At 39.3% G+C, this 144,179-nt stretch overlaps 8 protein-coding genes and 1 long non-coding RNA gene across 14 annotated transcripts in view; 6 read left to right on the top strand and 3 right to left on the bottom strand.

Moving 5' to 3' along the window:
* Nucleotides 1-28,429, top strand: part of DAB1 (DAB adaptor protein 1) — a 310,139-nt gene extending 281,710 nt beyond the window's left edge. For 2 of the 3 annotated variants that reach the window (XM_053469376.1, XM_053469377.1), the window contains 9 exons: nt 405-443; nt 1,430-1,495; nt 4,163-4,222; nt 17,389-17,451; nt 18,653-18,755; nt 21,939-22,481; nt 24,498-24,625; nt 25,395-25,490; nt 27,094-28,429. In XM_053469376.1, coding sequence (XP_053325351.1) covers nt 405-443; nt 1,430-1,495; nt 4,163-4,222; nt 17,389-17,451; nt 18,653-18,755; nt 21,939-22,481; nt 24,498-24,625; nt 25,395-25,475 — 1,083 coding nt within the window. In that variant the 3' untranslated portion in view covers nt 25,476-25,490; nt 27,094-28,429. Of the gene's footprint in view, nt 1-404; nt 444-1,429; nt 1,496-4,162; nt 4,223-12,609; nt 12,658-17,388; nt 17,452-18,652; nt 18,756-21,938; nt 22,482-24,497; nt 24,626-25,394; nt 25,491-27,093 lie in introns of all 3 variants that reach the window. The other variant, XM_053469378.1, reaches the window with a different exon arrangement.
* A 4,748-nt stretch (nt 28,430-33,177) lies between these two features.
* Nucleotides 33,178-41,386, top strand: C8B (complement C8 beta chain). The gene is made up of 12 exons (XM_053469375.1): nt 33,178-33,313; nt 34,007-34,154; nt 34,372-34,513; nt 35,170-35,311; nt 36,523-36,655; nt 37,116-37,313; nt 37,928-38,168; nt 39,144-39,272; nt 39,445-39,608; nt 40,324-40,477; nt 40,562-40,630; nt 40,996-41,386. Exons 1-12 carry the CDS (start codon nt 33,264-33,266, stop codon nt 41,142-41,144), a joined length of 1,719 nt encoding a protein of 572 aa, XP_053325350.1. The 5' UTR covers nt 33,178-33,263; the 3' UTR covers nt 41,145-41,386.
* Nucleotides 41,387-42,454: 1,068 nt separating this feature from the next.
* C8A (complement C8 alpha chain) lies at nt 42,455-52,066 on the bottom strand. The gene is made up of 11 exons (XM_053469374.1): nt 51,928-52,066; nt 50,497-50,593; nt 49,149-49,293; nt 48,862-49,006; nt 48,379-48,568; nt 47,858-48,058; nt 46,126-46,366; nt 45,326-45,460; nt 44,244-44,401; nt 43,661-43,883; nt 42,455-43,406 (listed from the first exon to the last, which is right to left on the bottom strand). The coding sequence occupies exons 1-11, from the start codon at nt 52,035-52,037 to the stop codon at nt 43,255-43,257; spliced, it is 1,797 nt and encodes a 598-aa protein (XP_053325349.1). The 5' UTR covers nt 52,038-52,066; the 3' UTR covers nt 42,455-43,254.
* Nucleotides 52,067-56,443: 4,377 nt separating this feature from the next.
* Nucleotides 56,444-63,649, top strand: LOC128500969 (uncharacterized). The gene is made up of 4 exons (XM_053470340.1): nt 56,444-56,624; nt 61,451-62,354; nt 62,839-63,018; nt 63,624-63,649. Exons 1-4 carry the CDS (start codon nt 56,610-56,612, stop codon nt 63,647-63,649), a joined length of 1,125 nt encoding a protein of 374 aa, XP_053326315.1. The 5' UTR covers nt 56,444-56,609.
* Nucleotides 63,650-65,328: 1,679 nt separating this feature from the next.
* Nucleotides 65,329-68,751, top strand: LOC128500606 (FYN-binding protein 1-like). Its single transcript, XM_053469801.1, has 7 exons — nt 65,329-65,348; nt 65,575-65,695; nt 66,152-66,311; nt 67,033-67,144; nt 67,236-67,279; nt 67,831-67,894; nt 68,349-68,751. Exons 2-7 carry the CDS (start codon nt 65,636-65,638, stop codon nt 68,419-68,421), a joined length of 513 nt encoding a protein of 170 aa, XP_053325776.1. The 5' UTR covers nt 65,329-65,348; nt 65,575-65,635; the 3' UTR covers nt 68,422-68,751.
* An 882-nt stretch (nt 68,752-69,633) lies between these two features.
* Nucleotides 69,634-73,163, top strand: FYB2 (FYN binding protein 2). Of its 2 annotated transcripts, none has more exons than XM_053469245.1 (6): nt 69,634-69,760; nt 69,944-70,024; nt 70,309-70,363; nt 71,202-71,364; nt 71,794-71,827; nt 72,817-73,163. In XM_053469245.1, the coding sequence occupies exons 3-6, from the start codon at nt 70,313-70,315 to the stop codon at nt 72,833-72,835; spliced, it is 267 nt and encodes an 88-aa protein (XP_053325220.1). In that variant the 5' UTR covers nt 69,634-69,760; nt 69,944-70,024; nt 70,309-70,312; the 3' UTR covers nt 72,836-73,163. The 2 variants fall into 2 exon arrangements, with proteins under 2 accessions (XP_053325220.1, XP_053325219.1); XM_053469244.1 differs by having other exon boundaries at nt 70,306-70,363.
* On the bottom strand, nt 71,904-72,491 carry LOC128500183 (uncharacterized). Its single transcript, XR_008354897.1, has 2 exons — nt 72,389-72,491; nt 71,904-72,312 (listed from the first exon to the last, which is right to left on the bottom strand). It is a non-coding gene; the product is annotated as an uncharacterized LOC128500183 (long non-coding RNA).
* A 2,524-nt stretch (nt 73,164-75,687) lies between the features above and the next one.
* Nucleotides 75,688-86,832, bottom strand: PRKAA2 (protein kinase AMP-activated catalytic subunit alpha 2). Its single transcript, XM_053469809.1, has 9 exons — nt 86,693-86,832; nt 83,703-83,844; nt 81,961-82,054; nt 81,130-81,274; nt 80,432-80,519; nt 79,552-79,776; nt 77,655-78,159; nt 77,028-77,154; nt 75,688-76,346 (listed from the first exon to the last, which is right to left on the bottom strand). The coding sequence occupies exons 1-9, from the start codon at nt 86,784-86,786 to the stop codon at nt 76,111-76,113; spliced, it is 1,656 nt and encodes a 551-aa protein (XP_053325784.1). The 5' UTR covers nt 86,787-86,832; the 3' UTR covers nt 75,688-76,110.
* Nucleotides 86,833-103,351: 16,519 nt separating this feature from the next.
* Nucleotides 103,352-138,151, top strand: PLPP3 (phospholipid phosphatase 3). 3 transcript variants are annotated; one of them, XM_053469939.1, is made up of 6 exons: nt 103,352-103,758; nt 121,800-121,957; nt 126,247-126,527; nt 127,374-127,431; nt 132,473-132,649; nt 136,253-138,151. In XM_053469939.1, the coding sequence occupies exons 1-6, from the start codon at nt 103,614-103,616 to the stop codon at nt 136,364-136,366; spliced, it is 933 nt and encodes a 310-aa protein (XP_053325914.1). In that variant the 5' UTR covers nt 103,352-103,613; the 3' UTR covers nt 136,367-138,151. The 3 variants fall into 3 exon arrangements, with proteins under 3 accessions (XP_053325914.1, XP_053325915.1, XP_053325916.1); XM_053469940.1 differs by lacking the exon at nt 121,800-121,957 and adding an exon at nt 121,291-121,442; XM_053469941.1 differs by lacking the exon at nt 103,352-103,758 and adding an exon at nt 121,403-121,442.
* Nucleotides 138,152-144,179: the final 6,028 nt, after the last annotated feature.

Below are 144,179 nucleotides of genomic sequence, written 5' to 3'. Positions count from 1 at the left end.
CAATGGAAGGAGTGTCAATCACAGGTTTCGGGCAAGATTGATGTCCAAAAACTCTAACGTAATAATGACATCTGGCTAGATTAAAAAAAAACATATCTAGAAAGCTTGTAGAACACGTGGAGAACAAGAAAGAACATAAAAAGGTTTGGTACTGGTCCAATGAGTAGAGGGTAGAGTCCTTTCTGACTTATGCAGGGGGGTTATAATTATGTGGTCACATCTGTATTCATATGATGTCATTGCCTATCTGGATGGATGTCAAACAATGTCCATGCTTTCATTTGATCTCAGGTTCTTCTAATGAACCTCCAGCTACATCTTTGCTGTCCTTCATGTCTAATTGCCTGCATCCTTGTTTGCTTTTTATGTCTGTTCCTTTCTTACCTCTGCTTGCCTTGCTTCAGACAATTTTGGAAGAAGATGTAGAAGACCCCGTGTACCAGGTAATAGCTCTACCTGTAACTGACTTTGTAAAACATGGCCACGTATAAGCAGAACAACGGGTCTTCTTACCAATACCTAATCAGAAAGCCATGGAGAAGACACTTGTAGACATTTTTCAGAACTCAGAGATAACTCATGTAGGTATTTGATGAACATTTAGCACTACGAGAAAATAATATTCAGGGTAACAATACAATTTAAAGGTATCAGCATGATATGGTATGATACAACCATATGTCTTTTCCATCTCAGACCCATGCCTCTTAAAATGTTACTTGATTGCACACAGAGTTGGCCAACAGACCAGACCAATTTGGCCCGTCTAGTCTGCCCAATTGTCCTGCGGTAAAGACTCGAACCTTAATCAGTCTTTGGTCTCGTCTTGAGGAGCCATAAGCCCATGGGACAACATAGGGCAGCTGCCCTTGGGTTCATAGGTACAGAGAGGAGCACAGTTGATAGCTGGATTGTTTCCACCAACATGGCTAGGTTCTAGAGTAGAGGAGTCACAAAGTATCAGGAAGACAGCAACATTGTTTCAGTAATACTCTAGAATTAATAAACCCACTGAGCCAAATCAGATTATCTGCATCAGGGAGGAGAGGCCCAGGCAGTAAATTAATCTGTCATTAAATGATGCCATCAATGTGAAATTCCACTTGTTTCTGTACCACGTTCCTCTAATGATGTAATAGATCTTTGGAAAAATGTTTGATTGTAGATCCTAAAAGAGCATTCTGGTACTTTTTCAGCCCTAAAATAGGGACACAATTTAGAAGCATTCTAAAAAATGATGTTATTATAGTTTTCCAAGTGGAAATAGATTTTATTTACATTTAAAAAATATAAATTATGGAAAAAGTGAGAATGCGTCTTTTACAAATACTCGATCGCTGCTTCTTCGACTTTTTGATCTAAAATTCCCAACCTTTCTTTGCCTCTATCTCTTTTTTTTCCTGCCTTCCTATGCTGGATGATGCTATAGTACATAGTGTTTGAGGCTGGCCATGAGTCCGTCCGTGATCCAGACAGCGATGAAAGCATTTACCAGGTATCTACGGAGGAAGAGGAGTGGGGGCTGCGAGCGGGAACGCTCTATAAACTGCTTTTACTGGTTATAAAGCCTTTACTGGTTATCTATTGTTCTGCTTCATTTATCTATTTTGGGGAAGTTACACTTAGACCTTTGAGATTGCGTAATAACGAGACCCACCAGATAGTAGGACATAGACTCCATCGATGGTGCGTTAAGAGGACACTGGGAGGAACTTGGCCTCAATGCGTTGGGCATCATTTATATATGCAGGAGTGGGTGGGGTCATCATCATGGCCCCACCCACTCAGCATACCTCCAAGTAGTTGAGATGTGGGTAGCACTTTACCAATACTTTGTATGCGATCTGCACAATTTAACATATAAACGCATTCACAGCTGTCTCTATACACATTATCGGGGCTTTTAGGGCTGTAGAACCCTGCGATATCCTCATACCCAGCAAACATTCCGACCTCCTAGAAACGAGGGGCATCAGGGGAGGAAAAAGGGACAGAGGGATTTGGGAAGGGGTATGCTTTACGGCTTAATTACTTAATCTTCCTAATTAGAGCTGTAGTTGGGATCAGGACAGGTATATTCAGGATCCTTTTAGAAAATATTACCAACCCCTTGAAATCACATTAACTAGGAAAGTATTACATAAAATACTCCCTTTCTTGCATAAATTATACCGATTTCAGTGTTTGTAGTATAATAATTATAATAATAACAACAACAACAACAACAACAACAACAACAACAATAATAATAATAATAATAAATTAATTAATTAAAAAAAACTGTTGGTGACTTTCCCCCCCCCCCCATTAGACTGATGGCGAATTCAGTGGAGTGAATAATACATTATTTTGCTATTAAATTTTAAAGAGAAATGCATGTGATTTATTTGGGCTTTATTTGCCAGATATAATGGTTTATTTATTTATACTCATTATGATAAAGCAAGTCAATTCTGCAACAAGCGTCAAACACAATTGCAGATTTTTAACTACCGGGGGAAAGACGCCAACATTTATGATTATTTCATATTTGATTGGTTACAACAAAGGCATTGTTTATGCAAATTAGTAGCAAAATGTCACAAAGGGGCATTTTGTGAGAATATAATTACTGTAATTGTCAAAAGTACATTTTTTTTTTTTACAAAATAAAATTAAGGGTGAGGATTTAAAATGATATACAACACATATCGTCGGCTCCAATGTAATTAACGTTTGTCAATATAATGCATTTAAAGAAAGGAGCCTTACCTTAAAATCTATAATTTGTAATTACCGGGGGTGATTTACAATATTTATACTAAGCCATAATTATTTTTTTGTGTAGTCGTAAAAGAATTGGTCAAACTAATTACAGAAATATGTTTTTTTTTTATCCAGTGGGAATCAATAAGGCATTTTATTATATTTAATAGAAACATAAAACATAGAATTTCATAACCTAATCCACCCATATAGTTGTCCGGTATTCCTTAATCCTGGTACATAATCAGTCGTTGGTCTCGTCTTGGATTCAGGAGCCGTATGTCTATCCCATGCATGTTTAATCCCCTCACTGTATCACCCTCTACCACTTCTGCTGGGATGCTGTTCCATTTACCTACTACTCTAAAATTAAATTTCAATCTAAAAAAATAAATGTTAGGGAAATGAGTATAGCGTGATAATGCTGGCTTTGATACATTCCTTTCTGGTTTTCACAGTATAATACAAATTCATGTAAATTCATGTAATTATCAAGACATTTAAAGGTAGTTTACGTCTACAATGTAAGGAACATATTTTATTTATTTATACTGATATTTTTTATAGTTTTCACGTAGACAAAACATTTATTACACTCCGTAATGTCTTAAGTAAATCAACTTTGAAAGATCTGTTTGATCAAATGAAAATAACTAGAAGCTTTTTCAGTTTCTATGGCAACAACCCTTCACTACCCTCTTTAGTATTCCCCCCCCAAAAAAAAAAAAAAATCGGAATGAGGCAAAATTTTACATGATCAAATAATTATTTATGGGATAAAGAAGGTTTGGATTTTCGGCAGTACTATTGGCGATGTTTCTAACGTTCCATTTAGTTACAAAAGTGTAGGTGGAACAGCACCTTTAATACCGGAATGCTTTATAACACGAAAATAGATCACGGGAAATAGAGAGAATCACTCCAATACTAATTTGTTCCAAACTTGTGCCATGGGTTTACCTTCATACCATATCTCCCAACTGCACTGCTTTGTGCGGAACAGTCCCGCTATTGCCACTCTATACCACCGTCCTGCTTTTCGGGCACAGAGGTAGAAGTTGGCGGGACAGCGGATATATGCCCGCAATCCCGCGGTCCTGGTATCATTTCCCTGTGTCTGGGAGAATGCATACTGCACATGTGCGGAATTGTGCACATGCACAGTAGCGCTGCCACTTTGAGTGACACTCTACCTCCCAAGCTCCGCCCCCAAGGATCCCAATTCACTGTGGGTAGAAGTGTGGGGGGGGGTGTATGTCATGCATTGTACAAAGAACAGACAATAAACTGACTTTTCAAAATGCATCCCAATTATCAGACTCTACTATCTGTTCAACATCCTGGTGGCAGCCATGTAAATGTTTGGATTACGTACGTCCTGTGATATATATTTTATATTTTACTTATTACATTTCAGGTTCCTACCAGCCATAAGAAAGAAGGTGTATATGATGTGCCAAAAAGTCAACCCATAAGTGTACGTATAATTGTTTTACTTTTCTAATTCTTTTTTTTATTATTATTATAATTTACAAAACAATTGGAATGTATATTTGTGTATCATTAATGCGGACTCTTCGGTTTAGTAAATCCTTCACGTTAGTTCTTACAATAAGCCCACATGACGACGTTTACAGACTGTCGCTATCTATGAATTGGGACCTCATCTTTATTTAAATCTAGAAGATTCTGGCAATGATTCTTCCCTGTTGAATTATTCCTCCCCTTTGATAGATGCCGAGTGGTTTGGGCATCTACAGGAGGAGATCGGATGAGAAAGGTATGAGTTTGGGAGAGTAAATTAGTAATCCGTTATATTTGGTGTTGCCACCTGCTTTTAACCCACAAGAGAACTTTTAATCCCCAAACCACAATTATACTGGACAAAACAGCTTCTAGGTAATGAAATAAATGTAATTCCTGACATGGGTCGATTTTAAGGCTCGTATTACGAACTTCCTACATTTCTATTTTTGAGGTTATGCCTTAAAATCTTAATTCTATATCCTTGTATTAAATGTGTCTCATTTGGACGGTTGTGTGATGTAAACGGGTTCCATCAAACTGTAGCTTTTTAGGTGAGTATCTGGTGTTTTTACTAACTAGCCCCCTATGTGTTAAACTAATTAGAGTCCCGATGGAGCTGATTTAGCATGAAGGAGGCATTACTGAGCCTGGGGGTGGCAAAAATTAAAATAAAGGGGGTTTGTTCGTTGGGCTTTGCTTTAGAATGGAAAGGGCCTCCTCGACAGGGGCTTCTTCCTTTTGAGGCATTATTGACTTAGCGAATGATACCACCCACCCTTCCGGCTCTTTCGTTTGAGAGATGGATTCTTGGGGACAGATTGGCCCATTTGTGGTTGATTGGATCTATGGAGGGGGATCCGTAGTTGCGGAATTTTGGTGGGTAGTCCTCAACCCACCGGTTGGCTTTGGGTTACAGCCGGTGGTATTTGGCGCAATACTACTAAAGAAGAGGATCAAGACAGGGGCTCGTTCTTCATGTGGATTGTTAACATTGTTGTTATTAATAGGATTAAAATTAAGTATTTTTTATGGATTGTTGAGCCCCTTCACATCCAACCCCTGCCTCTGTTTTATTTCATCATCATTTTGCCAGTAATCAGTGCGGAGGTCATATATGGATATTTAAATATTTCGTTTCCTTACACAATACATGTGAGTGTAGACATTGTTCATCCTTGACCTGATCCTTGGCCATGGGGGCATTGATTACCAAGCTGGTGACCCTTTAAAATGTGGCCCCTTTAACTGTAAATCTTTGATGCATCACATAGTTTTGGGAACTCTACTTGGTGTCTTCTTCCCAACTAAAAATGGAGCTAGTGATTTTTTTTGAGGAGCTCGTGATCTTCTTGTCCAAGAAAAGTCATCGACAGCCCAGTTAGGGCCAGAAGATGCTTCAAGATTAAGACAATGAAAGTTTGCCCCGAGGAACTGTCAAATGTATGTACGATGGTTCACTGACAACACAGATGGGGTCAATATCATAATTACCGTGTTATTGTGAAGTCTGATGTGTCAGTGCTTATCATCGCCCGTAAATGAAATCATCAATCATACGTGTCTTTTTATCCAATGCATTCTCGGCGTGTTCGTGTTATGAATTGACTGCAGACCTCAGACTCGGCCCGATGCGCCCCGGGAAGACATATTGTAACTAATTCCTCATTTATAATGTCGGCTTTTTGGAATGGCTTCGGAATGTTCTGTAATTCTGTGGTGTCACCAGGTCGCCGGTTATTATGGAGAGTTCCATGTTTTTCAAAAAGTCACCGAGAGAGAACTGCAATGGGAGCCTTTATGGTATAAAAGCAGATCAAGTTCTTCTTTAGATAGTTTTCTTTTGTCGAAATTGATTTTCATCCTGAAGTATAATGATAGTGTGTCTGTGTAGATGCGTATGTGTTCACGTGGAATGAGAATTTGTTTTCCTTTTTCTATTAAACACACAATTTTGTTATATCTAGAAACCCAAACCACTCATGTCCTGTTCAGGCTGATATATATCTGAAAATGTATTTTGGCAGCGGTTCCTATGATAATATACCATCAATGGACAGCATAAATGTATAAAGCTGTCCTCCACCTCTTCTGCCTTTCGCCAATCCATCCTGAACATCTCTGCCAGACTAATTTTCTTATCCCATAGCTCCTCATCTCATGCTTCAGTTTGCCAGTCCCTCCGCGGGCTCCCCATATCCCTAGCATTAAATCTAAACCCTTGATATGTAGAGCCCTCAACAACACTGAGCCCCCTATATATCGTTATCTCTAACTACTCTCCTAATCTCTTCGCTCTTCTGAGTTGCTTGTCTCCTTAACCATTATGACGTTTTTCCTTTTACTCATTCTGTTCCTATTCTCTAGAATTTCTTACCCCACTACTTATTTGAACTTAAAATGCTTACTAAAAACCTACCTATTCCGAGAGGCTTCCAATCTCTTCTCCTATAAATAATAAAACATCTGTGATTCCCACCTTGGAGATCTCTCAGCCACATCACCCCCACTATAACTGAACCATCCTCTCCCAAGCGGCCCTTCTCCTTTTGTCTTATTCCCCCTCGCACTCCAATTAGATTATAAACTCCCAAGAGCAGGGCATTCTTCTCCCTCTGTACTATTACCTATTAACATGTGTTCATGTAATAAAATGTAATTATATGTAAGTATAATGCGACAAATTCAGACAAATTGCCTTTGGATTCTCATTCTCATTGACTCTATCGCACTCTCTGAAGGTCTCCCTACCTTCTCACCCCACCACATCCGTGTCTCACAGCTCCACTTCTTCTCTAGAATCCCCCCTCTGTCTTCTTGCTCTTCTTCTCCTTCTGTTTTCTGCCTTCCATCGTCTTCCTTTGACCCATATCTCCATGGACACGAAGTTCACCTAGAGGTCATGTCTGCAGAGATGCGGTCGTTGAAGGAAGAAAGAAGGCAGAAGACAAAAGAGAGAAGATGGCTTGATTGTGGGGATAAATATATTTGTATGTATATATAAATATATAAAATATTATTGGGGAATCAGGGAGAGGACTGTATTGGACGCCATTTTGGCGAAGTTCCTGCCAGGTTATGTCCATGGAGATGCGGATGAAGATAGCAGATTGAGGATAGAAGAGAGAAGATAAAACATAGAAGGTGAAGAAGAAGATGTGGAAGAAGAAGAGGAAGTGGTCAGCAGAGAAACATTTAGAGAGCTTGAGAGAAGGCGTGAACGAGAATGAGAGTGTGAGAGAGTGAGTGAGTGAGTGAATGTGGGCACCGGGCCAAGAATTTCATTCCCAAATCAAAAATGCAACCATATTTGCATTTTGAATGACCTCCAAATCCTCTCTTTCCCTCTTCTTAACTCACCCTCATATGTAGTTATTATTCAAATTAGGAGCAACAGAGGGAAACGGAATTATTAACCAATATACATTCAGTGCAACAGGTAACAAAAAGTCATTTTTCCTCCGAGCGATATTAAGTTCCATTTTTAGAAGATGACATTTATTTAGGTAGGAGGACCCCCGAAGACGGCGTGGGATCGCTAGATTCTATCCAGACATTTGTCAGCGTTATGTCCTAATTAAGTTCTGTTGTACAGAGACATTGTAATCAGCTTTGACAGAGTTATCTCATATGTCACATCTGACATTTCGGCGTAATATTGGCTGTTATGTTAACTCCTCGCTGCTAGCAAGTCTGGGATGAGAAGGATCATTTCGAGAGATTTGCTCATAATAACTGTTCAATATTACATTCTCTATTCTGATCTGATCTGTGTTATTATTAAAATTATTCCCATCATAATTTATTGACACACCACCAGCAGCCCAACGATGGGGGTTAAAATACAAAGCAAAAGGCTCAGAATTTTTGTCCAAAGTACCTGGGTCCACATTCACTCACACTCTCACTCTTTCACAAATTTTGGCCAAACTGATTGGGCAGGGAATGAAATTTGGTGCCCGAAAACAAATGACCAAAAATGAACTGAAAAACTTGAGGTTTAATGAATTAGTCCCACTGGGGTCTGGCCTAATAGGGGACCCTGATGAGTTCCTAATCCAAGAATGGCTAAATATCCATTAAATTGGTCCTCATTTATTTTTTATTTGGCTCTTATAATTTGTATGAAATTGCAAACTGAGCAGCCGGCCACCCCATGCCATTTTTAAGCCTCCGACGCGGCCTTAAATGGTGCTTAGGATCAAATCCGGCCAAGTAATCATTTCCACCACGACTGGATCCTTACTAAGAAAACTCTAAGAACATTCTGTAAACACAATTTATTAACAAAGATTAAAGGCTATTCAACCCAACACTGACTAATCCATCTTTTCTGTCTTTATGTATCAATAGAAATGAATTATTCAGACTAAATAAACTGTAATAGGAATTAATGGCCGCTGTGACCTCAATCTTCCGAAAAGTCATCTTTTTCCCTTTAAAATGTTAAATATTAGTTCTGTAACGCTAATAAACCACGGCATTAAAAACACATTTTTATGAGTTAGCCTGAACATTGCAAAATATAATTACAAAGAAGTAATGACTTCATATTTAGAGATGTTAATAACACAGTCTGATCTTTTTATAGCGGTGCTTTATAGAACGGAGAACTTTCTGGATCTCTTTAATCATCAACAAAGCATTTTAACCACGTTAGAAATTAATACAAATTGCACCAAAATATTTTTTTCTCCTACACAATTTTCAGTTATATCACAAGGTCCTATTAACCATAATTATTATTTATATGTATCTCCTTCATTTTTAGATTTTCCTTATACAGCACGATTTTTTTTCATTCATTTTATTATATTTTGGAACTTTTTTCCAACTTTTTTAATGTCATAAAATTATCTTTAAAAAAATATGCTGTAATATTAAAAAGAATGCAAATTAATTTTGCTAAAAGGTATTTATTTTATATTATAATTTATTTCTCGACTCACACCCACCCTTGAAATAAAAAAAACTTTAATATTTAATATTCTAAAATATAATAAAATATTTAATATTTTTTTAAATATGTATTTAGAAGAATATAAGGAAATTTTATTGTTAAATGCATCCAGTTTCCATATAAATGCAAACTAAATAGCCAAAAAATACTCCCATGTAATCATTTTAAATAATAGTCATGTAGAATATTTTACAGCAAAAAAAGCATAATTTTAAAAATTTTCTTCTTTTATTTATTTATTTATTTATTTTTTTGGCATTCGGCTTAAAATCATTTCTCAAAGAAACCGCTAAAATGTTCCGGGGCGTAGTTTAACTGGAGGTCTCGGCAGTGGGTTTGGAAACCTCATTACGGAAAACCATAACCTAACGGACAATCTAAATTAGACGGCCTTGGCCTCTCCAACCCGTTCCGTGCGACGCCGAATCCTAACCTTTTCAAAGATACGGGAGGTACGAGGGGTCACACGAGCGCGATGGATCATTTTCAGATCTCAAACACTCGGGTGACAGTCCTTGAACCTACTTGGTAGGATTTTTGTTTCATCTGTTATTTTAACTCAAAGTTATATATTTAATCTTTGACGCGTACTTTCTAAATGTTTATTTCTTAAATTCACCGAATTCTTCTCATTTTATGCTTAGCATCATTTGTGTTGTGAAGAGAAAAAAAATCCATGCGATTTTCCCAGTTTCTGTTAAACTGTCCCCATTCGGCTATACGTTGCTTCTATTTGTAGTCACCCTCTTCCAAATAAAAAGCCCCCTCTAATGTGACTTAGTAAGGTATCCTGGCCTTGGCCGGCTAGGTAGGTCCAGGGGTCGTCTATATCCCGCTGCATAATGGGCCGGTTACAAGCGCGATCTTCCATCTTCTCAACTGGCCCATTTACGCTATGGAGGTGCTGCGCCCCTTTGTTATTGTACTATGGACCCCGACCACGTGGCGGGAGCCAGTTTGGGCCTATGGCAGCCCCAAAGATAGATCCATTGCTGCATGCACACTGGTGTATTCTGTTCTAGGCCAACCAGATTAATGGGGGGGCGGCAGCCCCACTGATAAATGACAGGGAGACAAGCGCCATATTGGGAGATACCTGTTGTGCCACCGCTCAATGGTCCTGTAGAAAGGGAGATTACTGATCTCCTCAACTGGCTCATTAACACTTTGGGTTGAGAGGTAGAGTGTCACTCAAACATGAAGCGCTACTGCGCAGGCACACAATCCTGAGCATGCTCAGCATGCATTCTTGCAGTCCCCAATACCGCTGTCCCGCCAAGCTCGACCTCTGTCTCAATGAGCGGGACAGAGGTAGAGCTTGGCGGGATAGAGTGGCAAAATCGGGGACTATCCCAAGTCAACATGACAGTTGAGAGGCATGCAATATGGAGGGTGGGTTTTCTTTCCACCCTGCACCATGCGTTCTTAAAAGGTGAAGTGCCACATCCTAAGATGTCCCAGCATGCAACAGTAAGGACTGTGGAGCACAGGGGCATAGGCTTATGTTAGGCCTAGGACAGTGATGAAGATAAATCAGCCACTGGCCACGTGTCCAAGAAGACGTAATGGAATCCTGATATTTCTTTCTCTGTAAAAGGTATTTTTCCAGCGATGGATATGACTGTCACATCTTCGTACAAACTGAGCCGGCGCCTGTCAAACACGACTGTGACATTTGTAATAATTCTTTTAATATGGCTGTAGTGACATGTGTTCTGTATCTAAATCTTCAGAAAAAAACGGAGTGGCAATGTTCATTATCTTTAAAAATGTCACTCTAAGTAACGTTGAAAGGGAAGTAATTGCTCTCGGAGCGCTGGCTTGTATGCTAACAATGTCCCCGATACCGGGAAATAATCGACATCATTAGAAAATGTCTTCATTGAGGCTTCAACCAGGAATCTGCTAAACGTCAAACGATGCCAAAAAATGGAACATCAGCGTATAGTTTTACAGATGAAAAGCCAAGTAATACACCGGATATCTAATAAACACTGGGTTTTATGATAGATATGTGATGAAATTCTGTAGCGTTTATTTCCACCATGGTTTGATTCCCCCTATGCTCCTTCTATAGCGCTTGTGTGCGTTACCATATCTAGGAACATCTGGGGTTAGGATAGGCGGAGCTCTCCCTCTGGGGGAGGGGCCTCGTGAGAGGACATGGCTAGCTGGTTGTGGAGGCGGAGCTAGCCATGCATACGAAAGCGATAACCATGCACAAGATGTGGCTAGCCACAAATGGGGTGGGACTAGCTGTGCACAGAGGCGGAGCTAACCCCTGATAGACTTAAGTGGGCTGGGAGTGGACACTGCCAAACACCACAACCCTGTCTGGAGAAGGGGGAAGGTGACCCGGAGACCCAGGGAGGCAGAGCTTCATCAGGAGACTCCGGGTCAAACATGGAGAGCTATTAGTTATGTGAATTGCTGAATGGTGCTGGGAAAAGCCTTCCAGCAGAAGTGGTAGATGTTAATATAGGAAAGGAATTTATTCATGCATGAGAAAAATGGGCAGACTAGATGGGCTGAATCGTTCTTACTGAGAACCAAATTTTATGCTTCTATGTTCCAATGTGTCCAATTAACCCCTTTATAGACAAGCCTTCTCCTTTTGGGCTGTACGCCCGGCTGGCATCTGTATAGTATAGTAATGAAAACCTATTAAACACTAAAAAGAATTGCGACTCGATTGCATTTTATGCAGCACTTTTTATAACATCAAAAGGTATGTTTTTTGATGACACAATCGCTTTGAGCAGGACAGATTATGCAGCTGGTGGCTTTGCTGACTTATTGCTTATCTTGTGTCCTTTCTTCTGTGACCCTGCGTGCGTCATTATGCCTGCTCATGATTAAGATACGACTTTAAAACCAAACACAAAGAGTATATCAATACCCATTAAAATAACCACCAAATGAATATCTATAATAATATATTATATTTCCCCAATGCATTGCCCCTACTTCCAACATTTATATATCCAAGCTGGATTTTAACGCGTCGCTTATGACAAAATCCTCCATTTTTTATGGTGTTATAAACAATGTATATTTATTATAAATCCACCTTATGTCTACACCATGATTGGTGCTGCTGATGGTTGTTGTTTGGTTGTTGAAGGGTAGAGGATGAGAACGATTTGTCTGATTGACAGGTAAAAAGTTATAGTAAGTTATAATAATTACTAAAGTACTAAAAGTTGTGACTGTTCACCTAAATACATCTCATTATATTTTATAACCATTTACATTATTTTGGTGGTATCGTCTTTGTCCCATAATGTACGTTTTTCATTCTCACCCCTGCTCATTTTCATTATTCCAGGTTATTTTATTCATTACTTTTCATTTTCATCCACCATTCCTTACTGTTACAGACCACAGACTTGATAAGTTTTGACGACAACCCTTGTGATGTCAACGAGGTAAGGGAGGCCTCGGTCAAGAAAACAGCGACTAGATTTCGCATAATCAGTATTTGAACAAAATTACATTTAAATTCTCAATAAATCAGCGACCGCAAATCATGGGGTTCAATTTTTTAATATACAGTAATCTCTAATCAATCTGTGAATTCTTTTGATCCAACTCTTTTTGATTTATTTAATTCCATGTTTTTCTGTAAACAGCACAAAATTTGACATACCAGGCTAATGCCTCGTGGGCAACCGGTCAACATTACCTAATATGCTACCCGATAACCCATAATCCATTCTCCTATTGCTTTAAATTTCAAGTTCCCAGATTTTTTTTTAAAATTAATTCTTAATTTGCGTAAAACAGGATCCTCGGGGGCGGATTTATGTTTTGGAGGAACCTAAGTGAAAAAAGATTTGTTGAGTGCCTTATCTTCAGCACAAAATTTTTTTAAGATTAATTATGTTTTAGCTAAGGAGAACAAAAAATTGCTTACAGGAGATTCGTTTGGATCACAGCAGTGCGAATGCTCAGTATCCTCAAGGTCATGTTGCCTTATAAAAGTTTTCCAAGCCAATTGGAGCAATGTTAAAACAAGAGATCATAGTCTAAAACTAGAGGGTCAGAGGCTTAGACGTAATAAAGGGTACGTTTTACTTTACTGAGAAGGTGGTAGATGAGTGGAACAGCCTCCCAGCAGAAGTGGTAGAGGCTAATACAGTGAGGTAATTTAAACAGGAATACGACAGGCATATGGTGAGACCAACAACTGATTAAGGTTTGAGTCTTTACACCAGGAGAGTCGGGCAGACTAGACGGGGGCCGAACAGGGCTGAGCTGCCGTCAAATTCTGTGTTTCCATGAAATTCATTATTATGGCTTCTGGGAGCCAATCAGAACTCACCTTTGATTTCATACGTGTTACTCAGTCACCTTTATTACCTGCTAAGCCTAAAATGCATGGATTTTTGCAGCAATTAATGTCTTATGACTTTTACATCCCTATTTGGACTTCTTGTTTTTATGTAAAATCCATACATATTGGGGCATTCCTGACTTCCTTTTGTGAAATGATTGCAAATAACTGTAGATAAAATGTTCACAATCGATACGTGATATACTTTCTAATATCACTTCCTACAATATAGTTTAATCCCAGCTGATTTGGAGGATAGCGCTGAATTTATGGCATAATTTGGCAAATCCAGTTGTTTCTATTTGTGTTTAAAATTGATATATTTTTCTTTACTGAATGTAATGGAATAAGTAATGGAGTCTTCCAGTCCAATAACCTTTTGAGGAAATGCATCATTCCTTATTAATATTACCCACAAAAAAAAAAAAAAATCTTTGTTTATTCACTTTGGCAAAATCAATGTCATTTTATCACATTCCATAAACAACACATCTGAAAAATGTAGCTTTCTTGGCAATGGCTAAAGTTAATTATTAAGCACGAAATAAAAAAATTGCCTTAATAGCCATCATCCGACCAGAGTTTGTTTAGCTGATCGTTAACATACATATAAAAAATATATAATTTCCTGCCGTAAATGCCAGGTTTGAGCTCTAAACAATACATTTTAAAAGGGAAAATAAAACATGAAATGCGATTGAATAATTTTGCGCTCTGTATGAAATTTGCTTTTTCGACATCAAACTCAAGATTGGGAGGCATGGGGAAGGACCCCCTAGCTGCGCATGGGACAGACCCCCTAGCTGTGCATGGGATGGACCCCCTAGCTGAGCATGGGACGGACCCCCTAGCTGAGCATGGGAGGGACCCCCTAGCTGCGCATGGGACGGGGATAGTTCCCAATGTACCGTCAGCAGAGCAAAATGTGTACCCAGCCCACTCCCCGCCCACTTGCCCTCTAAAAATGTTACACTTATATCGCTGGACCGCCTACTGACATCAGGGGACCGCCCACCAATAGCAGGACCACCCACCAACATCAGCGGGACCTCCTACCCGCAACCCACAAGGAGCCCGAGTGTTCACAGGTATGATAGCGACCGAGATTAAAATGACTTAAAGGATTGGCTGCTCAATTAGGCTTCCTCACTTCATCATGCGCTACTCTGGGAGCCTATTGTGCACCTTGTGAGCCCCCCACTTGACAAAGGGCTATAAGCGACGGTCCAGGTTCCCTTGTGGATGATCATCTGCTAGGCATATATGGAAAAATAAAGATTGATTACTCTAGCAGTAAACAACCCACATCAGAATTATTTTTGTAATATTTTTCATTAAAAACATTAAAAACAGAAACATTCTTGGTTTTGTGGCCCACAACATTTAAGTGTCTCCCGACAAAAATGATGAAAATAAGGCTGCATCAAGTTATTAAAGTGTAAGCTCACAAGCCAGGCTAGATCATGGGCAGGGTCCTGATCTCCTTTTTGTTAAACACTCCACAGTTATATTGAACCGCGGACTATGTTAGCGCTCAATAAATAAAGAATAATTATTATTAATAATAATTAATTAGAATATAATACCAACAAAGCCCACCTTACTGATTTGTTTTATCATTGTAATAAATCTGTTAATTTATACTTATTTAGTAAAATAAAATATGGTGTGAAAACAGCGACCTCATTTGCATTCACTGACCGATATATTATGCATAGTTAATTATGATGGGTGCGAGCTATAATTTATTGTGAATTTAACTCCGTATAATTTGTGTGGGGAAAAAAAACTCATCCAAGATAGACATCTATCTGCTATATCCGCGGACAGGCAGGGACTCAACCGATGCTATGGATAGCGGCTAAAATCTCCCGATAAGCATCTGTTCTGCCTGAACTTATCAAACACTGGATTCCATTTGTCACATACTTCTTTAATTAAGGAAAAAAATGTAAAAAATTTATAAAAAGGTAGAAATGAAAGGTCTCGCTTTTTCTTTTTTTTTTTCTTGCTATTTTGGATTCATTCCCAGTATTTAAATCCCTTGTTTAGTTTTAGCAGAATGAATGTTCAGGTTTTTAAATGATTTTAAGTAGGGCGTTCCAAAGAAAAGCTGCCGTCTTTTAAATGAGGTCAAGTGCACGGTAAATTATTAATTCGCGGAGCATTTTTTTTTTTTTTCTATGTAACAATAAATGACATCAATCATTGGGCGGCTGCTGTATTTTTCAGTGTGGTTTTGTATATGTGGACTGTAAACAGATACACTATGCTTCAAAAGTTTGGGGGTCACAGGCATTTTCTTGTTTTTGAAAGAAATGCAAATTTTGTCCATTAAAATAACAAGAAATCCAGCGCAGACGGGGTTAATGTTGTAATTGTAATTGAGTATTGTAGCTGGAAACGGCTGATTTTTAATGGAATCTCTTCATAGGCCTACAGAGGCCCTTTATCACTCCCATCACTCCTGTGTTCCAATGGCCCTTTATCACTCCCATCACTCCTGTGTTCCAACGGCCCTTTATCACTCCCATCACTCCTGTGTTCCAACGGCCCTTTATCACTCCCATCACTCCTGTGTTCCAATGGCCCTTTATCACTCCCATCACGCCCGTGCTCCAACGGCCCTTTATCACTCCCATCACTCCTGTGTTCCAATGGCCCTTTATCACTCCCATCACTCCTGTGTTCCAACGGCCCTTTATCACTCCCATCACTCCTGTGTTCCAATGGCCCTTTATCACTCCCATCACTCCTGTGTTCCAATGGCCCTTTATCACTCCCTTCACTCCTGTGTTCCAATGGCCCTTTATCACTCCCATCACTCCTGTGTTCCAATGGCCCTTTATCACTCCCATCACTCCTGTGTCCCACTAGCCCTTTATCACTCCCATCACTCCTGTGTTCCAATGGCCCTTTATCACTCCCTTCACTCCTGTGTTCCAATGGCCCTTTATCACTCCCATCACTCCTGTGTTCCAATGGCCCTTTATCACTCCCATCACTCCTGTGTTCCAATGGCCCTTTATCACTCCCATCACTCCTGTGTCCCACTGGCCCTTTCTCACTCCCATCACTCCTGTGTCCCAATGACTCTTTATCACTCCCATTACTCCTGTGTTCCAATGGCACGCTGTGTTTGCTGATCCAAGTTTGGGTTTAAAAGTCTAATTGAACATTAGAAAACTCTTTTGCAATTATGTTACATGGCTTCAAATTTTCTTCTGAACAGCTCAGTGACCCCAAACAATATATATATATATATTTATTTATTTTTTAAATTTCCATGGCAATGAATATTGTTTTATAATATTCATAGAAACTTTCCAATTATGGGTGTGCTTGATCATAAAAAAAAACAGTAGTAGGATGATTTTCCAAAAGCATTTCCAAGTTAAAACTGGCTAAATCAGTCCGCTCTACAAAAAGATTCTTCAATTTTATATTTTGAATAATTTTTATAAATAATTTTTAGAACTTCAATCAAATGAAAGGTTTTGCCCATTTTAATTTGTAAATACATGCATGGTTTCATTTGTATCACTGTGTACATACAGTACTTGTAAGCTGAAGAGTTTTCATGGTACGTTAAACATATGATGTTAATCTATTGTTTTAACCTTTTGAATGCCAGCAGGTAGCATGCCAGGTCTTTTTGCAAAAAAAACCTCAAAACAATTGTATGTGAATATTTGGGTCTATCTCATTATGCATTAAATCAGTATATATTAGGTCTATAATAAATAAAATATATATATATATATGTATTATAAGAAATCAGTAATGTTTTTTTTTTTTCTTATCACTTTTTGTTTTCTCTTAGGCTGTTACCCAATTAGCGCTTTTTGGAGATATGTCTACTCCTCCTGACATAACGTCTCCCTCTGTAAGTATACACCGGATGTGTAGTATTCATTTTAGATAAAGGCTAAAATTGGTTAAAAAAAACCCAACAAAATGAAATAAAATAAAATTACAAAAAAAAATATAGAATGTTAAAAAACTTGGAATTGCAGGGGGGAAAAAATAAATGATCATACTGTATAATATTTTAATGCTTTAAATGTAATTATGAAATAATTATGAGCATACATAGGGACCTCTTATGCATACTGACTGGCCTTAGGGTCTGTCCCTCTCTCTCCAGCAGCCAGGCAGGAAACTGCTTCAGGGAGGTGGGGCTAGTCCTCAGTGGGCAGGGCTGTGTAAGCAGTGGGAGGAGCCAACCCCTATTTTTTTCCTTTAGCTAAAGGGCTTTCCTAGGAGGTATGGTAGTTAAAAAAGACTCCTTGATGGTCAGTGTTCCACGTCGCCATCTTTATTGCTGAACGCCAGGATATGATGTCATATCCCAGCTCCCAACTTTTAAGAAAGGGCAGAAATTAACTATGGAGGCTGTGATCGTGGAGATCAATAATCTTCTACATAACTAGACCACTGAGCAGTGGTGCTACAGGGATCCTGAGGCCAGCAAAATCCACTGCTGACAATGTTCCCGATATGATTATTTATTTCGTATTTTGGCCAAAGCTCGTCTCTCATGAGCCATCCAAGCTGAGAATAAATAGACATTAGTTAATAATTAAAAAGTATAATACCCGACACCAGTCAGTATCTGAGTTCACCCGGAAACCACAGCTGATTACGAGCCTCTGTACAGCCCTATAGATCTAGATGGGAGCAATAAGCTCCACCCACTCCCCTGGCTCCACCCACTCCCCACCCACCTACTGTAAATAAAATTACTAAGTGTAAAAGAAACAGGGATTATTCCAGCTCTCATTGCTCGGACCGTCAGCTGCGCTGCCATCAATCCATCCAGGAAAAATCCATGGCCCCGAAAGAGGTCATTGGATGGAAAAATTGACAACTGAGCATGAAGCGCAATTTAGGTATAATGATGTAATACTAGAGTAGCCAATAGAAATGCTTCATTGGTTGCTATGTTAACCATACCACTTTTAGCACTGTACACATTATTATACATTAATTGTTATACAGTAACCTGTGTTGTGTAGTAATTTAGCGATTCTTGACGAAATATGTTTTATTTTTCTAATTTTTTTATTTTTTTTATTTTTTTTCAGACTCCTGCGACTCCAGGTGATGCTTTTATGACATGTTCCCAGCTCTTCCCTGCAACCGCTCCCATGTTTGGAACCCTTCCTTACAACCCTCATTTACCATCAGGTGAAAGAAAGCCCACCCCAGCCCTGGAAAATAACACCCCAGCTAATGCCATTCATAGCAGCCACCTTTCCTCTTCCAGACTTTCCATTCCCGACACCTTGTAGAAATGTCGTAAAAACAATGAATAAGGTCCTTATAATAATTAGAAGTATTTTAATTGTGGGTAGACAAGAGCCTAGCTCTCCAGTACTTGCGGAATTACAACTCCTATTATTCCAGCGGCATGGCCGTCATCGTTACACGTTGTTTTTTGGAGGAGAAATAAGATCAAAACAGGAATTATTTAGTATATACTGGTTTTGCCACCTTTTGCCACAGATCATTGATTCCGTGGGGGTAATTTGCACCTTTACATGACATCAGCAGTCAGAAGTGACAATCACAGCAGTCAGAAATGGACAATTTTATCCAAATTCACTTTTATGACAATGAATAATGCATTCATTTCCATAGAAATGTTATAAATACATTCATTCTGAGCGTCCTCGGTGTGACATTGGAAAGGTTTCCGCGCATGAAAACGCTGTTAGAACGTTTCACTGCATGTAGATTCCGCGGAGATTTCATCCAGCGTACCCCCTCTGTATAACGGAGGGGATTTCGGCTATAATTAGGCTTATAGTTCTACCCGTTCCTGGAGAAGGAGACATAAGTTATAGCGCACGGCCGCAAATCAGGCTTCTGGGGATTAGGGGGCAGACAAATTACAAGAAGATGGGAAAAAAAATCTATCAATGACCTTTGGCTAGAAGATTTAGTATCGATCCTTCGCCAGCGGCCAATGAAGGCAACAAAATAATCTCATTTGTTTAAATGGACAGATTAAGTTACAAAGTGTAACTCGAACTGATCTCAAAGGGTTAATATGTTTGCTTTTTTTAACCACATCTAGCCACAGGGGTGTGAAGCATACTTAAGGAGTTGCGTATTACCATAGAAACACAAGAGTTATCTGATTTTTGAAGGAAAATTCTAAATATTTTAATTACATATTTGAGAAAACATTGAGTGATTAACAAATAACGATATTAGTAAATAAGTATATATATATATATTATATTGTCATATACTTGTGTTGTTGATATTAAACTTAAATATCTAAATATATAAAGTTATTTATATAACAGAATCTTAGATTTGGATTCTGTGATTGTTAAACTTCACATTTTTATTGTGTTGTAAATATAGGACACCATACCGCCCCAAATCCCTCTGTCCTTCTTTCCTCCCCTGATCCCCCTCTTTCCTCCCCTGATGTCCCTCTTTCCTCCCTTGATCCCCCTCTTTCCTCTCCTGATCCGCCTCTTTCCTCTCTTGATCCCCTTCTTTCCTCCCCTGATCCCCCTCTTTCCTCTCCTGATCCACCCTTTCCTCCCCTGATCCCCCCCCTCTTTCCTCCCCTGATGTCCCTCTTTCCTCCCCTGATCCCCCCTTTTCTAGGCGCTCGGAATGTTTGCGGGGTATGAGGGTATCGCAGAGTTCTACAGCCCTAAAAGCCCCGATAATGTATATAGAAACAGCCGGATATTGTGATTGCGGCTGGAATGAACACAGTCATGCAAAATAAAATTATTGCTGTATCAAAGCTACATCTTATTTATGTGAAAAATGATGCCATTTATTCAGGTCTAAATATTAATGACTACAGTTTTGTTTAAATTTTTTAGCAGATAGTTTCATCGATTAATAAAGAACGTGAGAATGTTTATTCCGAATCCGAAGCCACAAGTTTAGCCAACGCTGACATCTTGTGGCCAAATGATTAGCAGATAGAACGCCGCAAATATCACCAAATCATTTCACCGATAGATACTCTTTAAACAAATATTCCCCATTTTCGACCCTTCGCTGTAGACAGAAGCAGAGAAGCTGCACAATTTCTCGATTTCTGTCTTAAAACTCCTAACGCCGTGGCTCTGCCAACACGCTGCCGACAGTAAGAATGTTACGTCCCCAAATTGGGCCTTCCGCGAGTTGGGGTTTATTCACTAACTAGTTTACCGGAGAGTAAAACATTTCTAGCAGCAACGTTTCCCAATTAGCGCTCGCAGAAACTCTTGACTTGCAACAACTCTCACATGCAGAAGAGTCATTAACCTGCAATTAGCCCCCAAAAATTATAAACTAATTCAAAAAATGAAAAAATAAAAGCCGGACGCAAAAGGATAAAAGACATAAAACCAAAAACAAATCCAATAAATCCATCTTTGCCCAATGGCGGCAGCTTTAGATATGGCCTCTGATTGCATAGGTGCATATGTAAATACTCTTGGGCACCTGTGGCCCTCAGTGTTTGCCACTTAGACTTCAATGGCATCCATAGACTTGATAGGACCCTTTTTAAGTTATTGGAAGGTATAATGTAGCCTCCAAACACTGAGATATATACAAGGATATATATATACTGTATATGAATATATATATATATATATATTGTGACAGTCTATGGGAGGGTAGTAGAAGGAAGGTATTTAGGATCCAGAATCCTCCATAGCCTGTAAGATATATATATACAGTTTTTACCTTTTGTGTAGGGTCTTTTTCAAATAATTTTATGTTTTGGGCCATAAATAAGGGTTAAAGGCGTCATTGACATGTTCGGTTTGGCTGAGTGTCAAAATAAAATAAATGTTCATTTTTTACTGATGAGTCTAGACAAAACACTCACGGGTGAACAAAACATTATATATGCATAGGATTCCTGTCTGGTGTATTAAAAACATGATATATGGTGCCACTGATATGTCAGTTTTAAATTAACCCTTCACTTATGTCAGTGTCTATATGCAGTATTCATATAAATGGCTCTTCTTTGTTTAGTTGGGTAGAGTATGTGTCCCTCTAGAAAAAAAAAAAGGCTTAAAGTCAAGAGTTACAAGACATGATTAATTGAAATAGTGCTGATAAAGGGGAGACTATTTTTAATTCTAAGAAGGCTGTTAAGAACGCTTTGCCTGAAAATCATTCTTTGGAAAATTGAAATTTGACAGCTAATGTGTTTGAAGTACACCCTAGTGATTCAATTCTGGCTACTGTGATGTCCTTCATGACAAGTGATGTCCGTAAAATCGTGTTCTCTTTCAAATGAATGTAAACGTTAAAAAAAAAGAACAAAAAAGCAAAATGAAAGCATGAGTATGTACAGTACAGTGATATACCAATATATTCTTTTGTTTTTTAAAGGTTACGTTGCAATGGGAGCTGTCCAACCTTCCTTTTGGGGGCAACAACCATTAGTTCAACCACAGATGGTCCTGGGTGGCCAACCCAACGTTGCTCAGGTTATGCAGGGAGGCCAAACGATAGCTTGGGCTCCGCCAGGCCTTTACCCGACTCAACAACCGCCATGGCCGACTCTGCCTGGCCAGTTTCCACCCACTGCCTTCATGCCAACACAAACTGTTTTGCCTTTTCAAGCAGCCATGTTTCAAGGTACTAGCGCTCCTGTAGCCGCTGTTCAACCAACTAGTGACTCCATGCGATCGAGTCCACTGCGACCCGGACAGAAATTAGAGAAAGATATGTTTAAAGATTTTCAGATGGTAAATCCTCCCCCGGTGCCATCAAGACAGCCGGACCAGCCTTCCCTTTCATGTACCTCAGAGGCCTTCTCAAGTTATTTCGACAAAGTTGGGTTGGCTCAGGACACAGACGACTGCGACGACTTTGATATCTCACAGTTAAATTTGACGCCGATGACTTCCACATCACCGTCTACAAATTCACGTGAGTGCTACTGGTGCTGACCCCGCTATCAACCCAAGTTCCTTAGACCTCCATATCCTTGGAGATTGCACACTAAAAACCTAACTTTCTGAAGAAGAACTAATATGTGCTGAATCAGCCTGTCATGGGGTAGCCATTTGGGAACAACTTGTTGAAAGGCAGATTGGCCAAGTGCTTGTAGCTGAGTTGCGTAGATGGTTTAAATAGTTGAGAGGGTGGACCGCCATTTAGATATTTGAATTTAGGATTTGGTATGTGAAAAACAAAAGTCCTTAACACATGGTCTATACAATATAGAATATACATTCTAGGTTAGAGTTAACATATTTTAATTATTATGCTTCAGAAGAGGAAAGGCTCCATTTTGCATTTTTCTGCATGATAACACACTGGTCTATGCTTTTTAAAGTACCTGCTCCATATAATCCAAGAGAAAAGACTCTGTGGGTATCATCTTGGCAAATGTTAAATATTTAATGGGCAAACAGCACTAAACACAATATAAGATATCTAACAAATGTGACCACGCAAGGCGACCTGCAGCCTTTCCCACCCCATGTCTTGTGACACAAACTGCGTCTTGGACCATTCTAATCGGAATGACCTTGTGTTCCTCAATTGGATATTAGCTGACCCCTTCGTAGGAGCCGACTGCCTATTTATGACTTTCTACTCGCACAAAGTCAAATAACCCCTCGGCTCAATGACATGACATGACATATCTTAGCTGGGGAGCTGCCCTAGGCTTCACGCCACACTTGGCCACAATATGCCACCTTCTAAAACAGACTTAACCCCTAAAGGACAATGGGCGGTCCCTAAACCCATTGAAAACAATGCATTTTGAGTACATGTACGGGCTTTGTCATTAAGGGGTTAAAAATTGAATGTAATAGATACCATATTCAATAGACAGCATGAACATGGTTTAAGTTGACTCAGCATTTAAGACGATCTGCTTGGGAAGTCTTCTCCTCAGTGGCCACACATTCCCTCCAACACACTTCAATAACCTTCTCTTAGTTCCCCTTCCATCACGAAGAGATCAGAAGATGAAAACAAAGTGAAAAATAACATTGCAGACAATTTTCCACGTGCCTGTAATGTTAATGATGAATTAACATTGGCAAAGGCAACCCTTTGGCTCCTAGAAGGCATCTTTTATCCCCTGAAATGCCCCCATGTCACACACATAAAAAGAACATTAGAATTTTTTACCCTTTTGTGGATAAAAGTCGCAATCCGCAAATAAATCAATAAATTCACCGCAATTTTAAGCACGGCTCTGTATATTTCCAGCCTTACGCATTGTTTTACCCAAAACGATTTTTATGGCACACTGTAACGTTTTTGATCGATTTGCATAAACTGCCCTCATTCTGCAGGCAATAAATTAACAATTCCTACATCTGTTGATATAAAACGCATCACCTGAACCAGAAAAAAAAAGAGATTCAATCTTTCTCTTGCATATTTATTCCAAATATAATAAAAAAAGGACGGCTCGAATGTTCCTCCCCGCGCGAAGTTCCGACGGATGATAAATGTATTTGTTTCTATATGAAAAATACTTCCCAGCCGCTTTAGACGGAGAACAGGCTGCGAACGTAAAATTATTAGTAACAAGCCACTGATTTCCAAAAAAAAAAAAAGAATTTGATGGAGTCTGTTTAAATTCTGGCAGGCAAATCTGTAATATAAAATGAAATATGGATTTCATAGGCATCGCCGTCCTTTTTATCTAATGTCTAACAAATGGTTCTTTTATCTCTACCTAAGCGTGTCCTCCAAAACAGTTACTTCTCAATGTCATTTTAACCCCTTAATGACAAAGCCCGTACATGGACGGGCTCAAAATGCATTGTTTTCAATGGGTTTAGGGACCGCCCATTGTCCTTAAGGGGTTAATGCGTGCGGTAAACAAGTTTTTAAACGTCCTTCCGCCGCCGCTCGATGTTTGCTTTTGAGTACGTGGAAGCGGCTCTTAATTATTGCCAATGTCATCTCTAAACACAGCGCCGACGCCGGCCCCGAGGCAGAGCTCCCCATCGAAATCGTCAGCGTCTCACACAAGTGATCCCAACGCAGACGACATCTTTGAAGAAGGCTTCGGAAGCCCGAGTAAAAATGTAGAACAAGATGCAGTAAGTTACTCTTAGATATTAAAATTAGTCATATTCCCAAGACAATTACAGAGGTTGACACACATTCAGCTAAAAAAAAGCTATTTTAAAGGAAATGTAGAAATGCTTTCTTTCTGCGTTTTTTAACCAGAAAATATATTTTTTCTGGTTTTAATTAAACCTGTAGAGTTATCTTGTTTTGTTCCAATAAACTCCCTTTATCTGCAGGCGGCCATTGCTGTCAGTCACGTGATATTTTGTGTGACTTTCCCGGCTCAAACACCGCACTGAGCTGATGCTTTATGGCGATGCTAATGAAGTCCGTTCCTCTATATAGAGTTCATAAGTCATTGTCAGTCAATTTTTACCCTTTTTGTGGATAAAAGCCCCAATCCACAAATAATTCCACTGAATGCGCCGTGTAAGGAACATCTGGACCTTTCAACTCACATATTTTTTCTACATTTTAAATTGTATCATTTTTCAAGCAAGATGGGAGCAGCCATTTTTTATTTGTACTCTTACTTCCTGCTTTTAATGAATGCAACTTCCTGTTTGTGAAATGATAGAGAAATAGTCAAGTCTCGCTTTCTCGTTTCAAAAATGCTTATTTATAAACATATACTGTATTTATATACCACTTATAGACACTCAAACATGAAAAATATATCACAATGGCTGATTTAGTGTAGGGGAAATCTGTATTTGGGTGATAGCTTCCTCTGCTTCTTTTTTCTACTAAACTCTGACATCTTTTTCTTGCAACTTCTGTTATCTTCTTGTATTTTAGCCTGATGCACCTCAGGCCTCTTCCTGCACTGACCTAGGTGAGCCAAGCGGTGATACTATATGCCCCCAGGTCGGTAGCTAGATAGCAAAGCTTGGGGTAGGTATCTGTCCTTTTTCCTCTTATTCTTATTGCATGCGTCATTTTTTTTTTTGGCCTATCTGTCGAGCTACACCCGCCGCTGCTTACTTTTCTCCTTCCATCTCTTTTTCTTCCCTACATTTCTTCCCCGCTCACGCCCCATTGTTGCATGACTCAATCACGTGTTCTGCGCCCTGATCCGATTTACTCGATGTGCTTTGACATACTTGAAAAACCTTGACATTTCATCCAGAAAATTATATTTTTACTTCTCATGTTAACATATGGAGGCAATCATAGATAATTGAAAAATGTAGAAAAATCAATATTATCTCATTGTCTTTAAGAACTGGCCGGGCGATTCTGTATCTTGGATTCAGCATACATTTATAAAGTTTCCACTGGGCAATTTAGTAATATAAATCATTAGTAATAGTAAATAAAAAATAGTAATGTACATATTTATCAAAATATTTCTAATTGTTTACGATTTCTAGATATCCATACCAGAACTATATATATATATATATATATATATATATATATATATATTGGATATATTTAGATATTACATATATATATTGGATATATTTAGATATTACATATATATATTGGATATATTTAGATATTATATATATATATTGGATATATTTAGATATTATATATATATATATATATATATATATATATATATATAATATCTAAATATATCCAATCCTTTAATACACATATGAAGAGGTCATTTATGACTTCTTTAGCATAATTTTATTTTACGTGCCTTACTTTATGTTGTATTTCACAGAAACAAAATAGAAAGAAAATGGGAACATAAAGTATACAAATAATATAAATAATAAATAAAATTGGAAAATTGGAGTTAAATATAAAGCTATATATATTTTTTTTTTTTTGCATATTTATTTTTACAATGATTTTATAAAAGATTGTATTAAACCATGTCGCACCATGGCGAAATATGTCTAGATTCTAAATGTTATTACAAATTATTATATTATATGAATTATTGTTATTATTATTAGTAGTAGTAGTAGTATTTATTATTATTTTAATATTATTTTTTACGGTTTATAAATTTATGTTTATGGAGGTATAGCTAAAGGAAGGAAGCAAGGTCGGGGCATTATCATTAGACATTATAGTGCAGAGTTTTTGAAGCTATAATTCAGGGTCTGGAGTTTGGATTGAATTCTGGAACATATAAGGAGCCAATGGAGCGATTGGCATAGTGGGGCCAAATGAACGAACAATAATAGTCTCAAAATCAATTATTACATGGCTGGGGAGTGGGCATTGCCCTATGAAGAGATAGACTTTTCTTGGGATGGTATTGAGTAATCACTGCTTAGTAGGGTTGTATTGATACAATAGGACATTAAATGGCTTTATTAATGGCTGTGATTTATTTATTTATTTCTGCTCACATTTTTAAGCATATTTTAATACAAATATACAAATACTATGGTAAAAAAAAGTGATTTGCCGCAGTTCCGAGTAAACAGATACCAATCGAAAATATTCGGATTTTATCTGAACAAGATCATGCAACGGGCTAACCTTCAACGTGACATTTAATAATACCTTTATTCATTGTCGTCCTCAGACCAGATCAGAAGAAGCTGTCTATGCCCAGATCAAAAGACCTAAGAAATAGCGCTATATACAGCATATGGCGCTTTCAAGACTCGACTGAACCTCTCGGCCGGCAAACAGAAACTGCAACATTCTTTCAATGGACCGTCGCGATGGGTTTTACCAATGTACCGATCGGAAGAGTTTGATGGCAAAGTCGGTGCGACACAGGATCTCTAACACAGATGGACCGTAAATCTCTGTTGAGGGAGTTGATTTTCAATTTTTTTTTTCATAATTAATATTTTTTTAACCAGACATCCTTTTTGAGGAGTTTAGTACCATACTACACTTTTTCCTTACTTTTTTTTTTATGAATAGGTAATACTAAAACTCTTAAAGTGGAATATGAGGATGACATTTGCACTGTTTACCTTCTACAGTCAACACCCCCCCCAACCCATCTCGTCACTCAAAAATGGTTTGTTTTTATTTTGTATTTTTTGCAATTCACATTTTTGGGAGAAGAAAAAAAAATCAAAACTTTGACAAGGCTGGGTATACTAGAAGATGATATAATATAATTTTTTTATAACGTTGCCTCTCTGGCCTTGAGAGACCTGACTGAGGAACCTATGAACCTTCATGATCCTTGTAGGCCAGGCGATCTACTGAACACGAGACAAAGCTGACGCGAAAAGGAATTTTTCAGATAAAAATAAAAAATCGGAGGTATTTTTTTCCTCCTGTCATACCATGCTGCTGTAAAGCTATGCAGACAAGCATTTCCTTCTTCTTGTGCCATTTTCCAAGACAGGCTTTTTGCCTCGTGGATCGATTCTAAAACTTGGATTTTGAAAACAAAAAAAAATCAAAAAAAATCAAAAAAAAAATCTGACTTTCTCCTGGAACAGTAGAGGCATGAATTTTGTTATAACAAAAAAAAAGACCCATAATTACATTACTTATCTCTGTCTCTTTTGTACATTGGAAAAAAAGAACAAAAAAAAAGAAAAAAAAAAAAAAAAGAAAAGAAATTTGGATTTTTATTTTATAATCGTAACATTAAACTCTTCAAATGAAAAAAAAAAGGCTTTAAGTAATTATCATAAAAAAAAAAAAATCGACAGATTTTGTAAATATAAATATTATGAAAAATGTTTTCATATTTCCATTACACTGTAGAACAAAAATAGAAAAAACATTTTCGGTGGTTGAATGGTGTCATCATATTAAAGTTTCATACATCACGGTTTTCAAGTGCAGAATAATTAGCTTGTCAGAAACGAATAAAATGAATGGGGACCGTTGTATTATGCTTTTGTTTGTTCATGGGAAATAACACAATGTATGTAACCCACACAAAATTGTGATTACTTTGGGATTCTGAGCTCTTCAACCATAGCCGGCACTCTAAATTTAAATTTGTTGTGTTTTTTTTTTTTTTTTTTTTACACTTTTATCCGCATTTCTTCATAATATTCCGATAATAAGAATAGTAGATATGAGGTTTGGAACATGAGATACTCCATTTCCCGAATGACAATGCCCACCATTGTCTTAGTGCCTAGATAAGGTAGCAATGGTGTAGCGTCCCATATTCCAAGCCTATGGACTATATTAGTCCTATCTCAGGAGAGGACATTGCATTAAATAAATAGTTTTAACCCCTTAATGACAAAGCCCGTACATGTATGGGCTCAAAATGCATTGTTTTCAATGGGTTTAGGGACCGCCCCTTGTCCTTAAGGGGTTAATTCATTTTTTATCTAAATAGGTATAATGTAATTGACACCTTTAAAGGACTGTTGCCGTCTGTCATGATAATATCCCAAACAAAATCAATTATGACTATATTAAATCAGGGTCCTATACGAGGCACCGGCATTTAGGGTGATCTACTCTAAACTCCGGTGTAATTATCGCATTATAACTTTTTTTCACATTCAAGTTTACAGAAATGGTTATCTGTGAACATAGAATAAGACACTCAAATCCGTCGTTGGTCTCGTTGGCAGTATTTGGTTTTGACTTGGCATCGGCTAAAATGAAGTTATCATTCATTCATTAAAAAGGTTTTAGGGTCGTCAAATTAAATAGATATATTTTAAAGTCCAAGCCAGAATCTACATTGACAACACAGAGGAGAGAGCTTGTGAACAGAACCCGAATCTTATCCCGACACACTTGTCATAGCATTCTCATTGGGACGTATAATCAGTGCCATGTTATTCTTAGGCTTGGGCATAGGGCAGCAGCATCACCCCTCATCGCTGCCATGCTTCTTCCGAGTGCGAAAGCATACTGTGGGTGCTGTGCCGACCCGGCACGGCCTGCCATAGTGTAAATGGGTCCGGTTGAAGAGACCAGGGAGCTCGACCGCTTAATAGGGTCAAGAAAAGATACTATTAACCCCTTAAGGACAATGGGCGGTCCCTAAACCCATTGAAAACAATGCATTGTCATTAAGGGGTTAAAAGAATTCAGGCTTAGCACAGAACTTAGTGCTTTGTACCCCAGATCCACTCAAAGAATCCAAAGCAGGATCACCCAAGCTTTTCAGAATTCTAAAGATTCAAGTTTCAAGCCAAGAATTAATATATATATTTATTATTAATATTATTATTTATATTTACATATAAAACTTAATTAAATCTATTGTAATTTGCTTGTTCCATACACACAAAAATATGGTGGGTCACAAAGTAAAATAATTATCTTTGTGTCAGGAAACCTAAAGAATTTTTGCCAAAGGACACCAAATATAAAGATTCCGAAGAAATGTTTTTCCCCCCCGTGGATCTTATGGTGCTGTTGTTCATCTTTACTTTCGATAATATTTTTTATTTCACTTTTGCTCCCAACCGGACCTAATGTTGTACGTGTGAAAGCCGAGACCTGTATCTCACTATCACTATAGAGAATAGGACTCAGGGGCGTCCAACCTGCGGCCCTCCAGCTGCTGCAGGACTTCATCCCCCATCCTCCTCAGCCAGCCCCTTAGCTGAAAGAGCATCATGGGAGATGTAGTCCTGCAGCAGCTGGAGGGACGCAGGTTGGACGGCCCTGGAATAGGTAGTGTGCCCATGATGTATGTGTGAGTACAATCATTTCCTTCTTTCGGTTAGGAGTAGCAGGTAATTTGTTACGTTCACATGGAAAGCATTCAACGGTAGAGAAGAGAGCGTCACAGAAGGTTAATATGAAAGTCACATGGGATGTTGAGTGAAAGTGTTAATTTATTGTTTAATAAACATTTTAAAGAAAACGCTTATGGCTTCATTTTGTGCGTGAATTACAACAAGGAGACTCATCAAGTCCGGTTTAGTCAAAGGATTTGTCTTCAACTCTTCAGGTAACCCCCTTGGTAAATTACACTGTGATGCCAGATAAATAAATTGTACAGATTGACAGCAGAGAGAGAGAAACGTTATTGAAACCTAAACTGAACCTTAAAGCGAAAGTCCCATGAAAAATGATAATTTCTGCATGAGCATAAACCCCAGCACTGTATACAATAATAACCCACAGCGCCATATACAGTAATATAACACCCCAGCGCTGTATACAGTAATATAACCCCCCAGCGCTGTATACAGTAATAACCCCCAGCACTGTATACAGTAATATAACCCCCAGCGCTGTATACAGTAATATAACCCCCAGCGCTGTATACAGTAATATAACCCCCCAGCGCTGTATACAGTAATATAACCCCCAGCGCTGTATACAGTAATATAACCTCCAGCGCTGTATACAGTAATATAACCCCCCAGCGCTGTATACAGTAATATAACCCCCAGCGCTGTATACAGTAACATAACCCCCAGCACTGTATACAGTAATAACCCCCAGCGCTGTATACAGTAATATACCCCCAGCGCTGTATACAGTAATATAACCCCCCAGCGCTGTATACAGTAATATAACCCCCAGCGCTGTATACAGTAATATAACCCCCAGCGCTGTATACAGTAATATAACCCCCAGCGCTGTATACAGTAATATAAGCCCCCAGCGCTGTATACAGTAATATAACCCCCAGCGCTGTATACAGTAATATAACCCCCAGTGCTGTATACAGTAATATAACCCCCAGTGCTGTATACAGTAATATAACCCCCAGCGCTGTATACAGTAATATAACCCCCAGCGCTGTATACAGTAATATAGCCCCCAGCGCTGTATACAGTAATATAACCCCCCAGCACTGTATACAGTAATATAACCCCCAGCGCTGTATACATTAATATAACCCCCAGCGCTGTATACAGTAATATAACCCCCAGCGCTGTATACAGTAATATAACCCCCAGCGCTGTATACAGTAATATAACCCCCAGTGCTGTATACAGTAATATAACCCCCCAGCGCTGTATACATTAATATATAACCCCCAGCGCTGTATACAGTAATATAACCCCCAGCGCTGTATACAGTAATATAACCCCTAGCGCTGTATACAGTAATATAACCCCCAGTGCTGTATACAGTAATATAACCCCCCAGCGCTGTATACATTTATATATAACCCCCAGCGCTGTATACAGTAATATAACCCCCAGCGCTGTATACAGTAATATAACCCCCAGCACTGTATACAGTAATATTACCTCCCAGCGCTGTATACAGTAATATTACCTCCCAGCGCTGTATACAGTAATATAACCCCCCAGCGCTGTATACAGTAATATAACCCCCCAGCGCTGTATACAGTAATATTATTATTCATTGATTGCCTTCTGTGAGTTTAACCCATCACACACTGCCAGGTAATCCATTACGACATGATGGTCAGCAACAGGGGAAAAAATGGTAAATATGGCACCCCATTTGACCTTTGGTACAAGACTTTGTACATTTTATTGCAGGACTCTATTTATCCCAAACAAACATAATGTTGATAAGAATGGACAGCTCTTCAGCCACATCCGTGACAACCCAAAAAATATACTTCTAAGCAAGTTTGAAAAACTACTGAAATAAAACAAACCTTTTTAAAGACAAAGCCTGATGACCCGTTTAACCGAAGCTCATAATATTTGTCTTATTTTACATTTTTATCGAAATTGACTGGATTGAAGAAAATCTTTCTCGTAATCTGTCGATCATTAACATTGTTGCAAGAGGTCAGAGTAAAATCTACATACAATGGGCTGGCTTCTATGGCTCTGGGATTAAAAAAAACAGAGATATTTTGAGCCATATCCATCGAACGAGATAAAATGGACCAATTTTTATCTCGTTTTTTTATTTAGGAGGATTGCTATTCAATAATCTATGATATATTTATCCAGCGCTGGCTCACCTGTCTGCTGGAAGAAAGTCATTCAATAAACCCTAAAGAATGAGAAAAGGTTATTCGTCTTCATGTTTCACATCTAAAAACAGCCTAGATTTAACCCTTCAGGTCCCTGATACATTTTCATTTATCGCTCATTTGCTGTGACCATCCACCCAAACATGAAATGTCCGTATACTGGTTACATTTCTGCCCGATGCTGAGCTAGAACTTTGTTGGTTTCCTGTTAATTAATTTAAGAAAAGGATTATTTAATTTGAAATAATAATTATAATATTTTCACACTTTAGATTAACCCCAATCAAATTTTTTTTCTTAAGTATTAAAGTGCCTATTTTAAAAAAAAAATATGGGTAATGACACTAAGGTAACTCATTTTGTCTCATCTAGCTCCTCCCCCGAGCTGCCTCTACTGAAACCAGGAAGTGTAAACAGGAAGCATACTTAAGCACACTTCCTGCACATGCTTTGTACTACTGCCACGGAAGTCAACCAGAGTGTACACAATAATATGCCGGAAACATACTTCATATGAGTTCTGCTTAGACTTCAAAAAGAATCTGAAATCTGTTTTCCAAAATCACTATTTTTTTATAAATTTAGTTACCAATTTAAAACTTTGGAACATTAATTCTATTCCCGGAATGGTGAGAAAAGGGAAACTGAGGATGGCAATATTCTAAAGAATGTTTCCGCCGCTATCCCTGTGTTCATTTGATTTGCCCAGCAGGGGGCATACTTGCGAAAAGGCGATTGGGTGTTCAAGGACAGGATGGTTAACGTGGTGACTTCATAAATATTTACCTAGTGTGATGAAAGCTGATGGTTATCTGCAGCGGGGACAGAAAACACGGCTAAAAACCTTTAGTCCGGGGTGATGCTGAGGGGCGCCGTCTGAAATGATTTTGTTTGCTGTAATTTTTATATTTCTGACTGTCCATCAGCCAAGGTAAGTCCTTTTAATTAAACTTTATTTTTAAAAAAGTCCTCAGTTCTATGACGTTGCACTGGGAGGTCTCTTACGCTACATGTATTTTTGGACAAAACTTATCTCGGTTACCAATGAGTCTAAAAATAATGGGGTTAAAAAGGGCTTTTTTGTTGGTGGTAAATACTGAACAATGAACTATGTGTTATTTTGCATTACATATAAATTTCATCTCTAACAACGCATTTTAACTACACTAGCGATCTGTGAAACAAATGATACTAGCAAAGGGATTAGATACAGAATTTGCCGGCAGATCGGCCCCATTCGGCCCCCGTCTAGTCTTCTCCCTGCTGTAAAGACTCAAACCTTAATCAGTCGTTGGTCTCGTCTTAGATTCAGGAGCCGTATGTCTATCCCGCGCATGTTTAATACCCTCACTGTATTACCCTCTACCACTTCTGCTGGGAGGCTGTTCCACTTATCTACCACCCTTACATTTCATCTAAGCCTCTTGTAAAGACTAATGTTTTGCATGCTATTGCATTATGCATTATGCGGGGCTAACTCAGCTCTTCCCGCAGGAGAAGCTGTTTAGGGATAGACTGCTGTTCCACTATTGTGATAGGTGAAACATTTTAATATAATCGCGTTTGAAATATTGGAATTCTTTTAATTTCGCTATTTTTGTGGAATCCATTGTCTCACGCGTAGCCATGGAGAACGTTTCAATAGAACGGCCGAGGCTGGCTTTGTTAAGAGGAGATGGGGGAGATCGGTTCAGGGGTCCCCCCAGCCGGTAGACTGTGAACTGTCCAGCTGGACTCCATGGAGCTCCTGTGACCCCTGTCAGAAGAAACGAGTAAGTACGGCATCGCTCCCGGGGACTTTACACCAAATACGTGGCCCCTTCACGCAATGACGAGTAGAAGTCTTCTCCCAAACGGGTGTCAGGCTCGGCATTCCCTTTGTTTCGTGATGATAAAAAAACGAAAACCACATAAAATCTCTAACGTTGGCTTCTTAGAACCTGTGTATTGTAGAGCACTGTGTTAACGTTATTTCTTTTCTTCGCGTAGTACAGGTTCGCCCAGCTGACCCGGCCAACTCAGTTCCGAGGGGAGCCTTGCGAGACCATTGATAGACAAGAGGAGTCTTGTAAGACCGGCACACCTTGCAGGAACACGAAAAGATGCGAAGGTTTCCAGTGCGTGGAATCGGGTGAGAGCGGTGGGGTCGGCGGTCTGTTACAGGCATCGATAGTTTATACTCTTTCCCACAAGTTAGAGGAGTCACCCTAAATATTATTATTACTGTATATGGCACTGGGGGGTTATTACTGTATACAGCGCTGGGGGTTATTACTGTATACAGCGCTGGGGGGTTATATTACTGTATACAGCGCTGGGGGGTTATATTACTGTATACAGCACTGGGGGGTTATATTACTGTATACAGTGCTGGGGGGTTATATTACTGTATACAGCGCTGGGGGTTATATTACTGTATACAGTGCTGGGGGGTTATATTACTGTATACAGCGCTGGGGGTTATATTACTGTATACAGTGCTGGGGGGTTATATTACTGTATACAGTGCTGGGGGTTATTACTGTATACAGTGCTGGGGGTTATATTACTGTATACAGCGCTGGGGGGTTATATTACTGTATACAGCGCTGGGGGGTTATATTACTGTATACAGCACTGGGGGGTTATATTACTGTATACAGTGCTGGGGGTTATATTACTGTATACAGCACCGGGGGTTATATTACTGTATACAGCGCTGGGGTGGGGTTATATTACCGTATACAGCGCTGGGGTTATTACTGTATATTGTATACAGATATGATGTTTTCTCTGTCTATACTCCAGGAAAATGTGTTGCACGTAGGCTGTTGTGTAACGGTGACGATGACTGCGGTGATCAGTCTGACGAGAAAGATTGTAAGATCGTCCGAAGACCCTGCACGGATGACATGGAGCAATACTGGGGCATAGAAAATCTAGCGAGTGGGTAAGTATCTTTACAAAAATAGCTCCAATCCTTCACAGTCGAGAGCGCCAGAAAGTCCCTAGGGAGCCAATTGTCCGATGGGGTGATCAGGCTGCCTGTGGAGCCACTGCTCAGAGGACCCCAATCAGCCCATAAACACTATGAGGGACTGAGAAGGTATCCAGGGAACGCATTGAGAGGAGCTGCATGCTTCAAAAAATACTGAAATACTGCACCTCTTACCCGAGTTTTGTCTAAAGGCTTCCTGTACAGCGGGCGATTACTTTCTAGGGATCCATGTATAAAGTGGCTATAGAGGCAAAAGGTGATCATTGTTGATTGTATTTGCATGCGCCTACCCAGAATCCCCTGTGGTTGTGGCAGCGCCATGAGATTTCTGAGGGAAAAACAAGCCTTCTGGTGTCTGTAGATGAGTGTTTAATATACTTCTACTACCCCCTTAAAAAATACTGGGCGCCGGATTATGATGTCATATCCTGGCACTCAGAAGAAGGATGCCTTTCAAACTTTTCCAAAGTTAGGTCTAGGGAAGCGCTACATCTATATATTACTGTATACAGCGCTGGGGGGTTATATTACTGTATACAGCGCTGGGGGTTATATTACTGTATACAGTGCTGGGGGGTTATATTACTGTATACAGCGCTGGGGGTTATATTACTGTATACAGCACTGGGGGTTATATTACTGTATACAGCGCTGGGGGTTATATTACTGTATATAGCGCTGGGGGTTATATTACTGTATACAGCGCTGGGGGTTATATTACTGTATACAGCACTGGGGCTTTTTACAGTATACAGCGCTAGGGGTTATTACTGTTTCCAGCGCTGGGGGTTTATATTACTGTATACAGCGCTGGGGGGTTATATTACTGTATACAGCGCTGGGGGGTTGTATTACTGTATACAGCGCTGGGGGTTATATTACTGTATATAGCGCTGGGGGTTATATTACTGTATACAGCGCTGGGGGTTATATTACTGTATACAGCACTGGGGCTTTTTACAGTATACAGCGCTAGGGGTTATTACTGTTTCCAGCGCTGGGGGATTATATTACTGTATACAGCGCTGGGGGTTTTTAATAATATATTTTATATCATATAAGCTATTGTCTGTATAATAGAAATACATCGTCTTATCATTCACTTGGTAAAATACTAGGCTTACCGTTTTAGGATTTCTGAATAATGTTACTTTTTTCCCCAGATACAATTTATTCACAAATAACCGTGAAGGATTAGTATTAGATAACCGTTATTACGCCGGGGCCTGTTCTCCGCACTATATTTTGGGTACGAGATTTCGAAAGCCTTATAACGTGGAAAGCTACGTTCCGCAGGTAAAGTCAAACCATATATCGGCCTTAAAAATGACAGAATGAAGGATTTCGCCCGGGATTTTGCCTTGTTTTTATAATTCTGCATTATTAAAAGACGTACATTCTGTCAACCGGATGAATATTTTTTCTTTATTACCGAATAAAGCGTTAAAGTGGATTTTAATGTCAAAAGCTTCATGATTATAAAGGAAACCACAGGGTGCCCCCTTTTGGAATTTAATCTACAATCTAAGATAAATATATGAATGACCTCTAATCGTTTTTACCATTTTTCACTTATTTTTATGGTTACATTTTTTTATCCTTTGTTAATTATGAGATCGTGTTGGGGTTATACTTATCACCTTGCCAAGGAGTCTCCGGTGAAGCTCTAATTCCCCGGGTTCATCCACCGAAATTCGATGACATCAAAAGACATGAATAATAATTAATAATGAATCTTTTTTTTTTTGGTTTTCAGAGTAAAGGCGAATATGAGTTTCAGCTTTCCGAGTACGAATCTTACTCAGATTTCGAAAGAAATTTCTTCAGTGCTCACGGAAAACAAACCAGCTTCAGCTTTGGGATAAAAATACCAGAAGTGATCGATATCGGATTCAGTTACAGTGACATGAGTTTCAAAAAAAACGTTGAAAGGATAAAGAAATATTCGCACACTGTGAGTGCCCCCGGGATACGGATGGGAAGGGGCTGGGGGCTGAAAAATGGGCACTGGCACTTTAAGGTCGGCGGCTGATAGACAACAAAATGCGCAATAAACAATAAATGATAAAAATAATAATAAAATTACGGCAGTTACTTGTAAAGAGAAATGAGAATATTTACCATGTATCCGGACTGTCCTGATTTTCTATGGACAGTCCCAACTTTTGGGCACTGTTCCACATGGCTGCCCCCTACCCCATTTTTGGGGTGCAGTGGGGATCATGGGTCGGTAAGGGGGATCTTCTGATCTACTGTGACCAGCCCAGGGAGCTTCAAAATAAATCATTCCAGCTCCCTCATGGCCACATTGAGTCGTTCTGATACTGTGCTTCACCAAGGTGGTCTTTCAGTTATGGTGGCTGGGTGGCTCCATCTGCGACCACGTCCAATCCTGGGTGCGACCATTCCCCCCCCACCTGTAGCCGCCCCACAGTTGCCCCGGTTTAAATACCTAATATGTTCTGGTGGGTATGACATCATGTCTAATATTAGACTATTATATACAATATTTAGATATAGATGGACATTTCTAAATTATATATATTTATTTTTATTATTATGTTTTAGAGCAGTAAATATATCCACGCTAAGTCTACCCTGGAAGTCGCGCGGTACAAACTCAAATCGCGGGGCCTGATGCTTCATTCAGAATTTTTCCAGAGAATAAAACAGCTGCCTCTGGAATACGTCTACGGCGAATACAGAGACCTCTTCAGAGATTATGGGACTCACTTCATCACGGAGGCAACCTTAGGAGGCACCTACGAGTACACCCTAATTCTAAAGTCAGACACCATCAAAAATGAAGGTATAGAATCAGCACATTGGACTTTTAATGATGAATGTAAAAAAATAAATTATTTGCAACCGTTCAAAATTTTGGGGTCACTTAGACATTTCATTGTTTGTAAAAAAAAAAAGCAGATTTTGTCCATGAAATGGATCAGAAATCCAGCGCAGACAGGTTTAATGTTGCAAAAGACCATTGTAGCTGGAAACGGCTGATTTGTAATGAAATAGATTCAAAGGCGTACAGAGGCCCTTTATCACTCCCATCACTCCTGTGTTCCAATGGCCCTTTATCACTCCCATCACTCCTGTGTTCCAATGGCCCCTTTATCACTGCCATCACTCCTGTGTTCCAATGGCCCTTTATCACTCCCATCACTCCTGTGTTCCAATGGCCCTTTATCACTCCCATCACTCCTGTGTTCCAATGGCCCTTTATCACTCCCATCACTCCTGTGTTCCAACGGCCCTTTATCACTCCCATCACTCCTGTGTTCCAATGGCCCTTTATCACTCCCATCACTCCTGTGTTCCAATGGCACGTTGTGTTCGCTGATCCAAGTTTGAATAGCTAATTTATGGTTAGAATACTCTTTTGCAATTAGGTTACATCCAGAAATGTCCTTGTTTTCCTTGAAAACAGCTCAGTGACCCCAAAATTTGGAACGGTCGGGAGGGTATGTATAGATATGTAATTGGGCAAAACCAGATTGGCCTAGGCAAGGTGAAAGATATTGAAAAACACACATCTCCTATTTGTTCTGGATCAATTCACTAGTATTAAACAGAGTACTTGCCAAAAAATTACCAGGCAGGGAGTGGAGGTCTTGCACTGGCTGGCAAGTTCTATTGGATTTCAACAGTAAATACAGTGGTGCGGATTATGATGGCGCTATATAAAACAATAATAATAATAAATAGCTCCTTTCATTCTAATGCAAGAGGAAAATGTGATAAAATTTTCTTTTAATGTATTTTTTTTTCTCCCAAATAGGGTATTCCTTAAAAGACATACAATCGTGTGTTCAGGCAGGATTTACCCTCGGGGGTAATATCTGCGGTGTCTGGGTCAGCGTCAGTATGTCAGCCTCACAATGTGATGCATTATTAAAGGAAATTGGAGGTAAGAATGTTTTGCTTTACTGAGAGGGTAGTAGATAAGGGGAACGGTCTCCCAGCAGAATGGGTAGACGTAAAAAACGTACATGACAGCGCTACCTACGCATAGCGTCCGTTTCAGTTTCCTTGTTAATTATGAAACATGATTTCGGGGCAATGTCGGTTGTATTTTGCAGACAGCTATTCTACGCATAAACTGCTGGAAGATTTTGTAGCAATTGTTCGAGGAGGAGCAAGTGAACACGTAACGACCCTGGCTTACAAAAGCCTCCCGACCCCTGACCTCATGCAGGAATGGGGCGACGCTGTCCAGTATAACCCTGACATCATAAATGTGAAGGTAATGGTGTCTTCTAGATCATCTATGTTTGCTGTAGCCAGGTAGGTGGGCTACAATGTTTCAGAATATGTATCCATTAAACAAAGCATGCCCCGTTCACACCACGAGGGCAAATGACAGCTTGGGCGGTAGTCGGCAGCCTCAGTTCATCGATACTGTTTCAATATGATAATCTAGGATTTTCATAGGCATTTGAACCAGATGACCCTTAAGGAACTCTAAGCGATCTGCTAGAAACATGAGCAATGGAAACCAGTTGGATGAATCTCCTAATTCTGTTTATAGTTAAAAAAAAAATCATAATTTTGCATTTCCGGTGCTATGTAGATGTAATGGATATTCTTAAAGAGCTGACCTGGTTTTGGGGTAAATAGGGCGTATAGATTGCAACGTTCTAAATCAGAACTTTACAGTATCTACTCCAAGCTTATGGACCATAGACCTTCTCAGAGGTAAGCCAATGACATCACTTATATGTAAAGTTACATATGTTAAAACACATAAGCATCCAGGCGATAATACCGTATAGGTTAAAGAGAAGAAGGTCTTAGGTTCTCAATCATCAGGGACGATAATCCAAGGTAATCGATTTTATTCTATCCGTAAACTGTGTGCAAAATATTCACCATAGGAAGAGTCAAAGAGCGAGGAGAACATTTATTCTGTAATGTTAATGAATTCTGAGGGATCTGTCTTCTCTCCGTCCTCATTCTAGGTCAGTCCCCTGTATGAGTTGGTGACCACGACGGATTTCAGCAGTGCCAATATTCTGCAGGAGAACATGAAACGCGCCCTTGAGGAATACTTCTCCGAGACGAGTTCCTGCCGCTGTGTGCCGTGCCAAAATAACGGGATTCCGGTCATGAAGGGTAAAATGAAAATTCCAGAAGACGAACACTTAGAAAAGAAACGCAGGCAAATGTAATAGATATTGTCTTTATTGTGTTCTTTAGAATCTCGTTGTGAGTGCATTTGCCCTTCTGGGTTTAAAGGTTCAGCTTGTGAAACCACCAAGAGACCAGGTAAATATTGATGCATTTAAATCGGGCTCTTCCGACCTCATTTTGTATGATTCTGTTGAAAAAGATTTCAAACTGCATGGAACATTCCCAAAACCTTTGGGGGTTTATTGGATATCTGATGATACAGCATGGGCAATGTTGGGTCTTGGAGGTTTCTTTAACCATTGATCTATAGGGAAAGCCATCTCCTATTGGTTTGCAATCAAGTGCTTTTATAGAGCGCATGAAACGAAACCTGATTATGTTTGGCCCTCACAGGGATTCTGAGATTTCTCTTCAATAACAAAGTGGTAACAAATAGCCACAATGTATCATTTTTGTGTAGTTGCCGCTTATAGGAGCTTTTCTTGTCTTGCTTCTTTCAGTTCCTCCAGTAGATGGAAACAGGGGCTGTTGGGCCAGCTGGACACCTTGCTCTAGAAGAGAAAAGACGAGACAGCGGCAGTGCAACAACCCACCGCCACGCGGCGGCAAGCAGTGTGAAGGAGCCAGTGCTGAGACATCAAGCTGTTAGTCATATCAAGACCATTAAAGTGCTTAAAACATTTTCAGTCGATCTGCCCGAGACTGCATTTCCCACGATGCTTACTGATTCCTTCAGTCGACCGTTGCTGTGCTGAGAAGCAGGTTAAGTCAACCAAGTCTAGAAAATAAATGTATTCATATGGGGCATAAAATATTGTTTTAGACACATAAATCACAACTTCTGTGTAAAGTTAGAATTTGGTTTTAAAAATAAAAATTTTGTACACATAATGGGTCATCACTGATCATGCTTTATAATTACAAACATTTTAAACGGATTTAAAATGAAATCACCCTTGTCAAGTAAGTTGGTTTCTCCAGGGACCACAGCTTATCTGAATTTGTTCTACCTTGGGCACTTCTTTTGTCTATTTAAAGGCGATGGGGACTCAAGCTGATCATACCTCCGCCGGCTTTTAGGGGATAGTGTGGCCTGAAGCTGAGCCAAGCTGCAGTCCTCCAGCAGAAAGTCCTCACTTGAGCTTGGCAGAGGACCTTTGTGTGCCGATAAGGTCTTGGCTCCGCTCTTGTGTTGGCTCTGTGAACTGGCCCGAGCTCAAACTTCGCTTTTGCTCTTCCACCTCTAGAAGACAGAAACATTCATAGCCGCTCTGCCCATATAGTCCAATAGCTGAGAAGCTGCTGGACCTTTGTCTACTGTTGGTCACCGAAGCTTCTCTTAATGTAATAGTAGATCATATAATCGACCCACCATTCTCTTCTCAGTGGAGTTCCTATTGCCCGAACAGCTAGGCTGTCTTTAAACTGTCTGTTTAAACATATATCTCTTATTTTGTCCAAATTATTTTACAATTCCATACACTAAATAAACCCACGTATTTGTGTTTAGGGTTCGAAACAAGCAATAGCATTCGGAAATCTAACATGGAAGCAGCCAACTTAAATTTCTCCACTCTTTATAATTAAAATTAATAGTTATAATACTTTTAATTTATTAACCCGATGTTGATTAGTTTGATAACTTTATAAAAGTGGGGGCAGGGAAAGGAGGAGAACAGATAATGCTGGCTCTGCCACAGGCTGCCTCTGACTTCAGCTTCCATGAGATGAACTTTAAAACCAAATATCGCTAAAAGATTAACAGTGATTGACAAACGTTAGACGAGAAGCTTTAGGTAGACTCAACTAATAAATCCAGTTATTCTCAATGACTTGACAATTTAAAAAATGCTATGTTGGGGAAAACTGAAGCCTGGGAGCAGTGAAACTAAAATAAAAAAGACTAAAAAAGCACATTTTTCAAACAGAAGTGAAGTGAAAAAGAAATGAAGTAACTGATTGTGTTTGAAATGGGTAAACATTTATTTTAGACACATTATTTTAGGTATACACAGTAATATTGTCAAGGTATGGGCACACACTGGTTTTATAGATCAACTCAATGAACCTACAAACATTACCGTACCTCCCAACAGTCCTGGTTTTCAAGGGACAGTCATAATTTGCAGACAGTGGGGATCATGGGCTGGTTCATCCTTTGATCTCCCCGGGCCTGGCCAGGGAGCTGTAAAGTTAGCATCACGGCCATCCATTGCAGTTCTCATGGGGTCATCTTGAGACCTGAGGTGTTCCCTCATTGTCGCTTGCCCCATCGCCCTCAACACAGATGTCCTGACTTGAAATGTTGGGGGGGGGGGTATGTGTTTCTGCCTCCTTCCATGGAAACTCCATGGAAGGAGCTCTGATGGGGTTGAAATTGATCAGAAGCCACCGGTCTCCATGGCTTGGCCACGGAAGTATGATACGAACGTTCTGCTTGGAAAACCATAATCGGATAACAATGTAACTTTGTAAGGAGCTTTGATACAACAATCTGTAAGTGCCTGGACATGGTTTACAAACAGCTAATTTGCTACCGATCACAAGAAGCTGTTATTTAGAAGATGTTATCTAGAGGTAGAAGACATTGAAGGAGATCTGGCCAACGTAATTGTTTTTAGGTCTCTAAGCTTTATTGACGAACGTGTTTCAGTTTCAACAGCGAATCTCTTGTCAATGTCCTGATTAGTAAATGGCTCTTTTGGGTTCCATTTTCCCAGCGCGCTGTTCAGGCACGATAATACCCGGGAATCGCTTGGTTAGCAAGAGTCACCCTGGGCATTTTTTCCCAAACACCCCAAGCCGCCATTTTGAGGAGGCGGGTTATTGCAATTTCTTGTCCTCTGACGTTTTCCACTCTGGCAACCGGACCATGAAGACCAACAGCCCCAGTTGCCGTTGACGCTCGTACCTAGAAAAGAAAATGTAAATATTAATGTCTTTCATGGGTTTCAATGCTCTAGAGAACAAAAGGGACTCCAGATCCCAAACAAGAACTTGAAGAACTCAAGGAACGAACGTGCGGAGTTTCAGAAAAACTCAACAAAGGATCCCACCGCGTGATTCATTTGGAGCTTAGAAGCTCTGAATCGTTAACTTTTATTTTTTAATTGAAACAAGACCCTGATTCCAGACCACCCCGAGTCCCTCTATTAATTGGCGTACCTTTGCGCGAAGTCTTTTCACACGCGGGACCTTCGTATCCGGACGGGCAGATGCAATCACACCCGTTGTTATCGAGTAAAGGTTCGCCGTTATTCTGGCAAGGGCCGCACCGGCAGGCATTAAACTCACTCACAAACTGGTCGTACGCGGCTTTCATGTTTTTTATTTTTGCCTCAATTCCAGATATGCCTGATTGCTGTAAACCTTCGTATATCGGTTGTACCTAAAAAAAATATATATATATATTTGAAAAAAAAACAACACAATGGTGATGACTGGAGCCAAAGTCACGGAGCTATCAGCATTTTCATTATCACATGAGCAGAGGTGCAAATGTTATCCTCTACAAGACCATATCGTGTGAAAGTATCAGGATCGTACCATCCAACTGGGATTTTTACTACGATATGTTCTCTAAAGCCACAATTCCTGGCTTGCATCCCCGATTTAAAAGCATTATTTACGGAATATCATTTAAACATGCGCGGGATAGACATACGGCTCCTGAATCTAAGACGAGACCAACGACTGATTAAGGTCTGAGTCTTTACAGCAGGAGAAACGGGCGACTAAGTGCCGTTACCTCGAAATCAATTAGGGCCGGGTTATACTTCAGAGATCTTCCCCAATAACGATACGTGTTGGGATCAAAAACATGCATTAATCCTCCCGTAGATCCCGTGTCTCCACCTTTCGTATGCGTGATCACATCTCTTAGGAAGTTTTTCTCTCCAGAGTTATCTAAAACAAAATAGACTCGTTTATTGGTAAATAATTTAATTATTTAATTGGTAATTATGATTAGAATCGAGAAGAAGAGTAAAATGCGGATGTTCTAAATTAGAATGAAATTGGCGCGCGGATGTGAGAAGGGATGGATGGTTTATATCACGCTGTTGGACGGTCCGCCTAACCTCGCTGGGAACTTGCGGCTTATGGATGTCATCTGCATATGTTTTTTGTCTTAGTGTATGGATAATTCTTTATCAAAATATGGATTTTTTAAGCAAAATTAATTACCGAGGAGAATGTTCCAGCAAGAGACTCTAATCTAAAACTTGGAGGTCAGGGGCTTAAATCTAGTGTAAGGAAGTTATGCTTTACTGAGAGGGTGGTAGATAAATGGAGCAGCCTCCCAGCAGAAGTGGTAATACAGTGAGGGTATTAAACATGTATGGGAAAAGTTTCTCCTACGGGAGGCAGCCGGCTCAAAATGACGTTGGTTGGATTGGTGTCACGAAGAAATGTCAATGTTTCCATAAACTTCACTACTAGTGGGAAAAAAAATGTAACAACTGAAATTGTAACAAATTATTAGCACGAAAAAAAGAAAAGTCCCACCTACAAAGGCTCCTTGACAATGCAGGTCACTTCCAAGGGCACATATGCCAAGACATGGCTCCTTGGAGTCCACCAAACATGGCCAGGTCTGAATGACTCCAAGAAGACGACGATTCTCCCATTTTTGCCTAAATTTTTTTTACCTACCTTGGTAACAGAATCTTTAGAGTTTTATGCAGAACAAATCTAAAGTTCCTCACTTTGATTAAAATAACGAGGAACTAATAAAAATACAGAGGGGGTATAATAAACGATGACCTCGGGGGATCATTAAGCATTTTTTATGTTGACTTCTTGTTTTTTTTGTGTCTGCGGAATATATACCTTCAAGATATTCGTTAAGCGTCTGGCATTGCTTTCCCTTTAATTTGAGCGTGCCCTCCACTTGCTGATCCTCTGATTCAATTTTAATGCCAATACTTTGTCCGAAACACGTAGTAATCGTCGAATAGTCAATCTCTAAAGACAAGAAAAAGAGACCAATTAATAAATGCCCCAACTATGATTACAGGATTTCCTAAAGACGCACAAAGAACGCTCATGGTTTATTTCCTTGTCCCCTTTTTTCCTCCCGCGATGTTCCTCTTTTCTAGAAGCTTGGAACATTTGTTGGGTATGAGTTGATCTCAGTGTTCTACAGCCCTACCACCTCTTACCACACCATTTAAACCAAATGTGTCTCACTGGGAGGGATGGTTTACGTATATAATCAGCGTACGTTTGTTGATATGGTGGTTGCTCCATTGAGGCGTCTGGTCAGTTGTCCCTGGGCTGGTGCCTCCTTTTGGTGGAGCTCATGTGGCAAACCTCATCTAGTATGTGGTCATTGTGAGCCACCGGCTATTAATTATCAGGACAAATTTTAATCCTCAATCTGTCCCTTGATATATATTGGGTCTGGTTTGGCAGATTTATTAATTGCACGTCATACGCGTCAATCACAATAAAGACTATAAGGCAGCAATGACTCCCACAAGCCTTCTCATTGACCCCATGGACCATGTATGGAAGCTTCACCTATCCCCTGACTTTCTGTGAATGTTTGCGAACGAGAGAGTTTGCTTTTAAATAATCCTAAATAATAAGACAGGTGAACACAAACCAATTATATCGAAGATAATAACCTGTCTTTTTCATAATTTCATCGTCAATCACGAGAATGTTCTCTAGAATTCCTCCCATAGTTCCAGAGGTGACGAAATGCGTCCCGTAGTCTTGAATAAATTTGGAATAAAGACCGTGATGGTATCTGTCCGGGAGCTCCATCAGTGACTGATACATGTCCTCATCGAGCGTAATGGAATTTCTTCTCATCTTGAATCGAGCTGTTTGTACTTTGGTAGCTATTTGCATAAATCTTAAATTCTGAAAGAAAAGTAAAAAAAAAAAAAAACAACAAAGAACACACAAACAAAAACAGTATTATTAACAATATGCCAAAAATGGGGTATGTACCGTATTGGCTCGGATATAGGCCGCCCCCGTATATAGGCCGCACCCTAAAAGTTTGGTGCTTTTTTAAAGAAAAAGTTTTTTTTCTTTAAAAAAGCACCAAAAAAAACATGCTGCCACTCTGTCTCCCCCCCCCCCGAGATACGCTGCCGCTGTCCTCCCTCCCCGCGATACGCTGCCGCTGTCCTCCCTCCCCGCGATACGCTGCCGCTGTCCTCCCTCCCCGCGATCCGCTGCCGCTGTCCTCCCTCCCCGCGATACGCTGCCGCTGTCCTCCCTCCCCGCGATCCGCTGCCGCTGTCCTCCCTCCCCGCGATCCGCTGCCGCTGTCCTCCTCTGCCCCCCCTCCTCGACTTACCGGAGCAGACTCCCGGGTGTCTTGCGGGGCCGGCGAGGGACATCTACGCAATACGCGTATGCAACTTCCGGTACCGGAAGTTGCATGCGCGTATTGCGTAAATGTCTCCCGCCGGCCCCGCAAGACACCCGGGAGTCTGCTCCGGTAAGTCGGGGGTGGGCAGAGGTAAAACGCTTAGATAACCTCCCGTGCCGGCACCCCCCCCGTGGGAAGTGCTGGCAGGGGAGGCTGTCTGAGCGTATCGGGGAGAAGGATGCAGGTCCCCTGCACCGCTGCGGGGGATCTGTATCTTAACCCCGCTGCCTGCCCGGCGCCCGGGACTGCATGTCCCGGGCGTCGGGCGCTAGAGCCCGAATATAGGCCGCACCCCCACTTTAAAAACTTAAAGTGGGGGAAAAAAGTGCGGCCTATATTCGAGCCAATACGGTATATGTTACAGGACAGTCGTGATATTTTAACCATGAAGTGAATCAAAGGGAGTTTCTCCTGCTGATGTCGGTGGGCGGTCCCGCGGATGTCAGTGGGCGGACCTGCTGATGTCAGGAGACATTTCCGCCCATTTAAAGGGGAAATGGGCTGGGAGAGGGGCCTTCAAGACCCCACTCCAGCGACCCGGAGGATTCAGCCGTTGACCCAGAGAACTGGAGAAGCGATGGTTCTCCTGGAGTTCCCAGGTATGGTGCTTTCACATTTAAGACGTCTTTATTAATGCATTATGCAGGGCTGGTTCAGCCATATTGCAGGACCCTTTTGCCAGGGGATGAAGAAGATTTCCTTCTATTTGTCATGGACTTTCCTAAAGCTTTGTAGATGTAGACCATTGGCGGATCTTCACTTAGGGTTAAACCACATCTACAGTTTTTCCCAAATGAACCAAAAACTCCTTCATTACTGCTTAAAGGGTTGCCAGTGGACGACCACTGGTCCAATTTATTATTTCTGGGGCTAGTGATGGAGAGCACCTACGATACTTCCAACTAGATGATATACTGAAATATAGCACCGTTACTTGTTGTGTTTCACAGCAATGTCTCACTAATAATTACCTTTTCGTTATAGGTTGTTACATTTTTCAGGTATTCGAATTCCCTCTTGGTGTCGAATCCAACTTCAAGACCGACCGGTGCTCCCGCCGGCCTTATGTTGAAGGAGAAACCCATAGAAAAAGAGCCACCTTGTTTAACCGCATTAAGTAATTCCCTCGAATCTTCGTAAACCTCGAACGATAATCCAGTGTCAGCCCGAGCCTGGGAAGAAAACGAGTGATGTCCATACTGTCAGTCATCAAGGTAACGACGGGACGGCTTTGTGAGTCCACTTTTTGGAATACAATGGAGAAGAAAATATATGGCCTCACTGATGTCCTTCACACACTCGGAGGTTTAAGACCATTATTGGCCCCATTGGCCACTAGAAACCCAATGGAGGGGGGCCCTGGGTTTTTATATGTGTATAGGTGGAGATATTCCATCTCAGGAGAGCAGAGCCCATGATCTTCATACCCAATGACATTGAGATATGGGTTTACACGGCGGAGATTTGGTCAAATACACAATCCCATACTCACTAGGAATTGATACATATGGAAATTATAGGGTTTCCTGAAGTACTTTTCATCGTCGGCGTAGTACATTTTTTCGCACGTAGGATCGTATTTCAGGTCCCTCCATTCTCCGTTGTATACATACTCGCACTGGCCACCATAAAACCGGTGATCATATACGTTCAGGGCAAACTCGTTCGTGAGTATATTAAAGCTAGATAAAGATAAAACGGGCAGTCGGTTATTTTTTACAGTTGAGTTATGGAGAAAGTTTCTACAAAGACAGAAAAATGAGGTTCTAAGAGGGTAATACAGTGAGGGTATTAAACATTCACAGGATAGACATACGGCTCCTGAATCTAAGACGAGACCAACGACTGATTAAGGTTTGAGTCTTTACAGCAGGAGAAACGGGCGTCTAGACGGGGGCCGGATGGGGAAGGGTCTTATATACATATACGTTCAGGCCCTTCACAATATTTGCTTCGAACGAAAAGGGGTTCATACCCTCTCACAGCTTTTTCTGCTCCAGGAATGGGGAAAAGCTGTCTGCAGAATGTCTCATCTGTCAAGTCATCGCAGTCCCTCTCGTCAGACCCGTCCGTGCAGTCTGACTCCCCATTGCACACCAGACGTTTCTTGATACAGCGACCTAAATGGTCACATCAGGAGAGTACACCCCCAAAAAAATAAGTTCATTGTGACGCCGGCCGTTTCGATTACGAAAACAATCATTTTGGCAGAACTTTTGTTTTCTAAACAGATGATGATTATTGGTCGTTCTGCGGACTCACCTGTCTCTTCACACTGAAAATCAGAACCACAATTATTCTCCGGGACACATTTGTCGCTGGTTTGACACGTCATGGTTTCTAGAAGGCTCCCGATGCAAATCTTTCCTCCATACTTGGCAGGTTGGTCTAAATTCCTGTATCTGTACTGTGAAACAAAAAGTTCAGCTCCACCAATGAGACTCTAGCTCCAAAATAAGCAAATTTGGGGTTTACAGCAGCTTCTCCATCGAAACCATCACAAATTGGTTAAATTTCATGGATGTATTGATTTAAGCATGGCATGTACCAGGTGCCGGGCTCTGGATGTTGAGGCAGCCCTGGCACTTTAGGGCCAGCGGCTGCCCATGACATAAATCAGGGGCGTCCAACCTGCGGCCCTGCAGCTGCTGCAGGACTACATCTCCCATCCTCCTCAACCAGCCCCTCAGCTGAAAGAGCATTATGGGAGATGTAGTCCTGCAGCAGCTGGAGGGCCGCAGGTTGGACACCCTTGACATAAATGTAGCAGACAACTATATATGAGAGTCCGCCTGGCCTGTGGCCCCTGGCCAGCATGTACCCAGGGGCCACACAATGCAACACAAGATGTCCCACTCATGAGACAGGAAAGCATGGATTGATGTCGGCCAGCGGCCAAGCGTGCCAGATGGCCAGTCTGGGGCTAAAATAAATGTTTTATACATATGCCGGGGCAGTGGCATATTTAATGTATACGGATCCAAGACAAAACGGATAACCACATTTAACATTTTAGGAAGAGGGTTGACTCTATTGAACTAAACTTGCTGTTTTGAATGATTTCATGCAAAGTTTTACTAAAAATTAAAAACACCTTTAAAAAAATCCTTGTAAACTGCGCATTATTTTTTCATTATTTAGTTCAAAATTAGATCAAAATAAATTAGAAAAAAAAAAACTTCATTCAGTCAATCTCAATTACCCCTGTGCGACATTAATTATGTCTACACCGTAGGTTATGAAAACAATCACATTTATGACATTTGCCGTAATTAAAATATTTATAATCAAAATCTAGCTCATTGTTAACTGAATTATGTTCTGTAATCTATTTAAAAAACCGGTGTAGGTGTCTGGCGCGGTGATTATTATTCATGGATCAAACATTTCATTAGAATTCCTTGTTTAATTATTTACAACAACGGACGATTTCCATGCTGGGTTTTCTCTTCGGTGGGCATGACGCCCTCTTGGACGCCTCAACTTCACTCAGAAAGATACTCAATCATTTTCGTACCAAAGAAGAGCATCGTCGATATACCCTCACGTGTACTCATGGTTGGGGGGGTAGACAATAATAAAAAACACCATTAAATGTTACAGGGCTTACTTTGAGTCTTCTGCACGGGAAGCATGGAGACCATTCTGACCACTGAGTTAGTCGACAGTCCACCGGTGACGGCGTCTCCACGCTTCTGATGTTCCTGCTACAGATTGAGGGTAACGTTTAATGAATGTACAATATATTATAAGTGGCAGACCGTGGAAGAAACGTTGAGAACTATTAAGGGGTAACATCTCTTAAAGAAGAATAACTTTGGAAACTATTAACAATAAAGTTCTAAAGCATGGACATCTCCAGGAGACACGTGAAATGGGGCTCCTCAAGCTTTTTTGAGTTCCTATATGTCTACAAACTAAAGTTCATTCATCATATTTACACTTTACATGGAAACAAATAGCCGGTAGAAGGTTCTGGGTGGAAATCTATAATAGAGCCACAAACTCCAACATTCCTTGAATCTCTGCTAAGTTTATATTGACAAAGCTTTTGAGCAAGGCATGGGGTGGCGCACATAGTAACCATATGTGCCCGTGTGGATGGGGTAAAGGGGGTGCGTTATAGGAAAGGAATGCCCCTGTGGCTGGTTTAGATCATCCCAACATGGAAACTGTCAATAAATATAATATATATATATATATATATATATATATACATATACATAAACACACACATATATACATAGGACTGATGCATGTAGCCTGGTGTTGGTTGCTAGAAATTATTGGCTTTCTACAACATTTTGTGATTGTCGTTGCTTTACAAATTTAGGCAAAAAAGCCAGAGTTTCCAGCAGCTCTTGTGGATGTGAAATTCTATATTTCACCCATTTTCAACCAATATGGCCTTATATTGGCGCAAAATATACCCTGCGGATCAAATAGTCTAGCCGCATACTCACACCCTGGGACTTTCTAAATGAGGTCACCCAGAGAACCTTGAAATATGAACCCTTTACTAGCCCAAGGGGCTATGTAGTTATCTAGGGACTAACTCGTGGAAACCTTGACTTGTCATTATTTAAACATATACTTTATTGAGTCACCTGCGTTCAAGCAGGGATATCACCCCAAAAAAACAAAAGCACAAACTGGGAGTCTTATATATGATCCGGACCGTGTGACCGGAGAATCTGCCCTTTCCCCCCCGAGAATGGAGCAAAAACCCATGAGACGTAAGGGCAAAATCTAAGAGTTCCCAGGAATTCTCATATTATTCTTATAAACTGGAACTTAATTGTTACCGCACAGCGCTACTGAATATGATGGCGCTATATAAAACAATAAATACTAATAATTATAATATTGGCTAGTAATACGGGATTTAACTGTGAAAAACAGGACCCAAAAATATTTATAAAAAAATCAGATTTTACAAAAAAAATAAAAAAATCTTCTGGGATATGAATAGCTCTAAACAGAACAATAAGCGCCGTACTAAAATTTTAGGTAAATTTATATATTTTTTTTGAGCCCTTACCTGTGCGATTGGGAAATCTCGCCGATCTCAAGGTCTTTATCGATGGCCCAAAGTGATACGAATTGGACGAAGACGAATATTAAAAGAAAGATACATTTCCCAGCCCGCATTTTGCCTTTTTTGCTAAACTTTTTTCTTTTAATGATGGGGCGAAAAGGCAGTGAGAGGCTCCAGGTTGACTATTTAATCATTGACAGCTGTGTATTTTACTGATTCTGGTAAACTGGAGGAGAAGTTGCCCAACAGGGGTTAGAAAGAGTTGGCGTGCGTTGGGCCCCCATTGTTCTTTTTGTCCCCGCTCTACAAACATTGACGGAGCCCAAACAAGCGCTATTTGCACAGAGGAGAGTCTGGCTCATCGGATAACGCCAGGGGAGAGATTTTACCTGGGAAAAGAACTGTTTTTAGTTAAAGAATCCCAAGGTTTCATTGGTCAAACGGCATGGTGTGGACTCTGTTATCTGACCTGAAATGAAGGCCATTAAGCTACAGAGCGGAGAACGAAGAAACAAAGATATTGCCGTATCAGCATTTTAAATATATTTGTTCTTCCGTAATTTATGGTATTTATAAGCGGGTATTTTTTGAGGGGGTTGTCCCAGATTACCCATACCTCCCAAGTGTCCCGGAATTTAAGGGACAGTCATGATTTCCAGGTACTGCCAAAACTGGTACAAAATCTGGTCAACAGGGAGAATGGCGAAGTCTGTGGGTCTTTGGGGGGTTTTTTTGCCAGGAAAAGAATGCATATTAAAGTATTTGCAAGGCACTTTAATATGCATTTGTTGCTGGTGGGACTGTATGGGACATCAGACAGTCCATTTAATGGATCAAACACGAATATCTATCCTTTTACTGCAACCCTTGCCAGGTTATCCCTAAGAGCAACCGCTTTGCTTGCTGAAAGATTTTTATAAAATCAGAACGTAATGGTTCTTACTCCTTATTAGGGAACAATGACATCACATACACTTAATATGATTTGATTTATATATCGCCATTAAATTCGGATGGAATTTGGGATCATATTCCAAATATTGGAAGATTTGGAGATTAACCAAACAGAACTCACACAGACGAAACAAAATAAAATAATGCACCAATTACAGAATACCAATTTACTAAATTCATTCATTCCGATGAAAACTTGGTAATATTCTAAAATCTACAGAAATGTTTTTTTGTCATCCCCCCCAAAAAAGTTTTAAATAAGTCTGATTTGAAAATTCTAATTCAAGAAAATGTAAGCTGCTAAAATTATTATTAAAAACTGTCAATTTTGTTTCAATTAGGTAATTTTTATTGCATGGTGTAATTCCTTAAAGCTGCCAGCAGGTGGAGCGCTGGCTTCATTTGTGGCGTTTCCTCTTCTCGCTGGGGGATTTAACTGGAGTTAAAGGGACACTTTGATGCACGTGACAGCCGAGGGGTCCCTTTAAATCGAGGGGATCCTGCAGGGAGGCGCTCTACCATTTCTGCTGGGATGCTGTCCCATTTATCTACCAGCCTCTCAGTAAAGCCACCACGATAAAGATGGAGCTGTCCCAAAAACACATAATGCTCTATGATGTCATTCTGGTCTCTGATAGCCTCCATGACATCACTGATCGGAAAATGATTCTATCAGTTGTGTACTGGATTTCATGCAGTGCAAAGCGTTTACTCAGAGCTGCAGATCTGATTTCAGGATGAATTTAAAAGAAGAATTTTCTCTACAGGAGATTCGCAAAAAAGTAAGAATAATTATGGTCATTTTAATATAAAAATGAAATCTTTCTTCTAGATGTCATTATTTCAGATTGTGATGTATATATTACGGTAATTCCATGTCATTATCTAAAGAAACAATACTTGAAGCCCTTCATTGATCTGTAAACAGAACACCCTTTTTAATACAAAATCCGAAATGGCCAAAAAAGGGGACAATTTTATTTTAGGGGGTACAGCTGGGGGTGGGGTTTCTAACCGACCAATAGCAATTTATGTAACTAAGGCATTTACACAAATGATAATGTCATTTAATTTATAAACACATTCCCTGCTGTCTCTACACAAATGTTTGTGAGTACGCGCGTTACTCTCATACCCCGCAAACACCCATATTTAATATTTAATACTCCTTTTTTATGCTCAGATGGGTGCCGAGCTGGCGCGCGCTCGCAGGGAACACAGCGGGCGGCAATTCGTCGTCTCCCAGCTGAGGAACCAGATAAACGCCAAAGAGCTTGAGATGGAGAGGCACAGGGAGAAGGTAAAGAGTTAATAACTGCCGTTTCTTAACTGAAGAATCTCTTTTTGCTGCTCCTTGGTCTCTTTTCGGTTTATGAAATCTGTACTTTATCACCCCAAAAAGACCTGGCGCTCCATGGGTGACTTTTCATGGTCTAAACCATTCCATACATCCCAACAGTCCCAGTTTGCAAAGGACAGTCCTGATTGTCAGACACCGTCCCTCGGTGGAGGACATAGGCCGAAGGGGGATGTCCTGTGATCTGTATTAAAATATCGTGTCTCTCCGCAGCTTCGGAAGGAAGAGGCGCAGATAAAAAACATCAAGACCGACCTCTACAGATGTGCTTTAAACATGGACGACATAAATAAACGCTTTGGCCACAGTGAAGAACACCTGGAAGAGAGACGCTAAGATCCACGAGAGTGAAATCTCACCCTGCTAGTTAAACACTCCAGCCAGCGGCTCATACTCATACTCACCTGCCTGGGAGGGCAGCAGCAGCAGGGCTGCAGCTTTTACCTTTTTATTTTGTTTTTTCACATAGAAAGAATGCATATTAAAGTACTCGCAGAGGGTTAGGGTTACTCGCAGAGGGTTAGGGTTACTCGCAGAGGGTTAGGGTTACTCGCAGAGGGTTAGGGTTACTCGCAGAGGGTTAGGGTTACTCGCAGAGTCCTTCTGTAGTTGGGGTGTCGGGGGGCATCAGACGGGTCCTGTAAGGTACTATTAATGTCTTGTCTTGTGCAGCAAAACGCCGTTCTCATGGAAACCATCAACGAGCTGCGAGAGGAGATTAAAGCGGAGAACAAGAAAGCTCGTGACCTTGAGCTACAACTGAAAAACAAAAAGCGGAGCTTCACGCGCCCCAAAGGTAAAAAAAAAAACCTAAAACAAGTAAAAAAAACTTTAATCTCATAGCAATTTCTACCTGTTTTCTGATCAATTCCTGCCCGAAAAACCCGATTCCCTGAAAACTCAGATTTTTTTCTTACCATTTACTTAACAAAACGTATCGAATTGTTTCTGGGAAGGGTTTGGGGCAGTCGCAGGGCGAGGAATTACGTTTCTAATGCAGTATTTAGTGTAAAAAGTGTTACATTCAGCAGAGTAGGTGGAACTGAAGCTTTAATCTCTGTATTCTTATCGGTTGTTTTTTTTAAGCCTCTTCTGTGAGCGGAATCCTGCCTCGGGTCAGACGCCCAAAGAAGATCCCTGCGATCCAGAGCGTAGCCCGCGCATCCTCTATTGTTAAATTACCCCCCCATCTGAATATCTAATAAATGGTTGTTTACCCCAAACGGTGTCCGCAGGTAATAAATACACTAAACCGCGATCAAAGAAACGATTCCGGGAGAGGGGAGACCCTCGTGTGTAATAAATTCAATCATCGCCAAGGAAACGTAACAGAAGTGTTAAAATGTAACTTTTCTAATGTAAACTAAAACAAAATAATGTAATATATCGGAAACAAAAACAATGATAGAAACGTAGGATGTGCCGGCAGATCAGAGCCCCCCGGTCGCCGTCAGGACTTCCCGGTATCGACGCACTTGATAAAATCCAAATATTCTGCAGATTTTTTTCTTGAAATGGGAAATAGTATCTAGAATAGTCAGTTTTTGTTTCTATGGCGAATAGTTTACGGTTTTCATTGTTGGGTTGCCGAGGGGCGGCTGCCCCCCCCAGGGGGGGCTCCACTCAGAGCTACAGGGGCTACCACCATGAGTTCTGCGTGGCCCTTCATAAGGGTAACGGGGCCCTACACATTCTGCAGTCGTTCAATACACAAGGGATCACTGAAAGGATCTGAACAAGGAGAAAACCCGCCCGCTCCACGTCCGACACCTCATCGGGACCTACGAAGAAGAATAGCACAAAAATAATAAAATAATAGAAATACCCCTGGGCCGGGGCGCGTAAGGTAGCAGAGCGTTCTACTCCCCTGAAGACAGGCATCAGGGGGAGGAAAGAATGGATATATATAGGATATATATATAGGATATAGTGACTGTTCCTCCTGAACGGGGACACTTGGGTGGTATGCGTTACAAAGTAATAAAACGATTAACACTTTCAGTGCTGGAGGGATATGGGCAAAAGTAAAGCAATGGTAAATGGCACAAAATGCCCTTTTTTCAGTGAATAAAGGCACGGTGCCGCCATCGCCCCCGCCTTCGCCGCGCATGAGACCGGGTCCCAAGGGGTTAAGGTCGCCAGATTCGGTTTATTTCTATTCCACCCCACAATCTCCTTCTCTTTCGCCCAAAAAAAAGGGCTGGGTTTGTGTGTAATCAGAGCAGCTGCGGGTGTACTCAGTACTCAGGTATGGAAATAAGCAAAGAAGGCTGTGAGCGCCGGCTTCTCGTATAGAAGGAAGTGAAAGACTTTAAAAAATATTTAAGAAGAAAAAAAACCCAGAATGTGACCTGGAGCCAGAGGAGGAAGAAGCATGGACGAGCAAACGGTGAGAGCAAACTTATATATATATTTATTTATTATCCCTGTTATCCTGAGTGTTATTGTGGAAACAATGGCTTATATTCTTTATTCTAAAAGAATCCACCTCTTTTCAAGCAGGGATCTCACGCGTGATATAACGCATGAAAAGCATGCAGTCATTAAACTCAAGTAGAATAGGTAATCAGCTCCGGACTGTGATCATTTACTCATTTACCTTCAGACCCTGAGGTTGAGATTGGGGTGAATTCTGAGAATTCTCAAAGATTATTCATGTTGTGAACTGGATATATTTTGCTGAAATACGAATACTTTGGTATTATAGTTGGGTCGGTCTTATTTTACCAAATTGCACTGCAGGGGTTAATTGGAAAGGTGCTGTGGATCTGTTATCGTTTTATCTATGTTTGGGTAATCTGCGTATTATAGATTGAAAGCTCTTGCGAGCCGGCCCCTCTTTGCCCGATGTATCAGTTCATCTTAGTCTGTCAGACCCTATGAATGTAGGGACTGTGGGAAGCGCTGCGGGGATTGTTGGTGCTATAGGTATAAAGTCGTCTTAAGAGCCGGGTCGCTGGATTTCACAGTTAGCTGGGAGACTCGTAAAAACGATAAAACGTGCAGATTTTTGCTTAAAATGCTGTTAAATTGTTAAAAATGAGATGTTCTTCTTTTAGTTGGGCGTCCAATCTGGATTCTGTTTTACAAAAAAAAAGTATTTTAAGAGCATCTTTAATTTTACACCAAATTTGTAATATACAACAGAAATGCAGAATAAGGATGTTCTAAAGATTTAAATGACCAAAGATCGACTCTTTTTGACTCCATAATGAACTATTTTAGGGTCTAGTAAGGAATCGCCCCTTATTCTGACCCTACTAATGCTAGACAACTAAGTATTCATATTATCGGGGCTTTTAGTGCAGTAGAACCCTGCGATACCCTCATACCCAGCAAACACTCTGACCTCCTAGAAAAGAGGGGCATGGGGGGGGCACCCAGGGATTTGGTGCCCAAAGAGGGACTGATCCTTTAAAAAAAAAAAAAATGGGACATATAGAAGGTATGTCTTCGAAATAATCTGGTATAAAATAAAAATCCAGAAAAAAAAAAACCACATTTTTGGCGCACGAGATGATTGGTCTCCGGGTACCCTCTCAGCCCTATGCGTTATTTGGGAATAATTCAAAATGCACATGATAGCTGGACCCCCCCCCCCATATGCGCGGAAAGGGCTCCCATTGATTTCAATGAGACTGCTTTCCTGCCACTGATTGGCTGCTGCTGCTGATGAGGAGGATAGCTGCAGTTCTGTAGGTGCAGTTTCTTTCTTTTTCTTGGTGAGAGTGTCGGAGACATTAAACTGTCCCTTTAATCAAAGTTATTAGCTATCCAGCGAGAAGATTATTGGCTTCTGGTGCGAAGAGGTTGAAATTTGGCGCTGGGCAGGAAGGAACACGGTTGCTATGGTGATTACGTGATTTGTATAAGTTTGCACCAGAATTCCCCTTTGCGTCTTTACATAAAGACTGATCTATTTTTCCCCAAAAAATTACACGTTCTCCACACAAAAAAAATATTTGTAACTTCCCTGAAGTGTGTTTTGTGAGTTATGAGGTATTTTGTGTATGCAGAGTTTCTTGTTTTCTTACATTATTTACATATTTATAGTTTTTTGTTTTTTTTCTGAAATAGCAGAACATAAACCGAGCGCCTGAGCACCGCCAGGGTTTTTACCCCAGTTTTAGGCTCTGGGGGTGAATGGGCAGATTCTCAGGGGCTGCCGCTCTACTCCTGCCTCGAGAGCGGGTCGGCCCAAGGACCGCCTGGCTTTTTTGAGGAACTTTGACCAGTCCGGACCACAGTTGGCCTCCTTTCCCCCCCCGAGCCAGACCACCCCGAGCAACTCCTGTCCTCAAGGGCCGCAAACGGGCCATAATGTTATATCCCAGCCCCAAGCGCTGCTTTAACGGACAGAATTAGAGATGAGGGGGCAGCAGGATTTGGGGCCGCACATTTAATTCTATGCATACTGCGCATGCACAGTAGTGTGGCTCATTTGAGCACTGGCCCTGGCGTCCTAATTGTTTTAGTTTTTTGGGCCATATTTGCCCCTATGCATCCTAAAGGGTGTTTCTTGAAGAGCCCCTTAATTACTGGACTGAAGAGCCCCTTTTATTACTCCCTTGAGAGGGAATTACTACAGACTGCTTTTCATTTTTTTGGTTAGTGTCAGTTATTCTTCATTTTACACAATTTTCTGAATATTTTGGATCTACTGAGATACTATAGCTCACGTTTTCTGTAGCTGCAGCTTATGGGCTGCAGCTGTCAATCAGCCGAGGCTGGATGCCAGCGGTGATCTTCTCTTCCGGCTCCTGCAGTAAAAATTTCTGGGTTTTTTTTGCTCTGAAATGGTATAGATTGCGTTAAAAAGCCCGAAGGAGCAATGAGTGACTGGCGGTAACTGGATCACCTTCTGCAAGCAAGCCGAGCTGGATTCCCTGAGACAATGGCTCGTAGCAGGGGCGTAACAAAAAAAATGATGGGGCCCCTCTGTGAGACATAAGGTTGGGGGCCCCCAAGCTCACCCCAAACCCACACATCAACATACTAACAGCGTTGTCAAAAAGTTTTTGTCCCCTTCCCAGTTTCTTCTGTTTTTTTACATATTTGTGACACTGAAATGTTTCAGCTCATCCAATAAATTTATAAAATATGACGGACAACGCGAGTAAACAAGATTTTTAAATAACTTAATAAAAGTAAAAAGTTTATCGAAGCCTAAACCACCCATTTGAAAAAGTAATTCCCCCTAAACCTAAGAACCGATCCTGCCACCCCATGGTGGCAACAACTGCAACCCAACGTCTGCGGTCACTGGCAATGGTTCCTTTGCATCGCTGCTGAGGAACTTTGGCCCCTCTTCTTGGCAGAATTATTTCGATTCAGCCCCGTAGGAGGGTTTTCGAGCATAAGGTCCTGTCACAGCATCTTAATCAGGTTTCTGTCTCCAAAACCGTCATTTTGTTTCTTTTGAGCCATTCGGAGCTGGACTTGCTTGTGTCCTTCGGGTCATTGTCCCGCTCTTGAGCTTTAGGTACGAACCGATGGCCGGACGTTCTCCTTCAGGATTTTCTGGTAGAGCAGACTTCATGGTTCCATTAATTATGGCCAAAAATCTCCCAGGTCCTGAAGAACCTCCAGACCACCACAGCGTTGGACTATTGGTATGGAATACTGTTAGATGTCACGGACTCGCGTCTTCCAAAGAGTCCGGACTCTTGGAGGAATTCTGGTCAGCTGGCCGCTCCAGGGAAGGTTCACTTATGTTCCAAGTTTTCTCCATTTGCAGATGACGGCTCTCACCGGGGTTGGCCGGAGAATGTAACCGACTGATAGATGCCAATGACTTTGTTTCTCCGCTGTTTTAGAATTTCTTTAGATCGTGCCGTCACGTGCTGCTTTTTGAGGCTTTTTAGTCTTTCACTTTGCAAGGCAGGTTCTGTTTCATTTAATGTATAGATCCAGTAATCACGCCTGGGGTATCTAATGAAACTGAGCCCAATAGTCCATTACATTTGGCTGGCCTACGTATAGATATAGGTTCCAGTCTCGTATCCCTGCGCGAAACTCGCGGTGCCAGACAACTGGTACGGCGAGGCAGAGAATAAAGGATTCTGGCCCCCTCTGGATTGGGTGAAATTGTCCTAGGAAAATCTCCTAAAGGTTTCCAGGACAAATGGGTGTTTATAGACACAAGTAGAAGGGCCGACAAAAAATAAATTATGTATATATATAATGGTAGGGTAACACTGTTTTCATGGCGAGATATATATCTATATACTATACAATAAATCTAAGATGGATTATATATCTATATTAGGGTAACATTGTTTTTATGGCGATTATATATTTTAGATTTATTGTATTGTATATATATATAACTTATTTTTTGCCTTTCATTTTGTTATTAGAGGAAACAGGCCTGGAACCTGTGATTATTTCCTAAACAAATATAACAAAAGATCCTTTCTATTATACGATCATTATCCCTATTTTTATTCCTAACAATAAAAACAAATGCAATGTTTTGGTAGAAACAATATGCAAACTCTGTTCTCCGTCTGCGGTCGATGGACTCGTGTACAGAGAATATACGGTATAAAAAAAAAAAAAAAAAAAAAATTTTTGTTTCATATATTAAAACTTTTTAAACTATACTTTTCTCCTGTTTTCTCAACGTCTAACACGGTACAAAACCTTTTTATCATTTTAAAGAAATATTTGTGATATCAGGGCCATGCATTTGCTACATAGATATTTCTTATAATTCCGGGAATACTCTGAATATCCGTGTTTAAATACTAATTGCGTTTTGTTAAATATTTTTTAAAGGACCCCGTTTAGACTTTTAGCTATCCATTTCTTTTCCAGTTTTTGTTTTGCTCTGTGATCCTCTGAAATAAGCCAGGAAGGTAATGGGTAATGGGTATTCCACAAAAAAACTATTGTTATATAAAATTATACATTTTTTTTTTTTTTACGATGTATAGATCCTGGTCTGAGTTGTACTCGGGGATTATTTTTTTTATTTATTTCTTTAACTTTTATTGCTTTTTAATATAGTTGAATTAGCCCTCCATTCTCCTGCTCTGAATTATTTATATCGCTTGTATATCGAATTTGTTCTTAAGCTTTCCACGTACTCACGGCCGATGCAGACGAGGTATCTGCCATCTGTGTGTACAGAAAACAGTCTATTCTCCTCGCCTGTTTATTTATGGTTTAATTATCTCCCCTCTACAATTTTTCTTTTTCTTTTTATTCCAGGAACAGACCACAGACTTCAAGTCACTTCGGGAAACGTTCCAGAAGAAAACATCATGTGCGCGACCGTCAGACAGCAGTCATTTTCCGCCAACGAAGACCGAAGGACCGATAATCCACAACATTCGCAGTAATCCAGCAATCAGGACAGTGATAGATGCTTTAGAAGACCACAAAACGACTCCTTTTCGACTTTCGGAGAAGCCTAAGGTTCCGCTAAAACCAAAAGCCTTTCCTGGTGCTGGTCCTAAGGTTCCTCATAAGGATCAGAGGAGCAAGGCTGACTTAGAGGATCAATCAATGAAACTAAACAAGCCGTTCAGACGTACCTTGAGTATCACGGACCCGTCTAGGAGAGAAGCCGATGGCGTGTCTAGCAATGCTCTACAGCTCTATAACCGGCTTTCTCTGTCAAACGATATAAAAACAGACTTTACCTGCTCATCGCCCAAAAAGCAGATGCCTCCTCAAGAGTTCTATGAAACGTTTGAACCAGGACCACCAGTTATGGCGGAGAAAGATCGCTTGCATGGTAGTTCCCCACCACCACCACCACGCGTGCAACTTGGACCTTCTATCCCATCACCAGTCAACCATGCCGTAGCTGACGAGCACTACAAATTTGTTGCCAGTGCCATCAGCAAGGAATTACTGTTGATCCCGAGATGTAACCGCCATTCTCACCACGATGCCTCTCCACCAGTAGTCGACCAGACCGAGGAGGAAGGACTCTACGTAACAAGCGACCAATTTGAGGTCTTCAAAGAAGTACATGAAAATCGCAGTTCCAGTTATGATTCCGATTCCTCGCCAGCGTCCGACATTTTGTTGCCGTTTGAAATCAAGTCGGACTCAAATCCCAGAGACCAGTCCGGTGGAAACGTGGATAATTCTCCGCATGGTGAAAGTAAGTTACTCATTGAGCAATGATGGCGGTGAAGTTAGGGTGCAGAAAACCAAATGAGGGTGTCAAAAAAAATAAAAAAAATGTCCGGCTGGAGGTATATTCACTTTTCTTAAAGTATCAGATGTCAAGAATCATTAGATATCATCAAATTAGCATATTAACCATGAAAATAAGGAGTCACATGACTAATTATGTATATTTGACCTGACCAATATAGAGTTCAAAAATGCCTTTTTTTTTTAATTAGAAACGGCATTTAGGGGACAAACAGTAGCCAATCGTAGAAGAAAAGTCACGTTGTACAAGAAATTACTGAAAATGTGAATTTATAAAAAAAAATGGCTTATTTTTGACATAGTAAGGATGAAAATAATTTAGAACACGCATTACAGACAACATACAACATGTAGACCGTGTTAAAATCCGGACTAACCATCTCTGATCCCTTGGTTGGTATTTTCCATATTAAATATTTGTCTTTCAGGAAGGAAATCGGCTCTTCTGCCTGAGAAGAAAGTCTCCGGATTAAATAACGCTCCCGTATTACGACCTCTCAGTTCTTACAATCTACTAGGACCAAAGCCCCCCAAACCAGCGAGACCCCCTACGGTGGATCTTCAAAAGTTCCTGAAAAAGTTACAAGAGGAAAGAAACCTGACCGTCGGTAAGACTATTTTTTTTTTTATTATAGAAAATGCGATGTTCCGGTGGATATTTTTGGTAGATAAGTGGAACAGCCTCCCAGTGGAAGTTTTTTTGGTTAATTTTAGTATTTTTAATTGTAATTGATAAGTAAAAAAGCTCTATAAGAAGTCAAGAATAATGAATAATCTTTTGATTTACGGATATGGAGTTTCACTGATATATAAACTAAATGATCGCAGATCACCGACGCTCTCCTCTCGGTCCAAATATCTTTATTTAATTTTTTTGGATTGTTTTGAATATAAACATCGGACAATATTTGTTGTGCCTCAAATTTCCCATTCATCTTCTATAAATTGGGATTTTGCTGGAGAGGTTTCGTTTGAACGTAATGAAACAAACTCCCCTCCCCCACACTAAATTCCTGGTGGCCACCCAACATCTAATAACTTATAACATCTTATAACGCCAAGGGGGCAATCACAGTGAAATCTGAAATGATATTTAGGGAGAAATAAATCTTTGAGAAAGAAATTGGGGGAGAAAAATGTTTTTATAAAAATATTGATTTTTTTTTTTTTTTTTTTGTTTTTTTTTTTTAATGATTTTAACCACTCTAACCAGACAAAATTAAACCTGTAAAATCTTGATTGAGCCAATATAGTTTTGTGACTTTGTTTTATTTTTCTTTTCTAGGATGCAGCGGTCCCCCCCAAAAGATTGGTGAAATTGAAGGTGCAAAATTTAAATTTTAATGTTTAAGCATGGAATGGTGCGGTCAGATCCGTAACCGTATAATGATAATTCTGTATAAAGGTGAATTCCACTATTTTATGTGGCAAAGCATGATTTTAGGCATCGCGCTGATCATGTCCTTCCGATACTTTTTTTTTTTTTTTAAATCCTCTCCAATGTTTGTTCTTTGCATTCTACTCCAAAATGAACTGCGTTGATACCGATATATTATTTTTTCTTTTTCGCCAGAACAAGAAGAGGTGTACGAAGTGACAAATATTCCGTACGTATTAATCTTTAAACCGTCTTCTAAGAAATCGAGAAGCCGTTTACTGAACATGGGCTTTGCGGATTACGCTTTCCCTTTGTTATAATGATACAAAGTTATTGTTGGGAATCATGGCGTTTGCCCATAATGATGTGTAATGTTTTTTAATTTTTTATCTTATTATTATTATTATTTATTTTTATTTTTTTTATTTTTTTTTATTTTTATTACTTTGTAGCATGTTTGTGTATTAAATTAGCTTTTCACGTACCTGTTTTCTAGTCCAGCCCCGGATGACGAGCAATATTGCTATGAAGGACCTCTGAGAGAATTAATAGAAACCATTGAGAGTTTTTCCGAGGTAGATGCCGGTAAGTTGCTTTGCAGGTCTGGCTCTAAGGTTATGTAACATCGTCCTCTGTTATCGTCGGTTGTTCATATGAAGCTTATTTGGGACCAATGTGGCAATATTCTTTTTTTTTTATTTTTTTATTTTTTTTTATTTACAGTCATATAACATACTGGGGTCTATTCACTAAACGGAGAGCTTGACTGGCCCTGTATAATGTATAATTAAGTCATTGATATTTCTTCACTCTTCTTGCGTGTTGAATTATACATTATACACTGTGTCCTGCAAACCCCCCATTTAGTGAATAAACCCAGAAAGAGTAATACTCGCTGTGATCAGAGAGCATTAAAATCTGGGGCATTGCATGTAAATTGAGCTCTGTTGGCTCGTTATTAATCCACGTTAATCCTGTGTCGATGCCTTCTTTTCACAATAATGTGTTAACCTTCTAGATGCCAAAAATGGCTGTGATACACTTTATTATTTTGTGGGATTGAAAAAATAAATTTAATGGTTTTATCTTTACATTTTAATGCATGGTTACACTCATTTTGTGGCTCGTGGGAGACCTGTACCACAAACATACGAATTTCGCTTTTTTTCTCCCCTTTTAGGTCCTTTGGATAATTCATATGATCAACCTGATTTCCGCTCTGAAGTAAGTTCATCGCTGGCAGGGATCTGGACTCTTAGGTCTACTGCGCATGCACTCGACAAAGAATAAACACTCGTAACACGTGTGCCCCTAGTGGCAGGTTTTGGAATTGTACCTTTGTTTTTGGGGTGCGCTAGTCTGCTAAGCAGCTTCTCTGCGGACAAACACTGCGGGGCATGGGGGTGTATTCAGACTCCTGAATAATCACAATAAAAAGGCTGTAAGCTGTTGGGTCTGCTTTATTTAGAGGCAAAAGTTGTATCTGGCCCAACATTTTTCGTTTTAACCCTTCCATTTTTTTTTTCTCCCCCAGGTTGCGGATGGCTACAAGCAGCCCAGGTAACCTAGAAATAGAAGAAATGCTAATCACGGTATATTTCATTTTCACCAACGCAAAGAGAACTTGATCTATGACATCACTAGTTATTTGGATAAAAATGATCCATCCGTTGTGTTAGCAAATTGGCAAAATATCGATAAGAACCTTTTTTTGTGTGTTCTAGAGAATGCCACTTTATGCGATTTGGGGGAAAAAAAACCTTTTTTTTTTTTTTTTTTTTTTTAGTTATAAGAACTCCCATTGTGAAGGCATTCCCCTCGCAGAAACGAACCCGGTTGCATTGCCAATGGGTGCGAAATGTGCGAAAATTGGAAAACGTGAATTGGCATTAAGAAAAAAATTCCAGGTAAACTAATTTCATGACATTTTAGGGATTCTGGGGGTATAAATGATGCAAACTGGGTTGTAGCAGATTATTTAATGATATTTCTATCATATTATATATATATTTTTTTTATTTCTTTTATTATATACATTAAAAGGGAAAAAAAATATATTTCCATAATACCTGAAAACAAAAATTAAAAAAATTATATACTGATTTATATGTAATATGTGTGTGTGTGTGTGCAATATATAATATATATGTATTTATATATATGCAATATCTAATATATATGTATTATATATTATATATTACGTATAAATTATAAAATCATTATTTTTTATTATTTTTGTTTTCGGGTATTATGGAAATATATATATTTTTCCCCTTTTAACGTTTGGCCGTGTGACATTTATATGAATTGTAGGGTATATAATGATGTCTTGGTATAAAATGTTTTTCCGTAACTATTTCTAGATAACTGGTTCGGAAAATGCTGTTTACAAGATGAGCGTTAAAGAGGACTGTAAAGGTGGGAAGGATATGCTGACCCTTAGGAAGGGGGAACTTGTGGAAATTATTAATACCACCGACTGCCCGCCTGGCAAATGGCTCGCACGGAATGATAACGGCAACTGTGAGTTATGTTTTTTTCAATTCAGTACACAATATAGTTTTATTTTATTTCTTTTTTTTTAACAAAAAAATAGGCAAAAATATATATATAATGTACACACATACTGTTATACATATGCAAATATTCTGTGCATACCCTGGGCTCATCCATAAAATATATTAGCTTTTTTTTTTTTTAATTTTTATTTTATTACTGATCAGATTAAATATGTTTTGAAACGTTTTGTGTGGTTTCCTTTTAAATTAGTTATTGGGTTTTGCATTATAGGCAGCTGCATATTAACCATTTAATTATTCTGTTGTCTGAGCCCAATCTACTGGACAAACACTAGTCCTGACTCCTTATCATAGTGCCTGTGTCTTAATCACTCAGCTGGACTCTCTGACTAAGGAAAGTCTATGGAGGAACGGACTTCATTAGCATTGCCATAAAGCATCAGCTCAGTGTGGTGTTTGAGCAGAAAAGTCACCAAAAATATCACATGACTGATACCAATGGCAGTCTGCAGATAAAGGGAGGATTTCTAAATTTCTTCTAGCAGCCTTTTTAATGGTGAAGACCATATATTTCCCAAAAAGTCTACAACCTAGCGTAGTAATAACTTTTTTTGTAGCCAATTTTTATGCGAAGAATAATTATGCAACACACGCAACTCAATATGATTTCACATAAGAAATTATTGTAACAGGTCGGTGTTTTTTTTTTATCCCCCCCCCCCCAGATGGCTTTATTCCTGTTTCGGTAATTGATGCTTATCAAGACCTTTTGATCTTGGGAAGACCGTACCTGAGACAAAACTTTATTCAGTCTGATGTTTATATCGAGGTCGAAAGGTCAGTTTCTGAACTTGTAGCAACTTTTATTTTGGTTTAAATGTCGTTATTAATAAAATTGACATTTCCCCGTACTGCTTATTTATTGTAGTGGAAAAACGGCGAGCGATGATTCTCTTACTACTACAAGCAACTGTAAGTAGTGGCTTCCAGAGATAAAATAAACATCATGTTAATGTTAATATATTTTAATTTTTTTTACTTTTTGGTAAGATGTTCTAAAATGTGTGTTTTAATGCAATTAAAAAAAAAAAAATTCTGCAAATGTTTCCAATATTTCTCATAACGCCCTGCAATGACTGCCCTGGATTCCTGCTGTCAACTCATACTTTCTATGCTTTGTAAATAATACAAAAAATATGTGTATATATGTCTGTTTTAACAGAAATAATACAACTAGAGGTTAAATACCCTTAACACACTAGTTATTAGCAATAAACACAATAAGCTATTCTACGTCTTTTTAAATATAACACAATTTTTGGAAAATTCCATTATATTGACTGTGGTTTCCCAAATTTCCTTTTATTTCCTATTATGCTATGGAAATATGCCCTTAAATATATGTAGATTTACAGGGTTTCAGTAAAGGCATTTTTTTAATGGAAAATAATAAAATGTTAGTGAGATAACCATCGAAAAAAAAAAAACAGAATTTTTTTTTTTTGTCTTTTTTTGTTTTTTAGATTCCGAAGACTTGGATAATGTGTACGATGATGCTGGAAGCAACCATAGCACCGTATCGAACAGGTCAGTGACTGTTCCCTTTTTGAATTCTTTCCGATTGATGTAGAATATACTTGCAAGAGCACAATAGCAAGAAGTTTTTAATAAAACTTTTCCGACCATCTGGCATCCAAATTACGCTTATTAATTGTACAGAACACTTTACAATGCACAATTTTTTTTATTTTATTTTTTTAAATCCCCCCTAATTGTAAAATTTCAGGTTTTTATAGACTTTTTTTTTTTTTTTTTTTTTGCTACCAATTTAAGTAAAGTTCTCACCCTTTGAGTGATCGGATCTGCGCCATTTTGTTTTATTAGCCCATACCCCGGACAATATTATATTTTATACATAATTATAATACTGAACACATACTGCGTACAAGAGAGAGAAAAAAAACACGATAGCAGCAAACATGTATGCTGGGTTAGCTTAATCTTTTTTTAAATGTGTTTTTTTTTTTTTTTTCAATTTTAGCTCTGGACGACTACCAAAGATTTTAACAAATTTCCTCAAGAAGGATGCAAAAAAGAGAAATGACTCTGGGTAACTATTTTTAAACCCTTTTAGTGCCCTGGTTTTAATCATTAAATAAAATGGCGTATACAGAAAAGTGATTCTGTCCTGACTTTGTTGCAGCGGCAGGGACTCCCCCCCTCGTCGGCATCGCTGGCTTACTGCTGACCGATGGTTTGTAACGGCTGCTGGCGTGAGCGCCGGTAAGCCGTTACATAACGAATGCCTGATCGCGTGGCTCGGGCATTCCCTTCTGGGAGAGGTCAGCAGAGGACTGGATATCCCCCGCAGGGTCTGCTGGCCCTTCACGTGCATTGCAATCTCCAATGCAAGTCTATGGAGATCACCGCATGATTGGTCGGGGGGGGGGGGGGGGGTCGCAGGGAAGAGAGAGAAATAATGTTTCTCTCTTTTCCTACAAGTCGAAAAGGGAGACATGTTTGGTTTTTCTTAATTTCATTAAAAATAAAAAATAAAATTAATAAAATAAAAACAATTGTGAGCTAAGAGATGTCATTGTGCTGTCATAGACATAACATGTTCCAGAGGTCCCTAGGGGGATCTCTATCCATATTGCACAAACGGTGCTAATTATGGACATCCCATTAAAAAGTACGATGACTCCTCACCCTGCTTAAATGAAAAACATTTTTTAACATATTAACAATGTATTTTTATTGCACGCTTCTGTGGTTTCAAGTGAAAGCCCTTTTTGTTCAGAAAAAAAGATGTCATTTTCTGTGGGATCATCAAACACATAAAAGGGGAATCTTAATTAATGCTCGTGCTGATAATTGTTCCGTTATTTTAAACCGCAGGTTCGTATCTCCGACCTCTGTAAGTAAGTGATCATTTTTTCTGTATTTATTCATGTGACTTTGTTTTATCTTTGCATTAAAGTATTTTCTTTACTGAGACGGTAGTAGACAGGTGGAACAGCCTCCCAGCAGAAGTGGTAAAGGGTAATACAGTGAGGGTATTAAACATGCATGGGATAGACATACGGCTCCTGAATCTAAGACGAGACCAACGACTGCTTAAGGTTTGAGTCTTTACAGCAGGAGAAAGTACAGTGTCGTATCTTGGTACTCGGCAGAGAGGACAGTGGAGGTAGATTGTGGGGGGCCGTCTCGATGCTGTCCTGGTTAGGTCAGGGGCAGACCCCAACCAAAATACAGCACTGATTTTTTATATATATATATATAATATAATGTCGCTAAAATTGAGTTTTTTTTTTTGAGTTGCTACGTTATTGGGCTGGAATCTTAAATGCCCTTGTTTCATACCATAAAAAAATGAATTCTTTTATTTCCCGCAGATGACTCGGCCCCGACAGAAGAATTTTACTTCTCTGCTATCAATGAAGAACCCAAGTTAGTCTGGGGTATTTTTTAAACTTATTTAGATAAAAATATTATATATATTTCTATAACCTCCCTCTCTCTCCAGGGGGTGTTAAGGGTGTTGAGTATTTAGACAAATAATTGATTATTATTATTATTACTTATTTTATTAAATTTTTTTTAATAAAATGTCATTTTTGATGGCTCGTTCAGGGAGGATGCACAAAAATCAAATTTGAGGCAAATATTTCAAAATTCTAAGAAACCAAAGACAGACAACCTAGAAAGCGACAGGTCGGTACATCTCTTCACATGTTTTTAATGTTCCATTACGACTTGATTATGTTTTGTGTTTTAGGATTACCGCGTCTTGATAGAAAATTAGTTCTCTAAAACCATATGAATTGTATCGTCACAGGATTAATATCGTAATATGTGTGTGTATATATATATATATATATACGTGTGTGTGTGTGTGTGTGTGTTTTTATATATATATATATACCGTATATATATGTATGTAATATCTGTATTTCCCAAATGTATTCCTGTCTAATGAATCTGTCATTTCTTAGCAGAAAGATGCTTAAAATATTTGCCAAAGAAGAGAAAATTTTCAGAGATAAATTCAAGGTAAGGGAACTAGACTGTCCTGCCATTAGGGGGTGCGCTCGGCGCCAGACCCGACCAAACCGGGGTCCCAGAAGGCACAGGGACCTCTGCGCGTCCATATAATGTGCTCCTGGGAGGCTTGTAAGGGCAATAGCGGAGGCATGGAGGGGGACCCGTCCTGCAATGAACCCCCAAGGTTTCCGATGGCGGCCCTGCCTGCAAGTTCTAGTGTAACCATGAGATGTCTTCATATTGGTTTTAAAACATAAGTGCGCTTTAATAATTAGTTCTGAATATTTTTATTGAAAATGAAAAGTTTTGGTCTACATGCGATTTGAAAATCCCAGCTTGAGGACAGACATCTGGATGAAAAATTAATGAAACTACATTTTAGGCAACAATGCACATAATTTCATAATTTCAACGTATTTCATGGTTTGGGTGTGTTTTTTGTGTTTTTTTTTTTTTTTTATTTAAATAATAAAATAGCAAACACAATTTTTTTTTTTTTAGACATATAGTGTGTGTATAATTATATGTATATTTTATTATATATATATATATAATGTGTTGTGTGGCTTTTTTAAAGTTTAGTTTTTGGTTGTAACTCTTAATTATGAATCAATTATAAGTTGAGAAGTTGGATTTACCGGCTGTGTATATTACTGGGTATAAAGTGTCGCCACCTACAGGATCTGTCTTATTATTGCAATGAAAATCTTTAAAACACAACTCTCCGTTTTTTTTGTTACATTTTGATTCTACGAACGAAAGAACGAAAATCATTTATTCTCTGTTACCTGGAATTGAGATTTTCATACCTTTTTTGTTTTTTTTTTTCTTCTATTTTTCCAATTAGTACACGTCGGATATAGTGGTCAGTACCACGGCTGTAGTCAATGAATTTACGTCGGCGCCCCCAAAAGGCAAACTTAATTTGCCAGTTAAACCTGGAGAAAGGTTGGATGTCATAGATGTCTCTTCTGAAAATATGATCATATGTCGCAATTCACAGGGAAAATGTAAGTTCAAGTATTTCTGCTCTGATTTAAAAGACTGCAAATCATTATTATTATTACTTTTAAACTATAGACCAAAAGCATAAAAAAATAATAAAAATAAGCATGTCCATTTTTTTTTAATAAAATGTTCTTCCTGTTTGGCACTCTGCTTGCACTCCATGCTCTAAAGTCAGCTCAACGAGTCTCTTATTACATGTTAAATGACCTCATAATACCAGCATTTATATGATATAATAATATAACTTATCAAGACTGGTGGGAACGGCCCAAAGGGGTCTCCGCCATACAAAGACTATTATATCTTAACTATTAGAGGGTGCTTCAAACTTTGAGATAAAGACAATGTAACAAATATTTGATTTCTATTTTTTTCTAAACAGCAGATTTAATAATTAATAAATTATGTTAAATCTTTTTTTTCTCTTTCAGTTGGCTATGTTCAGATTGAATGCTTAAACTTCGAGTAAGTTCACTGCCACTTTTTGAAAACTGAATTGTTTTGGTTAAATACAGAATTTTCTGTTACATACAATCACACATATATAAATGTATGTGTGTATATAATATATATTTCACACACAATATATAGTGTGTTTGTGTGTAGCAGAACACACTGGCAGACAATGCACCCATTGTAAACTGTCCACAACACCTTTACATGCAGATGCAAGCCCCATAATAGGAACACAGAAAGGACCCAGTCAGGTTGTTAGTGCTTTTTATGCAAGTCCCCTGGTGCAAAATTGGCAAGTTTAATGTATAGGCACAAAATTGCCCCCCTGACCACTTTTGCCAGCCATCCCGGGAACTAAACATAGTTTTTGTTTTATTGCAACACTATCTGAAAGGTAATACTTTTGTGATTGGGCCCAGACTGGCCATCCGGCACGCCAGGCTAATACCTGGTGGGCAGCAGGCCACAGCACCCCGTACTCTCCTGGTCTGGCGCTGCGGCGTGTGGCCGGCAGCTGTATTTGCCTGGACGCATCCTAAGCAATCATAAAACCGCAACGTTCGGCAGCACTTATCCCGCAGGCAGCCTCGTTTTATGTTATATGGCAGTCGCTGCCCTTAAAACGCCAATACAGCCCCCCTCCAGCCTGTTTGTGACCTTCAAGTGAGTGCACTCATATTAAAATATCCATACTACTTCAGAATTTCTACATTTTCTACATTCTGTTCTGCATTCTTCTTACAAAGAATTTCATGATCGTTCGCTTGAGGGACGGGATGAAAACAAGTGATCTGTGCTGGAAATCTCTATTGAAACATACTTTAAATAGTTAGTGAAAGCGTGTACAGATGTAAGATTTGTGTGCTTTATGTCCCTTTTCTGTCTGGATCCGTATATTTTTGTGATAAAGCCATACTTGAGTCCAGCACTGAAATATGTACACGGTTAGAAGAATTAATCATTCCTGTAATGACATTAATTATCTCTTCTTTTAACAGGAGCCGAGAATGCAAGTAATGATATGATGAAAAGTGTCCCAAGACCCGTACGAAAATTACAATATATATAATATATATATATAAAAATATATTATAAATCTTGTCGAGGAATAATAAATAATGTGGAATAACTGGTTATTGGAAGATGGTAAAATATCTGAACCTGACACAGCGTGAACAATTAAATGTTACCGATAGAACTGATGCAAATGCACAGCGTTCGGTTATTAAACGAATGACATGCGGAATTCTTACAAATATAATATCTGTATATGTATGCAAAGCACTCATTTGTAAATAAAATATATCAAATTGGAGCCCATGCGTGGTGGGTTTCAAATGAAAAAGTGATGTAATCTGTGTACTTATTGGTATGTCTCTGCCTAGAAGTCTTTTAAGGTGGTGTGTAGGCCGGGACTGGCCACCCGGTGGCCGACAGCATCGCACACTTCTGTGTGCAGCCGCCTGCTGGATACACACAGGCGACGGTCTAACAGCATAGTGTGTATCCAGCCGTCGGCTGCTGCTGTTAAAGATCCAGTTTACACCACAGCGGGGTCGATATAGGTCTCTGCTAGTCTATCCAATGCTGCCTGTGGTGTCAGGGTGGGGATTCCATTCAGACACTTTTAGGATAACCAGTGCTCACATGAAGCACAGTTACACCGACTCGACCAAGAGACGGCAACAGGGGAGCACGAGGGCAATCGGCGCAAAACTTATGGCGTACTGGGTATGTTACTGGTCCTATAGGTTAAAGGATTTAATTACAAACTGGTTTAACCCCTTAATGACAATCGCCGTACATGTACGGGTTCAAAATGCATTGTTTTCAATGGGTTTAGGAACTGCCCGTTGTCCTTACTTTACAATATTTCAGTGATTTGGTAATGAGGTTCCTGACTTGCGACATCACAGATACCTTCATGTTGAGTAACGCCTTGTCTTATATCAATAAATTCATAGAACAAAATTTAAAGTTGACCATATTTGTCATCTCACTTTCTTTATTTCAATCAGTGCAATCAAAACTCTTCATTCAAGGTGCTGAACAAAAGTGTCACATTTCCAACAAAAAAAATAATAAAATCTGAAACTCATTCTCGTTTTTATCCTAATTTTTTTTGGCAAACCTATATGAAATGAAAATAAACACTTTGACATTTTTCAATAATAATAAATGTTTTCTTATAAGGATCTAATTCATTAAGTTGAGTCGTGGGAAGGTCAAAACTTAATCTCTGCTAACCATGCAGTAATAAAGAGCCCTTTTTGGTGGAGAAACTCTCCAGGCCACCGTATTTTCCAACCCGTAAACTAGTATAAATGAAGCTCTGTTGAAATTCAGCCCTGTTTTCCCTAATTTAACAATTTCTGGAGGCTCTTGGTAAAAGTTCACAGAAATTACCCCAAAATTCACATTGAATAAAGGTCCATTGCTAAATAAGTAACAAACTACAAATTTAACAGCCAGAACAATAGGGGGTTATTTGAAAAAAAAGAAAATTAAATTAAATTTTAATTTAAAAAAATCTACCTAAACCTTACAAATTAAATTTCTATTCATATGCAGAAGACATAAACCCTATTTTTTCTTCTGCAATCTCTGTTTACTTTTTGGAGTGTGTGTAATATATATATATATATATATATATATATATATAATTTTTAATGTTTTTAATATTTGACTATATATGCCCTGCACCAGATAACCGGTTAAGGATTGTCATCTAACGATAATATGGCTCCAGTCCCTGATTTACGGGGAAATGATACCGTTATAATATTTGGTAAATGATGATTCTCTTGGTTAATGATTGATTCTCTGAAATTAAGGATTGCTAGAAGTCCGGTAGAAACCTGACTGCATTTAGAAGATGTGGGACAGGATTTTAGTGACATTCGGTTTATCCACAAATAAGGTTGTTTTTTTCTTCTCAAAATCATTTTTTTTTTAAATCATGTATTATACGAGAGAAACTGCCTTCTGTGGTTGTTTATTTCAAGTAGAGTTAATAAAGATTGTCTCGACAGAAATCTCCTGAAACGCATAGTTTAGTGGATAAACCAAATATTAATATTTTTTTTTAACTAAATGCACCATTTCTTAATACCCAAACCTTTCTTTAACCACGTAAAATTTCCTTTATTTATAAATTTACAGAGATTCCTTAATGGTGTATTAAAACTTCAGCGGGCCGAAGCCTGACCTAGTAAATCGTCCCGGCATATACCCCCGTGGAACACCCGCTCTGAGCCAGGAAGGTACAGACCCTCCATGGTGTAACTGTGCCTATGACAAGATAGAACCCCCTCGACCAGCCCATTAAGTAAGTGGTTCGCAGAGGAGCCCGCAAGGACGAGGATCGGCGCCCAATTTTCCAATAGAGGGGCGACTACCTCCCGGATCTGCCGCCTAAGTTCGGAATACATCACTGGAATTTCTGTGGAATATCTACCTATTTTTCTTAATCCATAACTATTTTAGAATATAAAGTGCATTTACCGAATCACCTGGTAAGAATATCAATACCAAGACGGCTATCGGTGATATCAGCGAGGGTTTAAAGGCTCTATAAGTACAATATATATGGGTTTGGTGTCTCTTTAAACACTTTTTCAACCATCAACATTATTAAACTTTGTTTTTTTGTCATTCCTGCGATTTGTGTCTACATATCCATAAAAATATAGTCCGCGACGTTGCTGGCCAAAGCGTTCTTAGGAGCTGATTTCATTAACAGGCGAATCTCTGTATATTAAAATCATTTCTTAACGCCGCGATACAATGTCCGTCACGTGACGACTTTTCCTAACAGAATACTTTCCAAATGGTGATATTTAAATATATTTAAATATAAATGCTGTGTATTCCAGCACTAATTGTTTTAATAGTTTAACAGGATGACAACGCACTATAAAAATAAAAGCTGCTATTCATCATACAACCTATTATAATACCAAAATAAATAAAATATAATTTTCCATTTCTATTGATAAATTAGCGTAATGTAAATAAATCAGTAGCTTACTATATAAATCGGCACATTTTTTTTTTTTTAAAAAAAACCTCTTGTTTAAAGAAAGTTATTACAAATGGATTTAAAAGAACATTTTCTATAGTATCCACATTTAACAGCAGCTCTTTAAAAATTAAAATTGTGTGCAGACGCTCGATTGGTTGAACTGTACACAATGCCCAAGTCAAACTTTGTATCGCTAAAAAAAAATTATATTTACATTGCCTAATTAAATAATGTGTGTGTGAGTGTGTGGGGGGGGTCACTCAGCTTTTTAACGAGCTAATGTGGTGATCAAACTGGCACACATTTCAAAGAAATCCATTGTATGGCTGCCTGACCGGGGCGTCACTGCCGTAAAACTTCCCGTAAGGGAGCCGAAGAGAGGCGCGCTTTGTGGCAGACACTCCGAGATGGTTGAGTCGACGCTCAGTCTTGGTCTGTGCAGGCCGGCAGCGGAACAGGTACGCTGGGGCGTCGAAGAGCCGGATTTATGTTCCATGGCTTCATCTGCGAGAATAATAAAAAAAAAAATGCATAAAAATGCAAAAAAAATTATAAGCTTCCAGGAGTGGAGGCCTGTAAAGAGACCTCTTTTTTTTTCTTTTTTCAACTTATAAACCTATAGTACACAACGAGTAGAAGAAGCTGTAAAGTGAGTTTGTGTCTGAACGGAGGGAGCATACTTCAGTATGCTTTCTAGCGCATCCTCAATAGAACTCCCATTCGAGTCAATGGTCGCCTCTATAAAATGGCAGAAGCTGCAGCCAATCGCATGCTTGCTATCTGATCGCTGATGTTTTCCTAGCATACATGGGATTGGCTGCTGCTTCAGTTACTCCGGTGCGAGTCCTACTGAGCATGTGCAGAAAGTGTACATAACTAATACTTCATTGCCCTGACGTCGGGGCAGATCCTCCTTCCCTAAATACTGGAACTAATTCAGCCGTACCCCTCAACAACTTTGACATATTCCTTGTTAAAAATAAAAACTTTTCGCTTTCGAAGGGGCGAGACGCTTGAAATCTTAACCTAAAACGATGTATTTATGACAAATGTGTTGTACTGCATACATTAACGGACATCAAAGCCTCCACATCTCGCTACATTTTAATAGAGTGTACGTGATATCGATAACCTTTTATATGTCTGCTCAATTTCCCTAAAGCGTCTTGAAACAATGTGTCTTACCGTCAATGCTTTTGAAGTCCAGCAGATAGCTGCGATTATCGACCTGGTACAGCTGAAGGCTCATTTTCACGTAGTGGCCGGTCACTGGGTTTTTTCTTCTCACCCTCAGATGATACGGGTTCACCGCCTGGGAAAAGGAATTAGCCGACAGCGTAAACGGGGGAAAAAACAATAAAAGGCATTTTTATTTTTGGTATGGCTTTGAAGTTTGCCTCTTCTTGTAGCTTCCACAATAACATCTAGAATAGGATTCCGTAATCCCAAACTATATTGCTTTATGTTTTGCGTGCGATCATTCATCTTGGCAACCAGGATAAGGGTCTTTTTTTAAAAAACTGAAGTCCCTGCGTCATTATTTTTTTTTTTTTTAAAGAAAGGAAACCCCTGAGCGGGCTTGAAAGATAACAATGAAATGTGTTGATACATGCAGCCATGCCTGTACACAATCACACACCATGTGGGTTCGTTCTGTACATCACACGCTTAATAGTAACAGAGACGTGCAGGTCATTAAGACAGTGCACACTTTTTATGTAGTAAAAGTAAACTGCTAGACATTAAGTGGACTTCCTTAATGATGTTATGCTTCTTTATCGACTCGTAGATGGCTGATGTAACATAACTCACCTTCCATTCGAAGTCCAGCTGCTTCATGGCCCGGTAGACTTCTGCCATAATATCGTACGGTTTACTCTGGCTACGGATTCCCAGGTGCCATTTTGCTTTCTTCACGGCCAGAGGTTTGGGTCTGGTGGTGTTCAGCGCATCTAAGGGACATCTTGCTTTGGGGCTATCTGCTACTAGCGGAGGCATTCGTTCCGGATGTGGCTTGATGCCAGACGTCATGTGCATGGAGTATTCGTCCATGAACGAGCTTGTGGGTGGGCTGGATGCCAGGTAGAACTCGCTGGCTTGGTTCATAATTCTTCGGTTGTCTATTATGAGGTGGTACGCTACAGCAAGCTGGTCTTGAGGGTCACCGCTGTATAGACTGTTCATGACTTCCGACTCTGTGCATTCGAACTTTTCGCACACTTCCTTTATCGCCTCGTCGTCAATAACGTTGGCATCATACGAGGGGTCCTCGGGAAACAAGTAGCTGGGCAAATCCTGCTTGAACCACTCGTGTTCTCTGTGGAGTAGAAATAACCGAAATCATCAGAACTTTCTTATATATGAAAGTCTATGCAAGAAGTGAATGATCTCTAATCTTATGGGCGATGCAAAAAAAAAGCTATATTTCATGGAAAATGTAATACTTTTAAGGGAAGCTGTTTCGACAAGATTCTGTTCATGTTCAAGGCCAAAGGTGAGTCTTTTATGTATGAATAACGTGCCTAGTTATAGTTACATAGTTTACAGTCTGTATAACACTCACTATAAACACTTCTCTAATGCAATTTTCCATTGCCGAGCTTTGACTTTCTTCACTACACTCCGCCTCGACCTCGACAGCCGATTCTCCTCTAAAATCCATACTAAATACTGAAATTAGATTTTGTACACATGATAGTCTTCTAATACTGTATCCATTTATATCCTTACATGCGTCCTTCTGGATAAGACGTCCAGATTCGATGAGAATGCCCTTCGAAACCTTTTAAGACTCTTCATTTTACTTACCGTCTCCTTTAACCCCGTAAGTACAATGGGTTGTCCTTAAACCCATTCAAACCAGTGCATTGTGAGCCCGTACATGTACAGGCTTTGTCATGAAGGGGTTAAATCCTCAACTACACCAACCTTCCCTAACCACTTTTCTCTGGCAATTAATTACTCCAACTGTCAGAGGACAGTATTGACCTCCTCGATTTCTCAGTAACTGTCCAAAAGCTTAGAGAGCTTTTTGAGACTCTTAGTCCAAGGTCTGTGTATGAAACACGTCTCATTTCCAGAAAAAAAAGGAAGACGTGAAAAAAAAAGCCCCTTCAAACATTGGTTTCCAATGACAATTTTTTAAATTCCTTTCTGAAAGGGAAAGGTCACTAAAGTGTTCACAGCTGAGCAGCCGTAAAAAGTTAACAAATGTTCCTTGATGTTGTTGTCATCTAATTGAGGATGTGGAAAATGGTCCGTAATCCAATGTTCCATATGATACCATTTTCTTTCTATGGTAACTCACTATTGATATCATAACAAAGTATTAAAGTCCTATATTTGTATAGATGTAATTGTCTACTCTTTGGGATTGTCAAAAGGAGTAAGAGATTTGGAATAAGAAATGTCATTTTATGTTTACATTCTGCATCGTGAAAGATCTCGTCAAAGGTAGCAGTTATGATAACATTATTTCCACACTACACCAATACTAAACACACACATGATTGATTATATATATATATATGTATATATATATATATATAATTATATGTACCTGAATCTCACGTATTAAATTACTTTTTGTACTCTATTTACCAACTACTGCACCTTTTGGGGTTTATTCACTAAATGGAGTGTTTTCAGGAGCATAGGCCTGTTTGTCTTTGGGAAAGTACGTTGAATATTAGTAGGTTCTTGACATTACCTTATATCTTTGATTGTAGCGCGTTTCAGTGGGTCGACTTGCAGCATGTGCATCAACAAGGTAGCAACAGAGCGATTCAAGTACTCGGGGATGTAGAATACTCCTCCTCTTATTTTTTTGAATAACGTTGGAACGTGTTCATCGTCGAACGGGAGAGTCCCGCACAGGAGGGCATAGAGTATTACCCCACAGCTCCATATATCAACCTCAGGGCCAGCGTACAGTCTGCGCAAATAAAAGTGATAAAAGTTTGGGCTCAATTCTCAGCTATATACACATGTAACAATACGAGAATTGTATACACTCAATCCTTAATAATGTTATACGTGGGAGAAAAGGTTTGGGGTCACTCAGCTGTAACAATAATTGCAAAACGATTTTAAACTTTAACTTGGATAAGCGAACAAAAGGTGCCATTGGAACACAGGAGTGATGGGAGTGATAAAAGGCCATTGGAGCAAAGGAGTGATGGGAGTGATAAAGGGCCATTGGAACACAGGAGTGATGGGAGTGATAAAGGGCCTCTGTACGTCTATGAAGAGATTCCATTAAAAATCAGCCATTTCCAGGTACAATAGTTATTTACAACATTAAACCCATCTGCACTGGATTTCTACAGCCTGAATCAATGTTACTGGAATTAAACCAGGCACAACTTTTACTCTCTCTTTTTTTAACTATATATATGCCTCTTTTTTATATATATATATATATCCCTTCCAGTTTTAAACCATATCAGATCGTATCTGGCATACACAGTATACACTGTCATGAATAGCTACATTTATGACATCCAGATACATTGTAACAGTTCCAATAGATGTATTTACAATCAATTACCTTTCCACAAAGGGTTAAATAAATCAAGCAAAATCCATACCTCCCTGATATGACTTCCGGCGCGGCGTAATTGGGAGAACCGCAGCTGGTGCGCAGGAACTCCCCGTCTGACATCATGTTAGACAGTCCTAAGGAGAATTATGCCAATTATGCATTAAATTGTTTGAGCTTTAAATTGTAAATGAGATGTTTATTTTAACTTTGTTGGTCTATTAGTAAGGGATCAGGAACTTTCAAAGCAAAGTTTACTATATAATGTATGTCAGGTATGTGAAAATGTATGGAGTCTTATTTGAAGTTGAGACCCTTTATTCACCCGACTTAGAAATTAACTTAAACTTAAATATGTTTCCGGATCTCAGAGGTCTCCTCTTTAGATGAAGAGGCCCCTGACTTAAGCTAAAGACTTCATTTTCCCTTGGGATAATACGGCTATAGCTATTTTTTCTGGTGTAAAACTTCTACAACTCTGTACTTAGAATATTTTCCCCAAAAATCTAAAAAATACAATAATAAAAAAAAGTTTTAAAATATCGAAGAGCAATGCATTTCCCTGGCACTAAAGGGGTTAATGGGGTGGCAAAAAATTAGATTTTTGGCATTTTTGGCAAAGGGATCATTTCCTTCTGGCTTTCAGTGGGTTAAACACGCAGTGTTCTGAACCAAGCTACGGAGATAACCTTCAGAAAGTGACCTGCTTCTTGGCTGCGTTCCTGGAAGGCTTGCAGAGTCACATACCAAAATCTGCAATCTTGGCATTCATCTGTCCGTCCAGCAACACGTTCTCGGGTTTCAGATCTCGGTGGACGACCATATGCCTGTGACAGTAATCTACCGCGGAGAGGATCTGCTGGAAGAGGCGCCTCGCCTCCGCTTCTTCAACCTGGAAAACCATTAGCGTTACTCCAAAGTTACAAAGTAACCCAACGTTCTAGTGTTCTGTACAGTGCAAAACAAGCCAAAACAGCAAGAAAAGCCTTAATTATGGTTGGAAGGTCCCTGAGCCCAGGATAAGTAGCGTATAAGCAGAGGGGCTTAATCAGTAGGTGGCCCTAGGCGCCGTGCTTTAAAAATGTAAAAAGATCTGTAGGAAGGACATAGAACGCGAGTAGCGTGATGGACAATGAGAAGAATATGGATGGAAAGGATCTAAAACTCCTAAAAGTTAAGAAACCAAATCAGGGCCAGACTGAGGATGCCTAAACGGCCCTGGCACTTTAAGGCCATGGTCTACTAAATGACATGCGTGTTGCCTCCTGCTGGATACATACTTTTTATAGTATGTATAAAGCTGGGAGCCGCACATTGCAGGACCCAATCCGACCCAATACTTCATAATGCAGTGACGCGCTGTATAGATGGTGGTCAGGAACATGTATTAATTAGATGCGTCCTGCAAAAAAGGCCAATATGGCTACTCCATCTGGTAGTGGCTAACGAAATAAGAGCAGCCTAGGGAGAACGTGACCCCCCACCCTGCCTCCTTGCACATTTGCACTTCTATGTATATTCATTTATATCGTTGAGGTATATTTGAAATGCTGGCCTAAAATAAGTTGCTTGGATTACCCGTCCATGTTTGCAGATATAATCGAATAATTCCCCGGCGGACACGTACTCCATGACCATGAAGAAATCCGTCGGCGTGCTGATAACCTGGTACCTTGGGAAAAATAATATAAATTCAAATACAGTAGGAATATCGCCCGGTAATACAGCTCTGCCTCAGGGCAGTTAAGTTGCGGAATTCACCAAGTGACGTGATTTCAATTAATATTTTCAAAAACATTGGATGCCTTTCTAGGGAGGGGGGCACACCGGCAGTTACAGCAATTTTACTTTAGCCTAGATTATTTTTATCCAGTGAATTGTTTTAAAGTAAAAAAAGTTGTCTTTTTATTGGGTTTTTGCCTTCTTCTGTATCAACAGCTATGGGGTCTTGGAAGGGTCAAACCTGATGAACCTTGTCTCTTATTTTTAATTGAAATGCTCTTCTTTATTATTATTATTATTATTATTATATTTTTGGTTATTTTATTTTTTTAATAATAATAATTTTCTTCAATATATACTTGTTATTTTTATATGCTACCGTTACAATGCACCTGCAGGCCCAGACTGGCCATCTGGCACACTGGGCAAATGCCGCTGTAGCCATGTCCACTCATTACCAACACTGATGTCATCAGGTGGCTGCTGGCCTTAAAGTGCCAGGGCCGGTCCATCATCCAGCCCTGTGCATCTTGGTCACATAATTCCTAATATTTCTATCCTAAATCTTAGATACAACTTTACTTTGGGAGACATATGCTTATCCCATGCACATATAACTTCTCTCATTGTATTAGCCTCTACCATTTCTGCTGGGAGGCTGTTCCACTTATCTACCACCCACTCAGGAAAGAAAAACTTCCTTACATTACCGTAGCACAGGAAGATGCATTTCTCTGTAAGGTGTGGTAGGTAATATTTTATGTATGTTATGATAAGTGTCATGCTATTTTAAGAATCCCTGTAACCTCTCTGTCTTTGGTTCATTTTACAAAACAAGTATTACTGGAATACACAAAGAGATCTGATTTCTGTAATGTTTATCCTATGATATATATTCTTGCTTGTAACAAAAAGAGTAATTCTTTATATTAGAGGGTAACATAGTAACTAAGATACTTGAAACAAAAACATAAGGCCTTACATTAAACACAAACGGGAACATAGAAACAGAAGGCCAATCAAATACACCCACAGGTTACATTACACCTAAAGAAAAGCTGAAAAGAGTTTAATGCAAACATTTTCATTTCTGAACTATCAATATCAATATAATTAATCCCACTTTAGGTACATAGATTAATTATGTTGTTATAATAATAATAATAATAATAATAATAATAATAATAATAAATCTATGTATGTAAAGTGGGATTCATTATATTGTGGTCGTTAATAATTATTATTATTATTATTATTATTATTTATTTTTTTAAACACAGGGCACCAGTGGTCATTGACCTGGAAAAAAAAAAACATTTATATTTTAAAATGTGTAACAACTGTGTTTAAAAAAAAATCTATATTTTAATATAAATAATAATAATAAAAATATAATTAATCTATGTACATAAAGTGGGATCAATTATATTGTTAATAATAATAATAATATTTATTATTATTATTTTTTTCAACATATAGACCAGTGGTCGTAGACCTAAAAAAAAAAAAATACATATATGTTTGAAGATGTGCAAACACTGGTTCCCTGTGTTTTTTTTAATGGACAAATCTATATATTTTAATATTCTGACACTTACAATTTGATAATGTGCGGGTGACGGAATAGCTTTAGATTTTGAATTTCGCGCTTGATTTTGCCAACAACGTCCAAATTCCGGATCTTCTGCCGATTTAAAATTTTCACTGCAACCTTATGCCCTGTGAGCTGATGTTCGCCCACTGAAGAAAGAAAACATGCGTTAAAATCTCTCTCACCCCATATACATGAATTAGATTTAAAACGTGGTTCTATTATCAGATATTTGATATTAAATGCTGGTCGTTTATAAAGCATAGACACATTTTCATGGTATTCCACCCGGTAAAAACAAGGCTAAACTCTGGTATAATCTGGTATGGGTACCAATCCAGCCCTGAGGCTAGAATATAAATAAAATGAAATGTGAAAAGGTTATCGCCGTAAGATAAGGACTTTATTTGCCATACTGAAAAAGTAGGAGGTATATTCTCAAATGATTATTAGAATTCTTATTATTATATTTATTTAATAGATTGTCAGCAGCTCGTGCAGCACTATTACAGCGGACGGCAAAGACTAAATTAACAATAACATTAAAATGAACAATATATAAAATAATGTATCGCTTTGTCTCAGTTTGTCCATTCTAGTCTTGTCATACCCCGAGGGAATATATGTGTTGTAAAATGTTGGTGCTATATAACTAAAAGATAATAATAATAATAATAATTATAATAAGCAGTAACCTGAACAAACATTAGATAATTCTGAAGAGGACCCTGTTCTGCCAAGCTTACGCTCAGTTAGCAAAGTCATATACGGTACTAAATACTCATCAATGAAAAAAAAATAATGTATTTTATAGAAACTGACAATACTAACTATAAAATCCGATACACTTTATTAAATGACACCAACATAAAACTGGAAAATGATGAGATTTGCTCTTTAAAGGCAGCCTCCAGCCATCATAAGGACTTTAATGTAGGCCGTGCTGTGTGGTCCCTTTAAATTTTTATGGCCCCCTTTTTTAAAATGCGAGGGGTTAATTTTGTCTCCAATCCACGAATTGGCATTTTATTCCCCAACATCTCCTGCAGATCGCTTCCACGTAGAATAGTCCCACGCAGAAACCGCTTCTATTGATTTTAATGGGAGAGCTTCCCTGCCACCGATTGGCTACTTTAAGCAGCCAATCAATGCTGGGGAAACGGAACCACCGAGGGGTAGTTGTGTTGCAGCTCTGGAGCTGCAGCTTCCCCAAAAGTGAAGTGACTTTATATTTTCTTATTTATATAGGTTGAAGAACGCTCTTTAATATGCGTTCGTTGTTGATCCCTGTAACCTGCACTGTACATTATTTAATTCAGATTTTATATTATTCAACAAAACCATGGATACTTTTTCATGTATTTGCTAAAAACAACTTCCGCTGGGAAACATGCTGCGATGTGTTTGTTTTGGTCTGTTTTGGACGCTATTTTTAGCAAGGTTAAAGGATCCTCCAAGAAATAGCTCATAAACAACAATTACCCAAAACATCTACATCTTGTTAATAAAATCCATAGGTATTCCTGCAACGGATTGCGAGGCACTAAAAGCTTTTTTTCGTAACGGCATATTACTGGGGAATATTATTTGTACTCATTTAAAGAGAAAAAGACACGATCGTGGGAAAATATTTTGAAAGTAGGTACATATTTATATTGTACAGCGCTGCGGAATATGATGGCGCTATACAAATCGGTATAGCTCGGGCTCCCAAGAGGTTCTGCAGCAGCCGCGGACGTTGCGACGCAGAGATCTCCTCTAAGGCTTTCACCTTCCCTGCTTCGGGGCAAACCGTTCCTCGTCTATAAATACTACAGAAGACAAGCCGCTCGCTGCCATCTCGGCCGGCGAGAACGATTTCCCATCCACTTCCCGGCAGAAGCCGTGCCAGCCATTCAAGTCCCATTAGAGATTTCTGCCCCCCCCATAACACTGTTTGTTTTCTCTGCTGGCCACAAGCCAATCAGCAGCCTCATTAGTACCTACTAGCACTCTACTGCCCTGATTAAATACCCCCAGCACTCTACTGCCCCGATTAAATACCCCCCAGCACTCTTCTGCCCCAATTAAATACCCCCAGCACTCTACTGTCCCGACTAAATACCCCCCAGTACTCTACTGCCCAAATTAAATACCCCCAGCACTCTACTGCCCTGATTAAATACCCCCAGTACTCTACTGCCCCAATAAATACCCCCAGCACTCTACTGTCCCTGTAAATGTCGCTCGCGCTCTGATGGGGTCTTGTCACAAAACATCAAATTTTTCCGCCATTACTTTATGCTCGGTGACAGAACGCAACGTCACCCCGAAACTCAAACAACTGTAAAGACTCAAAACCTTATTCAGGCGCTGGTCTCGTCTTAGATTCGGGAGCCATATGCCTACCCCATGCATGTTTAATATCCTCACTGTATTACCCTCTACCACTTCTGCTGAGAGGCTGTTCCACTTATCTACCACCCTTTCAGTAAAGTAAAACTTCCATCCATTCCATCTCCGCCTCTGACCCTCTGGTGTTAGATTCTGGCCTCTTGTTGTAATATTTATCCTCCTTGGAAATAATCTCCCCTCCTGCACTTCATTAAATCTCTCAGGTATTTGGAGCTGGACCCTCCTCCCAGCGGCCTCTCACTAAGCGGACCCCCTGACCCTCTCACGTTACCTTTAATACTAATTAACCCTAAATAGAGTACCGGAAAGCCCCCATATCCCCCCTTGCCTCCAGACCCGACGGCAGGTGCATTAGTGCAAAGCCCGTTACAGTGTATCCACTTTCTCCTCCCTCCCGACGTTCTATACACTGACAGCAAGGTACGCTCTATTCACGAACCGAGATGCGCAAGGACTGAGGGGGTCTTCCTGTATCCCGCGCCGTGCGCAGCGTTACGCAACTTGCGCAGCTCCCCGCCCTGCCTGTTAGCAGCGTCTCTCCTCCGCACCGAGGCGATAACATTGCGCTAAGCGGCGAAAAAACGGCCGCGAAATGTACTCAGCTTTTCACTTTGCCGAAGGTGCCGACTCCCAGCGTGTCCCCCAGGATGTAGTGTCCTATTTTAACCCGCCCGTCGTGCTTCTGCTTCTCAGCCATCTTTGCATGCCGCTGTCCCTGTACCCACAATGCAGCTGGGAGAGGCGATGCCCGGGACTGGCATTTGTCAAACCTGACAAGCCGAACAGCTGGACGGGGCGGGGGGGGGGTGGCACCGGTCAGGAATAGCCCCGGGGACGCGGTGGGACATGGGGGTGGGGGGAGGGCTAAGAAAGGGCAGGGGTTTAATTTACTTCAGCGAGGTACTCCCCCTGCCTGCCTGCACCCCCCCCGCACACACACCGTCTATGCCACTCCCATCACCCTCAGCCAGCCACCGTGCCCAGCGTGTTCTCTCTCTCTGCAAGAGTCCTTTCCCTGCCTCGGGGTGATGGGAACGGAGCTCCACATTTCGGGGTACCCGAAGATTACATTTAATTTTCTCTTTTATGCCAAAAAAATTACATGATATAGATTTATACTGGCTTTGGGATTGAACAATGGCTGATTTACCTGCAATATATATATATATATATATATATATATATATATATACATACATTATATATGTACATATATACATACACACATACATACATATATATTTACACACGCATTTATTACGATTAAGTTCATGTATATAGATATATACCGTGTTTCCCCGATAGTAAGACACCCCCGATTGTAAGACGTATCGGGGGTTTCAGAGGGGTCGGCTAATATAAGCCGTACCCCGAAAGTAAGACATATGTCTTACTTTCGGGGAAACACGGGGGATTTGCCTCCGGTGACGTGCGGTACAAAGAGTGGGGCTGCGCCAGAGCCCCCTTCAACCTAAGCTTGTGCGGGAGGCTGCTCAGTTCAGGGGATTCCGGGAGCAGCGGCTGCGGGGGATCGTGTGTTTGAGGCTCGGGTGGACCGAAGCTCTTCCCCGAGGAGGGATGAGTTACCCGGCACAGTGCTGGCTGCTGAGCGCCCGGTTGCAGAGCACTGAAGGGCACGGTGACCGGGGACAGAGGCTGAACCTCCCGGCGGGCGGCGCGTGGCTGCGCGTCCCACGGTCTGTACGGGACGCGGGAGTCCTGCGGGCTTTGAGGGAGAGTCTGTCCCGTGCAGGTGAAGCCGAAGAACAGCCTGTCAGCTGCCTGGTACCCGGGGCAGAGTGCGCAGAGGGCGGCGCGCAGGCGCTGGTTCTCCCTAAGCAGCTCCAGAGCTCGCAGAGCTGGGGGGGGGGGGTGCGATGGCCGTCTAGTGATGGGAGCAGTGTGAGGGGTGAAAGCTCCGCCCCCTCGCACTGACCTTTCACCCCTCACGCTGCTCCCATCACTATGCGGCCGTCAGATTGCTGGGAATGTAATCTGAACGGCCGATGCGTGCTGATGCCGCCGGCCGCCTCTGCTTTAATACTTTTTTTTTTTACTTTATATGGCAAGCCGATCGAGCTTACCATATAAATAATAAAAAAAAAGTGTTAAAGTAGCTCCGGCCGGCGGCATCAGCACGCACCGGCCGTTTAGATTACATTCCCAGCAGCCTGATGGCTGCATTGTGATGGGAGCAGCGGGCGGTGGAAGCTCCGCCCCCTCGCGCTCAGACTGCTGCAGCACCGGATGTCAGGTCAGTGGCAATTTTTTCCCAATATAAGACATACCCCGAAAGTAAGACATAGTGGGGCTTTTAGGGATAAAAAGAAAGTAAGACACTGTCTTACTTTCGGGGAAACACGGTATATACAGTATATACATACATACATACGTATATACATACATAAATATATACGTACATACATATACCAAAGCTAATTTTCTGCCAAAATGTCATATTTCTGTGTTACGTCTGGATGGGTTCGGACCACAACAAAAAAAGTGAAGGAAGTGTGATTTCTTTTTTTTTATTATTTAAGATTATCAGCTGTCATTTCACTAAAGCTACGGCGGGGACCGTTCTCGTTAATTAATAAAAAAAAAAATCTTTGCTTTTGCCTAATATTTAATGCTTTTAATACATACAATTTTTATATAGTTGTACATCCTGTATCTAGAGCGATTCTGGTGAAGAGTGCTGTCACCATGGAAACCAATGCAATGTTACTGCTGATTGCTTCACATTTTCACAATATTTGCTCTTTATACACATCTACAGGACTGTCACCCCTATCAGTAGGAGAGAGAGGTCGCTCAGAACACCCTTTATTCCCAGGGCATCTAACAACTAGGACCGTCCAAGAAAATTTAAGGCTCTTGGCAGCTATTGTGTCAGCATGCATATATTTGTGTCAATAAACCTCCCTATTTTATTCTTTCTAACCAAATAATTTGATATACTAAACTATTCAAAAGTTTGGGGTCACTGAGCTGTTTTCATGGAAAACAAGGACATTTCTGGCTGTAACCTAATTACAAAAGGGTTTCTAACGATCAATTAGCCTTTTAAACTTAAACTTGGATCAGTGAACACAACGTGCCATTGGAACACAGGAGTGATGGGAGTGATAAAGGGCCATTGGATCACAGGAGTGATGGGAGTGATAAAGGGCCATTGGAACACAGGAGTGATGGGAGTGATAAAGGGCCATTGGAACACAGGAGTGATGGGAGTGATAAAGGGCCTCTGTACGCCTGTGAAGAGATTCCATTAAAAATCAGCCGTTCCCAGCTACAATAGTCATTTACAGCATTAACCCCGTCTGCGTTGGATTTCTGATCCATTTCATGTTATTTTAATGAACAAAATGTGCTTTTCATTCCATATATAGTATATCTGCTTCTTTAACCAATGGGTTTACGTGGAAATACAGGCTGCAGGTCAGGCGCTTAGTGCCTTATGTGAGGATATAGGTTCTGAGTCTTTACAGCAGGAGAAACGGGCGACTAGACGGGGGCCGGATGGGGCCGATCTGCCGTTAAGTTATGTTTCTCGTTTTCTATAGAATTGGAACACTGGCACATTGAAAGAAAAGGCAATATTTACTAAATGATGCATGCTCCCTTTTCTTTTCATTTCAATTTGGGATTTATAGAAGTGCGACAGCTACAGTAAAAGACCTTATTCATAAGTTTTTGGGCTCGCGTCCATAAAAATGTTAAGTTTCGCAAAACTGAAAACTGGGATTTATCTTCCCCGCGCAGGAATTCACTTCTGTTCCCCCCCCCACTTCTTTTTACCGTAATACAAAATCTATTTTTCCTGTAAGCAGGTCAAATACCCCCCAAAGATTTCTGAAAAAATAAACTAGGATTGATTTTGAAGGGGTTTTGTAGGTTTGCCCCTGGTCACCATTACCCAGATCACCTGTCCCTCCCCCCCCCTCCCCCCGATTCTCCGGCTGAATGGAAAGATTGCTGCGTTCACACATTCTGGAGATGACTTTTTTCTTCTTCTAGATCTGGATATCCCAGCCGTGCCAGGTTATTGCCGGCAAGTATATGTTTTTTAATCACGGATGCTTGGGCTCCCATGAGTTTCCTATGCATGTGTATGAACCTCTACCACTTCCGCTGGGAGGCTGTTCCACTTATCTACCACCCTCTCAGTAAAGTAAAACTTCCTTACATTCCATCAAAGCCGCTGATCCTCTAGTTTTAGATTCTGGTCTTGTTCTAACATTTCTCCTCCTTTACAAGATTCAAGGTCGTCTTATAATCGGACCTCAAATAGAAGTCTGACTACAAGACTAAGATCCAGATCCCCCGCAGCGCCGCAGGGGACCCGGATCCTCCTCTTCGGCAGACGGTGAACGTCTGTGCGATGCACTCAGGCAACCTCCGCTGCTGCCCGGACTTCCGCCGGGGCTTCTATGACGGAACGCCGGCGGCACATGACCTTCCGGTGCTCAGTCATGGAAGTGCCGGACAGCAGCAGAGGTTGTCCACACGCATCACACAGACCTCCACTGGCTGCCCCCACCAGGGAGCACGGGGGACAAGCCTGGGGATGCATTGGTAAGTCTGGGGGACAGAGTGGCATATAAGGGGGTATAAGGCATATCAGGGGGGCAGAGTAGCAAACCGGGGGGGGGGCAGATGTGGATAACTGAGGGCAGGTTGGCAAATAAAAGGAAATAAAAACAAGAAATGCATTTTTTTCAATCATAGTTTTTATTAAATATGAAAAAATAGTTTACATGTTTTTTTTATATTTTTAATATTTACTAATAAAACTTTTTTCTTTTCTTCCTAAATTAATATTCAAAATTTGGGGGGGGGTCATCTTACAATCGAGCAAATAGGGAAAATAAAAGATAATAATAATAATAACAATGATAATAATAATAATATTATCTCGTATCAGAAGACGGAGAGATATAAGATGCGCCTATACGTATGGGGCGTCTTCATTGCAAAACAAAAGAACATGTTCCGGATTTAACCCTTTATAATTCGTATTTAATTCTATGGAGCTGAAGAGGAAAACAAACGCGGAACCTTATCATAAACACCCTTGCTTTTTCCTCCCCAGGTACCGAACATCTGCAGGCCATTAGCCCGGCCTTTCGCTGAGCCTGTAATCCTAGCTCAGCGAATTGATCCGTTTCAGTGGGCTGCCGGCCCCTCCTAAACAGACGGGATTATTATTGTTACTTCTGCGGCAGAAATTGCGGTTTACAGGGTTGTCGTTTTTACGTTTTATAGTTTTATAATGACGTTATTCTATAATATATAAAAAGGGGGGATGGGTGGAAAGGAGTGTGAGGGGTGGAGCCAGCTCTGGAAGGGGGTGGTACCAACCCTGAAAATGGGTGGGGCAAGAATAGTCGGACCGTGGAGCAGGTATATTACTCCCAGGGTGTTAGGGTTAATATTCTTCTATAGAGGGTATCTCAGGGACATTAAACTGCCTCTTTAACCTCAAAAAACTAGAAATCCCAAAAATATTTTCACGTGTCTGCAATACAGAAATCTACAAAACTAATAGTTTTTATAACACGGAAATTTGTAACATAAACGTAGAAGTAACATTTTCCGCACCTTGACGGGAAGAATGCAAATACGGTAGTAAAAGGCTAATGGCGCTTGGCAAGCAACGCGTACCACACACACAAATCACATATAAATCGCCAAAAATGAACCAAAAACACTCTAAACCGGGTGCACTGAAATAACTCTATAATACTGGAACTTAAATACTTATCTAAATTCTAGATTTTTCTGGAAGCTTCGAGAATCAATGTTTCTCTGATTTTTGTTTCCTAAGAAACATTCCCATAATCTATGTATATTTCCACTTGATTATAATCCCCAGCGCTGTATACAGTAATAACCCCCCAGGGCTGTATACAGTAATGACCTCCCCAGGGCTGTATACAGTAATATAACCCCCGGCGCTGTATACAGTAATATAACCCCCAGCTCTGTATACAGTAATATAACCCCCAGCGCTGTATACAGTAATAACCCCCCAGGGCTGTATACAGTAATGACCTCCCCAGGGCTGTATACAGTAATAACCTCCCAGCGCTGTATACAGTAATAACCCCCAGCGCTGTATACAGTAATAACCCCCAGGGCTGTATACAGTAATAACCCCCCAGCGCTGTATACAGTAATATAACCCCCAGCGCTGTATACAGTAATATAACCCCCCAGCGCTGTATACAGTAATATAACCCCCAGCGGTGTATACAGTAATATAACCCCCCAGCACTGTATACAGTAATATAACCCCCCAGCGCTGTATACAGTAATATAACGCCCAGCACTGTATACAGTAATATAACCCCCAGCGCTGTATAAAGTAATGACCTCCCCAGGGCTGTATACAGTAATAACCCCCCCAGCGCTGATGCTTTATGGCAATGCTAATGAAGTCCATTCCTCTATAGCCTGTGTGCCCAGTTGGGTGATTAAGACTGAGCCATTCTATTGTTTCTCACAGGCAGTATAATAAGGAGTCGGGGTACTTGTCTAGCAGATTGGGGGTCAGATAACAGAGCGAGAACCTCATACAAATGGCTGAAAATTATGGGGCAAAAACTACAACGAGTTTAAAAAAGGAAACAGCGTAAAGTATTTTTAATCTGATACAAATCATTTTTTTTTAAAAATGGCCGCGGCTCCCCTTTAGGATACAAAAGGAAATTGACAACACGCGGGGGTAACGCTTCCCCCCCCACGCACTTTACGCATACATTTAACAGGGGGCTCCTTTATATTCCAAAACCTAATATGTTTTATTGCGCTTCTTTACAACCTATAAACTCCAAACATACTAAAGTCATTATTAATAACTTCTAATAATAAAAAAATTAATAAATACATCGCCGTCTCCACAAATCACAGACCCACCGAGCGCTAAGAGCCGCCCGCGTATCAATCGCGCTAATTTTTCATTCATTTTCAGATATTTATAGAGTTCCTGGATTTAATTGTCGCCACGTGGTCGGCTTACACAAATAAATGTAATTTTTATTTAATAGTAATCGCTTTGCAGCGCACGCCGCTAAATATTTTCAGAGTAGAAGTCTGAGGTAAACACCTGTAGCTGACAGGTTTATTTCGTAAGACCCGGCGGGTCCTTGTTTACGACTCGCGCCGCCGGCTTTAACGCGCAGGTGTAATAACAGAAAAATGAGTAATTCCAGGAATAACGTTATCGTAAACCCGCGCAATAAGCGTTCGTGAAACCTCTCCTTTCAGGGCCCAAAGTGTTAGCAGTCGCTCTGCAGCGGGGGGAATGATTTAAACGTAACACGGCTGCACGGCATAAGAAAGCATTGTTAGGTACCCCCTTTTTTTTGTTTCCCGGGTCTGTCGATGGAGTTGGGGCAATAAATCTTTCACTTTTTTTTGGGGGGGGGCAGTAATATATATATAATTGCGAGCGCCACCTCATAAAGTGGATCTGTCACAAAAATGTAGGGCGAGACCGCACACGAGCGCTCGGCGAAAATCGTATAAAGAGTTACTGAAGCGGCCCGACGTTCCGTGCTGTACGCGAGATTTACAATATTATATTAAAGGAAAATGTACGTCAATGCACACGTTTAACCCCTTCACTGCTGGTTTTTTTTAAGTACCCTAACCACCCTGCGTTTTTTGTTGTTGTTGCCATTTTAATCAGTTGTTGGTCTCGTCTTAGATTCAGGAGCCATATGCATGTTTAAATCCCCTCACTGTCCTACCCTCTACCACTTCTGCTGGGAGGCTGTTCCACTTATCCACCACTCTCTCAGTACAGTAAAACTCCCTTACATTCCATCTAAACCCCCTAGTTTGAGATTATTCTTTATTCTAACATTACTCTTTGTTTGAAATAACTTCCCTCTTGTACTTGGGTTGCTATGGTGATAAGAAACACTTATTATATGTAATCACTTTTATTGGTTTTTTTTACTGTGAAACTGGGGGGGTTCGCTCCATACCCTCTTGCCTGATGTCCTTAATAATAGCTCATTGTCTTCTACCGAAACCCGCATTTTAATGATGTCTTTGTCCTGCTATTGTCATGGTTATTTAACTTTCACTAAGTTTCCTTTATTAATCTCTCAAATCAGTGTCACCTGTTTCGCTCTGCCCATTATGTGTCACTTTCACTTGAATTTACTTAAAAAAAATAACGTTTTGCACATTTAAAAAAATCTTTAAATTCTTAAAAAAATTGTTTTATAATACAATTCAGAATATAAGGAATTTTAGACATATATAAGACATGTGTAAATTTATATATATATATATATATATATATATATATATATCCTAATAACAAATCTTTAATTTCCTGATTTTAAAGATCTTAAAGATTTCCCTTGGAAGTAGATCATTTAATGATATATTACATTCACATAAGATATAATAGATAAAAAACAGGTTATTAAAGTTTACCTTACAGAATTGCCACTGATGACATCATTCCGTATTTTGCTCACAAAATTAATGCTATCAGTATAAATTGCACAACCTAGGTCCAAAATTAATAGCAGGAATTTATTAATAGAAAGTATTGGACTTAAACAATTCTCTTTATTTTCAAGCAATTTTTACATTATAGAATTGGAGACAATTTACTTTACTGAGAGGGTGATAGATCAGTGGAACAGCCTCCCAGCAGAAGTGGTAGAGGGTAATACAGTGAGGGTATTAAACATGCATGGGATAGGCATATGGCTCCTGAATCTAAGGCGAGGCCAACGACTGATTATGGTTTGATGTTTAGATTGGGTGACTAGACGGGGGCCGAATGGGTCTGATCTATATATTGTAATATATGTATATTTGTGTTTCACTAATGTCTCATTGCCACTAGATGGCAGTCTTATACTTCTTAAAAAATTGTGTCAACCCCAAAAAAGGTTTTCCAACTATTATTAAATAATGTGTCGCAAGAGGAACGGAGAAAAAAAATTGGGCTATTGTCTTGGTGTTCCCTTAACTGTTACAATCACTTTAGTGTAAAAATTGTTCTATCTCCCGTCTTCTCTCTTTTAACAACATTTCTCCTTTATCCCATCGTGCAACACCGCAGAAAATGGTGGTGCCATTAGAATCAATAAATAATACATATTGAGTATAGGTGCTTGAAACATAGAAACAAATTATAAAAAAAATTGTGTACTGTTGCTATGCAAAGCATGATCATCTCCATTCTAAAGTGTAATATATGAATGTTTGAGATTTGTTTTTTGCCTAATATTTGTATTTTTTAAACAAAACCTGGATTGCATTATGAGTAGAGGATTGTGAATTTCTAGTGCAGTCAAGTGATGCAAAATGTATTATTTTCATATAGGATCAATAACAAAACTCTTAAAAAAAAACTTGGTTGCTCACCACTCGCATTAACACTTACAGTATATGTAAACTAGGGTGCCAGAGGCTTAGATGTAATGTAAAGAAGCTTTAATTTACTTAGAGGGTAGTGGATAGGTGGAACAGCCTTAAGCAGAGGTGGCAGTGGGAATGTAAACATGCATGGGATAGACATATGGCTCCTGAATCTAAGACGAGACCAGCGACTGGTTTGAGTCTTTACAGCAAGGGAAACAGGCAGACTCGACGGGGGCCAACAGGGGGCCGATCTGCTGTCAAGTTCTATGTTTCTATTCGCTGTAGAACATATAACTGCTGAATATATGTCTTAAGCTCTAATTATTTTGCGATGGAAATAACCCCACGGCTCCCTCTTCTTTTTGGTTGTCTTTTGGAAGAAGCGACAGGTAAAAATAGAAGCCGCGTAACCGGATCTGGGTGCCTGCTGGATGCCGCGGGCTATTAATGGCCTTCACAATACCTTAAAGCAAACGCCTGGGAGGCCTCCCCTGCCTTACACAAGCCAGGCAATTGTTTAAATGCAACAAATAATAAAAAAAAACAAAACAAGACGTAAACGTGGCTTAGACAACATTTTCATGGGTAGCGAGCAAATCCGCAGGAGGTGTAAGTAATTAGCCTTAAAGAAACTCTTAATTTATTAGAAGCCACATAAATGTAATTGGGATATTAGCGGGAGCCGGAATAGCCAGTTTTTTATATATTTTTGTTGTTGTTATGTGATGCGTTTGCTGAAAGGAACATACTAAAATCAGATTCTATTCTATAAGGACATTACGGCCGTTATATGTACGTTAATGCATGGATTCGGGGATTCTGTAGAGTCACATTAAACTGCTTTCTTCTTTAATGGGGTGTCATGGACATTAAACTGTCCCTTTAAACACGGAACCACATTTTATCTCCAAAAAAACTAAACCGGGGAGGTATAGATTGTAATTTCAGTTAGGAAACATGATTTTTAATTTTGAACAGATCGTTCTCTGTAGATGTAAAAAACAAAAAAAATATCGAAATCATGTTAACTTTTAACAGATAAAAGCATAAGTATTTGTAATATTTAAACCAAATGTACTCAAATTTACAAATAATATAAATTTATAATAATGATAATAAATATATATATATATATATAAGGGGTTGTGAACACTTTCCATGTAAAGCTGGATGTGTAATTCTGTTTCCCAAAGCCAGTAATGCCAAAGCCAGATGAAAAGATTTGAAGAATTTAGGGATTTAGGTTGTTAGAACAGCCTCCCAGCCGAGGTGGTAGAGGCTAATACAGTGAGGGGAGTTAACCATGCATTGGATAGACATACGGCTCCTGAATCTAAGACGAGACCAACGACTGATCAAGGTTTGAGTCTTTACAGCAGGAGAAACGGGCAGACTAGATGGGGGCCGAATGGGAGCCGACCTGCCGGCAGGTTCTATGTTTACCCGGGCAGGTCATCTCCAATTTATCATAAAGTGTCCACACAGCACCCCCCAACCATCTGCTGCATGCTGCGTGCCGCTAACGCCGCGCTCTGGACCATGTGACGTTTAAAAGCTCTTATCTCTTGTATCAGTTACCCAGCTTGCTTCTAGATTGTAAGCTCCAGTGAGCAGAGACCTCTGTGCCATCTGTCTTTGCCTGTTACTAAGTGGACATCAGCTGTTGCATGTACTGTATTCCCTGTGTACAATGCTACAGATTATGTTGGCGCTACAGTAATAATATAGGAACACTGAATTTGACGTCAGATAAGAACCATTCAGAATAACCATATGCCTAGCCCATGAGTGGTTAAATTCTTCCACCTTATTAACTGCTACCACTTCTGCTGGGAAGCTGTTCAACGTATCTACCACCCTCTTAGTCAAGCTAACCACAAGTGCAATTCAAATGCTCCTTTATCTTTCCCATTAGGCCAATATTTAGAAATCATTTTTTTTTTTTAATCCAGATTAATAAAAAATTGAAATAATAAAAACACTTTCGTGAAAATGCTGTCTGAGACACACAACTGGTCCCCAGTGTAAAACAATTACATTTTACTAAGATGGGCATCATTTCTCTTAAATTGTCACTTTTTCCCCAAAAAATGATATCGCCATATGACCGAAGCGTATAGGACAAGAATGAAATCACTACTTCAATTTTACAGTAAAAAAGAGGAACTGTTCTTCGTTAAACCGCATAAATACAGTATATTTGAGATTAAAATGTCCCTTTCTTTACTAAGAATGTCACCCTCGTTCGTCATGCGGTTGGCACTGCGGGTGACCTTATCATCATTAATGGTGACCTTTGGAATGATTGCCAAATGAATGTCCAGCCACTAGGCATCCACTTAACCCTTTGGATACTCGCCATGCAATGGGTTATGATAATGTATTAAAAAGGGACCTGCTCACTGTATATATTTACTGCTTAAATGGGTCAATATGTACATACTTTGTTATTATTTTTGTTTATATAAATTGATTATTATTATATTTATTTATTTGTTTATTAAAATTACTTAAGTGTTCTTCGTACAGAAATATCCAGCAGGGGAACATCCACAAGACAATTAAAGTAAACATGCAACATTTGTTCATTCCTTAATAATTTGCGAAAAAGTAAAAAGGTGAATGATTATTTTATAATAATAATTATTATTATTATTATTATTTGTTATTATAATTTATTGTACTAGATTTTAAGCACTTTTGAGCAGAGCCCTCCTCACCTGCTGTTCTGTAAGTCAAATGTCTACCCATTGTACAGCGCTACGGACCATGATGGCGCTATATAAAACATTAAATAATAATTATTATTTGTATTACAGGTAATGGTGTACATATGGTGGGTCCAACCCACTCATCATTAAATGTCTGCTTTGCATTTCACTGTCTAGGTGTGAATATGCACCTGATTCTCTATTCAATGCAGACGATTTCGCCCGTCAGGCGCCCGTCCTTTGTTCCATCTGCCTAGGGCCAGGAATCACAGAATCCTCTTCAATCATAATGTACGGAGCTTTTCTTTGGGGCATAAAGATAGAGAAACGCTCCACTGATCATGTCATAGAGGCAACCGTACCCAAACATCAACTATACTATATTTCTACCAATAAAATGACATCCGACGCGTTTCACAATAAATAGCTTTCCTTATAATTTGCTTTTTCATTATCTTCCATTATTTCAGATATGACAGATAGGCTATGTATATAAAAGGGCGAAGACAAGTAACCGGTGCTATCTGCCACTGGCCGGCCGGGCATTTCCCAGTTTGCCAAATGGCCAGTCCGGCCTGATTGGGTCTCTTCTTCTTATATTCTATATTAGATTACCTTCTCTGTTATGTCTTATATTTTATTATATATTTTATATGGATATTTCTATTACTTTTGTACTTTTCAAAGTACTTTACAGTTTACAGTCTAATCAGGAGGTATGCAATAAGTGGCGTCATATAATAAACGCAGTAGTCATACAGACTTAATGGTCGGGGTTCAATAGGTATGGATACATTAGGAAAGGAGGTCCCTTCCCTGCAGAGCTTACACTCTATTTCTCGATGTTCTCAACTTCCACTGCCCTAACACTTTGCAGCGCTATTATGTTCCGCGGCCCTGGAGGGGTTAATGTCAAAGATGGTTAGTTAATTCGGGGCTGAGAATATAATAAGTACCCTTAGCCAGGGGGGCGTTGGAACCGCAGGAATTCAGCGGTGCAATTGATATTTTAACAGATTTCCTTTTCACTTTGCAAGTGGCTGTTAATTGTTTTATTGTTGGTGGTAGCGGGGCTGAGATAATGGGAGAAGGGGTTTGCCTGTTTTGGGATTTTACCGAGGTTAGGGACATGTTCTTACCTGTTCGCTTTTCCTTTTTTCGAAGTGTGTGCGTAGCACAAGACTTTCACACATACGAAAACGCTTTCCTACTTTTCCTGCGAATCAACTTTAAATTGAACTTAAAAAAAAGATAAAAGGATAATTCAAGTTTAATAGATACATAATTAGGATTTGTGAAAATGTATTGAGTGCAATACAAATGCATTCATACCATTTTCTTTAATTAGGAGTGTGTTACTGTACTGCGAAGGTGGTAGATAAGTGGAACAGCCTACCAGAAGAAGTGGTAGAGGCAAGTACATGCATGGGATAGGCATACGGCTCCTGAATGTAAGACGAGACCAACCACTGATTAAGGTTTCAGTCTTTACAGCTAGGAAAAACGGCAGACTAGACGGGCCGAATGGGGCCGATGTTTCTACGTGACTGTTTTTCACCTTCCTAATGCCACAGCGGATAGCCACAAACTAGCTGCATGTGACCTTGTGGCCTGTTGTCACTTTCCCTGCCTTGTAACTGCTCCTTTTCACTTGTCACGTAATGACACTATGACATCATCAGATAAGTGATTTTTCAGTTTTTTCATTTACTGATGTCGCGCCGGGATCATAGAAATGATTGGGACGTTCTGAGAATTATTTTATCAAGAATATTTTTTAATCTATTTTAGGCTCTTGTTTAATACTGAAGGGTGAGGCTCGTCATTATATGGATAGCTGCAGGGTTCATTCAATAGAATATTTTACATGCTGGGATTTTATAACAATTACTATTACATTATTTATACAGCGCCATCATACAAGGTGTGAGCAGGAGATAACAAGTAGTGCATCACATAACAATTTGGATTTACGGAAATAAAACTAACAGGGATAGATACATTTAAGGCTTTTAACCCCTTATGGACAACGGGTTGTCCTTAAACCCATAAAAGACAATGGCTTGTGAGCCCGTACATTTACGAGCTTTGTCGTGAAGGGGTTAAACCAATAGCTCACGTTTGGAAATAGATTTCACTTTTGCTCTTAAAGAGAGATTTGGGGGAGAAACCTGAAATAGGGATGAATGTCTCTATTTGCGGACTGGCTTCTGAAGTTGAGGGCATCTTGACGCTTCAGTCTACTGGCCCGGTGGGTTGATCTGGGCTACATCGGATAAATACCCCGTCCTTGGAGTAGTCTCCGGGTTATCTGCCGGCCTCCATCCGTGGTTTAGAGTTACACAGATCTGTTAATGTCACTGTTAACTACAGGGGGAATGGGGTATACAGTAGATCCTTATCACATCGCTGAGCTGGTTGGCAAGTATTTCAGTCTAGACAGGTCTGCAGAGTGTCTCAAGACTCCATCCTGATGGATTCCTTCAAACTTTTCACTAAAGATATGTGGGATGACAAGTTGGGAATGGACTTGTTTTGTCGAAACCTGGCTTACTTTGCCAAAAAGCTTCTTTTGTTGGGGGGGGGGTTATGTTAACCTGATTGTTAGATAACACAGACCCAAACTAAAGAAAAGGCTAATAGTTTTGAATTATGTCCAACTTGGATTGATTATTACGGCAAATACTCCATTTATTTGCAATGAAGACACATTTTATGGAACATGCTATGAGTTTTCTCATTTGGAATATGAGCAAAAGAAGAAAGAAAAAGAGAAATATTAAAAACGGAGGAGACAGGAATTATCTCAAAAATTACTATTTTTTTGAGTGGTAAATACATTTTAAGGGGAATGAACAAAAAATATTTTAATTATTTTATGTTATTGTAGTTTTAAATCTCAGGTTTTGTATGTAGGCAGTAAGGTGTTAATTTGAAGAGTTCAAATTGTTAAATGCATACATGCATGCTAAGCTAAAGCTTAAGATATTTGTAGACTTAGATATAGTCTGGTCTTTGGGATAAGAATATCTTATACATTGTAAGCAGGGCCTTCTTTACCTAATGTATCAGCTCTTCATTGTCTTTAATTCTAGTTTTGTCAGACCCTTTGACTGTATGTACTATAAGAAGTGCTGTGGAAAGTGTTAGCCCTATCTAAATAAATATAATAATAATAATAATAATAATAATAATAATAATAATTTCCTACGCCATCCTATGATCAGTTTGAGTCTTAAATTCAGAAGGTATTGTCTAGCGATATATATTTTCAAAGATGGAATTATAATATTTCTTTAACGTAGTAAAAAAATAAAAAATATAATAATAATAATAATAATAATAATAATGTTACTTCACAGCTTGAAGAGGTGCAGTTTTATTCGTGACCACTAGAGTGCGCTCTGGTTTGGCGTATGTAAGCTGTTTTCCAGTTATTAAGCACTAGTTCTGATACTATAATTTTTTTAGCATCTGGTACTCCATAAGTAGCACAATAGCACAAAGTATGGTTGTTTGGTTCATAAAGTTTTACTTTTCGGATCACATCTAAAGTGTAAGCTTGAGAGCCGGGCACTCTTTACCTAATGTGTCGGTACATCTTAGTCTGTCAATTCTAGTTTTGTCAGACCCTATGAAAGTATGGATTTTAAGAAGCGCTGCATAAACTGATGGTTATATATAAAATATACTACTACTAATAATAATATTAATAATAAAAATGAGTGCCAGGTTTATAAACTGTAGAAAATGCTGCCCCCAATGCAATCCAAGCGAAACCACCCTTAACCCTGGGTCATCATATGCCCGGGTTAAGGGTGATGGGAGTTGTCCAGCTAGAGGAAATATTGACCAACTCTGTTGTACAATAACGTACTGCAGTGATTTAACCTGTTAGGTGCAAATACATTGCATATCCTTTTTTGTCAACAAAGTGTTTTAGTGTTTTATATTCCCTTAAAAAATCTTAAATCTGGCAAGGGACATTGATATGATGGCCAGCTATTCAGTAAAGTGACAGCAAGAAATATATCAACCAGAGCTGAGTAGCTAATAATGATAAACTCAGCCCTATATGATTTCAATAATAAAACATGGGACAAATGACACTACATAAGGCCATAAGGTTGTATATAAAGTATGTACATGATAAGATGATTATTTAAAAAAGTGATTATAAGGTGCACTTAATTCCTCATCCAGTAACGAAGGGGTTAAACTAGAGTGTATTTTTGCTTGTTTCTCATACTTGATTGCAGTAAAACAAGATGTAATAATATGAAACTACTGTGTGTGCATATTCTAAGAGGAATATTAAAATTAAAAAATATATATAATTTTTTTAATAGGTGATTATAATATGCAGTAAACTTCTTATCCAGCAGTGAATGGGTTAAATTAGTTTTTTTTTTTTTTTTTACCCATCCCCAACCACTGCAGCAAATTGTCACTGACAGTAATACAAGTGAGAACTTGCCATGCATTGTCAGGCTGCAAACACAAACACACACACTCAACACTATCTCTCCTAGCAATAGAAGTGTAAAAAAAACCTCCGGCAATCTTAAATCTAAATTTAAAATATCCCTATAATTTTAAAATAATATTTGCATTGTCTGTCAAACAGCTGGAAAGAACAAAAGAGTGATCTGGGGGATTTTTTAAGTGAAAATCATAATTCTTAACTCATAGAGGAGATTTAAAAAAAACTTTTTAAAAGTTTAAAAAGTTACAAGGTTCTTTTTAAAGTTAAAAAGTTACTTTTTTTAAAAAAAAAAAAAAGTTTTGTGTCTCTTGGATGCTCCCTTATTCTGCCAGTATCAGCTTTTCCTCCCCAGTTTCTCTATAGTTTGGAAACAAATGTGCAGTTAATTATATGCAGAAAAGTGAGTTTCAGGAAGTGGACTGTGCTCTGAAATCCCATCTGAGCCAAAAGCAGGCCCCCTGCTTCAGAGAGGGGTGGAGGAGTGGGCTGGAAAGACTTGTTAAATAAAAAAGAGTTGCAGCCTGAAACAGAGCACAACAGAGAGAGAGGGAGGTGAGACAGGCTCTGAGCTTTCTGGAGAGTGAGCACTGCAGGCTGGATGCCTTTTAACTGCAGCTGAACACTCCATTCATTAAGCCAAAACTACAAAAGTGACTGCAAGGAACCCAAACTCAATCAAGCCAGGGATTGCAAACCCAAAGAGGACACATCTGAGCACTTAACCAAGGACTTGTCACAAAACTGTGTGTGTGTTGGTGTGTGTTGCTGGGAAGCTAATCTATCCAGCTCCCAGGACTTTGCTCTTGCACAAGGGATCAGCTCCAGTCAAGGGAAAGGGGACAAAGTCCCAAGCTGTCACTGTACTAAGTGGACTAAGAAAGGGGCCAGCCTGGATTTAAAGAAAATTGTCTCCAGCTGCACCACCACCATGCAGAATTACAAGTATGACAAAGCCATTGTGCCCCCAGAAACCAGGAATGGTGGCAGCACAACCTTAAACAACAACAACAATGGGGATAGAAACTGCAAAAAAATCCTTCTGATCTTCCTGGATTTATTCTGCTTGATAGTGGGTAAGAAAACATTTTTTTTCCTATTTTTCATTTTTTTCCCCGTACATAAATTCTGCAGTGCAAGACAGCACTGTAACTTATTGCAACATAATAACTTGCAGAGCTCCCTTGCATTGTAGGGATATCATTGAACTTTGCATGATTTTTGTATCTACTGACCTCCAATGCATTACTCCTCTGTTACAATATATGTTATAATGTCATTGCACTAGCTGATCACCCACTTAGTATTGTTATTATTATATAAGCGCTAACATATTCTGCAGCGATGTACAATTTAAATATGTATACAAAGGTACATTAACATAATTAAAAAACCTGTATATTTATTAATTTTCTGAACAATACAGAACGTACAACATTACCTATATGTGACAATTATCTATTTATTACATAGTCAACACATGCAATAAATAATAATATATAATTATTCTATGGGTAGTATGCTATATATGTGTGTGCACACATGTTTATGTTTACAGAATTCTATTTTATAAACAGTGTATCAAACTCTCTGTTTACCGTTCCATATGACCAGAGTTTAAAAAAAAATCTGTTTTACTGATTGCTTTTTAATGTATATAAAAACATTCAGGATATAAACACCCCTACAGCCATTCTGAAAATTGCATGTGTGTATTTGGTGAATCAGTTCAGGATTTCCACATGTAAACTAAGTGCAAGAAACTCATATACACTGCAGCTGTGTGGTCTTCATATTAACACAAGAGATGCCTTTAAGGAAACATATACAGCTTTAGTGCAAATTAATATATATATATATACATTTCCATGTGTAAGCAGACTTGGCTTTAATTTTTTTGTGAACAAATGTCCATATATAAGAATAAAACAGAAAACAAAAGTGACAACAACATAAAGGGGCTTGGCATGGTTAAAGGTGACCTCTTTAGAAGGAGCTATTTAGTTCTTGCTGCAGAAGACAGGCTTATCTGATTAGGTTTACATACTCAAGGCATCTTCAAAGCAAAACTTCCAAATTGTTTTTGGGAACTGACTACTCCAGACTGAATCCTGTCTTCTAGAACTGATTTATAATTTCTGCATTTTCACTGCACCATACAGCAGAACATGTCTTAAAAAAAGTTTTTTTTTCTCTAAACCACATCTCTTTCTCTCTTTCTCCCTTTAAACTTTAAAGTTGTTGGTTTATTGATGACTATGATCTGATAAGTAAGGAGGTAGAGACACCAAGTCTCTCTCCTCCTGTTGCATCTACATTCATTGTCACTGAGATTTTTTTTGTTTAAGTAAATATAGGTTAGATGTTTTTTTTTTTTTTTGCCCCTACCTACAAATAAATATGCATAGAGCTGCTGTGCATGTGTTTTCCGCATTTCCATAAATCATTGGCTCATCATAATGGCAGTGTCAGTTAATGTGTTGTTTCAAAGTAATAAAAGTGTCTGACAGTGTTTCAAAGTTCATGTCAGAGGGAAAAAAAAAACATTCAGTGTTGTTTTAGGACATGCATTTTGGAACTTTGGTCTTGCTGAAAAAAAGAGGTATCATAAGCCCTTAGAAAAGGTATAAAAAGTACAATAATAATAAAATAATAATAATATTTATTCTGGGTGCAGTACCCATCATAAACTTTCTGTTTTATGGGGGCGCTGTTAGCTATTGTTGTCTATGAGAATTATTTTTTGGGACATCACTTTGTGCAGATAAAGTAGTAATTGCCACCAAAAAAGAGTTGACAGCACATATTGCACTCAGATTCTTCCCAATACTATGGTTTTTTTTTAGTAGTAACATGGATACAGCATAAAGAAGCAGGAATACTCTAGTCCTAGTGAACTTCAAAATTAATATTTTTGGTAATTAATGATAATACCCTTTGAACTTTTTGGGGGGGATTTTCTTAGATTACATTCTGAGTTTTCTAAGACGGAGGTGTTTTCGTAAATCATTGCATTAATGACATCTGGTTTGCATTGTGTGATGTAATTGAGAATGGTGAAACTTGGAAGGATTTAGGGTTTTTTTTAGTAAGTGTCCCCTTGATATACAAGCTTTCTTGGCTGGGTTCCATTAATTGTGGAAATTGCTGCCTTTACTGTTGGGGAATATTAAAAAAATAAATATATAAATAAAAATAAAAGTGGTGCTTGAGAAGGTATACTAATGAGTACGTTATAAATGTTCTTTAAACATAGAAATGTAGAATTTGATGGCGGATTAGAACCTTTTGGCCATCTAATGTGCCCATGATGTAGGACTCAGGTCTAAATCAGTCCTTGACTTCGTCTTTAAGCATGATGAATCAATTGAAGTGGTAGTAAACTTTATGGAATTTTGAATTATTTTGCTGCAAAATAACAAAATCCACAGGAAGCAACTACAAGTCTCAGCATCCCCAGGCACTCAGATGGCGTCCCAATAACCAAACCATCCCATAGCATTATTGTTATGTTACTCTGATAATATTAAAACTCAAGATATTGATTCCTTATTATTAGTTATTGATTATACAGCGCCATCATATTCCGTGGCGCTGTACAATGTCTAACATCAGAACAGGACAGGGAGATCCTGATTAAACTTCTGAATGAGAAGGGCTTGGGGAACACCTTAGCAAAACAACTTATTGTTGATCAGAGGGTTAGAAGCAAGTCTTAGAGATAAAAGCATCATTTTCTTAATTCCATGAAATAAGGGATAGAAGGTAAGTCTATGTAAACCTCTTAAGTATAGGGCCTGATCAGCAGCTGATCTCTATCCTTTACCTGTGAGCTCCTTATCTCATTTACTTTCAGATCCGAGACGTTTTTTTTGTTTCTTGTTGAAATTAGACACCTTTGCGCAGGGCACAGCTATTTTTGAACTATACAGATGCAGTTCTCCTTGTAAAATCGCATGGGCGAGTTCCCCTGTCGCTGCCTATGGCTGACTGGTGGTTATTGCCTATGGGCACGAAACAGGATCCCCAAATATTGTATCTGGAATTGATATCAGGTGGCGGCAGACAATAGAGGCGCTTGTTGACAGTCAGTCGGAATCCTGAAGAAGGGATAATACGTTTCAGATTTGTTTTCTAGAAGCTGTCAAACTCTTTCATATTCATAGCATGGAGCTGACGACGTTGACTGGCAAGACACCCTGAACCTGTCCAGCTGCTGATGAACTACAACTCCCAGCACACTCAGCACACTTCTCTGTGTGCTATGCAGGTAGCTGTCATCATCTGCAGGTGCTCTGTTACTCCCCCTGTAATCATTTTGCAATAATGTAGTTGAAAAAGCTTTACACCTTAAAGGGTTAAATGATTAGCTACATTTACTATACAAACCGTTTTATTGAAGATTTCCTCTATGGGAAATCACTGTGTATTAACAAGGGTCATCCCAGAGAGCTTAAACGGACCCCTAATCATAGGTTAGATGGGGACGTGTCTTACATTCTTCTTACCAATTCGCTTATACATGTTACAGGGCTAGGTCAGATTACCATTTGGTATTTTACCTATAAGCAGATTAGTTTTTTTTAATCTGCTGGTCGTTCCTCGCCTCTCTAAAACACAATTACCTTTTAAAAAAAAGAATACTAAATCATTAATGGCCGCCACAATGTTGCAGTAACTCAAGTATGGACTACTGTGGTTTCCTTCATGTGGAACTAACTGACCACTGAGCAGTAAATCAATAAGGGCAGACCTGTCACCCAGGGATTGTTGACTTTTGCCAGGGGGGAGGCGAGTGTTTTAATTACTGATGCCAGACCTTCATTATGGCCAAATTCCTCAGACGGAACCAGAAGGTGTCTTATTTTTGTTATCTTGTCTTTGCGTCTTCACGGATGCCTTCGCGAGGAGCCGGCCGTGCTTAACGACTGCAGCAGGGCCTACATGGATGTAAAAATATATATCAGCTTGGCCTTTTGGGCTGTTAAGTTTTGCCTCGTTCATTAGTTTCCAGGGAATGTTTAATTGTCACGTGACACAAAAGCAGCTACTAATAGCTTGTTGCCATAGAAACCGAGACCTCTGAAAAGCATCACTTTTTGATGTGGACTTGTCTACAGTCATACAGCTAATTTAATGGACACCATTAATTAATTTGCCTATCCTTGCCGCCATATTGCTTTTCTGGAGGTCTAACAGGTCATCTTAAGAGCTGGCAGAGAATGTCCAGCTGCACCAGAGGTCCAAGTATGCCACTACTTGAGTATCAATGAATCTGAGGTGGACTACAACTCCCACTGTCCATCTCTGGATCAGCCAACGTTCTTCTTAGGACTAGGCATCTAAAATTACTGAACCCACCCTTCTGCTCACCACGGCAAATATACTTCAAACAAAACCTTTCTTGAGATGTTACCGTGAAATCTAGAGTAGTCGGAAAATCTCAAGTATTTGACTGATGCTATGAAGCATATTGGACTAATTTAAGCCCACCCTTTTAATAATATTTACAAAAAAAAAAACGTTTCTTTTTCCTACTTTATAGCGGTGGAGAATTTGCTGAGGAACATCTGGAATGATTTTAGTTTAGAGATGTGAAGTGAGGGAAGAAGCCAACCCTTCGAGTTCTTGAAGAGTTAGCCAAGTTTCAGCCGGCGATGAGAGCCTTTACAGCCAAACTGCTTGCGCGCTACTCTTCATGGGATTGCTGTTGGACTCGTAAGTGCCACAGCTGCCATGTTGAGTCGGAACCAAGGTTGATCTCAAGGAATAGGCGTCATTCTTAGACTTGGGTCATTGTTTAGTATACAAATTGGCGAGGAGAAAAAAATTTAAGGAATCACACATTTAGAGATTGTAGCAGCCCCTGTGATTGTCATTAAATCTAAGCTGTTCACAACCTCGATATATTTGGAAGAACAGAACCAATAGATCCATTAAATGTTGAATTTATTGGCAGATCAGCCCCAATTCGGCCCGTCTAGTCGCCTCATTTTTTCCTGATGTAAAGGCTCAGTCCTTCGTCCCGTCTTAGATTCCGGTAATACCCACACATCCTTGTTGAGGCTGGGGTAACCCCCTAATCATGGCCCATTATGGGCCACTGAGGACTTGAATTTGCCGTGCCTTCTCTACGAAACTCTAGAAAAGGTCCAACGGGAAATCCAGGTAAAAAACTCTCTTTGTGGTTGAAATTCCAGTTACTTTTTAAGTAAATTTTTCTTAAAAAAACCCCCTTTTTTGGCTTTCTTTCTCAAACGGAAACAGGATCCTCCTAATTTTTGTTTTAAAAGGGGGTTCACTTCAAAAAACATGAGACATTCCTGACGTTCTCAACAAAAACATGGTGGTGAATGTTCTGCTTCGCCTGGAAATCAATGTATATTTTATTTGCGCTTTCAAACCTACCATTTGTCAGAACTTGGCTCGGAAAAAAAAATTTCGGAGCATCAAGGTCCTCCAGCTGACGCTCCGGCTTCGCTAGAACTTGGAAACCTGATACTCATCCTTCTTAAAATGAAATATGATTTCTGATTCTTGAAGTGACCTTGTTCCTAATATACAACTCCACATAACTGAACGTAATAATGATAGTTAGATGTGCTCCACATGTCATTGAATCGCTCTTCGTGCATCATTCTTACTCTCTTTAGACCTTGTGGGGGGTTCTAAATCTGAGTATAAAACCCCATTAAGATTTCATCAAACGTACCAAAACTACCACATTCACAGTAGAACATCACCAAGAACACCACATTGATCAACGGAGCAGAAGATCGTGTCTGGTGGAAAACCATTTTCAACGTTAATATCTAATGATCTAAGGCTAACCCAACCGGTTTTCATGCCACGTGGACTGATAAATATTATTTCTCGGGTTGGCAGGATCTCCTGAAAGCAGGAATATTTGTCTTAAGGTTCTAGGGATGCAAGTTGATAATGAGTTCCTCTTGGAACCGTCTAAGTCAACTGTAAACACGACATCGGCCACAAGACTTGTTTTGGCTTTTGAGGTTAGTTACAAAGTAGCTAAAATACATACTTACACTTCGGCTCAGAGAGAAAAAAACATGTATTCTGGAACCAGTGCAAGAAAGTGTTGTCATCGGACTTTGCGTGGAGAGCAATCAAGTCAATCTGCATTCAGTTGAGTTTAAAGGGACCCGTCTAACCAGGCAAGCCTCGCCAATGAAGAAGAATGCCTATGAAGGAGAAGCTGCAGCTGCAGAGCCACGCTCCCCTCCATGGTCCGGTTTTCCACACCAGATTCAGTGGTAGGAAAGCGTTTTCTATTGATGCTTTGTGCAGGTGCGCACAGGGGGTCTTGTTAGACCTCCCGCGGGAACCCTTGCAGGGCCAGCAGTGGAGATGACTAGTGGTGAGCATACAACCAGGCAGGCGGTGGCCGAACACATCTCCTGCTAGCTAAGAAGCGGGAGGCAGGGAACGGGGCAAATGCATATGGGGGGATCATATAGAGCCCCCCCATGCATATGCAACAGGGACCACGCAAACATTTCAAGGGGCCCCTCAGCTGTCATGCATATTATGGCTGGAGTGTCCCTTTCTCTAAACCCGGTATATACAATTCATTTGTCAGGCGTGGTAGAAAGTGAAATGTTTTGTCATCGTTTATTGTACACATAAAGTGCATTTGTGGTTATATCCTCTTAAAACAAGTCCCCCCCCCCTTTATTTAATACCGTTTTTGTTTCCTGCCTTCTGTACGCAGCTTTGGTACATGACAGAATTATTTCCAATTATTCAACGGGCGTCCTGGCCGGCTTCCAGCTCTACCTAAGTCGCGTAGTATCTGAAAGTTTTTGTTGTAACAGCTGACAGGAAAGCGCTGCATTGATGTGTCAAAGAGACATTTTTTTTTAAGCAAATAAAGGAGAAAAAAAAAAATCTTTCCGCTTTTAATCCTCTAATACAAAGAGCACTTATTGCGGGCCTGTGCAGCTAAACAGGGCTGGTTCGCGATTGACCTCTTCAGTGCCAGGACGGTAAAGAATAGCACTTTGCAATAAAATTCTGTTTTTGTGCCAATTTTTTTATAATTTTTTTATATTATGCAGTATATCAATATATGATATATATATATTGTATATTATATTTATTTTGATTTTATTTATTTTTCATATTTTTTTATATTATGCAGTATATCAATATATGATATATATTGTATATTATATATATTTTTTTATTTTTTTTTATTTTATTTATTTTTTTATATTTTATTAAACCTAGTGTGGTTTAGCTGTCCCAACTCCCTATTACCTGTATATGTTTTAGCTTTTTTTGTGTGGCCGAGGATATTGGGAGTTGTATTCCAACAATGACGGAAGACAATCAGGTTTGGGTGATGGGGCTAGTGATAGCCACCCAGTTGCGTTTCAGTACTTGTGCTCGCATTTCTTGCTCCGTACATAAGCTTTGAAAGGATTTGGCCCCACGTGCCACTCGGTTTACCCCGTGCCCAGATTACATAGTGGCCGCAAGCTTTTTTTTTTTTTCTCTCCCACCCACAAGCCATTGATTTTATCAGAAGCCAAAAGGCTCACTTTTGGCTCCATGACAATGTCACCGGCTAAACCCACGCATTGGCGAACAGACACACTCTGTATGTTTTATTATGTGATTTATTGTGCGGGGGGTTAGCTGAATCAAGGGAGCGTACCCAGAGCAGGTGGTCTACAGCCTGCAGCTGCTGCGGCACCTCTTGGCGTTTCACAGTTAGAATTACCTCATCTGGTTCTTACAACAATTATTTAATCCCCAAATCTACAGCAGGGCATGCAAATAAATTGGTCGTCTTCCAGCCATGTAAGCATATCTATAACAGGAGCGTAAGCGTTATTAATGTGCCGTTAAGTTCTTCTGTAAATGATACGCTTGGAAGCCCAGATACAAGGGGGTAGATTGCTTGGACGGCGCAGCGTATCAAACATCCTGCATGAAACTGGATCGGTAAGCTGGGCTTGTGCTATTTTTAAAGCCCTAATACCCCCAAATCCTGCTTGTGTCATCGACACATGGTTTAGATGTAAAATAAGGAAGGTTCACTTTACTGAGAGGGCGGTGGCTAAGTGGAGCAGCCTCCCAGCAGAGGTGGTAGAGGGTAATACAGTGAGGGGATTTAAACATGCATGGGATAGGCATCCGGCTCCTCATTCTGAGACCAACGACTGATTAAAGTTTGAGTCTTTACAGCGGGAGAAACGGGACGACTAGACGCTGGCAAATTCTATGTTCATAACGCTTTTGGGCCGCAAACTTTAACCCTTTGACTGCCAATACGCATCGTACACTCTTGTAAACGGATATACGTTATTTTACAGCGTCGCTCGGCTGTTTGATTAGGAAATAAAGGAGGGAACCCGCGAAGGAGCCCGTCCACCTCCCGACAACAATGTCCCTTTCAACCGCCTGATCTAATTTAGTATCTTTGAAAAGTGAATAGGACGTTGTACTGTGCGGTTTTTATTGGCCATTGAAATACCTCCGCCGATGCCAATAACCGAAGCGAATGCCAGTTATTTTTTCCCACCGACCCCTTTTCAAAGGTGTCCACAATGGTTATTGTTTCCACGCAGTATCCGTAGCAACGGGCCAAGAAAGCCCGTGGTCTGCATTACCGTCATTGTGAACCAAACCGCTTGCATTCCAACAGATACTCAAAATCCGTCCTCGGATGAAACCATGAAGCCTTCAGATAAAAAAAAAAACTTTTGGCACATTGTAAAAGCTAAATATTTTTAATTTTACTCAAATAAATCTTTAGATTATATCATTTTGGATATCCTGCTCGTGAAAAATCCCACCTTTGATATCTCCGCATCTGGGAGGATACATTAGACATTCTTAAAGGATTTTGTTTTTTTTGGGGTGTTTGCACATAGTTTTGTTGAAAGAGAATTTATTTTTTTTGTTGTTTTTGTCCTTGAATTCCAGTGTTATTTTATAAACGTTTACTAACGAGGCCGTGAAAGCTGCATTTTTTTTTTCGGGAGTGAAAGAGCTTAGCATTGTGCGGAACGTTGAATGCGAATCTGGCCCATTGTCAGCGCTCCATTCACATGGCCGTGAAGTTGAATGGCAGAGCGATTAGTATGGGGAGTCGGTTTTCTTGTGCTGTTATGTGAATGCTTATTCCCAGATAAAGCGCTATTTTGATGCTTTTCTTTCTGCGCTTACAAGTCTGGCCAAGGAGTTGACGAATACATACTCGGTGGAACATGTCCACCCATGATAGATGAGTAGAGTCCATCCATGAATGCAGAACCCACCATCCAGATGGCGTGAAGTCGCATTTAAGAAATAAACAATTTTCCCCCAGGAGATAACAACTCAATCTTTTAGAGGCTCTTCCTTTGTTTTTGTTTGAATTCTGGAGCTTTTTGGGTCAATTACTTTATATGGAAACTGTAGCTTTCATAGCAAAGGATGTGTTTGGGGACAAATCAATGGGGGTGCGTTTGGTGCGTGAGCATGGAGGAGCGTTGTTAGTTTCCCCATGCGTTTATAAGGGGATGGAAGTGATAATTTAATCAAAACCTCAGCTTTGCATACATTTGAACAATTTGCCCATTTTTTCCCCATGTTTGCGTAAAATACATTATTTTTGGTAACCATCTCTACTACGCTAAGATATTACACAGAAGGATTGAAGAACTTTCTTTCATTCCACTAAATTCTGCTAATCCTTATTTTCTGGGGGTTTTTTTTTGCTTTGAAATTCTTTTTTTGATTTCCTTTCCATGAAAGATTGTTTTTGGAATATTACGTGTCCGAGTTCTAAGGTTTCCAGGCCTGTTCTGGACCACAAACCTGCTGGCAGCGCTCGACGCTGTTGAAGCATTTTCGCCGTTAAGGAGTCATCGGGGTTCAGGTTCAGGATACGTTAGAGTAAAGCTCATGGTTCTAAGAAAAGTAAAAGCTCAAGGATACAAACAATGGTTCCTTTCAACGGGACAGCAGAAACTTGGCATGGAAGCCGAGATATTTCTTTGGTAGATCAGACTGGGTCTCTGTAAAAAACAAATGGGTGTTCAAAAGTTAATTGTACGATTTCCCCGCTCAGAAATTCTAGATTTTATTTGAACCTGTCCGGGGTATGATTGTCGTTTGTTTTTCTTTGGTGGAGAATATGTTGAGAAGAAAAAAAAACCCCTACTTCTTCTGATGTTTCCATCAGAGGTAGGTTCAAGGATTATGGAGTCGGCCAAGGCGGCTTCTGGAGATCTCTACCTTGTTCTGCCTACCCTGTGCTTGGATATCAGTTACATTTCAGCAAATTGGATTACATTTTTTTCCCCCCTTTATTGAAAGCGACTTGGCAATCATTTCTATAAGGTCATTGCGTCTTTTTTTTTTTTTATGATTGTACTTTGAACTTTTTATGACCATCAAAAAAAACAGCGGCTAGATTGCGGATTTCTTTAAGTCTTTTGTGCCTTGGCTTGCAAAACAGTTGCAATGATGTTTTGTAGGATTTGTACTTAAATCCATCGCGTTTCGGCCCTGGGAATCTGATGTTATTCCAAGGAACTGGATCGCCAAGGTCGTTTGCCAAGGTCGTCATGCCAGTTCTTTAAAGATGGCATCCTATCAAGGCTATTAGACTTTCTGGTGGCACTTTCTGGTGGAAAGTTTTTAGTGGTAGTGCGACTTATGCTGCTATTTTATTAATGGAATTTTTTTGTGTTCAACGCTCCTGTTTTATCTTAATCTGCTAGATAAACACACAAAGGCTTTATTTAACTGCATTGTATTACTCAGAGCCTAGATTCTTAGCTACTAGAGGGCAAACGTACCAGCGGCAGCGTGTGTGTGATAATTACTGAACAAACTTCATAGATTTTTTCACTTTTTTGGGGTGTTTTCATGTTTTTTTTTGTTGTTTTTTTTTAGCTGCTGTGCCTTATAAAGCCATTTGCCTGAAATATCTCATGGGAAATTCAACCCTGGCAGTTTCCAGGATAATTAACATTGTCACGCAGCAGTGAACATGTTAATATACTTGGTAATACACATCAATCACTTGTTGCAAGCTGAAATTACGTTCATTTTAAAGGCAGGCTTTAGCTAAAGTTCCATTTCTCAGAAAACCGAAAATGTCAGGGAGTTAGGGGAGTTTTCCTTAGCCGTTTGCGATATAAGCATCTGTCGGTTAGCATGTGTTCATAAACTGATAATAAATTAGTTAATGGGTAATATAGTAACTGGATAAACTGCTCCCAAGGGGATATGGGATATGTTAATGGCTCGGCTGAAGGCTGAGCCTGCCTGAACCTTCTGTGTATTTTCTCAGGTAGAAAAATTTGACGCAGTTTTTTTTTTTTTGCCCATATTATTTTCTTGTGATAAAAGTTATGATTTGACAAGCAGCGCTAAGTAAACATGGCAGCTGTTTAAACAGTACAACACTGCTAAGAGGGAAGCAGGTACCAGTATTTTCTATTCCTCTAGGTGTATTCAGGTCGTTAGGACCCTTGTTGCTCTAGGAACCTGGATCTGTTTATTCCATCTTCATCACTTCCACAGAGCCTTATGCCACCATTCCTCTGCACAGCCTTGTGCTTTCCATTCTCTCTGTAGTGCTTTTTACAGCTCATTCCCTCATGCAGTGCTTAGTGCTGCCTCCTCCCCCGCAGAACTTATGCTGTCTCCTCCCCTGCGGAACCTTGTGATGTCTCCTCCCCTTCAGAACCTTGTGTTGCATCCTTTCCTGCACAGCCTTACACTTACTCCTCCCAGAGCCTTCAGACACTCATTTCCACTGCAGAGCTCCATGCTTTCTCCTTTCCCCCACTAAACATGCGTTAAAATGTTTATTTAAATGAAAACTATTTTATAGTTCAACATCAATACTTATAGTATAACCTCTGTGTACGAGCCTTTATTCCATACAGAGTTTGTATCACAGGCTTTAACCTCATGCCAAGCTTCTCATGTGAATTGCTGTTTACTATTCCTGTCTGGCATTGGTCTCTTGCGTCACATCTCTGCCTTGGTCTGACTGCCGCTGTATCATTATGGCCAAACACTGCAATATTATGACTGAGATGGTTAAATTGTTGCGATTTTCCCACTGCCACTGTCTCTGCAGACAATAACTCTGCAATCTGTCAGCATAACTTTTATCTGGAGCCTGCGCTGACAAAAGAAAATATCAGCCTTTTTTTATCCCTGGAGGTCTTGGTGAAAAGTGATTAGATGGTGCCGGCTCAAGACAAATATTAACCCGTTCATTGCCAAAGCTTCATTTTCCAGTTTTGTTGCAGGTCTTTGCTTCCCCCCCCCCATTTAAAAGACTTCTTAGAATCTAATGCCCTACATTCTTTGGTCAGGCACCCTCCACCACTTCCCAAACTTGTGTGCCATTGAAAAAATTTCAGATCTACGGTGAACGATTTTCTCGTGGATGATCAAAGTAATTCACTTGGCGGTGACGTTAAAATAGCATTTCAACAGCATCAAACTCTTCATAGAACTTAGAAACAAAGGGAATTTGAAGCAAATCATATGCCCCATTTTCCCAATAAACATCTTTAGCCTGGTCTACCCTTTCCAAACAGATTTAACTGTTTGATGGCCACAAAATGGTCTCCAATATGCTCCTCGTCCCTCTGGTACCCATAAGGCATAACATTTGGTATTTTTTTTTTATTTTCTAAAAAGTCCTGGTTATTCTAGTGTTAAAATCCCTTCCCAAGCAAGCCTGTCGAGCAGGGATTTATTTTTCCCTCTATCAACAGGCTTTTTGGCATGAGACCTGCATGTAATTACAAGCCACACAATCCCGTAAGTACCAAGCGGCTGCCAGGAACTAGTTCTCTTCACGAGGTGTCTGAAGCATTCTTGTCTTTCAGGATATTGTATTGTAAACTTATTGAAAAGAGGCAAATCTTGAGTTGGTAAAGAGTTCACTGTCTGATTAATTAGAGCTTTCAGAGGCTGCGTGAACCATTCGATTATTCTGGAGGGATAGGGTTCTCTGCATCTCTTGCTATCTTCATAGGCAGGAATGATTTTCCCATACTGTGAATCTTTATGTTTAGTGGAGGGGCAGGAAAAATTGGGTATAGAAGGAGGGGCGTAAAGTACCCCCATTGTGCTGCAAAGTAAAGATTGATGGGCACAGCCACATTTCAGCTTGACAGCCACAATAATACGCTTTAACGTAGAGAACAGAAGCCACGCCAGTGTCTCGGCCTTTAAAAATTGCTTCATGTGTCATGGATCTGAGAAGACCTTCATCATTAGGACATCCAACAAAACACTGGAACTCAGGCGCCTCTTCAGGGTCAAGGTAGCCATGCTTTTGCTTGGTCTTCAACTGCCCAAGCTCAAGGTAAATAAGGGTGCTTAAAATTGTAGTTTACATTTTGTAGCATTTTTTTCCCCAATGTAGAATTCCGTATTGAGCAAGGAATCAATGTTCTTCCATGGGCTGCTAAAATTATGTTCCTTGGCATTCATATCCAACTCTAATTGAGGGAACAGAGAAGTCTTTGTTGGCACTTGACGACAATGAATCCAAAAGAGACCGCCCCCCCCCCTTGAGCTTGTTGAAGTCCATTTTCTCAACATTCTATTTAGCTTCGGCAGGACAGCGGGACAGGTCATTGTAACTAGAATTCTGAAAGCAGACATTTGGAATTGTCCATCTTTACTTCTGCCATGAAACACTGTACGCATTGTCCTCTATGTAAAGTGACTGACGTCTGTACCCCTTGTAGCTGGAGTTTAACCTGTTCGATACTAGCAATTTTTTTTTTCTTTAAACATGACCAGCCATTAAAATGTTGGAACACACACAATGGGGCCTTCACAGCCAATGCTTTTGTCTTTTTTGGGAGTTAGCATACGGTGAATGGAGGTCAGCTTCAGAGCCACCAGTAGTGAAATCCCTCCCGTGGGAAAAAGAAAGGATCCCCTTGTGATCCACACAAACCTGCGTGCCACGGGACAAAGACTTGGGATTTAGCATGGCAGAATTCCTATTGAACCAGGTGACTGAGCAAATGTGAGCATAATTACAAAGCTTTTAAATACCATCCCTATTATAGACCCCTTTAGAGGGCGCTTGCATTGAGGGTCCCATTCTGTCAGCATCAATCAACTTTTGTCTGTTAAAAAAAAAGCTGCTAGAGGATTTTCATGGAGATTTTGAAATTTTCTTAGCCGATAATACAGACTGTCTTTGTGACTCTTCTGGCCGGGTAACATCTTATTTTAAGATTCAGCAACTCAAAGGAGGAGATACAGGATCCTTAAGAACCATTTTCCTATTATTTACATATCTATAGCCTATACCTAACGTTAAAATGACTTTAATCTAAATTACTATTTATAAGCAATAATTGTCATATAAAGTCTATTTTTTCATGTAATACACGTCTGTTTTTTTTGGGCGTTTTATTCAATGATTAGTGACGTTTTTTTGTAGGATTCCATTTTTTTCTTATTAAACCCTTAAGCTTCTAGTTCTTGTTTTTGTTACATGGCGATACCATTACGGTACAGTATGGTATTTATGCAGGTGGCAACTGTTCCTACCGAAGAAGGCTTTTTTTTTCTGTATACAATAAAAACACTGACAAAACTGGGGAAGAAAATGCTAGTTGTAACCTTAAGCTTTATGCCCAGTTCTTTCCTACGCCATCCTGAGATCAGTTTAATTGAGTCTTAAATTTAGAAGGTATTGCCTAGCAATACATATTTACAAAGATGGGCTTTTGGTAAAAAAAAAAAAAAATAAAAAAAATAATAAAAAAAAATATAAAAAAAATAATAATAATGCTTTTTTTTAAGGAGAAGCTGCAGCTCAAGAGTCGTGTTTTCGTTTTGGTTAGCTGCTGTTTAAATTAAGAAATGGTGTTAAACATCTGAAATTCATTATTTTTTAACGGATTAGAGTAATATGTGCAGTTCAGACTAAATAAATGAACACATGCATTTTATATGCGTACGATTGTTCAGTCACACAGTCAGGGTGGTAAAGGAACAGAAAGAATTCTAGCAAAAATAGACTTATATGTGGGTGTATTCACAGATATAATGTGCTCAGAAATGGTTTGCCTTCAAAGGATCTAACGCGAACCAAAAAAAAAATGCAAGCAGTTCCAGCGACTCAGGCTTCGTGCCAGTTTCAATAATCGGAGCATATATTACAAACTAAACGAGGTTTATACATACCCCAAGACCAGTAGCTTATAGTGGCCTAAAATAGCACCCTTGTCACATGCATGAAATCATAATATTTACTATGTGCGTCCCGAGGCAGGTATTGCTTGCCAGACGATTTCTACGGAATCTGGCGTCTTTTTTTTTTTTTTTTCTCGCTCTCTATTTTTTTGTCGCCCCCCCCCCCCGTTGATTGGGCCTGATCCCAAAAATTTAACCACTACAAAATATTAAAGATTAAAGAGAAATTTCCAGTCTCCGTGCGCCTGCTTAACTTTATAGTGGTGAAATTAGTGGAAAGTCAATTTGGGGCAGATTTAACTGTTTCCTTGGTCAATAGTGTCCTGGCCTGAAAGCAAACAGTGTTACCTAAAATAACTTTAAATGAAAGAGTAAAGCAGGCAAGTAGTCAATTTGTTAGAGAGTGCGAGAAGTACCGGAGCATTCATGAAGCTATATTTCAAGATACCAAAGACGGTAAAAGGATTTTCTTTGGCTTGATGGCCAAACATGTGCTTGGCAGGGGATAATCACCTTAATTCAAGTACCACCAAGCGGATGGGACGTTGTAATAAGCATGTCATGGGATGTCCATAATGAGGAAGCAAAGGCTACTTTGTAACAGTGTCTATTGCACTCAGGGTCATAGCCACTTACGCTAATAACCTTTTGTCACGGTGATAAGATTACAGAGAACATAATGGCTCTTAACCAGCGCTAGGAAAGTAGACTGTAATATCACAGTTAAAGCATGTCTGGGGCAAACGGATGCCAAAGGACGACAAAGGGGGGAGGGGTGACCATAAGGTAAAGGGCAAATAAACTTAAGCGAGGTTCCACATGAAGAGTAGACCACAGGTTATATCCTAGGTGTAACCTCAAAAAAACCCATTCCTAAATGTAGGATTCTTCCTACTTGGCCTGGCATGAATGCAAAAGCGAAAAAAATGTTTCCAAAGAAGTTTGAGGCTACTTCATCAAAGTTGGTTGCAAATTGAATACATCCTTTTGGACCACAAGTCTAACCTAACCAAAACCAAAAGTGTTATGACGGTGCCTTCTAGGTTCTTGTAAGTTAGGGGCTGTTGGCTTTGGGTAGAACTTTAAATCACGGTAGACAACTCAGTAGGTAACGTGGAGATCCCAAGTAGGCTCGCTCCCAAAATCCGTTCTCTATAGATTCAGAATCCTGTCCCTCTCCAGTTTTTCTTCTCAAATTTTCTCCATGCATTTACTGGGGTTACCCAGGAGGCATTTGATGTCTATACCTAACAGTTTGAAGGTTCAGATAACGAAGCCCATGTATCGTCTGACTGTTGGAGAATGAATTCTACGAAACTTCTTATTCCAGCTACTCCTTGGAATAACATCTGAAAATACTTAAGGTGAGTAGCAAAGAAGCCTCACTCAGTCGTCGATCCTTCTGGTAGTACTGAAAAGATTAAAGTATCATTCTTTTTTGGCTAAGAAAACAGAGGATGTGTAGACTGTCACACCGCTGTCTACCAGAGATTAAGTGGTTAACATTCCAATGAGCTTCGTTCTCCTAACATATGTCTTAAAGACCTGTCACGTGAAAAACATTTGTTGAGGAGGCATGTGGCAACCTTAATTCCTCTACATTCCCTAACCAAGAGACCTATATTGGTTGGCATAACCAGTTGAGCGTCATGGCGGATGGTTGGATTTCTGTATCACCAAGATGGTAACCTGTTGGAAACCACGTCAATAAAGACACGTTGGATTATTATTACTACGTATTATTAGTTATTTGGGGGGGGGGTTTTCACAAGAGAACTATCCGCCTTGGATTTTTTTTCTTCTGTTGGCCCAGAAAGGACTTCGCTGAGCCAAGTTGGCCTGACTTATAAATGCTTAGGTAGTGAAATGGAGATGAGTAAATTTTTATAGATTTATTTTCCGAGCTCTGGAAAGCTTGTCTGTCCGCAATAGAATGATGTTATTCAGTCCTTCGCTGCCATATTTCACTTGCTGTGTACCAGAGGAGTAATGCATCTGTTAATAAACCTCAAGTGTTTTCATTTCATACTGTACCGTGAGTTAATAAGACCATTACTTATATTAATAATTATTGTATATAGTGGATCTGTCACCTTTCCCAAAATCTCAACTTCGGGCGGGGGGGTGGATGATGGGGAGTCAATTTCCATTAAATATATATGGTTATTCCTGATTCTTTATTCTGTATCTTTGGTGGAATTTTATATGTTCTGGAAGCTTTAGAAACAAACAAAAGAAAGAGAGGGGAGCGTAGGGCTTCCAATTGAATCATCATGGAGATGTCTCCATGCCAGACCCAACAAGGCACAAAGCGAAAGGTGACAGATCCTCTATAAAGAGAAGCTAGAAAGCCCGAGATTGCCATGATTGTGATGTCTCACCGTTTGTCCTCGCAGTTTTTCTCCCAGCAGTGGTGCTGAATACGTCCGGTACGCCCTACCAGCGGGGCTTTTTCTGCAATGACCAAAGCATCAGCTATGAGTTAAAGAAAAGCACTGTAAAAATGCCGGTGCTTCTTGCGTTATGCGTGTTGGTGCCGTTATTGTCTGTAAGTGAAATGTTTGCAATAGTCAAGGAGCCACGGGACTATGCTACCTCCGGGAGCGACGGTCGTTTGGGTTTTAGAGCCACACAAAGACACAACATTCTAACACGTAATCGAAAAAAGGGCTTCTTGAAGGCCACCAAGTGCCCAATAGTCACCCACATGGGAAGCATGTCTTAGAATACCAAACTCTTTGACAAAATTCTACATTATTAAAAACTTCCTTAATTCCAAGGGGTTTCGCATGGTCCCAGAAGGTCTGCGATGTTGCATTTATTTATAAAATGTACAATAAGTTCTGGAATTACAATGTTTTTGTTTCTTTTCTCTCTTTCTCCTGCTCTTTTGCTCTTTCGCTAGCCGGCCTGCCTTTCCTGATAATTGAAACTAATGGAATCGAGCCGTTCAAGAGAGGATTTTACTGTGAGGACGAGAGCATTATGTACCCCTACAAAAACGCAGAAACCATTAGCGATACAGTACTCTCTGCTGCCGGCATTTTAATTTCCATCTTTACTGTAAGTGTGCAATCTAACAATCAAAGTAAAAATCATGTTTTTCCCTTTCTTCTCTTTAAGTGGTTTGGCTAAATGACCCTGTTATAAGTCTGGATTCCTATTCTCAAACATTTGGCGATTTTTCTGGGGCATTTACCAGAAAAAAACATACCTTTTGGGGGAAATCACCAAAAAAGCCACAAAAGGCACGCAACATTAATACACCTTATATTTCTTAAAGCGAATCGGATTCAAAAACACTGAATCGTATTTCCTTATTTCCAGTAAACATAAAGGAAAATGATAAATACACATAGGCCAGTTCCATCGAAAAAAGTCTTAAACTCCCCTCCCCCCCCAGAATTAAGTACTTTCACCTGCTTCTCAAGATTATTGCGCAAGGACTTCTCATAATCATCTACTCAAAAGTCCCTAGAATTCTGTATCGAATAAACAATTTAATTTCTGTTATTTGATCACAAACCTGTACCTTCATGAACACATAACCTTCTCGGCCACATTCACAAAAAGCCAAATTCAGATATTGGTCTGCCGCCACAGCTTACCAGACATATATTTCTCATAAATGTAATGATTTTCATGATTTTATTTCTTTATTCTGGGCTTTTGCATTGGTGTTGGGTTCAAATTTGCTTTGCTTTCTATATATAGAGATATATATATATATATATGAATCTGTTTTTGCAGCTAGATATCTCAATGATCTAAATTGCTTGTAAAATGTACGCAGCGTAGTTCAATGTATTATGTGCCAACCAAGTTCTTTCAACCAGGTGGATAGCTAATGGTTTCGTACAGGAGAGAAATGTATCTTCAATTGACCGCAAGGTCATCTAGATTAAAATAAGCTTGTGTGGGTGTTACGTGTATGAACGTTAGGAACACTTGACCTATAAACGGCCACGTTTCATGCGGTCGCACTCCCTATAATGTTTTACTAGTTCACGTCCTTAACTTGAAGAGCGGAGAGTTCAGTCGCCGCAAGTGCGTCTGGCTGCCGCTCAACTCAAGCTTACATAGTTCAGCAATCATTGATATCATGGGGAGTGCTTTGGCGCATGAGCGGGATGGATATTTAATGAATATTTAAGTTGATGCAGGTAGGAGGAGCACTCCAGTAACTTTAAGAGAGAGGGTTACTATGATTTAGTATTTCAATAACCAACGTGGATTTTAAAGGGTTAATAATTAAATATTTGTTAGATTTGTGACGGATGTTTATCCCCCTTATCGGGGGGGGGGGAATAAAAGCTGCGGTCAATCTTTTAAAGGGTATTGATAACATACGTTGCATTATACGCTGGGTTCGCAGCTGCGAGAACCTTCGTTACGAAGTATCTCTTTTTTTTAAACATCTGGGACCAATCAGGTCTTTTCCAGTTCTGTTGTTCAATAACAAGATCACAAAACACCGATCTGTTATTGGGAATCTGTTTTTCTATGAAAATAGTAAACAGTCCACCGGGGTTAATTGGTAGGGACTTTTTTTTTTTTTTTTTTTAAATCTTCTGACATGTGTGCAATTATCAGGACCACCAAGGGAGACCGGGGCAGATAGGTTGAGAAAGATACAAAATAACTAAATAAATAAATATGGAGGTACCAAAGGCCTCTAGAGATGGCTTCCAGCTTCCGCAAACGCTTGGCTCAAATATAACCATTTGTTTTTAATGGAACTAAATAAGTATTTTAAATTTAGCTTTAGATTCCCCCTTCTAAGATGGGGAGACCATAGAATTCTCCTTGTTGGGTAAGCAGACGAAAGCCCCTAGATACTTCAAAAAAAGTTTAAAAATAAGAATACAGATGACATATTTTTATAATCGTTACATTATAACAGTTGCCTCAAGAATAGCAATAAGGTTTCTCTACGATCTGGCCAATTGAACTAAAACGGGTTTATCTTTCATAAGACTTAACTTTGTAAATTAAAAACTCGTTCTCCTGTTCTCCAACGTCCATCAATCTGGAAAATGCCCGTATGCCTTAAATTTACTGGAGCGCTGTACGACCAAACTAGCGGGAAACTCGCAGAACCTCTTCCACAAACTGCTTAAATAAAATGGACTTGACTCCAACTCGGTTCATCATCACTGTCATCATTTGGACTTCGTTCCGTGCCCCTTTTAAGATCGGAATGAAATAACTGCGCCTTTTTCGTAGGTCATAACTCTGGTTTATGGCAAAATGGTCAAATCCAAAAAAAGACTTCAGCATTTGTAGCGAAGACATCCCTAATAAAGACGATTTATGGTTAACCTTTCGAACGGTCCTACAATGGGGAGTTTAAGAATAACAGGGCTTACCCGGCAATTATAGAACATCTGTTGAGAATTTATGAATATATTATATATATAATAGTTGTATGTTTAAAGGGAGCAATTATGTAAATGTTTAGCCTCTTATAGAAAAGAACTTTGTTTTTCTTGAAGAGTCACTAAATCCAGTCTTCAAAAAAAAAATAACTTGCGTCTTCTTTAAGTAAATATCCTGAGTATTATAATATCTGTGCAAGAAATACTACTTTAGAAAGCGGGTTTTTTTTCTTTAAGGAGGGTTACTGGAAAAACACCTGGCGACTCTACAAAGATAGTTTTGCCAGGAGGCAGCTCTTGACGTTAAAAATACGCTATTATTATAATTTTTACCTTTTTATTATACTGCTTGATTTATATAGCATAATAATAGGGGGGGAACGCATACAAAGCTTCTTTATATTAGAAACACACTTGATGGATGTATCATATGGGCAGCCATCTTAACTTCTCGTTCTTGGCAAAATTATTCCTCCCCGTTAAGTTATCTCTCCACTGTTGTGAAGCTGCTGATTGTTTCAGGCAGCTTTTTTTTATTCTTAAAGAATGAAAAAGGCCTTCAGGACAGAATATTAATTAGATAATGCTCGTTTTGCCACAGTTTGCCACAGGCCTCAGCTTCCCCGAGGTAAAATAGTCGCTTCTAAACTAAATATTTAAAAAAAATTATAAATAAAAAAGCCAAAAGGTATCATATGTTATTTTAATATACAAATGTGCTCTAAAACCCTTGAAGGCAACAGTTACCCTTTAAGGGATACTTTTGTTGCTCATAGAACAAACCTCTAGGCCTAATTACAGGCCATTTCCGCCATTGTATCCATGGTGATTGCCGAGACGTCTAACGTCAGTAGTGTCTGCTACATTCATGATGCCCCCTGTTAAAAAAAAAAGTTGTTTGAGGCAACTGACGCTGCCATATTAAATGCCTCCGTGGGAAAGGCCACCGATGACTGGTTTACCGAGCTTTACCGCATTCATGTGTAAATAGGACTTAGTGGATGGACGACTTTCAAAGAGATTAAACCACCGCACACTCTATTATCTTCATTGAAGTTGTATTTCTGCCTCCGTGCTCCGTGCGCTGATATCTCAGTTAGGGAAAGTTTACAGTATTATCCCATTCAGTAGAGGAAACGTTGGATGGAACGTCTGTTCATGGATGACCGAATACGTTGACTAAGCGATAACTGGGTCCAGGTTGCATGTCAGTTTGTAATATTTTATATTTAGTGATATTTCTAGTGTGGGCAGAGACAACGAACAGGGCATGGAAACTAATTGGCCCTTTAAAATGCCTTTTTTTTGTAATTTAGGGTGACTTAGGCTACTCTATTCACTAGAGCCAGAACGGGCCTCCGTTTTAGTCTCAGAGTCTTTGTTTTAATATAATAGAATGTTAGTCGTTGACTAAAACTTTCTCTAAGCCAAACATCCACCAAGAGTCCTTTAATTTAAATTTAATCTAATTTGGAAACAAATTCCTCATATGGACAGGGTATTTTTGTAAAATTGTATTGACTAAGTCAACCTTTTATTGGTCTGCAGGAAAGGAATACTTATTGGTTCAATAAGCCAGTTAAATACCCGGCTGCATAGTCTTCTTAGTGTTCCTCATGGCAGATATATGGGAAAATCTTTGTAGGTATCAACTGAAAAAAGTCCACTAGCTCAAAGCATTCTGGGATAATTTGTATTACATCAGAATACATCAGAACACATTCTTCCATCTTGTCCTTCCTATGGCTCTACGGACCAAGGGCCAATGGATTTACTAACCGCTGTAACCAATGGTACTAAATGTTAGGTAAAGGAGCTCAGCTCGGACATGTTTCTACGTCCAGGTAAAATTGCTTCCCCACATATCAGAGAAATGTGGTCTTGTTCAGTTCGGTTCTAACGCTCATTCATACGCCTCCTCCTCCAAACTGTGATGTAGCCTAATCGAGTTCTCCATTTTTTTTTTGTCCACAGATAATCGTGGGGGAATTTTTCCGAATCCATTACTTAAAAGAAAGGTCTCATTCCTTTATCAGGAACCCGTACCTCTCGGCCCTGTACAAGCAAGCTGGGTACTTCTTATTCGGCTGCGCCATCAGCCAGTCGTTCACCGATATCGCCAAGGTGTCCATCGGCCGCCTGCGTCCTCATTTCCTGGCTGCCTGCAATCCCGATCCTTCAAAAATCAACTGCTCCTTGGGATACGTCGTGGATTATGAATGCAGGGGGTCTCTGAGAGAAGTCAGGGAAGCAAGGTATGTGGAAATATTATCCATTTTCTTTACAACCTTTCGCACTGACACATATACATTTGACGTTAAAGATAAAACATAGGTAGGGTACAAAAAGGAAATATATTTGCAATGAGGAGAGTAAACATGTAAGTTTGTTGACTTAACAAGGTGCCCCAGGTAACCGCAAATACCTCGCAACAGTTAAAGTTCAACTAGATATCGATTGTAACGACTTGGTAAATATAGGTGAAATGTACGTGCATCTTCCATATAGTTAAGAATACTTTGTATTTCCTTGTTGCTGAATTTTAAATGTTCTAAATTAATGGAGAGAAAAAAAAACAGCTTTGCATGACATTTTTAATTATATGGTGCCAACAGGTGCTGTAGCGCTGTTACTAAAGAGAAGTGAAGCCTAACAACATTAAGTGAATCCTTGGAGAATAATAATAATAATAAAAATAATAATAATCTTTACTTTTTGAAGGCGATTGAGATTTTTACCAATATTTTCACACTTCGTTTAGCGAGCTCTTTTGTTTAGAACATTTCTGATTGGCTAATCCCTTACATACAAATAACTTTTATGGATACAATGTACTTGTTTGCACCTGTATATTATATTATCCAAAGGTTTTTGCTTTTTATAGAAACAATGTTTCAATATGTCGGAACACTTTGTTAGGACAAACAAATCGAAACACATTCCTTTTTGTCTTAATCGCAGACTTTCATTTTTATGGCATAGTTAAAGTATACGGTTCAATTCACTGATTGATTTATTACGTGATAATCTCGTGAATCAGAGTTTGCAAAATGTGATTATCGTGTTTTAAAGTTCTTATTGTTGCTCTTCTTGCGTTACAGGAAATCATTTTTCTCGGGTCACGCGTCATTCTCTATGTATAGCATGTTGTATTTAGTGGTAAGTTTTTCTTTTCATTAAATTATCTTTTTTTTTTTTGTATGTTTCTGATTGGTTAATGAAATAATGATACTTAAAATGTTATATGCCTAATGCCTATGGAAAATATTTAATTTATAGCCTTCGCTTCCGACCTAAGAGGGGCATGTCGTGGTGTTTTTTTTTTTTTTACTGTGCTAGGGGTAATACCATATACACATTGAATGGTTGGAAGCAAAAAACAGACCATTACTGGCTTTATTTTTTTTTTTATTATTATTATTTTTGAAAAATACTTTAAATTATCAGTAAAAAAAATAATGTTGTTTATAGCGCTTCTCGGTTCTAACATGTAAAAGATAAAATCGCCTTCGAACAAGCAGCCTACATCATTCCAAGCAGAGATGATAACCACAGCCGTATCGTGTGGGACATTCACCTATTTTGTTCAAACATGAGTTTTCTAGATAAAATTCCTTACAGTGAATTCATCATCCTAACCTACATATAATGCTCAGATGCCCCCCCCACCACCTTGTCCAGTAGGAATGCAATATATCTCTCATCTTTATCACTGTCTACACAAACTGATTTATTACTGTGTAGGTCTCATTCCTTGCAGAAAAGGTGAACAACGCACCTCACACTATTCCATATGTTCCATATGGCCAACGAGGGACACTTATGTTATAGGGGATGTGGTTAGTGCCTATGGGGCAACAAGACTGTTACGTAATTTTGTGACCTGTTGTCTACCACTCTTTATATTACATTTCCGAGATTTTTAGTGAATTTAAAACCAAACCAAAAAAATAACTATGTTAAACAAAGGTGGTTCTGGTGCCGCATCCTTAATCCCCGTCTTCGGATAGAATTAGCTATTGTGAAACTTTGTTCCGCAGCCAGATAATAATGCTATCAAAAAAGATATAAGAGACAGACATACAGCAGATCGCTGAAGGTCTAGACTGCTGTTTATGGTAAGGATACTTTTTCCAAAATGATTAGACGGCTGATGGACTCCCCAATGAGGTCTCGCCAATGGCCAACCTGCTTTGTATTGGCCCGACTTTGTCCGTCGGTCTCATTCGTTTCGCAGAGAAGTCAAAACTCATTCTTTAACATTCTGTTGGATCCTTTCAAAATATCGAAGAATTAACAGAACAGTCTATTAAACAAAGAAAATCCACTGAAAATCTATTCCTTAAAGCAGTTGCGAGATGAATGACCCATGTCAGTCCCTCACTAAGGATATTGCTCTGACACTTTTCAGGTGTTTCATTTCCTTTTCATTCCTTCTTAACTTACAACAACCATATCGCTGGTAGAAAATCCACATTTCCACCATACTATGATTTATTCTCTCCATTCTCCTTTTTATGGCTAATTATCTTTGCATACATGGGGGGTGAGATACACATTTATTAACTAATACCATATAACACCACTTTTTTTTTTATTTATTTAGCCCTTTTTTTAGAATTCAGCCAATACTCCTCAGGGTATCAACGGTCTCCATGACCAGAATAAATGGAATTATTCTTCTAATCACAAAATCAGTATAGTTAAAGTAAAAAAAAAAGGCTAAAAACTGAAGAAAATGGTAAACTGAACCCTATCGTGCGTTTAAATGAACAAAAACACAAAAAAGCATACATTCCATTCAAAGAATGCGGATTCCTTCCCGGTAGAATTATTTTAGGCACCCTTTCTACAGGTCAGAACATATCTATTTTTTCCTGTGGAATCCCATCTACCCAGCTCATTATTTTTCCACTTGGATTTATGTGGTGTCTACTGAGCTTTCTTATCCCTCCACATGTCGAGGGGATTTGTAGCCAGATACCTTTTCGTGTACAATAGTGGCACTTAGCCCTTAATCTGTTGATTTCATTGTTTAACGATATACTCTTTTCTTAGCCGGTCAGCGACCATTTCCCTGGATTCATAAATCCTCAAAGGCAGTTTACCACTATCTAGGAACAATGATAAGGAACATCTGAATTGATACTGTTAATCTCCAAGTAGATCAGATTACGGCTGTCCACACGTACACAATGATAGCTATCTCAACCCATTGTCTTCTTGTGGGGGGGTTGATGGGACCGCTGATTGATAAAACAGTATCGGTGGAACCAGTGATAGACAAATCAAACAGCGTCCCAGTTTAAGGTGTGATAGGGGGTCACCAGGATCCAGTATCGTAAAAAGTGTTTAACTTTCCTATTGTCATCAATCTTATTATCAGGGGCTTTAAATGCTCTGAAAACCGAGACTGTCTTGGACAGAATATGATGGTTTACCGTCTATTGTATTAGGGGAATTTGAACCAAAATGCTAAATCCTGTCTGTCCATGTATTTTTTTATTTTTTTTTTAAGTAACTTAACCCACAGAAGCAGCTAATTCAAATTACGAATTAACTCAGATCAGGATCACCTGCAGCTTTCCAAATTTTAAAAACGCTTAACGTTCCGACGGGTCGCAGTGTGAAAATTCCATTTAATAAATGAATAGCGCACTTAGAAGAAAGGTCTAAATAATTAATGAAGCAACAAAAAGTATACTTGTGATCAAAACATTATACTGAAAAAATAAAAATAAAAAAATAATAAAAAAAATAATAATAAAAAATAATAATAATAATAATATATATATATATAAATATATATATTATATATATATATATATATAATATAGATCCTTAGGAGTATTATGCGTAGAGATTTAAAGGGACGCTGCAGAATCCCCCTATATAAATTTGCCCCTCCTCCCCCCAGCTATTTTCCGTATAGGAGATTTTTTTATTTTATTTTCTTTCAGCAAATCATTGCATCGCAATCATATAATTTATGTTCAGGAAACAGCCAAAGAGGACTTGCTGAGTTTTACTTAAACACATGAGTCACTTAAGGGCTTTTTTCCCCCGACTTTCATAAAGAATAACAACCTGCCCTGAGTTAGCGATGGTAACATCACTTTTGGGGTCAGAGGGCACAAACGGGAAAAGTGATGTCATTATATTTAATAAAGTATAGAAGCTGTCATCTGTATAATGGTAGGAAAAGAGGGTCATTGATCTTGGAGGTGGAGGCGAATGACGAATGCCATTTTTGAAAAGATCATCCGGTGACACACTATTGCGCATAGAAACAACGTATCTGATAGCAGATAAGAACCATTACGACTGTCTAGTCTGTCCATTTTTTTAGATCCAGGAGCCATATGCCTATCCCATGCATGTTTAACCCCCCACACACTGTATTAATCTCTACCACTTCTGCTGGGAAGCTATTGCACTTATCTACCACCCTCTCAGTAAAGTAAAACTTTATTCCCAGTTACTGGGGAACAATACGCTCCAATTAAAGTTTCATTAACCATTTAAATGAGAGATACTTTTTTGCCTTGTCACCTTAAGTGGTTAAGTAGTAGTGTTTTAAAAAAAATTCAACCTACTAGAATTTAGACAGGATAAGTTGTTGATCCAGAGATTATTATTATTATTATTATTATTATTATTATTATGTCAATTCAGTGGATTTTTTCCCAGCAAATCTTTAAGGGAGGTCATAAAAAAAAACACTATAGAATTACATATGGCCCATGGGCCACAGTTTGGACAACAAAGTTGTCTGAAAAGCCTCTGTTTGGACAACAGTGATTTAAAGATTTCCAAAAAACAAAAAATGGCAGCAAAAATATCTAGTTTTCTGAGCTCTGATGAGTAGGGCAGGTTTTGCATGGATTTTTGCAACTGAAAGAGTTAAAAGAACGCAGCCCAATTCCTTTGTCATCTTTAAAAAAAAAATGCTATTTTGTTTAATTGTGGGAACAATAGTATACTTTTCCTATGGATCTTATGCTCTGCCAAATTTATAACATAACGCTTGGACTTCCAAGTTGCAGAAAGTAATATTTTTTTTCGCAGAAGTTCCTGCATATTGTACAATGTTTCCGGACGTTTACGCCATAACTTAAAAATATAGGTCTGACTTTTAGACAGACGGACCCTTTAACTTCCTTCCTCGCGTCCAGGAAGGGAGTGATCGCTCAGTGGGTGCTGCCATTCCCTGCCTCGCTCAACCCTTCTTGGTCATCAACAGTCAGCTTTGATTTGTTGGGAGAACATTTTTTTTTGGTTTTTCCTGCATTTTTTTTTGGTTTTTCCTGCATTTTTTTTTTTAAATTGTCTCCTTTCGGTTCCCACCGTATCTCAGCAAACTAAGGGGGGGGGGTTAAAGTTCAAACAGAAACTTCAGCTCGGTGACTTACAGTAGACAAACATTCTGTACCTTGAGTATAAGTATAAACTATCGGCCGTATGCGTTTTTCTAAATATAGTTGGGTTCTCTTCTGGATTATGTTTTCTTTTAATGCGAGAAACATATCTAAGCTTTCAGCAGTTAATTACATTAACCTCGAAAAAAACCCAAAACCCCAACAAGGTACTCCTCCATGTGGTCTGTTTTTCCATGACATTATACGCCAGACTGAATTTAATTGTTATTCCTGGTTTATACAAAGTTTGATTAACAGACAGAGAAACTTCATACGCCCCGTAAAAGCTAATGGTTTACATTATGCAGTAGTTTCTTGGGCTTTTAAATTTACAATCCGCTAATATCCAGCATCGTTTCTAATCTCCTGGCCTTGGCTCTGGCTTTCAGATGTTAATCTTGTGTTTTTCTTTCCATGCTGTTTTCATGGCCAATTATTGGAAGCGGTTATAAATGTGTTATAGAACATGTTCCCCCCCAAATTTTTTTTTTGGGGGGGGTATTTTAGAAAAGATTTGAAAATGTAAACACTACAAATGAAAACGTCAATGCCCCATTTTGATGATACTCAGCGGGTTTCCTTTTTATTAGTGGGGGTCCCATACCAAAAAAATAGAAGTTTGATTTTTGTAATTGTATAAGATACATAAATTATTAATGAATTCATTAATTCATGGTTAAACTGTCACCTCCACAGCCTACTTGAGGGATATGGAGAAACGAGAAACAAAAATGTGTAATAAAATAGATTTTTAACGATTTTTTTTTTTTTTTCTTTAACAGTTCTACCTGCAGTCAAGATTCACATGGAGAGGAGCCCGTCTCTTGCGTCCTCTTCTGCAGTTCACCCTTCTCATGATGGCCTTATACACGGGACTGTCTCGTGTGTCTGACCACAAGCACCACCCTTCGGATGTCTTGGCTGGGTTCGTCCAAGGAGCTGTGGTTGCCTATTGCATAGTAAGTACGCAGTTATAGCCCCTTAACATTAAACCTACTTTTTTATAAGATATCATGGTTGTGTAGCTACTGAAAGAAGTTACATTGTGTCGCTGGTTGAAAATAATACAGCCAATAAGAGATGGAATCTTTGGGTCGCTTGTATTCCATGACGGGTAAATTCATAATTGAAATTATGTCCATTTGACAGTTTGTTCTGTTACTCAATAAAAAAGGGATAAAAGCCTGAATAATTTGAAGCTTGTTTCAAAATACCCTATGCTTGCCCCATACATAAAAAACGATGTATATCATGTACATGAAGATAAAAGTAAATAGTCATACACATATGTCATGCATAACCGCCGGTTTAAGTAGAAAAGTCTGGATGTTTCCTGGCAAACTATTAGCCTAATAGATCTCTGTGTGAGCAACTTTTACGCATATGGTCAAAAGCTTCTATAACTTGGGAGGAACAAAGCGCCGTTCTATAGGCTGCCTTTTCTCTGGCTCGGAGCATGAATATAGGAAACAGCTGGTTGACAAAGTAATAAACTTTGCATTGTGTGCCCCTTCCAGACCAAGGAACGCCCTTCTGTACACACATGTTCGAAACCTTCTGCTGTTTTCTTTCCTGAAAGTTGCCTTAAAAATAATATTAATATTTAAATATTTTTTTTAAAAAAAAAAAAAGAAAGAAAAAAAGTCTAAAAAATATTTAAAAAAATAATATATAATATCAAGTAAATAAAAAGACAATTAGTTTGGTTTTTTTTTGTAAACTATATCCTGCTAACCCCTTCTGGCACTTAAAGGGTTAATACATTCCACATGACCTTTATCAGAGGAAACACAGCATTATTGTTGTATTTAATGCCAGCCTCCTCTCCGTAGATGCGGTAAAAGCCTGCTTCGTGTCAGATAGCATCGCTTTAAAGTTCACATTTACTAAAAAAAAAAGCATGATCTAATTCTTCCGGAACATTCACTAATTTGTCTGTCCTAATAATCATGGTTTATACGATACAACGATGACTTATTCGCATGGACGTATCGAAGCATTTATGGAAAGTCGGCCTTTCCATTGTGACAAAGCACTTTAGGAACAGGATACGGTTACAATCGTATTGCTTTCCAGCTGTCTGTTGTGGTTACGAGTTGCGTCTTAGCATTATTATCGTTTATGAGCCGCCAAATGACCGTGGCATTGAGTAACACGCCTGCGGCTGGCTCAGCGTTAGCGGATATCGGGGTCTACGGCCACTGAAACTGCAACCGTTGCCTGTCCGTTTCTGTTAAGCCAGCCGCGTATTTGGAAGGGATAAGATAATTTAGCAAGTCCTGTAATTAGTAGCTCCCTGACTTATAATTATACAATCATTTAGCAAATTGGAAGGTGAAAGACAATTCCCAACGTATTAAGGACTTTTCTGAAACGAGAAGAAAAGCGTGGACTATAAACGGAAAGTGGAATCAGTTTTGTTACATTTTACATCAATATGAGCAACATTTAGTTCAGAAAATACATTTTATCTCCCTTCTTTTTGTATTCTAATTTATTATAGTGGAATCGCCTCCTCTGGTCCAAACCCTTGAAAATCCATGCAATGCTATTAATTAATTTAGCGATAACCTCCTGTGCCACCTCCTGCTATACAGAACCGTAAAATAATCTACATAAAAATAATTCGCAAGGTTGGTTTTTTTGTAGGATTATTACTATTGGCATGGTAATAATAAATAAAAATATGTGAAATTAGAAGATAATAGTTTCCTTGTGCCTTTGACACAAACTGATGGATCTGTAGAAAGAAAGATCTGAGTGAACCTGAAATACCAATAAATTGGGGGGGGGGGTTATATTCATCCCAGCCTTTAAGAATTTACCAACCTGTACCTTCTACGGTGATATAAGATATAATGTATATTTCACCGGTGCAGAATAGTTTGGTGTCGTAGACCATATATCTTCTTAAAAATAAATAAATAAATAAATAAAATAAATCCAAAAGTAAAGGCTAGGAATGCCTGATCCCAAATCAGTAAAGAATGAATGCACATTCCTATCGGAAACCTACCAAGTTTACTTTATGGGTGGAGATCCCTTTCTGCAGGAAGTGAAACAAACCCAAGTAGGAACATTTTTCTCCCCGTGTCCTACCCTGTCTCGTGTGACCTAGTTCAAGTCCTACACACTACCCGAGGAGCCCGAAGAGGTTATATTTCACTTTCACTGCCCGTGTTTGTATAACCCCAAGACTAACCAAAAAGCAGTACAGCTGTGGAACAGAGGCAGAGGCCAGCCCATTAGTAACCTAACAATTTCAAGGCTGTCAAACTGAAATTCCAGGTAGACTTTCAAAGGAGAATTCCAAAGAGTTGGGTGTTTCTTCACATAGCGCTACATGGAAGTAGGATTACAGCCACGACCCGTGGTTACTACTCTCGGCCTCCACGTGCTTTGAGGCCATAACGGAAACCTTACAATATAATCACATTTTTTTGCAAAGATTAGTACCGTGTATCGCAGTTGGATTCGAAGTGGGTTAGGAGAAATGGATAAAGAATTTTTTAATATTATCCACCGATTGTTAAAAAAAACACTATATTTTTATTTAGAAAAAAAATGTAAATTTTGCACAGGGATCCGTCACAACCATACAATTAATTGGAGAGCTTTTAAAACATACTGGCGAAGGTCTTGGTCTCGAGAGACTATATTGTATGCTTGTTTAATTAGATTGAATACTAAGGAAAGTTAGCAGCTGTTGTGGGACTACAATTCTCATGATCCGTAGTTGGAGCCCAGTCAGAGGCAGCTGCTGGCTATTCTTGATACTTTGTAATATATTAAATATTTGATTCCGGTAAGCTCATCATTTGTAGCTCTCAGAACCCGAGAATGTTTCCACTTTCACATGTTTGGTCCGGGGTTCCATGTCCTCGGTTGACATTCTAAGTTAGAAAATGTCGAATCCGAAAGCCGGTCTGAGAGGCTTTAGACGGAGGAAGTTAGGTGGCGGTGGTTAAATGCTTCCCTCCACGCACTCCTTGTTCCTCTCTAGCTATATTTCTATCCTGATAAGTTGAACGTCGGCCCTTTTTCACATCCTGCAGACTGCATCCGTTATTGGGCATTCAGGAAAAAGGCGGCCGGCTATCTTTTCCTTCCACTGGACCTACAAGTCACCATGATTAACGCTTCGCATTATTAAATATTACATTTGCTGGTAACAATTGACTAACGCCGGATATGCGGACTGGTCTTATCTCAGAACATCTTTCCATTATGTGAAAGCTTCATTTATGAAACGCAGGGCATGGAATTATTATCTGTGACGAATATTAAATCATAAATTTAGCTCCAAATTTTCCTCTAAACATTAACAGAAAAAAAAAATAAAAAAGATAAAAAAACCAGCAAATTAATTCCTGCTGGAGATAGACTTTAATTAATATATTTATATGACTGTAAGAGTAGTAAAAAAAAATATTTTTATTATTATAATTTACATTTCTTTTTTACTGCGAATATTGTAAATGCTTAGACATCTTTGTGAGCAAAATATTTTTTTTTTATTTTTTTTTACATTCTTAACCATGCTGATTTTTTTTTTTTTTTAGGTTTTTTATGTATCTGACCTCTTCAAGGCAAAGAAAAGCTGCGCACCTCCTTCAGCAAGAAGAGATAACCTCTCCCCTGTGGATATCATAGACAGAAACATCAACATTGTATAAAAAAAAAAAAAAGAAGTCTCAAGCCAACTGAAGACTCTTCTTCACTTCTGATCGTGAATACAACTACCTGCTGCTTTCAAATCTCATCAGACAGTAGAATGTAGGGAACAACTGTTTACCCAACAAAAAAAAAAACGGAAAAAAAAACGAAAAAAGTCTGCCATGAGACCATTTCGATAGAAAATTTTTGCATGATCTGGGTGGTAATCAACTAAACCCCGAAAGCCAATGAGAGACAAGGAGTTGGAAGGCAGGATGTGTGATTGGTTACTATGTGTTCATGTTCTAATGAACAATACATCCATTGCTCATATATTTATAAAAGCTATACTTTTTCATGAAAAAAAAAAGGGAGTCAACTAGATTTTGCGGCTTGTAGGCTCAAAAATCGAAACAATAGCACTATGTATTTTGTAAGAAATAGCACTGAAAAGGGTTTGGGATCTTGTCCCATGAAATCGCCTCTTTTATGATGTTGTTTCGGGTTGCGTTGCAAAGTTGTGTGTCCGTGTGAATCAGGACTGGTTGACAACATCGGAGGTTTCTCTCTGTGCATTTCATCCAAACAAAGACTTTAAAAAAAAAAAAAATGCAAAAATACATATTCTTTATTTGTATCAAATCCACCAAATCATCTTTATACTCAAGTCAGACGTTCCTGCCGAGGAGACACTTAATAAACAATAGGACGCGGAACAAATTAACGGAGGAAGATTTTCACAAGCGAAAAACATTGTCGGGTTTCTAAAAATGTTAATTTTTTTTTTTTTGCACCGACCTAATGGGATGCGTTAGTGGTCTTAGTGGTCTGTCTTGAGGTTTATAGCACTACGGACTTGGGGTTGATACCCAATTACCATAAATTCACTATTCTGGATTTTGTACCGCTGGACGGCACATAAAAATCCTTAAAATTCTGTTAAAGTTTGTCTAATCTCACAACGGTTGAGGTTCTCCAAACAAGCCATAGCATTTCAAATACCAAACACAAACCGTATGACATTTCTGATGAATTACAAAAAAAAGAGAAGGAATTTTTTATGATTTTTAATTAAAAAAAATTAATTAAAAGGGCTTAATCTATGTGAACCTTATTAACTAGGCATAGTCGATAGGTAGCTTTCTGGCTGTTTTATTATTTTTTTTATCTGACGTCCTTATAGCCACCATTGAGCCAGTAGCCACTAAAGAATTCTTGTAGTTCATTAGCAGCAGGAAAGCTATCGATTGATTAAACCCTGGAATAAATGTAACATTTATTCATAAATAAATACCATTTGCACATCCTTATATATAAAAAAAAATAAAAAAAAAATCCGTCCTATCATTTCAACTATAGCAAGCTATGATTTTTATATAAATATATATATATTATATAAATAATGTACAAAACATTAAAAAATAACTATGTAAAATATTATTTCTCCAAACAATTTTAGATATATCCACTACGATTATAAACTTGTCCTGACCTGTGTAATATTGCTGCTTAAAAAAAAAGCACCGGTTTTAATTTTTTTATTTTTTTTTTGTATAGTCAACTAAAATATTGTAGAACTGTGGTAGTAATTTCACTATTAATAACTACAGCTAGAGACAATTGTATAAAAATGAATTAAATTGTCTGTATTTTTGTAATGTGTCATTTTGTAAAAAAAAAAATAAAAAAGAATATTATTCAAATACTTTTGTAGAATACAAATATAAAATTTGTTTTTGCAGAAATTGCTGTACAAAGATGCTTTTTTTGAATAAAAGCTGATAACGTTTATTGATTCTATCAAACTGTGTTCTGTGTGGTGCTGTGTGTGATGTTACGGGAGTTAAGAAAGTAACTATGGCACATTGAGCAGGGTCAACCCAGCGCTGTACATAACCCCCCAGCGCTGTATATGCTGTATACAGTAATAAACCCCCAGCGCTGTATACAGTAATAAACCCCCAGCGCTGTATACAGTAAAATAACCCCCAGTGCTGTATACAGTAATAACCCCCAGCGCTGTATACAGTAATATAACCCCCAGCGCTGTATACAGTAATATAACCCCCCAGCACTGTATACAGTGCTCAATCATCACAGTGAGCTGATGCTTTATGGCAATGCTAATGAAGTCCATTCCTCCATAGATTCTCATTAGGGTCTGACTGGGTGATTAAGACTGAGCCATTCTATTGTTGGGCAATATGATAAGGAGCCAGGTATTTTGTCTGGTAGATTGGACTCAGATAACAGATATAAAACACACACCAATGGCTAATATGCAGCTGCCTGAAAAGTGAAAACATTATCTTATTGGGCAGAAATACCATATTTTGGAAAACATATTTTTTATTTGATATCAGTAATAAGCAAAAGTTGTCAGTTCTCAGGAGAAACTGCCCCTTCTTTTCAAGCAGCACACAAATATACATTTTTTTTTATACATTTTTACTTGATACTTAATCTGATAATAGTAATAAAAAAATAGTGGAAGTCCCCCTTTTACCCTCCATCATATTAAATAGGAGGAAATGTTTGTTTCTGCTTTACCCCAGCTCTCTGTGAGCCGTAACAAGCGGCGTTTGGTTTCCCATACATTGTAGATTTAGTTAATTGTGTCAGATTTGGTTTCATAAAATACATTGGGTTTTAGGGGTTTGTTCACTAAATAATGAATTGAAAATGAGATATGACAAATCGAAGCCCTTCATCTCACCGCATGGAAATCCATCCCCTTCCAACAATGGCGTATGTCCCGCTGACATCAGCAGGACCACCCGCTGACATCATAGGGACTTCCAACCTGGATCCCGCAAGGGGGGCTTCTGGTAGCTATATTTAGTAATAGAAAATAATGACTAGATGTGTGGAAACGTGCGTTATTTACCTATAAAGCATCAACTACAATGTCATACAACAGACACACAATTTGGAGGCATCTAACATCTAACAAGCCTTAGCAAATGTAAAAATATAGACATGTTATTCAAAGCTAACCAAATATTTAAATACAAAGATATATGATTAATCATTATTATAATATTTAAATATAAAGATATATGATATTATCATTATAAAATTTTTTAAATATAACTATATATGTTACTATCATTATTATAATATTTAAATATAAATATATATGTTATTCAAAGTCAACCAAATATTTCATAGCGAGAGGAAATCTAAATATTTTAATAGGAAATACCTGCCTTTTTGGTTACATTTTTTCTCTGATATAAGTTTAATTTACTCTGGCTCCTCATTCCTTCATTACTTTATAGGGTGGTCCAAACTCCACTGAAATATTACATTCCACCGCCCCCCGGGGAAGACAAAAAGGAAGTCGTTGGCCGGGGACTCCTGAACTCCCAATGCCGTTCCCTGATTAAAAATACGCATTCACGTGTAAAATAAACATATAAAACTGTTTAAAAGGGAAGTGTTGCCTTCACAGCTTCGTTGATTTTCAAACCAATGTTTGAAGACATTTATTTTAAAAGTAAGGGACTATTTTACCTCAAATATGTGGCATAAAGTGCGAAAAATGTTAGTATTATCTAATTAATTGCCTTTTGTGAAGTTCTCTTCCATCTCCTTACAAAGAGCGGTATATTCTGGCCTAGGCCGACTTCCTGTCCAATGTCCCCAACATGCCCCCGTTAACCCTATAGACATACCTGGGAACTTTTGAGCTCCGGCTACCCGGAGCCTTCCCTTGAGGGAAGCGGCCAGCACTGCCCACTGATGTCTGCGGGCGGTTCCGTGATGTTGGTGGGCGGTCCTGTGATGTCAGGGGGCGGTCCCACTGACGTCTGTGGGAATTCCTGCTGACGTTGGGGGCTTTCCTGCTGATGCTGGGGGCGTTCCCGCGGACATCAAGGGGGGTTCCCACTGGTGCCAGCGGTGGATTCGGGTCTTGACCCCAGGTATGACTATAGAAGACTGTGCCAAGTCGGACCAGCCTCCATTGCCTATGTCTGCCAGGCACCGAGCATCTTGAAAAGGAGGAGTACCAGGTATGACGTCCCGGCACTCAGCATCATGGATCGGGGCACGGAGATGGGCAGCCGTGGCGCAGCCCTTGGTTAGGCCCAGTGCAGTCCTGCAGGTTAATATTACCAAGGCTGTCTGAACCAAACAACAACAACCAGCAACTTGGCAGTAGAGGAGAGATAGTAAAAGAAACTACTAATCTGTCAGGGGTCCTCATATAGAAGAAAGGAACCATATCCTAAATAGAGTTTATATGGTAAACAATATGTTTAAGACCTAACTTTGTCATTTCTATCATGATTGAGTGTTTTCCTCTTAATATATATGTAGCGGGCAGCGACTTATTTATAAGCAGGTACCCCGCTGTAATAAAATTGCTAATTGTTACTCATGACAGAAATACCAAAAAAAAAAAAAAAAAATGCACAGATTTATTTGTTCTATATCATGAAAAAATGCGAGACTTGGAAAACAATTCACCTAAAAAAAATTATTCCCGAAAAATACAAACGGCAATATAATATTTATCCCAGAGGATGCGCGATGGGTCGTTATTAAAAACATCGACATAATAAGACGTACATTTAAAAAAACACCCCCCAAAATGTCATACATTTCTATCATTTTTTACATATGTTAATTGTATTATTTGTCTATAATTTTTAACAACTCCTGAAGGTAAAATGATGTTTTACTTATTTTCACTACATCCTCGCTTTCCTTGTCCTAGGACTAAACACACAAAGCGCATAGGAAACCACAAAAAAAGTTAGCAACTGTTTGTTATTTTTGGGTAAAGACTTCAAGCTATCGCGCACGTTCATGCGATGTGTATTCGCTTTGTATCACCGGCTTCTGCTATGTTTTTCACCTTTAAGGTATAACTTCTAACACCTAATTATTTTTTTTTTTCGCCATACGTCACCCTATATAAGTTGCATGTGCAATGCTTCGTTTGACTTCTCTCTTGTTAACAAGACTTAGTTTTTTTATATATATAAAAAACCTAATTCCCTGCACAGGGTAAATCTGGTACAAAGACCTATGTGTGAGTCCTTATGAATACCGTGTTAGATGTAGAGAGGTCCGTAAGATAATTAGGAGGACTTATTGTATTATGGAGCGTTTTGAAGACCCCATCTCCAGAATGGTATGGACATTCTTCGAGAAGAGGGCAACCAGAATAGTGAATGGTTTGCAGGATAAAAGCTCAGGAACTTAGGGACATCAGGGAAGGCTGAAGGATCGTATGAAGAAAGACTAGGAGATCATATGGAGGAGAGGTGAGAGAAAGGGTTCAGGAGGGAAGTTTATTTCAAAGGAGGAGAAATGTTAGAACAAGAGGCCATAATATAACTCTAGCGGGTCAGGGGCTTAGCAGGGGTTAACGGGAGCGGAAATCTGTAGGTTCGTCATCAGGGGTTAACTTGGCCGGCAGAGACCAGTGGGTAGATAACGTAGGTGTACTTCATTGGTTGATGGCAGAGGAGGCCCCTGCAGGCGACTAATAGAGTTGCTCGTACGGACATTTAAACTCCTGGCGCCAAAGCTGCTGCATAGTCTGTACCGCGTATTAACCCCTTCTACAAAAAAAGGGGAAAAAAACATCAAAAAACACAGGAACGGGCGAATATTCGCAAAATACGAAGATTCCCCCCCAATAAGACGAACACGAAGAGTTGGCCGGCGCCCAAGTCTAGTGGCAGGGTAGAATTTTATTGCCACCGGTGTATTGGAGGCTCGTATACCCAATCACCGCATTCTATAATCAACCAGATTGGGAGAGGCCTGCTTAGCTTTATTAAGTCCCAATAATGACCCGTCTGCCCATTTATGCCAAATCCTGCAAAATGCCTTGGTTCTAAATGTTAGTGTGCATTGCTGTACAAGTCCGGACACTGTTTTCTTATAGACAATTAGTATTTATTTATATACTCAGGGCGCATCGTTAAAGACATTACGTTTCATTATACTGTTCTTTTATATATAAATGTTTTTTTTATGTTTCGTACAGGTCTGCAAAACCTCAGAGCGTTTGGTGTTGTGATGGGTATTTAAAACAAAACCTTCTTTGGTGGTATAGATGTAAGTATTGTTTAAAAAAAAACCAAAAAAGTACATTTATCACACATAAGATGGAATGTCTACTATTGTCATGAGTGGTGGATCTACACAAAAGCAAGGAAAACAAGACACGAAGGAAGGAAATATAAACCGAGTGTCTGAATGGTTAGAAAACCCAAAACACGCATCATAAAACTAGAGAAAACCATCGTAGTAGAGAGTCTTAGACAAAAAAGTGGACATAATATAAAAAAATATGAGAATTACCTAAAAAAGGAACAAGGCTGGATGGAATGGGTATATGTGGGTGGAGGTACCAACTCATCTGTGGTTGACCATCTTTTGAGCACTTGGTCCACCAGAGTTATTGCTTCTGGCTCTGCCGGTGTTTGGTAGAACATCAGACCTGAGTTTGAGTATCTTCTGGAATATTTGGATGGGAACCATGTGACCTCATTGCCTCTTGTTATCTGTCCTCTTTAGTCGTTGGGCTGTGAAGCTGTTTGGCACCTTTGCCTCTGGTCAAGACATGCATGTAGTCAAACAAATACATCTTTTCCACGATTAATATATGTCCTAACATGCAGCCTTCCCACCCAGCAGAATATTTAGATACAAGAAAACTCTAATCTGATTGGCTGTAACACTAGACCACGTGTCATTTACTTACATTTCGAGGCGTGAATCGTAAAAAAATAGGTTTCTTTGTGATTTGTTTTATTTCCCGAGGGCAAAGCCCTTGTTTCGACTGACACATGTCACAACGACATAAATATGGTGATAGACCATCAGACACACCTCACGTTGGAGATGTTGGTGAAGGTGTTTAAAGAACCTTTGATTGGTTGCGAAGAGGTTTACCCTGAGTATGGGGTAACATGACATGTGAGACATATCCCGTTGGTATGTGGCGTATAAGAACCACGTGTAATTTGGGAACATGTATGTGCAGCTTCCCACCCACATTTCCATTTGCATCATCATGGGAACGGAGTTCCTGCTATTCAACTTTCTTCACACATTTATTGGTGACACTGTTTTGGCATGAGCTCACGTAGAAGCTTTATTGTTACAAATCTCACGTGAGGATTGACATGTTTTGTGAAAATCCCAAATTATAATATTAGCTCAACGTCAAATCACGGCTAGACGCGTCGGGAGACGGACGTGATCGGCGACGGGATCTTAAAGCTGGTGTTTGCAAACACTCGTGCCTGTCAGGGATGGGCGACTCTTTCGGCTCAAACAGTGAAAAATGGAAAATGTCGAAAAGCTGGAACTTTACAAATTTTTTGGGGGGTGTCTACGCAATAAAAAAGCAATAAAGCTGAGACTCTGAGATTGTATTTTACCCATTTTATTCATGGGACATATACCCCAAATGAAAGGGTTAGGTTATGGGAACCCAAGTGCAGCCCATATGGAATTGAGTATGTTTGGAAGATTAGTAAATTAAGTTTAAGGAGAGCTAGTGTGGGATAATCCATGTACATCAGGGTATAATTGCCCCTGCCTGCCATTGGGTAGGTGGTAGAGCAGTTTACCCCACATTATATATGAATGTTTGCAACTCCTTTGAAAACTTCTTTGATTGTGAAGAATTAACGTTGGATAAGAAAAATTGATATAGCTGGATTAATCCCAAAGAAGATGGAAGAAGCGACCAATGAGATACTGAAAGCCTTTATAACCATACATCGGTTTTCAACGTTCACCCAATAAATGGTATCGACTTCGACTAAGACACAACCAACTTTTTTATATAATTTTTTTATT

This window comes from Spea bombifrons, chromosome 6 (assembly GCF_027358695.1).
Source record: "Spea bombifrons isolate aSpeBom1 chromosome 6, aSpeBom1.2.pri, whole genome shotgun sequence".
NCBI lineage: Eukaryota > Metazoa > Chordata > Amphibia > Anura > Pelobatidae > Spea > Spea bombifrons.
The sequence above is the reverse complement of the archived record's forward strand: the minus strand, read 5'-3'. Positions and strand labels throughout refer to the sequence as shown.

What these genes read in the sequence shown, in the direction of transcription:
- C8B (XM_053469375.1), top strand. Translation starts at nt 33,264, where the DNA reads ATGATTTTGTTTGCTGTAATTTTTATATTTCTGACTGTCCATCAGCCA. An exon ending in TTTCCAGTGCGTGGAATCGG is followed by an intron (nt 34,514 to 35,169) that starts GTGAGAGCGGTG and finishes TCTATACTCCAG; the next exon opens with GAAAATGTGTTGCACGTAGG. An exon ending in TAAAGAAATATTCGCACACT is followed by an intron (nt 37,314 to 37,927) that starts GTGAGTGCCCCC and finishes ATTATGTTTTAG; the next exon opens with AGCAGTAAATATATCCACGC.
- C8A (XM_053469374.1), bottom strand. Translation starts at nt 52,037, where the DNA reads ATGCGGGCTGGGAAATGTATCTTTCTTTTAATATTCGTCTTCGTCCAA. An exon ending in TTTTCAGTGTGAAGAGACAG is followed by an intron (nt 49,007 to 49,148) that starts GTGAGTCCGCAG and finishes GTGACCATTTAG; the next exon opens with GTCGCTGTATCAAGAAACGT. An exon ending in CGGCCCTAATTGATTTCGAG is followed by an intron (nt 43,884 to 44,243) that starts GTAACGGCACTT and finishes TATTTTTTTTAG; the next exon opens with GTACAACCGATATACGAAGG.
- LOC128500969 (XM_053470340.1), top strand. An exon ending in TAATTCTCCGCATGGTGAAA is followed by an intron (nt 62,355 to 62,838) that starts GTAAGTTACTCA and finishes TTTGTCTTTCAG; the next exon opens with GAAGGAAATCGGCTCTTCTG. An exon ending in GGAAAGAAACCTGACCGTCG is followed by an intron (nt 63,019 to 63,623) that starts GTAAGACTATTT and finishes CACTCTAACCAG; the next exon opens with ACAAAATTAAACCTGTAAAA.
- LOC128500606 (XM_053469801.1), top strand. Translation starts at nt 65,636, where the DNA reads ATGGGTGCGAAATGTGCGAAAATTGGAAAACGTGAATTGGCATTAAGA. An exon ending in GTTTATATCGAGGTCGAAAG is followed by an intron (nt 67,145 to 67,235) that starts GTCAGTTTCTGA and finishes TATTTATTGTAG; the next exon opens with TGGAAAAACGGCGAGCGATG. An exon ending in CATAGCACCGTATCGAACAG is followed by an intron (nt 67,895 to 68,348) that starts GTCAGTGACTGT and finishes TTTCAATTTTAG; the next exon opens with CTCTGGACGACTACCAAAGA.
- FYB2 (XM_053469245.1), top strand. Translation starts at nt 70,313, where the DNA reads ATGCTTAAAATATTTGCCAAAGAAGAGAAAATTTTCAGAGATAAATTC. An exon ending in TTTTCAGAGATAAATTCAAG is followed by an intron (nt 70,364 to 71,201) that starts GTAAGGGAACTA and finishes TTTTCCAATTAG; the next exon opens with TACACGTCGGATATAGTGGT. An exon ending in TCGCAATTCACAGGGAAAAT is followed by an intron (nt 71,365 to 71,793) that starts GTAAGTTCAAGT and finishes TTTCTCTTTCAG; the next exon opens with TTGGCTATGTTCAGATTGAA.
- PRKAA2 (XM_053469809.1), bottom strand. Translation starts at nt 86,786, where the DNA reads ATGGCTGAGAAGCAGAAGCACGACGGGCGGGTTAAAATAGGACACTAC. An exon ending in TGCCAAGATTGCAGATTTTG is followed by an intron (nt 80,520 to 81,129) that starts GTATGTGACTCT and finishes AATTCTCCTTAG; the next exon opens with GACTGTCTAACATGATGTCA. An exon ending in AGCTGGACTTCGAATGGAAG is followed by an intron (nt 77,155 to 77,654) that starts GTGAGTTATGTT and finishes TCCTTTTCCCAG; the next exon opens with GCGGTGAACCCGTATCATCT.
- PLPP3 (XM_053469939.1), top strand. Translation starts at nt 103,614, where the DNA reads ATGCAGAATTACAAGTATGACAAAGCCATTGTGCCCCCAGAAACCAGG. An exon ending in TTTATTCTGCTTGATAGTGG is followed by an intron (nt 103,759 to 121,799) that starts GTAAGAAAACAT and finishes CTCTTTCGCTAG; the next exon opens with CCGGCCTGCCTTTCCTGATA. An exon ending in AGAGAAGTCAGGGAAGCAAG is followed by an intron (nt 126,528 to 127,373) that starts GTATGTGGAAAT and finishes CTTGCGTTACAG; the next exon opens with GAAATCATTTTTCTCGGGTC.